Consider the following 127,184-nt stretch of genomic DNA (forward strand, 5'->3'; position numbering starts at 1 on the left):
ACCTTTGTCAGCCTTTTGGGGCCATATTTGTAATGTTAAATTAGTGTTTACATAACAGGCGTAGATTTAAGAAGTAATTCCAGCCACTATAAGCACTGTTCAAACTATTTTCCCTCATTCAGACTTTGCACAGCGATATTAACTGCTGAGGTCAAACTTCAAGGGAGATGGCTTGAGCCTCCGTCCACCAGGTGTGGCTGTGCAAGAGGCACCAAACCTGACTCGAGGGCTTGCCATTCACACGGGGGTGACATAAAAAGTGCATTGTGGAGTTGGGCTGTACCCTACCTGCCCAAGTGTATGTGGGCAGCTGTGGCAGGCCTTTGGCACTGCCTGGAAGTTTCTTGCAGGTTCCTTCTCAGCCCTTTCTCATGATACTGTTAAACACTGGCTTTTCCAAAGTTTCGTAAGAGTTGTCACTTCACCTAGAAGGTGACACTACCTTCCCTTCACTGAGAAAACCCAGCCTAAGAGATGGAAATCACAATAACTTCCTGCTACTTAATCCAAAACTGTATCTCTACCTCACCTGCCTTTCCCTGTTCCTCCCCCCTTCAGCTTCAGGGGAAGCTGAAGCCCTCTTCACCTCACTCATGCTCATTATCTGATGCCTTCTTAGGAGTAGGACCTCAGTAATAGGGGAGTCCCTTGGACCACACTTGTGGTCAGGGTCTTCTGCACTGAACAAGGAGTCTATGGAGACAGGGATATGTGTCCACCTGGGTCCATGCCACCTCTCTTGTAGCACATGCTCTGGGTACTGGGGACCCCAGAATCTCCTGTCCAGATGGCCCTGTGGGCCTTTCCCCCAGGTCCAAGTATAGACCCCCAGCCGGAGGCATGGTAAGGAGGAAGTTGTTCATGAGGTAGGGCAGAAGACAGATGAAGTTGAGTATTTGGGTTTCCACATGTGTGCACATTTTGCCTCACAATGCCCAGTGCAGCAAGGGGTGAAAAGGAGCAGGTTAAAGGCTCTCCCCAGGCTACCATGTCTGGGGCAGAACTCTAAGGGATCTGAGAATACTAAATCCAACTCTGGCCTTCTGAGTTATGAAGGCATGTTTGCCAAGATAGAGGGTTGAATGTATTTTGTTTTACAGTATAGTACTTGATTTGTACATTTAAATCTCAAGACATATGGTATGGAGGCTTTCATGTGTATTCTTGCCCTGGACCCTGCAAAGGTTAGGGTCAGGCTTATTTTCAATCACATTTTTTCCTGCTTTCCATGCATCTGTCAGGGGAAAAATAAGCAAACAACTGTGTGAACAAAGCTCCCTCCCTCTCAGCCCCCATTGCCTGGCTCTCTCCTTCTACACAATGATTGTTTAAATAATGAGGCACTCAGCAGATCATCCCCGCGGGTCTGCAGTGCTTGCAAAACAGTGACGAAGAAGAAACTGTCTCTGCCCGAATGTGGTACAACCCACAGGCATTTACCACACTGTGTAGTAAGATCTGTGATGGAGGAAACCAGTTGCTGTGAATGCCTCCTTATCTGACATCTCTCTTGGCTTAAAGAGTGGAAACAGAGATTAGAGAAGGCTCCTGATAGATGGAACAACAGGGAGAAGTTCACCTCCCACCCAGTCCACGTGAACCCTGCTCTCACACTCTGGAGAGGACGACAGTGACCTCCGAGGGGCTCCAGCACCTTCTCATGGCAGTGGGTTTCTCTGGGGCCACACATCCCCACAGTTCAGAAATGCACTGCACACTCTACTGCCTGTTGTGGTGGCTGTACCTTGGGGAAGTTGAGGGTCTTGACTGTAGCTTCAAGGTTTCATCACATCACCAAGGAGTCCCCGCATCAACTGGAGCAGTGAGCAGTGACCATCACACTTCACACAAGTTCCCAAGAGAAGATGGGCAGTGAGTCTTCTGTCCAGTAGTGTGATTCCAGATATCCATTGTGTTTCCTGAGATTTTTCGAGATGGTAACATGGGTGCATCAAACGAAACGGGATAGCTTAACAAGTATATTATGCATTTTGAATCATTAAGTATTAACTGGGATCAAGACTCTGGCTGAGGCTGCTTCTCTGCCAGGCCCCAATGAGGGCATCAACGCTCCGGTCGGGGCTCCAGCAGCTTTTGCCGAAGGAAGTGTAGCACTGGTGAAGGACACAGGAGCGGCAGGTCCCAGCAAGGATGCTGGAGAGGAAATACATGAGGGCTCATATTGCAGCAGAGATGAGACGTGCCCCACAACTTCTCAGGAATAACTAGGGAGGGGACTTGGGAAAGGCCCCGCCTCAACACGCAAGCTAGCAGGTCATGGGTCATCGGTGTAAATTTATCTTTAGCAGTAGGCATGGGAGCGCGAGTTATACGCGCAGCAGATGCATACAGTCTCTACATGTGCTAACACTGCAGTGCTGGGTGCTGCCCAGGTGGACATAGGAGAGGTTTCTCCCCAGCCCAAAGCTCCTGCTCCCTGGAGTGGACATCCTCCCACCTTCCACTCACTCTCCTTGCTGTTATCTGTTGGTGCTCTGCCGCTCAAATGAGTTTATATGCAGCTGAGAAGACAAATATAAGGTCTCTCTCCTATCTCTATCCTTGTCTCCATCCTCAGGGCTTGGCATAAAACACACAATCAACAGGTCCTACATGACCGAGACTGGTAGAAACATGGAACAAGACGTTTTAACTAGACCACAGGGATACAGGAGGCTGAAAAAAAATATGAAGGGTGGGTGGGAGTAAATGTGACCAGAGGATGGCTAGGAGAAGAGCTGCTCCCAAGCATAAGCAGGTGCTGTATATGTCAAGGCCCAAGGGAGGAGGGAGCCAGCTGGTCAGTGTTAATGGACAGAAGGGAAAACTGAATGGAAATGTGGAGACCTGGGCAAGAGGCAAGGCTGGAGACATGGATGGGAGGGTCTCTGAAGGACTCTGAAACCATGTTAGGGACACTGAACTTCATTGTATGAAACATAAGAAGCCACTGAAGGGATTCAAGTAGAGGGTGTGATCCAAAGATGCACATCTGTATTGTCAAAGAGACCACCTGGAACCCCAAATGGTGACTGGTTTGGAGGGACCAAAGGTGGAAGCAGGGAGACAAATAAGGTGATGTGGGAGTCTGAGAGAGAGATGGTGGTTGGTGTAGGATTATGGTGTGAAGGTGGATGAAGGAGAGGAGTCAAAGGTGTCTACCTGGTTTTTCGTTTGAACAACTGGTAGATAATGTGGCATTTACTGATAGGAAAGACTGAAGAAGAACATATTTTAGAGGATCAAGGAGGATGATAAATTCTGTTTTTGCTATACTAAGTGTGAGATCCTGTAAGCATCTTGAGTTTATATCTGGGTGGGGAATTTTATATCTGGCTATGCATCTTTGGAGAAAGATCTACGTAGCAGAAGCAAATCTGAAAGTGGTCTATATTTGGATGGTACCTGAGGCTTGATGAGTTGGAGAAAGGGCTGGGGTAAGCCCAGACTGAGGAGGACAGAGAGACTTTGACCAAGCATCAAGAACACTGAGTGTCTCAGGAGCGAGCAGGGAGATCGTGGCTCATTATTAGAATCACCTGGAGAACTTTAAATATATGTATCTGTTTGGGGGAATAGCACTATATGACCTGCACTGGGAAAAACAGGTGGTAGGACTAGAAACCATTTGGTAGAGGATGATAACTGTAAGAGAGAGGACAAGTAGTTAAGAAAGAGGAGAATAAAAGGATGGTGTGTTCCAGATCCCCAGGGAAGGGTTTCAGGAAGAAGGGCTCAGCCAAGATCAGGACCGAATTCACCACGGGAAGACAGATGGCAATGCATCCACTTGCCTGACTCCTTAAAAGTACAGATTGGTATTTGAACTCAATAAACATTTACCAAGGGATTATACGAAGGAGCCCAACAGAGTCTGCAGTGGTCAAAGCCCTCAGAGAAGGGTGTGCAGGGGTGAGGAAAGGGGAGGAGAAGGGGAAGGAGGGTGCACTAGATGGCAGAAAGCTTTTTGCTGGAAGTAGCATCTGAACGGAGGCAAAGAACTAAGCATTCCTAGGAGAGGAAGAAATGAAAGCGAAAGTATGATGAGTTAGAACAACCTCCAGTTTAGGAAATAGAGTTAGTCCCTGGATGGAGCACAGGGAATTAAGTGTTTGGAACTAGGCAAGAGAAGGGGGGCAGAGCCCAGTTATATACCAAGGCAAAAATTCTTTGGATTTCCTCCTGTAGGTAAAAGGCCCTTGAAGAATACAAGAAATCAATGGCATGATTAGAGTTATGATTCAGATAGCCCATTCTGGCAGCCGGTGTGAAGGAAGGCTTGGAGTCAGGGAGGATTAGGAAAAGATGGAAGCCCAAACTTCCATCAGGAGGCTGTTGCAGGGACCCAGATGAAGGGGGATGGAGTCATCAGGGTAGGAGTAAAGGAAAGAAGTGAGCTGAGGGGGTGGGACAGTAGAGAGAGGGGCCTTGGGTCAACACCTAGTTTCTGGCTTTGGTGACTGGTTGGAGGGGTCAGTCACTGAGATAAAGAATAAGGAAGGGGCGCCTGGGTGGCTCAGTCGGTTAAGTGTCTGACTTCGGCTCAGGTCATGATCTCACGGTCTGTGGGTTCAAGCCCCGCATCGGGCTCTGTGCTGACAGCTCAGAGTCTGGAGCCCGTTTCAGATTCTGTGTCTCCCTCTCTCTGTGACCCTCCCCCATTCATGCTCTGTCTCTCTCTGTCTCAAAAATAAATAAACGTTTAAAAAAAAAATTAAAAAAAAAAAAGAATAAGGAAGACTAGATTTAGAGGACAATAGGGTAGCAACTGGGGCACGGGAGAGAACATTTTAACACCAGTAGGGCATTCCTTTCTCCAAAGGAGAAAAGATGTCAGTAACATTATAGCTAGTTTCCCTAACTGTTCTCTCTTAAATCTACCTTGTTCTGCAGCCTATTTCCTTCAAATACCCAGATTCATACATGTACATTTCCTGTTTTAGAACACGGTAGCTTCAACTAGTTACTGCAGGGCATTTGTTCATTTATGAATTACTTCATTAAAAACAAAATTTGTACCAACGACTTGCAAGGCAGTATGACCCAGGAAAGGTAAGTGAATAAAAGATAACTAGCCTTCACCTCATAGAACTTACATTCTAGTAGGAGCCAAAAAAGACATGGTTTAACCAACTCCTTACAACCCATATAGTACATGGCAAATAACGGGGGAGAGGGGGTTGAAATTCATAATTAGGTTTTAGCAGATCTGTGAATTCCCTGAAATCCACCCGTAAAATTCTGTATACACCTGTATACATTTGGTGGGGGTAGGGAAGGGACTTACATTCTCAAAGGGATCTGGGGGTCCTAAAAGGTTAAAAACCACTCTACCCTTCCAGTCCATTTGGACACCCAGTGAATATACACAAATTTCTTCCACACGAGAAGGCAGAGACCAAGGGGAATGCCAGCACCACTGTTCAGTCTGTTCAGTCCACTCAGAACAACCCTACCTCTACTCTCAGATATTAATGTTATTATTATTATCAATTATTAATTATTCTTCTGACAACGTGAGAAAAGGCAACACGGTTATTAATAGAACAACCCAGTGTTTGAAAAAAGATGGAGATCTTCTGTTCCTCAGTCACTGCGGATTTCCAAGCACGTGCCCAGGTTCAGAGCGCCTGAGTAGCAGCACACCGCCTGGCTGACACCATCCAGCCCCCACGGAAGGGACTGCTCCGACCTCCGCCTTTTAGATTTGGCCGAAAGAAGTCCGCGAACGCGCTGGGAATCCAGGCCAGATTTTCACACATGAAGGCGGAAGTAACAGCGAGCCGGAAGTTCCAAAGCCCACACAGAGAAGGTGGGGGGTGGGGGTGGAGGAAGACTCGGTAGGGATGGCGGCTCAAATTCCAATTGTGGCCACCACTTCCACTCCGGGGATAGCCCGGAACAGCAAGAAGAGGCCAGCTAGTCCTTCCCACAACGGCAGCAGCGCTGGGGGTTACAGCGCCAGTAAGAAGAAAAAAGTGGCTGGCGCCGGCTTTACGCAGGTATGCTGTGGCTCGCCTAGTTTGCGCGTGCGCGGGGCCGTGGGGGGCGGAGCGAAGGCGCGTGCGCAGGGCGGGGCCGAGCGAGGGCGCGGGCGGCCAGGCGCTGATGGCCCGGCGAAGGTGCGGGACCTTGCTGTCTTGCCTCCGGTGGATGCGGATCTCATTTGCGGTGCAAATAAAACATTTTTTTCCCTAGTGTGGACAAGTGGGATTTGGTTCAAGCACCAACTGCATTGCGTTGTCCTTGAGAGCAGGAGGGTGGGGTTAATACCGACTTAGTAGCATGATCGTCCCTTCGTCGAGGTCGCATTTAGATGGAGATTAAGGACTTTGCTCTTTCAGTCAACGTGTGTCACCTTCGTCCTTTCTTTGGACGTTTACCGAGTGTGTGTGAGGTGCAAAGCGCCCGAATGTCCTACATGTAGGAATACCAAGAATGGCTTCCTTCCTCCTCAGAAAAGTACTTTGTTGACTCTGTTTCTTCGTCCCAAAGTGGGTTTGGTCTTTCCCAATGGAGTTGTTCAAAGGATTCAATGAGGTCATGGTCGGAAAGCCCTGAGCACAGTGCCTGGCACAGGTTTCACGGTATCTGGGCAATCTAGGTTCCACAGTTCCAGCAAAGGATTTTCTGCAGAGGAGTGCTTTGGTTAGATTAGTATTTTGGTTAGATTAGTATTTTTCTTAGCTTCTGCTTTTTTATTTAAAGCAATAAGAGGGAAAAGATAGAGTGTGTTCCTTTGTCCTCTACAGCACATAGCGTGGCATCATTCACCAAGAACCAAGAGCGACTTTCTAGAGATGTTAAGTGCCCGTTGCATTTTGTAGCTGCCCTTTTTAAATACTTTATTGAGATAGGACTGACATGCAGTAAAATGCACAAATCTTGAGAGTACAGATCAATGACTTTTTATATATGTATATATCTGTGTGGCCAGATCAAGGGAATTTCCAAGAGCCCCTGAAGATTCCCCAGTGACCCTTTCTAGTCAATACCCTCCCTGCCACAGGTAACCAGTGTTCTGATATCTCTCACCATAGATTGACTTTGCTTTTTGAACAGAATATAAATGGAATCATATAGAACATACTATTTTGTGTTTAAGTTTCTCTGTGAAACTGTTTTCGAGAGTCACTCATTCATTCATATTATCTGTATCAAGGTATCTGGTACATTGTGTCAACATACCACAACTGATGGACATTTGAGTTTACATTTGATTGGCTTTTATGGATAAGCTGCTCTGAACATTCCTATAGAAGTCTGTGCAAATACAGGTTTTCATTTCTCTTAGGTAAATGGATAATAGTGGAATTGCTGGATCCACTATTTAGACACACATTTACCTCAGAAACTGTTAAACGACATTTCCCAAAGTAGCTGCACTATTGTGTATTCTTGCCAGTAAAGAATAAGAGTTCCAGTTGTTCTGTGCTCTCAACAATACTTGGCATCATCCATCTTTAATTTTAGCCATTCTGGTGACTGTGTACAGGTATCTCGTTGTAGGTCAGAAGTCCTGGTACGATGTGACTGACGTTTGGTTTTCTGCTCAGGGTATCACAAAGCTGAAACCAAAGGGTTGACTGGGCTGGTCTCATTCCTTGCCACACAGCCTTGTCCATCTTCAAAGCCAGCTGTGGAGAATCTCTTGCATCCAATCCCTGTCACACACAGATGTTTCTGACTTCTCTTGACACTGAGCTCTGAACCCAGATTGAAGGATATATGTCATTAGGGCAGGCCCACCTGGATAGTCTCCTTTGTGTGAGGTTGGCTGACTTGAGACCTAAATTCTATCTGCAAAACCCCTTCATAGTGGTACCTATATTAGTGTTTGCTTGAATAACTGGTAGAAGGGGTATGAACACTAGAAGCCAGGAATCTGAAGGGCCTTCTTAACAATTCTACCTGTCACATTTATGAAACAATTAGGAAAATACAGTAATTTCTAACCATGTACCAAAGTTGGTTATAGGTATTCTATGGTATTGGTGCCCTAAGGTGGTGAGAGACAGGAAGATGAGGACTCATGCAGGGACGGTAGTCACAGAAGGAAAGGTGGGGAGGCAGAGGGATTTGAGGTGGATTCTGAGGGGTGGTGGGTCTGAATGGGGAGGGCCTTCAAGGGCTGGAGCTGTGCGCACATATCAGATTGCTTAAGGTTTTATCAGTGGGAAATGAGTGCTTTTTTTTTTTTTTTTTTTAATTTTTTTTTTCCAACGTTTTTTATTTATTTTTGGGACAGAGAGAGACAGAGCATGAACGGGGGAGGGGCAGAGAGAGAGGGAGACACAGAGTCGGAAACAGGCTCCAGGCTCCGAGCCATCAGCCCAGAGCCCGACGCGGGGCTCGAACTCACGGACCGCGAGATCGTGACCTGGCTGAAGTCGGACGCTTAACCGACTGCGCCACCCAGGCGCCCCGGGAAATGAGTGCTTTTTATATAAACAATTGTATTTCTTGAGTTAAAAGGGACTTTACAGATCTTTCAGTATCTAAATTTCCTAAATTCAATAGTTTCAGCTAGTTTGTTTCTTACAAAAAAGCAGTGTCTGTAAAACTTTCATGGGATATAAAAATCCCCCCCATACAAGGGACATTTATATATGACATTAGAATGCTTTTTGAAATTGGTTAAAATAACTTGATATTGTGGATTCTTAAGGTGGGTTTTACTTTCTAGAATGTGCATGCTGTTTCTCAAGTAAAATTGTGTACATAGATGAAGTTTAAAAGGCTTTATGTTTGGAAGTCTTCAGGAGTTGAACAGAATATGTTTTAATGTTTTTGTTTATTTTTATTTTTTGAAAGAGACAAAGACAGAGAAAGAGTGGGGGGGGGGAGGGGCAGAGAGAGAGGGAGACAGAATCCAAAGCAGGCTCTAGGCTCTGAGCTGTCAGCACAGAGCCCCATGCAGGGCTTGAACTTGTGAACTGTGAGATCATGATCTGAGCCAAAGTTGGACACTTAACCTACCCAAGTGTCCCAAGGATATTTTTGATATTCTGAGCAAAGCATTTATAGAAATTCCTTTATGTCAGTCCTAGGAAATAGTATTAAATAGTTTAATAGTACTAAAATAATTTCATTATTTCATCAAAGTGAATCTTTAATTCAGCAGAAATTACTGTTTGTGCTTGCTAAATTGTACAAATTGTACAACTGGATTTGTATTTTCCGTGTAAAATACGGGTGTTGATGAATAATGCCATAATCTGGAAAGTGCTATTTCCCTTTCACTCTGGTTATGATACATTGAAAATGATTAGTGTTAACTTAGGTTGGCGAACAGATACACTTGCTAAAGTGAAAGAAATCATTATAAATAATAATAATTAGTATCTATTGAGATTTACTGTATCCCAGGCAATGTGTGCTAAGCACTTTCTAAGTACTATCTTATTTAATTATTATTATTATTATTATTTAAGTTTATTTATTTTGAGAGAGAGCAAGCACGAGTTGGGGAGGGGGAGAGAGAGAGAGAGAGAGAGAAGGGAGGGAGAGAGGGAGAGAGAGGGAGAGAGAATTCCAAGCAGGCTCTACACTGTTAGTGTAGAGCTCGATGCAGTGCTCCAACCCACAAACCTCGAGATCATGACCTGAGCTGAAATCAGGAGTCGGACGCTTGAGCCACCCAGCGCCCCTAATTATTATTATTATTTTTAAGATTTTATTTTTTAAATTATCTCTACACCTAACTTGGGGCTTGAACTTCCTACCCCAAGGTCAAGAGTCGCATGCTCCACTGCCTGAGCCAGCCAGGTCCCCTACCTCATTTAATTGTTAAAATAAACCTCTGTGAATTGTTATTCTCCAGATGAAAAGACAGGATCAGAGAGAGAGAGAGAGAGAGAGATTGAGTAACTTTCCCGAGATCACACAAACTACACACAGTAGTCAGGATTGGAACCCAGGTGGATTGTCCAGAGTCCACATTCTCTTTTCTTTACTGCCTCTCTTGATATCACTCTTATCACTCTTCTACCTTGGAAGATAGAATTAAATATTTGATAGAACCAAATCCATGGTACAGAGAAATGCTTTTGGGGGGGGGGGTTTGATTAGATCAGTATACGGCATTGTAGACTTTCCAGATGCATATTGAAGTTGGTAGAATCTACAGAGAAACCTAATCGTCCTGTCGCCTGAGTGTTACACAATAGACTGATATGTGATGGTTAAGCAGTGAACACAACATCTAACTAAATATGTTAAGCAGCAGCAGTTGCTCCTTGAGAAGGTTATTATTATGCAGAGTGCAGTTGATCATAGACTCTTCTGTAATTGGAGGCACCAGAGAATGCTAGACTGATTTGTTCGTCCAAAAAGTAATCATTCTACCCCGACTTTAAAAGAAAATCATGATAATGTTAGATTTAGAAGTTCCTTTTTTCTATTTTTAAAGTGGACATAAAAAGTCACCCACTTCTTCCCCGACAGCTTGTGTTTTCTACGTGGAGATACAGTTTTTCATCATTGTCCTTGATGTATGACATTGTGGACCCTGCTTTCACTTAGCGTTATTTCATGAATCTCTCTGTGTTGACAGACTTCTCAAGGGATTGAGTGCTCTTATTTAATCGACTTGATTGAATAGTTAGCTTCCTTCTCACACTTGAGCTATTTTCAGTAACCCTACCACAACGCTATAGTTTTGGTTTAGGCTCAGCAATTTGATTCTAGAATACTGTTAGATGGATGTAACTGAGGACTTGGGTGTTCAGTGATAAGACAAAGGGCATTTGTCTCTCTTCTTTGTGACCACGTTATCCTGAAGTCTGGGTCAGTTATGCAGGCTGCCCTCCAGAGAGATGTAGCTGTTATTGGGCGAGCCGAGGCCTTACGGACTGCAGGCCTGTGCTGCCTTGGTACGGCCAGGTATCTCCTCCCTGGGCCTTAGGTCAGCTCTTCTCGAGCTGCACAGAGGGGCAGCCCTGAGTGCTAAGCATTACTTCTTTCTTCTTCGTAGGGTGTTCACGTCTCAGGGATGGGACGGTTCATCTCATGAAGTCTCTTGGTGTTAACGTGGTTCAGTAATGTGGAAACTGCACATCACTCAAAATGTTATTTGATTGTGTTCCAGCCTCACAGACTTGATCCTCCCTTTGACTGCAGGCTGCTCCCTCTGATCGCGTCACTAATAGGCACCAGGCTCTGGGCATGGCTGAAGCCCTGGGGAGGGAAGAATGAGGGCGCAGTCCCGGGGAGGTTGGGGTGAGGGAGGAGAGAAGGGCAGAACACCCAGTTGTGGGCCCGGAGTGGGGGTGTTCTCTTGGAGCCTGGTGTGAGAGGGAGGAGAGCCATGAGTTTGCCAGGCAGGAGGCAGCTCTGGAGCCATGTGGCTCGGGTCTCGCTGGGATGGCTTCCTTCCTCTGCGCCTTCCTCAGCCTGGCTCCTCACTGGCCCTGCTGACAAGGGAAGGACAGAGGATGGAGGGACCAAATGAGCAGGTGGGGTCCGCTTTGAAAATCAGGGCCTGAGCACAGCACCTCCATTCCCTTGTTGCCCCTTCTCTGTGGTGCCGCCTGGAACGGCAGCGATGCAGACTTCTGGCGTCTCGCCCACCTTTCCCCCCCCAAGCAGATGCACCTGTCTGACGGTGCCTCCGCTCCCCTGGCAGAGCTCCCAGACCTTCCCACCCGCACACACTTGCTGAGGTACCTGCTTTTCTCGGTGGCCTCCCCAATCTCAGCGAGGCCTCTCTGCCCGCCAGCGTTCCCGTCTCTCCCTGGGGCCTGGGAACAGCCTGCATCAAAGAGCGCCCCGTATTCCCAGGATTTCTCTGTGCACACAGCACCTGATTCCACTAGGAATCAGGAAAGAGGGCAGAGAAAGGGAGAGATGCCGTCTTTCTGCAGTTCCTGCAGGGGAGGAAAGCCTTAAGGCTATAGCTTGAGGCTGGTGGCTACCAGCTGAGCGTGTTCTGTGGATGGTTCTGTAATCATTGGGTGCGCTTGGGGCCTGCTTTTCCATGTCCCTCTGGGATCTCTCCTTGCTGCTTTAGCAGCTCCGTTTGTTTATTCTCTCCCAGGTGGAGACATTACATAAGTAGTCATTTTCTTAATGAAAAACCCCAACAGTATGCTTTTCTGTTTTGATGTGATGCTCCCTGCATGGTTCTTGGGGCTGTTTTCCTGTCTCTCACGTACTTTAGGCCATCCTGTAGGCCCAGCCTCCTGAAAGTCCATCCCCATCAGCCTGCTCCTCATGGAGTAGTCCCGTAGCCACCCTGGTTCTAAGCTTCTTGAGAAAAGGACCCCTTTGCTTCTTCTGACAGCAGTGGGTTTTCTTAGACCTGTTCATCTCATGTGTCTTCCAGCCAGTGGGCTAGGCTTCCTCCTTTGCCTTTTGAAAGAGCAGGTGACTGTCACTCTTCCTGACCTGCATGCCAGCTATAGCTTCCTCTCGAGGTCCGTGGAGCCTCTGGCTCATTCGCCGTCAGGTTAGCAGCTGGCTGTACCCCAGGGGAGAGATCTCTCTTGGCCACTGTACTTTTTAAAAATTTTATTTATTATTATTATTTTTAATATTTATTCATTTATTTTGAGACAGAGAGAGTGTGCGCTTGGGCAGTGCAAGTGGGGGAAGTGCGGAGAGAGAGGGAAAGAGAAAATTCCAAGCAGACTCTGAGCTGTCAGTGCAGAGCCCCATGCAGGGCTCGAACTCACGAGCTGTGAGATATGACCTGAGCTGAAATCAAGAGTCGGATGTGTAACCGACTGAGCCACCCAGGTACCCCTGTTTTGTTTTGTTTTGTTTTACTGCTCTAAATATTTCAGTGTGGATGTCCTGAAACCAAAGGCATTCTCCGACACATAACAATAGTACAGCCATCCAATTTAGGGCATTCACAATGAAGCAACACTGACACGGATACATAGAACGTACGCTTGTCTTTGATCTGGTCCAGGGTCCGGTCTAGGATCACACATTGTGTTTAGTTGTCATATGTTGTTAGCCTCCTTTTATGTAGAGCAGTTCTTCGGTCTTTATCTTTCACGACCTGACACTGTTGATGCGTACTGGTCACTTATTTTATAGCGTATTCCTCAGTTTGGGCTTGTCTGATATTTCCTCGTGATTAGATATGCGTAATACATTTTTGGCAGGAGTACAGAAGTGACACTGTCCCCTTCTCAGTGCATCACATCCTGGTACACGATGGCCACATGTTCTGTTACTGACAGTGTTAGCTTGGAGCACTTAGATGGTGTCTGCAGGGTTTCTCCACTGTTTGTATTAAGGTATCCTGTGGGGAGATACTTTGAGACTAGCTTTTTTTTTTTTTTTTTTTTTGAGACTAGCTTTACTCATTCATCCATGTTTATTTGTTAACTGCTTTATTGAGTTATAATCCACATACCATAAAAGTCACCCTCTTAAGTGTACTCGTCAGTGGTTTATAGGATATTCACTGAGTTGTGCCACCATCTAATTTTAGAATATTTCCATGACCCTGAAAAGAAACCCTCTTCCTCTTAGCTGTCTCTCCCCATTCCCCCATCCTCCCAGCCCCTGACCATCTCTGATCTTAGTCCCTTCACGTAAATGGAATCATACGATATGCAGCCTTTTGTGTGTGTTTCTTTCAGTTACCATAATATTTTCAAGGCTTATCCGTGGTGTAGGATATATCAGTACTTCATTCCCTTCTATGGTTGAATAACACTCCATTGATGGACAGGTAGGTTGTTTGCACTTCTTGGCTATTATGAAAAATGCTTCTATGAACATGCACGTTTTTGCACAGACTTTTTTTTTTTTTTTTAATTCTCTTGGTATACACTTAGTAGTTGAATTACTGGGTCATAGGATAATCCTCTTCAACATTTTGAGGAAATACCAAACTATGTTTCGAAGTGGCCATACCCTTTTACATTCTCATAAGCAGCATATGAGGGTTACAGTGTCTCCACATCCTCGCCAGCACGTTATGTCTTTGATTGTGGCCATCCTGTATGTTGCCATGTGAGTGTGAAGCGGTATCTCATTGTGGTTTTGATTTACATTTCCCTAATCACCAATGATGTTGACCATTTGTAGATCTTCTTCAAAGAAATGTTTATTGAAATCCTTGACCCATTTTAAGATGGAATTGTCTTTTTGTTGTTGAGTGATAACAATTCTTTATATATTCTAGATCAGTGTTATTTGTTTTTTTGCTCAAAGTGTCCTTAGCTAGTGGGGACCTCTTCAACTTGGCTTCTGTGTCCTTTAATATACCCCCATCAGTTTTTGAGTGCTGTTATGGACTGAATTTATGTCCCTTTAAGATTTTTTTTTTTTTTTTTTGCAAGAGAGAGCGACAGAGACAGCACAAGCAGGAGAGGGGTAGAGAGAGGAGGATAGTCTCAAGTAGGCTCTGTACTGTCAGTGCAGAGCCCGATGTGGGGTTTGAACTCACAAAACTGTGAGATCATGACCTTCTTTGAAATCAAAAGTCAGATGCTTAACTGACTGAGCCACTCAGGTGCCCCTCCCTTCAAGATTTATAGGGAGTCCTAACCCTAGCACACCTCAGAATGTAACTGTATTTGGAGATAGGGACATCGCAGAGGTAACTAAGGTTAAATGAAGTCACAAAGGTGGAGCCCTAATCCCTTATGACCATTGTCCCTATGGGAGGAAGAGACACCAAGGAGGGGAGTGTACAGAGGAAAGGCCATGTGAGGACACAGCAAGAAGACAGCCATCTACAAGCCAAGGAGCGCAGCCTCAGGAGAACCCTGCAGACATCTTGCCCTGGACTTGTAGTTTCCAGACTGTGAGGAAATAAATTTCTGTTGTTTAACCCACCCAATCTGTGGCATTTTGTTATGGCAGCCCTAGCAAACTGATATAGCTCTTTTCTTACTTTCTTGAACCACAGGCTCATCTTGTACTTTTCTGCCCCAGCCCTAGAACCAGCTATTTTTTTAAGGATCAGTAGTTCTTGGAGAATAACTTTCAGAAACCAGGATCTGAACACAGGTGTGCCTGTTGTTTTCCAGCCCTCTCAGTGGAGAGAGTTAGCAACTATTGGTGTGTTTGTGTATGTGTGTGTTCCTCCCCCTTACTCTCTGTATCTCTTTCTCGATCTACGCTGTGTTAAAACCATGAGTCCACATTGCTAACCTCTGATTTCAGCCCCGTAGCACAGGCTTCATTCTAGCTTTCCGTCATTCCTCATTTCCTCCTTCTTAGAATACGTATATAGTAGTTTCGGAATTCTTAACCTGTACCCTTGTGAGAAAAAAACCTACCAATTGTTTATGGTCATTTTTGCCTTTAGCCTTAGGTTATATTGCTAAAATACTGTGTTCAGAGGTCACTGGAATTCTCTCTCCCTTCCTCCCCTTCAGTGTGGTTATGTTTGTCATTCAAAATACAGTTAGGTTGATTTGTTTTCGTTTGTAGTCCATTTTCCCTACCTGCTGCCCATCCTTGTTGGTTTTATTATTATTATTATTATTTTTTTGTTTTTAGTATGTGAAACTTTAACATGGTTCAGAAGGTCAAAACTCTACACAAAGCTGTACTCAGAGAAGTTTTACTCCTGTCTGCCCTTCCCATCTCCTTGTCCTTTCCACCTGGTTCCCCACGCCCCATAGGTAACCTGGCCCTGTCATTTCTGAGTCATCCTTCCTGTGTTTCCTTGTGTTCGGCCACTGCATTCCCCCCAGAGAGGATTCCTTACAATAAACTCCTGAGCATGTGCATCTTAAGATACAGATGCTGGCACTGAGTTACTCTGTGCTGTCTTGTTCCTTAACTCTAGCCAACTAGGTAATCAGTTAGCTGTTATTTGGAACCTACTCTGTGCCAGGCACTGGGTTAGATGCAGGGGACGGAAGACTGAGCCATACAGTGAAGCAGGCAGGGTGTGTCCCTGCTCTGCCTTCTCACTCTCTGAGTCTCGTCTCTCGTCTGCTCACCTGTCTCTTGGTCTCTCCTTCTTCTGGTCTGTTGTTCCCTGTTTCATAAAACTGCTGTTTTTTCATTGACTAAGACATAAACACGAACTATCCATCATTTATCTAATTTATAATAGATATTAGTCTTACAAATAGTCAACACAAAATAACATTGACAACTGGCTAAACCTATACAAGGTAACATTGATTATTGATTAAATGTGATGGGAAAATCAAATTTTCCTCATCACTTTGGGTCTCCTAGGATACACGTACCTGGCAGAAATGTCATGACCATGAAGGAAAAAGTAGAAGGGCAATAAAAGTTATGTACAAAATGCTAAATCTAATCTTTGTTACAAAATTAAAACTGACATGGAGTAATCCCAGTGAAAATAATCTTAGTAAAGCACAAATGAGCACGGGAAAATTGGAAACTGTGCCATATAGAAAATGACTCAATGGATTTTGTACCAGAAAATACAAAATTATACAGGAAGATGGGGAGTGAACGCTGAGGCAGGAGAGGAGGCCAGGGTGTGTTTCTAATCTGAAGGTCAGTGGGGCCCACTGGCCCGCTGTAAATTGCGGAGTCACATCGGGCTTGCATTTAAGAGTGTGTCAGTGCTGTGCTGGAGAGAAGGGAGTGGGCAAGGTGTGCACCACAGGGGCCGTCCTCAGGCCGAGAGCTGAGGATGGTGCAGATACAGGCTGAGGGCCGGGGGAAGGACTCATGGGACAGGGAGGGAGAGAGAAGAGATAGAACATTCGTGGCTACGGATGGTGGGAAAAGGTTGAGAAGTTGGAGGCCTCTTAGCTCCTACAGAGTTGACACCGAGCTGGGCTTTGGAATAGAGAAGAGTTAGGAAAGATCGTGAAGGGGGAATGAGTTGAGGGGCATGCCTGACGAAAGAGGTGGTATGGACAGAGGAGGAGCACAGGCCCACATGCAGAGACCTTGGCAGAGAGTCTGGGATGGTCTTTGAGAGGAGACTGTTCGGAGAACCACTGCAGCAGAGCAGGTGGCCCCGTGGCCCCCACATAGATGTCCCTGCGGGGGTGGGGGCAGTGGTGATGGAATTTACACACACACACAACCAGCACTCTCCTACACTGCTGCTGGGAGTGTAAAAGAGGGCAGCCATTTAGGAAAATGAGTTGGCAGTTTCCCTATTACCCAACCATTCTGCTCCTAGGTATTTACCCAAGAGAAGTGAAAACACAGGTCCGCACAAAGGTTGGTACAGAATGTTCACAGCAGCGTTATTTATAATAGCCAAAGACTAAAACTGCCCCAAATGTTCATCAGCAGAGAGTAGACAAACAAATTGTGGTGGCGTTCCTCTGCTGAGTGGCCACAAATACAGGGAAACAGATTACTGAGCTCTGCAGCAACACTGCAGGTCTCAAATGCTCTGTGCTGAACTAAGGAAGCCAACACAAGAGTACCTGCTGTCAGATCCCATCTCTGGGAGATACCACCTGAGGGTGGAAGGTATTGACTAGGAAGAGGCCTGAGGGAACTTTCTGGGATGATACAAATGTTCTATATCTTGATAGGGACATAGATGAAACAAGTGTAAATATTTGGCAAAACTCCTGAAACCTACATTTAAGATCTGTGCATTTCATTGTATGTAAATTATGTATCATTAAAAAAAAAACCAATATGGTAGTCTGGAAATCACATTAAAAATCAGAAGTGGTTCTTAGTTTGGCTTGTTTTTTTTCTAGGTGATGGTTGACTTAAAAGGTTTTTTGTTTGGGATGCCTGGGTAACCCAGTTGGTTAGGCGTCAGACTCTGGGTTTCGGCTCAGGTCATGATCTCACAGTTTGTGGGTTCGAGTACTGCATCGCTGCTGTCTGCTGTCAGCACATAGCTGACAGCTCTCTTTCTCCCTCTCAAAAATAAATAAACATTAAAAAATAAAAATAAAATGTTTTTTGTTTTAAAGTATTTAGCCTGCTTGTCAGGATGCTCTGGCTCTAGCCAGCTGACCTGTGGACATTCAGCCTCCTCTCCCTCTCTCTGTTCCTTCCTCCGAATGCTTCTATCCTGCTGCTCCCCTTAAACATAAGAGCTGTAGCCTGGGTTTTCTGGCTGACGACACCCTTACAAGGGCTGGAGCGTTTTTTGTCTCAATGTTTTGAGACACAGTTTGACAAGAAAGATCAGCAGGTTTGAATCCAGAGGCAATCACTGTGTGGCCTTGAAGCCATACCCCTGAGCCTCTATTTTCTCTTCCGGAAACTGGGGATAAGAGCAGTTGTCTGAGTTAAATGAGCTGGCTCAGGTAGGACACCCATCTCTAATGCTTGGCACATTGAGGGAACCAGGAACTGGGGTCCTGGCTGTCTCTGCTGTGGCTTCTGCACAACAGGGGCTGCTCCTAGTCTGGAATGGCCTTCTCTGGTACAGGCCACCTGCTAGGGCTCTGGGACACTGTCTTTCTTCACATGTCCTGTGGTATCATCTTGTGTCTTGCTGGGAGCCGAGTTAGGGAACTCACCTAGAAGAACCTGACCTCAGACTATCCTTATTATATTTTAAGGGTATCAGCATGGAAGCCATGAGTGAGAATAAAATGGTGCCCTCTGATTATAGTACAGGACCTATGGAAAAAGCTGCCAAGCCATTGCCATTTAAGGATCCAAACTTTGTGGTAAGGAGGCTGCTAGAAGATGGGTGGGGGCAGAAGGAGGGCCCTTCCCACTGATCTCCCAGTGTGCTGGTTCCCAAGGATTTGGGTGTCTTTTGTGGAACTGGTTAAAGATACTATTTTGAGGGTGGGTCATTTCCATGATTCTTCACCATCCCTTTTCATTGGTTTTACAGAAGTTTTAGGTGAGGCTTAAAATAATTAACTGAAGGAGGAGTGCTCCTCCTTAGCATAAGTAAATCTAACTTATGTTGCTCTAAAGTAGATATAGGCTACTCTTCTTTTCATTCTTAAAGGATATAATAATTATATTATTATAGAGACTCATATTACATCATTAGAAGTTTTTCATTAATTAGTTTTGAAAATACAATATTACCAGTGCCGGCAACAGACTTTGTTATTCTTTTCCATTTTACTTTGTCATTTTTATAGAATGACAACAAAAAAGAAATTTCCAGAAGGTTTGCCATGCCATGATGGGAGGCTTACTTGGGTTTTCCAGGATCTCCAGTAATTTATGAGGCAGTGACCTGCCCTCAGAAGGGAGTTTAGAGATGTAGTCATGAGTTTAAATCTAATTTTGTAATGCATTTCTTTTAAAGTAATGGGAAATTCATGAGTGAATTCTATAAAGTTAGTCCTAACAAAGGATGTGATTTTCTATAAGCATGTTAAAACAAACAAACCACCTTTTATTTCTATTCTATCACCAACTAACTCATGGGTTTTGATAATCCAAAAGTTGTGTTTTTATAAGTAAGATTAAAGTGTACAGTGTCATACTTAAAAATTAAAAAAACAGCCCTTGGGGCACAAGAGAGCTGACAGAATGAGGGCTGTGTTACAGTTATGAATGAGCATGATTCAGATTCTGAAATGGTAGCCTCCACTGAGTTTTGTTTCTTCTGATCTACGTCTTTAACTCAAGCACTCTGGCCACGGTGGCGCGGTAGCTGGCAAGAAGAACAGAACCTGGAAGAACCTGAAACAGATCCTCGCTTCGGAAAGGGCATTGCCGTGGCAACTGAACGACCCTAACTGTGAGCTGTCTGGAGCCTTTCATGTGTTTATAATGTTCAGACTAGCAACTTCTAACAAACCTACATGATTTGGCTGTGTCCTCATTAATGTAGGAAACGACTTATAGCCTAAGAATTCTATAGCTGCCTCACTATAGGGAGATACTGTACATATTTCCTCATAACTGTGTCTGTGTTGAACCTGTTTGTGTCGTCACGCGTGTGTGGTTTTTGGTGTCACCGTTAACATTTCCGTCTGGAGGAATAGGTCCTGATATGGTCGTACTGGCATTTCTGTCAGGCAAACTTCTTACTCAAGAGTCTCCCCTTAAAATGTATTTTCCAAGGCTGCCCAAGATTTAGGAGGGTTTCTAACAACTAGCTTAGAGGCTAACTCTGTTTTGCTTTCTGGGCTGTTGTTTTTCAGAGTAAATGCTTTATGCTGCAGTATTTTCCAATCTGTGTAAAGCACTGTTGTAAGTTCTGTTCAACTTCATCGGAAAGTAGAGGTCAAATCTCTGTCTGCGTCCTGTCCCATGGCACATCTTTCACGGGGGTGACTCAGATGGGTGACAAGTGAATTAGTCAGCAGTCCGGGTGTGGACATTCCGGTGTCCGGGTGCACAGACCCAATTAGGGGGTTGTTTGGCATCGCCCTCAGCCCATGTAGCCTCTGACAGTGAGAGTGGCTTGTGGGCAGATGAGCTTTTCCGGTGGTTCTGCTGGAGCACAGGCTCCCTGGGGACAGGGCAGGGCTGCATCCAGAGCCTGCACTTGGCCTGTGACGTAATGCATTATCCCCCTGGAGAGTTTTGGGAGCACTTGATCGCAGAATATTAATTTCAGAAATATTATCCAACAGCATTTTAGGAGAGAAAAGGAAAGGGATCTGAATATTTTAAAGCCAGTCTAGTTATCTTCTTTCCTTTTCTTTTTTCTTTTTTTCCTCCAATAGACTTCAGTATTGATGCTCCTCCATCCTTCAAACCAGCTAAGAAGTATTCTGATGTTTCAGGTCTTCTTGTGAGTATAATTACATCTCTGTCTCCTAGCACTGAGTTGAAGAGGAGATTTCACAATACTATTTAGACAGTGTTGATAACGACCAGCCCTGACCCTGCCTGGAGCCTGCATACTTTGAATAGGTAATGGGTTTGTGCTGAAGCACTCACAGGCTTGTCTTAGAGTGGCTACAGCCTGGGGCATCCATGTGGGCAGGCTGGAGGGAAGATTGCTCCAGAAGGTGGGAGACACGAGTTTCACTTCCCCTTCCTTTTCTCATTAATATATGAGATAACATGAACGAAACAATAATTTCTTTTTTAACTGCTGAGATTTAAAAAATTTCTCGCATCTTAGAAATGATCGTACTCTAAAAAACAAATTTAAACTTCTCCAAAGACTAAAGACACATTATGGTAAAGGCAGTGATTTTCAAACTTATTTGTAAGCATTGGAAACATTTTATGCATCGCTTTTCCAAGTGAAATCTCTGACAGAATCCCTGGGAGCCCACTGACCCAGTGTGGTCCCTTGTGGATCTGGTCCTCTGTCCTCCCCACTTCTGTGACCCCTAAAGTGCTTCTGGGGAACACAGTTCCAACACCAGCAATGTTGTTGGATAAGTAAGACTTGGGCAACTTGCTGAACTTGGGAACCTCAGAGAACCTCATCTCCTTCAGCCCCGCTTCCCGTCCTTTTCACCACTCTTATGTTTGGAAGATGGGCCTTTTCTCATAACTGTAGAAATAACGAGGCACACTTCACTTTTCAAAACTCATACACATCATTTAAATGCCTTACATTTTTATAAAAACGTAGGACTCCAAACATCTGTAACAAACTGACTGAACTAATGGGCTACATTTTACACTGGGGAAGATTTGAGGTTTTTTTATATTTTTGAAAATAATATTAGTTATACTTTCTGAATCAGTTGTGTATTATAGCTTTTCCTCCGGAAAGCACACACTCCTCGGTGCACTACAAACTTTCTAACATAGACCCTTAAACAGTGATCACAAAAAAACAACAGGGAGAGTAGAAGTGCTGTAACACAGCATGCGTGTGCGTGTGCATGCACATGCGTGTGTGTGTGTGTATGTGTGTGTGTGTGTGTGTGTGTGGTTGATTCTTTTGCCCTCCATTCAGAGTACATATCCCCTTCTAACCTTGGAGGGGAGTTCAACTTGTGAGCAATGTTGTAGTCCTACGCTGACTTGTCTCCTGCCTGAAAATAGTCACCTTATGTATTTGACCCTTTTTTTAATAGTTGTTCAGAGCTAGTCTGGCAGAAGTTATTCTCTTACGGTTCCAAATGGACATTTCTCCTTGAAGAAGCTAGGGTTTATGGGCAGGTAGCTTTATCCTCACCACTAGGCAGCTCATGGGCTCCTGCACTGGTTTGCACACATCAGGAGGCATGAGAATCGTTTTGAGAAGCGCTGTTCCAGGTCCCTTTGTGTAATGGACAAGGACTTGTCATGTCATACCTAACAAAACTTCTTGCCACACTGTATGTAAGAATTAAGAAAATTTGAATATACAAAGAACTCTACCAAATCATTCAAAGACAATCCCATAGAAGGGCTGGCTAAAAGGATATGAGTACAGTTACAAGGAAGACATGCAGATGACCAGTAAGTAGATATTCAGTCTCACTGATAATAAGGGAAAAGCCTCCTCAGTAGAAAAGAGGGGTGCCTGGGTAGCTCAGACAGGTAAGTGTCCTACTCTTACTTTCAGCTGAGGTCATGATCTCATGGTTTTGTGAGTTCAAGCCCCATGTTGGGCTCTGTGCTGACAGCAAGGGTCTGCTTGGGATTCTCTCTTCTCCCCCTCTGTCTCTCTGCTCCTCCCTACTCGCACTGTCTCTGTCTCTCTCAAAATAAATAAACTTAAAAAAAAACATCAGTAGGGAAGAAATGAAAATGTTTTCTCCAGAGGCAAGGGAAACAAAAGCAAAAATGAACTATTGGGACCTCATCAAAATAAAAAGCTTCTGCACAGCGAAGGAAACAATCAGCAAAACTAAAAGGCAGCTGATGGAGTGGGAGAAGATATTTGCAAACAACAGATCAGGTGAAGGGTTAGTATCCAAAATCTATAAAGAACTTATCAAACTCAACACCCAAAAAGCAAATAATCCTTTGAAGAAATGGGCAAAAGACATGAATAGACACTTCTCCAAAGAAGACAGCCAGATGGCCAACCGACACATGAAAAAATGCTCATCATCAGGGAAATACAAATCAAAACCACAATGAGATACCACCTCACACCTGTCAGAATGGCTAACATTAACGACTCAGGCAACAACAGATGTTGGCGAGGATGCGGAGGAAGGGGATCTCCTTTGCCCTGCTGGTGGGAATGCAAACTGGTGCAGCCACTCTGGAAAACAGTATGGAGGTTCCTCAAAAAATTAAAAATAGAACTACCCTACAACCCAGCAATTGCACTACTAGGTATTTATCCAAGGGATACAGGTGTGCTGTTTCGAAGGGACATATGCACCCCAATGTTTATAGCAGTGCTATCAACAATAGCCAAAGTATGGAAAGAGCCCAAATATCCATCGATGGATGAATGGATAAAGAAGATGTGGTATATATATCTACAATGGAGTATTACCCAGCAATCAAAAAGAATGAAATCTTGACATTTGCAACTACGTGGATGGAACTAGAGGGTATTATGCTAAGCGAAATTAGTCAGAGAAAGACAAAAATCATATGACTTCACTCATGAGGACTGAGAGACAAAACAGATGAACATAAGGGAAGGGAAGCAAAAATAAAAACAGGGAGAGGGACAAGACATAAGAGACTCTTAAATATGGAGAACAAACAGGGTTACTGAAGGGGTTGTGTGGGGGGGATGGGCTAAATGGGTGAGGGGCATTGAGGAATCTACTCCTGAAATCATTGTTGCACTATATGCTAAATAACTTGGATGTAAATTAAAAAAAGAAAAAAAAAGAAATGAAAACGTTTGCTTATAAATGTCAACATAGAGAAGTGGATATCCTCACACATGGCCCTTTTGAGGTGGGAATACTTTGGTCTGGGTTATTTGGAAGACATTTGGCAATACCTATTGAGGCAGAAAAGCTAAAGCCTGGGACCCAGCAGTCTGCCTTCTAGGGAAGCAGTGTGCACAAGGAGCTTCATGCAGAAGTGATTATGAGAAAATGTGATGGTGAGCAAAATATTGGAAACGAAATCAAGGTCAGTCACCTGGGGTGTGGGGTTGGGGATGTTTTCATACTGTCCTGTGAGGCCGATGTGTATGCAATAACATGGATAAACTTCCAAGTTGTATCGTTTACTGAGGGTGCAAAGTAGTAGAAGCAGCATTGTACCACTTATGCAGAAACTAACACCCACTCACAAAAATATACTGGGTAATTTCTCTGGTGTGTTTGTATATGTGTGTAAGGGTATATACAAACAAGGTCTGGAAGCGTGCCCACTTACAGTGGTTTCCTTGGGGAAAGGCAAGGGTTTTTGGATGGTAGAAGGTTGGAAAAGAGGACTTTAGTTTTATTCATAATGTTTTCTTCCTTCCCTTTCTTTTCCTTTTCCCTTCTCTTCCCTTTCCTCTGAATATGTCCATTTGTTGCTTGTGTAAATTAAAGTTACATAGGGGCGCCTGGGTGGCTCAGTCGGTTGGGCATCCGACTTCGGCCCAGGTCATGATCTCACGGTTCATGGGTTCAAGCCCCATGTCGGGCTCTGTGCTGACAGCTCAAAGCCTGGAGCCTGCTTTGAACTCTGTCCCTCTCTCTTTCTCTGTCTCTCTCTGCCCCTTCCCTACTCACACTCTGCCTCTCTCTGTCTCTCAAAAATAAATAAACATTGAAAAAAAATTTTTTTTTAAAAATTAAAGTTACATAATTAAAAATGAAGCCCAGCTCATGTTAACACTGCCACACCTGTCCGCTGGGCGTGGGCAGGCAGGGAGGTGTGCAGGGTCACACCTGTGTTTAGCCCTCGTTACAAAGCGATGGGAAGTACAGTGGTTCTGGGTGAGCAGTGAACACTGCCGGTCACCTTGCAGCCAGGGGAGCCTTACAGGTCTTTACTGGCGCCCCACGGGAAGGCGGTCATTGTTGTATTCAGGCTCAAGGCGTGGAATCCGAGGAGGGCAGACTGGAGGAGTGCAGCTTTTCCCTTGTTTGCCTCTGGGGTGTCACTTGGCCTCCTCCCTTCTGCTCAGAATACTAGGTCAGGTCCGGTCTGTGCGAGCTTTTGTTGGTAACCTTTCTGTCGGTGCCAGAGTATCTCTGTATTCTGCGTTATTTATTCCTCAGCCTTCTTGGCACCGAGGTCTGAACTTGGGCGGGCCGGCTCAGCACAGTGTGGTGGGTAGGAGTGAGGCAGCCACAGAAGTGGAGCCAGGCCAGAGCTGGTTCATATACAGAGGCCAGATGATCAAAGCCAGACGCACAGGCCTGCACCCCTGCTTGGAACTGCGGTAGAGCCTCCCCTGCCAGCCAGTTCGTCCGGCCGCTGCGTGGCCAGGAGCCCTCAAAGGGGACTTGTTGCTCTCTCTCTACTTAAGCCTTCCTTGATATTACTGTCATTACAGGAAATGTGGTACAGAAAGCAAGATCTAGATTAAGCCAAAGGATTGAAGTTTTATTTTATGGAGAGCTTTAATGAATCTTTAGGAATAATCTCATTTTCCTGACACATTGGATGTTAAATAGCTGCTGGAGATCCCCTGTGGCTGAATTGAGGACTTTTTATAGAGTGTGAGAAACCTACGACTGACTCCCTTCAGCTTCCTGCTTCTTCAGCCTTCCTTCTCCCCTGAAATAACAGCACTGCTGCATGTCTGGGGGCCACACAGCTGATCTGCGCTGAGCAGACAGTCCACACTCGAGTAACTGGACGTTATCTGTCTAGACTTTAATGGCATCTTTTATAATTTTTTCAAGGAGTTCCAAATGACTCATCCTCATGTTTTGTTTCAAAATCTGTAGAAGCCACATGACTTGAGGTAATACAGTGAGTGAATTTATTTTCTCCACTTTGCATGTGGGGAAAACACACTAAAAGATAATTTTGATATGTCCGTGGGAAGTGAGTTCTGTTTTCTGTGATCATCCTGATAGTCCATTTGTTCGTTCATTCATTCAGTCATCACTCGCTGTGCAAACACCACCTGAAGGCCCACCGTGCACTCCGTATTGCACTAGGGGCAGAGATGCGGTGATAAGCAAAGCACAGGGTTCCTGCCTCATGGAGCCTCTCAGCCTAGACCTTAGTCAAAGAGTTATGCAGATAGTAAGTGTAAGAGTGAGAGACAGATGTGGGGAGAGTGGGGGAGCAGATAAAGCTTCCCTGATGAGATGACTGGGGGCCGAGTCCTGAAGGACAAGCAGGCAATTAGGGAGTAAAGTGGCCCAGTTGGGGGCCCCTCCTCAGGAAAGGGCGAATGGGGCATGAATGCAGGGAGGGCCTGAGAGCCAGAGCAGTGGAAGAGGCTTGGGAAGGAGGAGGGCCCAGGAGGGCTTGCTGGCTCTGAGGAGCAGTGCTTGAGGATGTGGCCCTTTGTCCTGAGGAAAGAGAGCAGCTACTGAGAGATCTGCTGAGGAATGAAGTGATCAGAAGCGCAAGTTGTGAAGATGGCCCTGGTTGCAGTTGTAGGGCGGTGGTCCCTTCCAGTGGGAGGGTGGGTGTGGGCGGCCCCTCCAGCTCTGCGGTGTAGCCCAGGGAGCCACAGGAGTGGCACGGGGATGGTGTGGAGGAGCAGGAGTGGAGTGCACTTGGGGCAGGCGTGGTGTGACAGGGAGGGGCGAGTGTGCACGGCAAGCCCCTGTTCCCTGCCTTGGGGGATGGAGCTAGAATATCTGTTTGAAGCAGGGGGCGGGGGGAGAGAGAGAGAGAAAGAGAGAAAGAGAATCCCAAGCAGGCTCCACACCATCAGTACAGAGGCTGATGCAAGACTCAGTCTCACGAACCGTGAGATCATGACATGAGCCAAAATCAAGAGTCAGACACTTAACCTACTGACCTACCCAGGAGCCCCAAAGCAGGGGGGGTTTGAAGGCAGGGACCAGGGAGGGATGATCCTCATGAATTCCACTTTGGACCTGTTTCTTCTAGCCTTTGTGACACCAACCAGAAGAGTCGTAGTGTCTGATGTGGTCACTCCTCTTCCCTTCGTCCATACCCTGAAGTATTTCTCAAGTCTGGGAAGATTAACCAGTCTTTGCCAAAGTGAGCAGTTTAGCGTTCATGGTGACAGAGGAAGGCAAAATGAAGATATTTTACTTTAAGTACAATAGAATAAAACTTTAAGCTTGAACTTAAAATGTTCAGCACTAACAACAATTTTCCGCCTTTCTCTGTGCCTGTTTCCCACCCAGGCCAACTACACTGACCCCCAGAGCAAGCTGCGGTTCAGCACCATTGAAGAGTTTTCCTATATCCGGAGGCTGCCATCTGATGTCGTCACTGGCTACCTGGCCCTGAGGAAGGCCACGAGCATCGTTCCCTGAGCCTTGAGAAACGGAGATGATGTGGAAAGCTGTTTCAAAGGCAAACTCTGGACTCATGATTTTGTTTCATGGAAACAAACTCATTGTGCTTGTCAATCTGGAAATGTCAGTGCTGTGCCTTGGAAAGAATGTTTAGCTTTAATTTAAGTTTTTTTTTTTTTTTTTTTTTTTTTTTTTTTGGTTTTCTGTTTTCCCTCCAAGTGGGATGTTTCCTGTTGAATTAAATTATACTTCAGTTGTTGCCTCAAGTCAACTTGTTTGACGAGAAAATATAAAATTGTGCTTTTAACTTAACCCATGTACATCCCTGGATTTTGCTTCAACGTTGTAAACTGTCTTATAACACATTTAAAGCTCTACAATGAATCCTGACAACAGGGCTGGGTTATTCCTGGTGACTCCCACTTTAGAGCAGATTAGTCCTTCTTTTTGATCAGAATGCATGGAGGAGGTCCAGAATTGGGACTGGAGAAGACAGAGCTGAGTAATCGCCCTGTTGCACTGGGCCAGCCTCTTCCCAGCCTCCAGAACTGAGATACATGTCTGTTGCTTAAGCCGCCCAGTCTGTGGCATTTTGTTATAGCTGCCTTAGCTGGCGAAAACACCAGCCCAGGCCCCATTTCTGGGGTGTGGGATGTGAACACTGACACCTCCTCCAAAAGGGCCTTTGTCCTGGTACCGGCTGCTGCCCCTCTAACCGAAGCCTGCTCTGGAACAGCAGGGTTTGTTTCCCCTTCCTATGAGACACAGAAGCACTCCTGGGCCTCTCCGAGCCCACTCCCATATTTCTCTAGGGAGGACAGTGGAACCAGACCCTGGGGCCTCTGGGCCTGAGCTGCCTCTGCTTTGGGGGATTAGGAGGCCAGGTGCCTTTTCTTCCTGAGGGAACACCCCTCCCACAACCCTCTCCTGGCTTAGAGAAAGGAAAAACAAAGCTGGGAGAGCAGCCTGCTGGGCAGGTGGCACCTGCCCAGAACCTGGCTTCCTTTTCTCCGGGTACAGCAGCCCCTGCGTCATTCAGCACCTTCCCAGTGACCAGTGGTGAGGGTGGGAAGGTGGCTGTGTGGCTCTCTTCTCCCACGGAGAGGGCCTAAGGGAGGGCCAGGACAGGTGGGAACCTTTCCTAAGCCCACAAGCACTGAACATCTGAGCCTCTGGGGCAGGGGTCCTCCGGCCTGAGACCCACTGCTGAAACTGAAGTTCTCTGAGACCGGAGGCTGCTTCTTGGGCTCCCATTTTAATACCTCTGGCACTTGCTGCTAGCGTCAGCCTCGGAAAGCCCCCCAGTTTCCCTTTGGGTGGGAATAAGGAGTAAGTGAGCCAAGGGCCCTTCCGGTTTCACTTCCACCTTCTAGTAAACAAAGAAAACTTCGGGCAGGTCCACCTCTTTTCCACGAAGGCCCCCAAGTGGACATTTTAACCATTTTTAGAAATGGAAGTTCTAATCGTTTCTAACACTTACATTGCTGGGCACTACCTCAGTCCTAACTGTTCAGAATCTCCTGGACCGGGGTCCAGGGTGAAGGAGAATCTCTGCCTGTACGCGTCCATCACAGGGGCCCACAGACCATTGCTCCTGCAGGCCTCTCAGGGTTTTTGGGGGGTGTGCACGTGCACACGTGTGCGGTGAACCCTCTGTCACTGTCACCTGGGACCCATTAAGATGCAGATTCCTGGGCCGTACCCTAGACTCCTGACCCAAGGAGGGAGTGAGACCCAGGCATCTGCATCTGACAAATGTCCCTGGGTGAACGTGACATGTAGAAGTGTGACAGCTGCCTCCTTCCACAGGCAGAGGGAAGCACGTGTGCCATACGCCTGGCTTCCTTTCCTGTTTCCCTTCCAGGCTTTCCCTGCCGACCTCTGCACAGAGGGCTGAGTCCCACAGGTCAGGTCATTTCTCTCACTCCAAGCAACAGGGGTCCAAGCTGAGCCAAAGTAAGCTTCAAGCTGTGGACACTTCCAGTAAGGAGTCCAGGCAGGTAGTTTCGTGCTGTGTCTCCCAACCCAGAGGTTCCCAGCCCTGGCTGCGCATTAGCCTTACCTCTGTTGCAGGGGAAGGTGGGGAGAGGTATGAAAATACCCAGGGACTCTGATTCAGCTGGCCTGAGCTGGGGCCTGGGCACAATAATTTCAAACTCCCCAGATGATACTAATGTGCAGCCATGTCAAGAACCTTTGCTCTAACTACAAAGTGAATATTGCACATGGGGTATGTTTTCTAATCCACAGATCAGCTGCCTCTTGCACTACAGAGCCATGGGCAGTTTGGAAATGTGTGTGTGGCAGGGGGCGGGGGGTGGTTAGGATTCCTTTTCATGCAGCATCCCAGCACATTGGAGATTCCTCCTTCTTCCCTCTTCTCATGTTTAATCAGTCCCCATGTCCCCATGTCCCCTCTTTGCTCACACTGATCCTTCCTCTTCTGTTTAGTCCTTTTCCCACCCAACTTCAGGAATACATCACCTCCTGCCTGGACATTTTCACTGTCCTCCCAACTCTCTTTCCAATGGTCTAATCTCCACCCCACTGCTTTCCCCTCTGCGAGCAGAGGGCCCTTCCTCAACTTCGGATGAGAACTTGACTTTGCCCATCACGGTATGTCCAATTTGTCTCAGGTACCTTGTCAATTCTGTCATTGGCCTCTAATGTCCAAAGGATACACTCAGCCCCTTAAAAAAAAAAAAAAAAAGAAAAGAAAAAAGAAAAACATTAGCTGAGAAATCAGATTGTTTTCATAAGACCAAACTGAGGTCCAGTCTGCTCAGAGTAGAGTTTGACTCTTTCCCAATATCTGTCTGATAACTTATCTTCACTTTAAGAGGAGGAGAACAATCTATTATCACACATAGATTAGACCCTCTTGTAATGTTGGACAAGTAATCTCCAAAGCCCATGTGGATGAGAGGGACCTATTTTGCCCCCATCTCTGAAGTTAAAGGATACATCCGTCTGGATTTTGAATTTTGTTTTATAATTGGGCCAAAAGTGTTTTTGGTGGGAAATCTCTCATTTCTGAATCCATGGCCATTGGAAAGAGACATCAGACTCTTGATCCTGCTTCCAGTGAGCTATAACTGAGTTGGGAGTGCCTAACTTAGTAAAAATAAAGGGTAAGGAAAAAAATGGGTGGAGTAGGGAGTAAAGAACCTAACCAAATAGGACAGAACAAACAGGGCAGGAGCCTTGGGAAGAGACTGGGAATGATGTCCTCTTCCAAATGCATGAGATTATGAGTGTTATTTAAAATACTCTTCTACTGGGGGGCACCTGGGTGGCTTAGTCGGTTGGGTGTCCGACTTCGGCTCAGGTCATGATCTGACCTGGTTTGTGAGTTTGAGCCTCCCGTTGGGCTCTGTGCTGACAGCTCAGAACCTGAAACCTGCTTCAGATTCTGTGTCTCCCTTTCTCTCTGTCCCTCCCCTACTTACACACTCTCTCTCTGTCTCTCAAAAATAAATAAACATTCAACAATAGCCAAATTATGGAAACAGACTAAATGCCCAACATTATCAACTGATGAATGGATAAAGAAATTGTGGTTTATATACACAATGGAATACTATGTGGTAATGAGAAAGAATGAAATCTGGCCTTTTGTAGCAACATGGATGGAACTGGAGAGTGTTATACTAAGTGAAATAAGTCATACAGAGAAAGACAGACACCATATGTTTTCACTCTTATGTGGATCCTGAGAAACTTAACAGAAGACCGTGGGGGAGGGGAAGGAAAAAAAAGGTTAGAGAGGGAGGGAGCCAAAGCATAAGAGACCCTTAAAAACTGAGAACAAACTGAGGATTGATGGGGGGGGGGAGTGGAGGGGAGGGAGGGTGGGTGATGGGCATTGAGGAGGGCACCTGTTGGGATGAGCACTGGGTGTTGTATGGAAACCAATTTGACAATAACTTCATATTAAAAAAAAATTACTACATGTAAATAAATAAACAAACAAATAAATAAATAGAGAACACAGTAAACAAAGACCATATAGGTACAAACCAAATATTTGGGTATTTGACATCAAATTGATTAAATACGTAAAAGCATTAAGTACAAATCTGGAAAGCTAACTTTATTAAAAAGAAGCAGGTCCATAGTTTGTAATTAAATTAAGCTGGAAGAGATTGTGTTACTTTACATGTCAGTCATTGGCATATAAGATTATACCATTGTGTTTTGAGAAAAGTCTAAAAATATATGTTTCTACGTTTACATCATTTGAAACTTACTAACATGGCCGATGGCAATCTATAGACCTAATAACTACATTTGGGTAAAAAAAAAAATTTTTTTTTAATCCTCTTCTATCAGATAGGAATGTGTAGGCCTTATTTAGATACTGATTCAAACAAAAAGACTTAAAACATTTTTGAGATCATTGGAAATTTGATATTTGATGATATTTGGGAACTCTTATGAATAATGGTCTTATAATGTTAAAGGAAAGAATTTGTATCTTTTAGAGACACATACTGAAATATTTATGGATGGAGTGATATGATCTCTGGGATTGGCTGCAGGACAGTATGGGAGAGAGGAAGTGGATGGGGGTGGTGCTGAAACAAGACTGGCTGGGAGTCAACAACTGTTGAAGCTGAGTGATGGGTACACAGACGTTCATTATACTATTCTGCTTTCATATGTGTTTGGATTTCTCTATAATAAAATGCTTTTTTAAAAGAATATGATATTTTTAAAACTAAAAATTAAAATAAATGTTTACCTAACACTGGTGGTCTGCATTGGCTTGATGTGACTTGTGGCCGTTGGAAGTTTGAGAACTGCTGCCTGAGTGGTATGAGGTCCTGAACAGAGGGAATACCCAATTCCTAACGCATTCCATGAAGAACATGCTGGAAGGAAAGAGCCACAAGGCAGGTGAAGTTGCCCTTCAGTGCACTCCGGCATCCCAACATGCTGGAAGAGCAGCTCCTGAGGTAGGCTCGGGAGTAGTGGGGCCAAAGACATCAGCTTCAAGTTTCTCCTGGTGTATAAATAATTTGTACTAGAGTGGGTTTGGGATGCATTAGAGCAACTGATCTACTTCCCAATAGAATCTATAATATTTATACGTGTACACAGATAAAGAAATTAGATCATCAAAGAACTAAGCACATGGACAGCTATGGTTCAAGGAATTCCTTTCACGGAATTTCAATTGCACTTATGTTTTTGTGCCTGTATTAAGGAACTGCATTGGAAGTGGTAAAGAGACACAGCCCTACAAAAATTGCTACTGCATCTGATACAGAAATCTCTCCCTGGGGCTCCCCCACTGCCCTGAAGGGTGAACTTCCTGGTTTGGCCCCCACACACAGAGCCTGACAGCCTGGGTTTGAATCTCTTCTATAACTGACTAACTCTCTGGTTTTGGGCAAATTACTAACTTACTCCCAAATTCTTCATGTTCTAATCTGTAAAATGAGCATCACAATAGTATCTACCCCACAGTTGCCAGGATCGAAGGAGAAAATGTCAGAAGAGCATTTAACTCAGTTTCTGGCCCATGTGCCTGGCATGTGTGAACTGTGATCACTCACCTCCCTCCCGGCTCTGCTTTAGAAAGGGGGATCTTTTCCTAACTCACCGATGTACTCCTTCTGCCTGATTACTTTTTCTCTTTTCTTTGGCTCCTCAGACTCTTAGATCCATATTTGCAGCCCACTTCTAGTAACTGAACATCATATGATAGACACTTCTGTGTCCTCATATTCCTGCTGGCTCTATCGACTGTTTCCTTGTCTTCTTCATTGCTTATCTTGGTCATTTATTCCATCTTCTATTCTGTGTATTTTTATAAGCTGGCTCAATTTTTTTTTATGGTGCAAGGGACTGAGTAAATAGCTAGCTAAGTCAATAAGCCATCTGTGACTGAGGCCAGGGGAAGAGAAGAGTCATGGGGGTGGATAGTAGAGGACTCTGATGAACGAGCTCCGTCAGAGTAACAGGGAAAGGAGGGGCCGACAGAAAGTACCCACTGGGGCTCTTCAGAATAATTACTGCTTTACGCCTCCCTTGGTATTCACATGTGTGCTACCATAGTCTCCCTGTGCTAATGGACCATAAAATCCTTAAACACAGAAAAGGGGTAAGTTGTCTACTTGTTTTGGTGGCAGGATGGGGTGTGAAAATGGGGCAGCTTTCTTCCCACGGCAAACACAGAACCCCTGGATTCAGCCAGGTTTTCTTCTATGACTCAGTGGCCTCTGTCCACTGGTGCTTCTGTCTCAGCTGCACACAAAGCCCTTCCCAGGAAGAGGTAGTGTTTTCCTGGCCAACAGGATGCTGACTGCTGACAGGCACACCGTGTGCACCAAACATGCCACTGTCTTCCACTCAGGGTCAGAAAGATGAGTCACCTCCACCAGCCCGGGGGCCTCAGAGCCTTGGATCTTTCCAGTGTGGATGCAGAAGGGCATGGCCTGGGGCTTTGTGATACGGAATACTGCAAGGGCTTTTTTTCCCCGAGATCCTAACAAGGACTTGGTGACTGATATCTCCCCTAATAACAACTGTGGAGGAAACTGCTAACTAGAGATAAAGATGACAGTTTCTGGTCTTTTCAAAGAAAAAGTCCCTTTAGAGACAATATCAGACCTTGAAAATGAGGTGTCCCAAAAGTATACATTAGCACTATTCCCTCAAACTCCTTGCTTGCTTATCTGGAAAGTTCTGCAAAGAAACATAACCTAAGTATTGTGCCACTCATTACCATTTTTCCTCAAATTTGATGCCGCTGTCTCTTTGCTTCTGGAGTGGCAGGGGGCCAACAGCTTTGGCTCAGCCTCAGAGGCAAACGTGGTCACAGGAGCATAAGAGAAAGGCAAGACAACACTCTAGGAATGAAATGTACACATGGGGACTCATGGGTGCACGGACGGGCCTGGGACAGCAAGGCCAAGCCCTCATAGTAGCACCGCCTGGGCCAGGGCCCTTCTCAGAGAAGGTGGCTGAACAGTGTGGATGTTCTCTGTCAGAAAGCTGATTTCCTAGGCCTATGGTAAGGTTCATCTTTAACTGCAAGAAGCCTTTTATGTATTTTCCTTCTTTATCTTTTTTCTCTAATAGAAAAAAAACCCACAATATACAAAAAGTCAGATTTAGATATGAAAACCACAAATGGTAGTTTGCTAAGTGAATACAAAAATCACAAAATCGTAGATGCACCCCACTTTTGTAGTAACCAAAAACATCAATAAGAAAGGATGTGAAAAGATTCATGACAAGGAGTGAATAGTCTCCTTTGGAGAAGGGAGTGGATTTGGGGTAGGAGTTATGAAGAAGGGGACCCTTATACTTTCTACTCTGAAATCCTGGAATTTTGGGGAAGAGCACATAGTAATGTTAAAAGAGTAAACAAATCAATTTAGGAGCTCCGGGTTGGGAGTATGTACTTTCCCATGGAACTCGGGCTCATCCCTGAGGCGGGACCCTCCTTCCCAGACTTCCTCGGTCCCTCAGGAGCCCCCACCCATGAGGACACGAGACCCTCTCCATCCTGCTCTATGTCGGGGTGTGCTAACTCCTTCTGACTGCACAATGACCATACCTAATGGAATATAGAGCACACCCCCACTCCCTGTTATTTTCATTCAATGCCCATGGCAGTCCTACGAGGCAGGTACAGCAGCATATCCACCTCATACCTGAGGGACCTGAAATTCAAGGAGCGTAACTGCACAGCTCCTAGGAGGCAGAGAGGGCAGTGAGCCAGGCTCCCACAGGCCCTCTCCACCCACATACAGGGTTCCTTTCAGCCCCTGCTTCCTCTGGCAGGAGAAGGTTGGTGTGGAGCCACCTGAGGACAGCAAGAAGGAGCACACGGACCCTGCCTGGATGTAACATGAGAACACCACATAAGTGTACATTCTCATGTAATTAATATTCTGAGATGGTTAATTTTATGTGCAACCTGGCTAGGCCACCGTACCCAGGCATCCAGTCAAACACTAGTCTAGATTTGCTGTGAGGGTATTTTTTAGATGACATTATTATTTAAACCAGTAGACTTGGGATAAAGTATATTATTCCTCATAACATGAGCGGGCCTCATCTAATCAGTTGAAGGCCGTAAAAGACTGAGGACCACCCAAGAGGAGAGAATTCTACCTCAAGGCTGCCTTTGGACTCAGTTATCAACTCTACCCTGGATCTCTAGCCTGCTGGCCTGCCATTCAAATTTCAGACTTGCCAGCCCCATAATCATGTGAGTCAAATTCCTTAAAATAAATCCCTTTCTCTCCATATATACGCACGTTCTACTGGCTCTGTCTCTAGAGAATCCTGGCCAATGCACTTTCCCTAAAGGGTGGACACATTTAATTTAAACTAGCTTTTGTCGGTATTACCACACCTAGCAGTGAGACTTGTTCATCTTACATGGTTTATAAACGTTTGAGTGAAAACCAACAGCTAGACAAAAAATGCTCAATTGGCTTTGCCAGATGTGATTTTTATTTAAACTTTTATTTTGTTGCCTTATGAGTCATTGCTTAAATTAAGGGAGGGAGGGTGGGAGCAATAAGTGGTAAGATGTCTTCTATTTATGGCTGTGACCCATCATCATTCCAGAAACTATAGTTTTTGTTTTGTCTTTTAAATCAGAGTAAATGGGGACCGGCAGGGCCATAAGAAAGGCTCTAGTGCCTCTCCCTCCCTCTCCAGGAGCCCTGCACCTTTCGCTGTGCAGGTCCCTTCTATAAGGAGGGGCCCAATCCCATTCTGTCCACGCACCCCCCACCAGTACAGGCAAATGCTCTCTTGCTACCAGAGAGACATGATGCTGAGGCCAGCATTAACTCAGGTGCTCTGCCCAGCAGTATTTGCATTTTACAAGAGCTGACAGAAGAACCCAAAGAAACAGCTTCCAATAGGGCAGCTTCATGCTCCCACTTTAACCAGGAAGGAAAACTAAGGCACAGGGATGTTGGACAGTGTGCCCACGGCTGCATAGGTGTCATGGTCCAAGCTGGCCATGAGGCAGCTAGGAAGAAGAAAGGTGTCTAGGAGAATGTGCCTGGCTTCTCTGGAATCCCCATTCAGCAAGCCTTGCCGCTTGCTGGAGAGCAGATCCTGATGAAGGGACTGAGACTTTGCATCTAGCTTCACAGGGCCACGTCCTGGATGTGGAGGAGGGCTTTTTCATACCCAGAAGTACTCCTGGCCTAATGTCTCCTTTCACATAAGTTGCATTGAACACAACGTTCATTTCCCACAACGTGGCAAGTTCATTCCCTGTCTCGTATTGCTTGGAGAGCTCTCTTATCCCTCAGCACTTAGCCTAGTAGTTAGCTCTGCCAGAAAGCTTCCCCATGTCTTCCCTGTCCCAGAATCCAAAGTGCACAGGCTCTGTGTTTGTTGCCTGGCACAGTCACCAGGCTGAGGTCTTCAAGGGCAGGACGTCTGACGCTGAGCAGTGTCTGGCCCACGGTAGGGCCAGTAAAAGTGAATAAACCAGGGATTATTTCCTTTTCATGGGGGGAAATGACTAGAAATTATTAGTACTCTTGTCTGATGCATAATGGGCATTCCATATTTATAGAATAGTTCTTAAGAGTGCTTGGAATAAATCCACATTGACTTAAGTTATGCTGTGGGGAGAGGAGGCAGTATTACCGTCATTCCTGGGTAAAATGTCAATGGCCATGAGGAAATTTTTTTATAGTTCATGAGATATTTTTCTGATTTTTGAGAATGTTTTTAATTTTAAGTTTTCCTCCCATAAACTTTCTAAAACCATTGGCATTCTTTTTGCCTCTCTAGAATCTAGTAATTGGCACAAAACTCAGCCCCAGATTATGTCCTATAAGTATTTTAAACTTGAAATACAATGTGACATGATTCCAGGGGCCTGGCAATAATTTAAGATAAATAAGATCCATCTGGTCTCAAAATTTCTGGTCAATTCAACAAATTAAAAATCACCTGGTTTAGACACTTGGTATTATTAACCTTGTTCGTTTTCATGCATTCACACATTCATGTGATGAATGGAAGCCTGCTGTCATAGGAGGGTTAGTAAGGTGGCCAAGGAGGTAAGACACTGATAAGGAGTAGGTTAGGAGTGCACTGATTGGTGGTTAGGAAGTGCATGGACCAACCCTAAAAGGACACACTAGACTTTTGACAGTTGTAACTGTCAAGGAAAACTAGGGAAAAGGAAGTATACAAATAATGTTGTAATTGGGGCATCTAGGTGGCTCAGTCGGTTAGGTGACTGACTTTGGCTCAGGTCATGATCTCGCAGTTCGTGGGTTCAAGCCCCGTGTCGGGCTCTGTGCTGAACACTTGCTCAGAGCCTGGAGCCTGCTTCAGATTCTGTGTCTCCTTCTCTCTCTGCCCCTCTTCCCCTGCTTGTGCTCTGTCTCACTCTGTCTCTCAAAAATAAATAAATGTTAAAAAAGAAATTTTTAAATAGAAGAGAAAAATAATGTTGTGATTAGTGAGGCCCAGTAGGGATGGGATAGGCTAGATCTTAAGCAGGAGGGTAGAAAAGGAAAGGGGACAACTTAAGTATGGAAAATTTTCTTTGGATAATAAATAGCCATTTCATGTAGGCAGTAAAAATAAATTTGTAGTATTTTTGAAGAATAAAGGGACAAGCCACAAATGGAATGGACAGTGGCTGGTCCCTAGGCCAAGCTGGAGGAAAGGCAGCCTGTGGCCTGGAGTGTGACTCAGGCAGGCGGGATGTGGTGCGGGCTGCCTGCAGCTGCGATAAGGAAGACAGGATGGGGCACTGCAGAGGACATCCTGGAGCAGACTGGGGACTTTCCATGCAGGAGCATATGTGGAAACCCACAGCCTGAGAGAATTCTGGCCTGCATGCCAAGCAGAGTCCTTGGGTGTCAGCAAAGAGAGGAGTGGAAATGCTAACCCTGCACCACAACGGCACAGGGGAGATTGGGAAGGAGGTATGGCTACATCCAGTGCCTTGTACAGACAGCTTCACTACATAGCTCCTGCCTTCCAGAGCCCTGCCTTCCGTAGCTCTGCTGACTCCTTTTCAGGGTGGCCTGGGTGCTCTATGCTCTGTAGCTCCCAACCCGTGGACTCAAACCTCAGGCACGTTTCTCCTACCAGACTGATTTGTGGCATATCTGTTTGATGCTTGTGCCTTGATTTACTTAGGATGCTCCTTTAAGTGGGCTCACATTTTAAACATAGCCTCTGCCTGCTAAGCAAATATCCTTATTCATAAATGACTCCCACCTGAACCACCAACCCCTACCCCCATCCCCTGAACCTCCCTCTCCCAATAACCGGGCTTCCTTGCAGCACAGTCAAAACCCTTCCTGGGCATCCAGGTGGGACTGGGCACAGACACCTGCTCCCACCTTGGAAGAAATTTTGTCACTCAACAGAGTAAATCACCGGGGATTCCTGGGAGGTAATAGGTGCCTGCCTCATCAGGTTTCTCCAATTCTTAATTCTGTCGTGGAGTCTGGAGTTCAGGCCCCTCCCCAACTACCTCTTCTATACACACATGGGGACTGGGGTTCTGGCCTAGCCTTCAGGGAGCTCTCCACTTCCCCAGTGAGGCAACATCATCCTATTAACTTCCACCGTGGTAAATCACAGTGATGGCACATGCTCTTGATAAGACGTGATGAAAATAGTGCTTCACCTCTGTGGTCTTTCTTCCAAAATCTAACAAGCTCAGTCCATTTATGAGAAAAACCTCAGACAAATCCCAATTGAGTGATGTTCTACAAAACAACTTACCAGCACTCCTCACAATGGTCCAGGTCATCAAAAACCAGAAAAGTCTGAGGAAGCATCACAGTGGAGAGGGGCCTAAGAAGACAGGATGACTAAATGTAACATGGTATCCTAAGTAGGATCCTGAAACAGAAAAAGGGCATTAAGCAAAAACTAAGGAAATCTGAAGAAGGTATGGGCTTTAATTAAAAATAATGTATCAACATTGGTTCATTAATTCTAGGAAATATACCATGTTAACATAAGAAGTTAATAATCAAGGAAACTGCATGTAGGTTTATGTGGCTACTCTTTATCTTTGCAATTTTCTGTACATGTAAAACTGTCCTGGAATTAAAAGTTTATTTTAAAAATAAAGCTTTTTACAAACGTCATCCTAAAACCCCCAATGGGACAGCAGCTGCTGGACCACATATCACTGAAGATGATTTTATGCATGGATCCTCAATGCTGCCTTTCAAACTATAGGCATGAGAAAGTATCAGCTAGTTCCTAAGTGAAACCTACCCACTTCAGTCTTCTTTACTGCTGTTTCAAATATGTACTATACAATCCATGATCAATTTACTTTAAAAATTCTGGTTTGAAAGAGCCAAATTATGGAAAGAGTGCAAATTTCCATCGAGTGATGAATGGATAAAGAAGATGTGGTTTATATATACAATGGAATACTACTTGGTGATGAAAAAGAATGAAATCTTGCCATTTGCAACAATGTGGATGGAACTGGAGGGTATGATGCTAAGGAAATAAGTCAGCCAGAGAAAGATATCATATGATATCACTCATATGTGGAATTTGACAAAATCGACAGATGAACAGGGGAAGGGAAGGAAAAATAAGATAAAAACATAGAGGGAGGTAAACCATGAAAACAAACTGAGGGTTTCTGGGAGTGGGGGTCGGTGGGTTAAATGGGTGATGGGCATTAAGGAGGGCACTTGTTGGGATGAGCACTGGGTGTCATATGTAAGAGATGAATCACTGGGTTCTATCCCTGAAGTGAAGACGACACTGTATGTATGTTAACTAACTTGAAAAAAAAAAGATGCAGATGAAAAAAAAATTATGGTTTTATTTGTTTCTAATTCAAAGAGTAATATGTTATTGGGGTGCCTGGGTGGCTCAGTTGGTTAAGCGTCTGACTTCTGCTCAGGCCATGATCGCACAGCTTGTGGGCTCGAGCCCCATGTCAGGCTCTGTGCTAACAGCTCAGAGCCTGGAGCCTGCTTCGGATTCTGTGTCCCCCTCTCTCTCTGCCCCTTCCCAGCTCACAGTCTGTCTCTCTCTCAAAAATAAATAAACTTAAAAAAAAGAAACCACAAAGAGTAATATGTTACTTGGTATGACTTGAAAAAAGGAAATTTTTGCCAAAATTGTTTCTCCCTGAAGTAGTAATATTATTTGCAGAACTTCCCTACAAAGCATTTTTGGAAAGGACCCAGAATGCTCACCGACTCCACCATATTCTACCTTGTAGGAATTGTGGTAATGAAGCACTAATTTCCAGGAATAGCTAGATGCAACAAAACCAAATAAGCAGATTCCTCAACTTATTGTGTACATGCAAAGTCTGGCACATTGTTTCCTGGAGTAATTTGTGTTACTGTAAATAATAGAGGCTGTAAATACATGTTACTCTGATTTCATCCATCATGTGTTTCTTGTGCTGTTGTTTTATGGGGAACAGTAGGATTTGAGAAGATGAGAGAGATTATCAAAGGGAAGTGGGGAGAAGCTTTTGTTGTCCTTTGTAGAAATATCTCAAATACTAGTGCCTTCATTTGCCTGTGTGACACATAAGACATCATTCTACCATCGTGGAATTAAGTTGTGGAACACTTTCTGTTGGATGGAAAACAAACAGGCTGGCAAATGCCTTTGAAACACTGACAGACACACCACAAGCCCCGTCACGTGTACCTGCCCCACCTCTGAAATACTAGCATCTATCTCTCCAGCTCTCTTGCTTCTGGGCTTCTTCATACCTCAGTCCTGTCCCCCTATTTTTTACCCTTTGCCAGCTTCTTCCTGGTTTCCTGTTCTTCCCTGTGCAGCACGTACTCTTCCCCAGTGTAGGAGTCAGGACAGAAAACCAGGAAGGCTGCCAGCGTGACTTTCAATGAGTCCTCTGGACGCCCCATCCTTTGTCAAACGCTCCTCACAGTCTGTCTCATTTAGTTAGCAATGGCTTTGGCATTTCAATATGAAACAAGAATTAGAAGGCTCAGAACAATCAGCCAGTCAAAAAGCTGCAGCGCAAATGAGTGACTGCAATATCTTAAAGCTCATTTCTGAGCAACCCCCCACCCAGAGCGGTGGCCTGAGGAGATTCTCTCTTTAGACAGTTTGCTCAGTTCCGCTCTCCTGGTGACTAGTGATCCACAGTTTAAGCAAGCCTGGCTGGTCTGCTCCTATTTGGACGTCTAGTGCTGCTTTTCCCCATAAAGCAGCATCTGAGGTTTCCTAGAGCCCCTGTGAGCTCCACGTTGGCAACGCACACTGCACACGGTCATGCTGTGATGTCCGATTGTTTTTGCCACTCTGCTGTAAATTCTGCGAAACATTCTCTGCACATGGACTCATCCCCATGCTGACAAAGCAGAATTACTGACTGATAATAATTTCAACATCATTTTATAGCCAGGCCTGACAATGAAGTGGGAAGTGCTGGATTTGGAGGCTGAGATCTGGGTTTAAGCTCCAGGCCTTTACTTGCTAGGGTAGGTTTCAAGAATGGTCAGAAATCTTTTTTATTTTTTTATTTTTTTTAACGTTTATTCATTTTTGAGGGACAGAGAGAGAGAAAGAGAGACAGAGTGTGAGCAGGGGAGGGGCAGAGTGAGAGGGAGACACAGAATCCGAAGCAGGCTCCAGGCTCTGAGCTGTGAACCCAGAGCCCAACGCGGGACTCGAACTCACGGACTGTGAGATCATGACCTGATCTCACAAACAAAGTTGGATGCTTAACCGACTGAGCCACCCAGGCGTCCCAAGAATGTTCAGAAATCTTAATGTGCTCATCTGAAAATGAAGGTAATAATCCCTGAATACTGTGCAGCTTATGTGAAATTCCATGTAAAACAATTTTGTGAGGTGCTACATGTATGAGGTGCCTTAGTAGTCACAGTATAAAACTTTACAGAAGATGCTTCTTGAGCAAGCTGAGGTATGCGGGCAGTTTCAGAACTGTCAGTTTCATTATGATATTCAAAATGTGATTCTTAAGAAGGACTTTTGCGCCTGTAACTTGGCTACCAATTGAATATTTAAAAAAAATTTTTTTAATGTTTATTTATTTTTGAGACACAGAGAGACAGAACACAAGCAGGAGAGGGGCAGAAAGGAAGGGAGACACAGAATCCCAAGCAGGCTCCAGGCTCCAAGCTATCAGCACAGAGCCTGATGTGGGTCTCGAACTCACAGACTGCGAGATCATGACTGGAGCCAAAGTTGGACACTTAACCTACTGAGCCACCCAGGCACACTGTCTACCAACTGAATATTAAAAACAAGGTTGAGAATAGCTAGAATCAAAAAAAAAAGAAATAACAAGGGTGGACGAGGAAGTGGAGAAAAAGGAACCCTCACACACTGCTGGTGGGAATGTATATTGGTACAGCCACTGTGGAAAACAGTATGGAGGGTCCTTAAAAAATTAACAATAGAAATAGCACATGATCGAGTAATTCCACTACTGGGTATTTACCCAAAGAAAACAAAAACATTAATTTGAAAAAATATATGCCCTTCTATGTTTATTGCATTATCATTTACAATAAATAGTCCATGTACAGAAGCTATCCAAGTGTCCATACATAGATGAATGAATAAAGAAGATGTGGCATATATATGATGGACTATCACTCAATCATGAAAAAGGATGAGATTTTGCCATTTGCGACAACATGGATGGACCCAGAAGTATTATGTTAAGTGAAATAAGTCAGAGAGAGAAAGACAAATGCCATATGATTTCACTTATATGTGGAATCTAAAAAACAAAACAAGTAGCAGAAATAGATCTATAAATACAGAAAATGAACTGATGGTTGCCAGAGGGGAGGATGGTGGGGGGGGGGGGGGGCAAAATGGATGGAGGGGAGTGGGGGATACAGGCTTTCAGTTATGGAATGAAGAAGTCACTGGGGTAAAAGGTACAGCATAGGGAATGCAGTCAACGGTACTGTGATAGCATTGCAAGATGACAGATGGGAGCTACACTTGTGAGCACAGCATAATGTACAAACTTGTTGAATCACTACGCTGTGCTCCTGAAACCAGTGTTAGACAGGAAAGCCCTTGAACTGGTCAGGGCCAGACACATCCTTTACAAACTGTCAACCTATCAATCTAAGTAAGAGAAGAAATAGATAGGAGTCACAAGTTCTTTTATGTGGTCTAAGCCTTTGGAAGGGGACGTTGGGAAGCAAGGAAAAGCTGCTGCGGCTGTAGTCATCATCAGGGCTACTCATTCCTTGTGTTCTCTGAATGGTATCTTTAGGTGAGCTGAATTTTTATTTTGATGCCCTTTTTTGATCACGATTTTTCTTGTACAATTAGTGTTTGTTGTATTCTAAGAAACCTTTGCCTTCCTCAAGGTCATGAAGATATTCTCCTATGCTCTCTTTTAGAACCATCAGTTTCCCTTCTCTATTTATATTTATTATTCATCTTGAACTGATTATTTTGAGTATGATGTTAGGGCTCGTATAAATGCATATAATGACACGTATCCTTCACTGTGGGTACAGAGTATTTTCACTGCCCTGAAAATCCTCTGTGCTCTGCCCATTCATCTCTACTCTCCCCCAAACCCCTGGCAACCTCTCATCTTTTTACTGTCTCCATAGTTTTCCATGTTCTGAATGTCATATAGTTGGAGTTATACGAAGCCTTTTCAGATTGGCATCTTTCACTTAGTAATATGCATTTAAGTTTCTTCCATTTCTTACCATGGCTCATTTTTAACCCACTCATTTCTTTTTAGTAATAAATAATATTGCATTGTCTGAATGAACCACAGCTTACTTATCTATTTACCCACTGAAGGTCATCTTGGTTGCTTTCAAGTTTGGGCAATTATGAATAAAGCTGATATAAACATCCATGTGCAGGTTTTTTGTGGACATACGTTTTCAACTGCTTTGGGTAAATACCAGAGAGCATGACTGCTGGATCATGTAGCATGTTTTGTAAGAAACTGTTAAACTGTCTTCCAAAGTAACAGTACCAATTTGCATTCCCACCAGCAGTGAATGATAATTCCTGCTACTCCTCATCTTTGCCAGCATTCTGGATTTCAGCCATTCTAATACAGGGGTAGTATTCACTTTTTTGGTGTGCAAAAAAATTCCATTTTGCATGGAACTTAAAAAATTGAGATAGAATATATGTATAATAAAGACCTTTTAAAATTGAACCATTCAGTGATTTCTAGTATACTCACAATGTTGTGCAACCACCACCTCTATGTAATTTTAGAACATTTCCATAATCCCCTACCTAAAACTCTATCCATTAGCAGTATCTATTTCTTCTTCTTCCCAGCCCCTGGCAATACTTTCTGTATACTATACTATACAATACTATACTATACTTTCTGTATCTATGGATTTACCTATTCTGGATGTTTTCCATAAATGGAATCATGTAATATGTAACCTTTTGTATCTGGCTCCTTTCACTTAGCATAATGTTTTTGAGGTTCATCCATCTACAGTATCAGTATCAGTACTTCAGTCTTTTTATGGCTGAATAATATCCCATAGTATGTACGGATCAACCACATTTTGTTTTCCGTTCATCAGCTGAGGGACCTATAGTTCATCACCTAGTGCAACTATGAGCACTCACGTACAAGTTTTTGTTTGAATACTTTTTTCCCAATTCTTTTGGGTATATATCTAGAAGGAGAATTGCTGAATCATTTGGTAATTCTATGTTTAACTTTTTCAGGAACCATCAAACTGTTTTCCACAGTGGCTGCATAATTTAAATTCCCACCAGCCATGCATGACAATTCCAATTTTTCTTCAATACTCTCCGACAGAGTTTATTTTCTATTGCTGCTTTTTGTAATTATCATAGCTATCTTAGTGGGTGAGAAGTGATACTGTGATTTTGATTTTCATTTCTCTGATGACTAATGATGTTAAGCATCTTTTTATGTGCTTGTTGGCTATTTGCATATCTTTGTGGGGGAAATGTCTTTTCATTTGAAATCAAGAAGTGTGTCCTTCAATTTTGTTCTTTTCAAGTTTATTTTGGCAATTTGGAAACTCTTAAGATTCCATCTAAATTTTAAGCTTTTTTTCTATTTCTGTAAAAAAAAATGTTATTGGGATTTGTATAGGGATTGCATTGACTCTACATATTGTTTTCAGATAGTACTGTCAGTGTAACAACATTAAGTCTTACAATCCATGAAAATGGGATGTCTTTCTACTTACTGAGGTCTACTTTAACTTCTTTCAGCAATGTTTTGTAGTTTTCAGCATACAAGTCTTTGGCCTACTTGGTTAAATTTATTCCTATGTATGTTATTCTTTTCATGATTTTGTAATGGAATTGCTTTCTTTATTTTCAGACTGTGTATTACCACCATCATGAACATGATTCCAATACCCCAACATGTTCCCTCTGACCCTTTTTATGAAACAGTATTTTTAATTTTTTATTTGTTTGCTGCAAGTGTATAGAAATACAATTTATATTTTATATTTGTGTATTGATTTTGTATTCTAGACCTTGCTAAATTCACTCATTAGTTCTAAATAGTTTTAATTTCTACTTTCCAATCTTTATGCCTGTTTTCTTTGGCCCTGTTGTTCCAGTGAATAGTGATCTCCAGTACAACGTTGAATAGAAGTGGTGAGAGTAGACAACCTTGCCTTGCTCTTCATCTTAAGGTGAAATTTCCAATCTTTCATCATTAACTGTAGGTTTTTTGAAGTTCCCTCTACCAGGTTGAGGAAGTTCCTTTGTTATTCCTAGTATGCTGAGACTTTTTATCATGAAGAAGTACTAAGTTTTGTAAAATGCTTTTTCTATACCTATTGAGATGGTCATATGATTTTTCTTTTATTCTGAGAATGTGATGAATTATATTGATTGATATTAAAAAACTAAAACAACCTTACATTCCTGGGAAAAATTCCCAGATTTTGGTCATGTTGTATTATCCTTTTTACAAAGAATGCTAGGCTGAATTTGCTATTATTTTGTTAAGGATGTTTGTGTCTGTGTTCATGAGGGATATTGGTCTGTGGTTTTCTCTTCTGGTAATGTCTTTGTATACTTTTGGTATTAGGGTTAGGGTAGCCAAAAAATTTAAAAATTGGGACATGGTTTCCTCTTCTATTCTCTAAAACAGTCTGTGTATGATCAGTATAATTTTTTCCTTGCAAGTTTGATAGAATTTACCAGTGTAACCATCTGTGACTGAAAAAAGGTTTCAATCATAAAAGGATTTTAGTTGCACACTCAATTTTAAAAATCATGGAAATTTTCAGATTTTCTATTTCTTCCTATGTCAGTTTTGATAAGTTTTTTTCAAGAAATTTGTTTATCTAACTTGTTAGTATTTTTTAGCATAAAATTGTTCAAAACTCTTCATTATTTTTATTAACCCTTTATGCCTGCAGGATTGCTAGTGAAACCCCCTCTTATTCCTGATGAAATTTCTGTTTTCTCTGTTGTTAATTTACTCGATCTGGTATTACTTTCTATCAACCTTAAGGACCTTTTTACATTTCTTTTTTTTTTTTTAAAGTTTATTTATTTATTTTGAGAGAGAGAGAGTGCAAGCAAGAGACAGGTAGAGAGAGAGGGAGAGAATCCCAAGTAAGTTCCACACTGTTAGTATGGAGCCCAGTGTGGGGTTTGAACCCATGATCCACAAGATCATGACCTGAGCTGAAATCAAGAATTGGATGCTTAACCGATTGAGCCACCCAGTTGCCCCTTTACATTTCTTGTAGTGTGAACTTTACAGAGATGATTCTCAGCTTTTTTTTTAAATCTAAAAAAGTCTCATTTTACCTTAATTTTGTAAGATAAGATATCAGTAAGTTACTGATCCTAACTTGCAAGCGTTTTTCTTATGGCACTTAAGAGGTTTTGTTCCACTCTCTTCTGACCTCCATGGTTTCTGATGGGACGTCAGCTTTAATTTTGTATGTATATAATGTGTCCTTTTCCTCTTGCTTCTTTTAAGATTTTTCTTTAACTTTGTTGTCAGCATTTTGACTACAAAGTGACTGAGTGTGATTTTCTTTATATCTATTCTGTTTTTGGCTTGCTCAGCTTCTTGGGTTTATGGGTTTATGTTTGTTTTCTTTTGTTTAATGATACCCTGTCATTTAAAGCTTGGCTGCCTCCCACCCACAATGCCTTCTTCTATAGCAGGCCTGCTCTTACACCTATCTGCACCAGGCCAGGTGCTTGCCTCAGCTGGGGCTCTGGCTTAACAATCTCCACCTAAATTCAGTTAATCAGGGCTTCCCTGTATCTACAACTCATTCACCAAATAGAAGTGTTGGATTCTTAGTTCATCTAGATTCATTTTGTTGCTATCCTGGTACTGAAGGCCCTTTGTATTCTTCTTCATTCTAATCCTGAAGAAGAACTGAAGGTGTTTCTTCTTATTCTCTTCATTCTCTATATACGAGAAATCATACTTCCTGCTTCATAAAAGTTACATGTGGCCATGTGATTTGATTGACCAATGAAATGTGTGAAGTGTGAATGCTTCTGGGCATATATCCTTGTGTATGATTGGACAATGTCACTGTGTGGTAAACTGAGTAATAGCCCCCAAAGATGTCCACCTCTTAATCCTTGGAACCTGTGAATATATTACTTCATAGGAGAGAAAACATACTGCAGATGTGATTAAGTTGAAGGTCTTGAGGTAAAGAGATTATCCTGGTTTCTCCAGGTGGGTCCAGTGTAATCACAAGGATCCTCATAAGAGGTAGGCAGAAGAGTTAGATTGAGAGAAGATGTGCCAATGGTAGCAGAGGTAACAGAGAGAAAGAAAGAGATTTGAGAATGCTACACTGATTGCTCTGATGGAAGATGGAAAAAGGTATGCAGGTGGCCTCTAGAAGGTAGAAAAGGAAGGAAATAGATTCTCACCTAAAGCCTCCAAGAGAAAAGCAGCTCTACCAACACCTTGTTTTTAGTCTATTTCAGACTTTGGCACCCATAACTAAGACAGTAAATCTGTGTTGTTTTAAGCCACTTAAATTTGTGGTAATTTGTTATAGGAGCAATAAGAAACTTGGGGCACCTGGGTGGCTCAGTTGGTTAAGCGTCTAACTCTAGATTAGGTCATGATCAGGTCATGATCTCACAGTTCTGTGGGTTCCAGCCCCACATTGGGCTCTGTGCTGACAATGTGGAGCCTGCTTGGGATCCTGTGTCTCCCTCGCTCTCTGTCCTCCCTTGCTCTCTCTCGCTCTCTCTCCCTCCCCCCCCCACCAAAAATAAACTTAAAAAAAATCTTAAAAGAAACTAATACACTCCATCACAACAACGGCAATGATCCCCATCGGGGAGACTGTCAGCCTGCATTCTTGAGTGACACAGAGCAAAGCAGAGTCCCCAGCTGACCATGACATGCTTGGAGTATGAGTAAGAAATAAAACAGTGTCCTTTTAAGCCATGGAGATTTTGCAGGTATTTGCTTATAACATAGCTATATGTCAGTACAAATCTCACATAAAGAATTTTACTCTGTATAACTATTTTTAAGTTTATTTTGAGAAAGAGAGAGAATGGGAGGGAGCAAGTGGGGAAGGGGCAGAGAGAGAGGAGAGAGAGAGAATCTCAAGCAGGCTCCACACCACCAGTGCAGAGCCTGATGCAGGGCTTGAACTCATAAAGCAAGAGATCACGACCTGAGCCGAAGTCGGATGCTTAACTGAGCCACCCAGGCGCACCATACTCTGTACAACTTGGCTGTGGGACATGGAGACACTTCTCCACAGGGCCTGAGAGTTCAGGCCTCTAGAAGTGATGAAATATCTGGGCTATTCTGACAGGAAGCTGAAGGGCAGTTTAGAGCTGTTTGAGCAGGTCTGTTGAGGGTCGGGTATGTTATAGCTCCTCGGTGCCAAGGTTTATGATGTTATGTTCCTTCTCTCAGGGGGAGTGCAGTCTAATAAGAGGGAGAGTCTGCACAGGCAGGAAGCCCAGGTGACACATAAGTGTAGATTTAAGTGTACCTCAGAGGGCTTTGGTGGTGGTGAAGACGAGTTACTATGGGGGAGAGAGAAACTCACAGAGAGAAAACAGCATCTCTCAACCAGAAATGAATTTTGCTGGATGTTGCTGCTCAAAGGGTTGGAGCTGAGGTCTTCATTCTACTTTAGTAAGAACACATCAAATGACAAAAGCAAAAACGAAAAACAAGCTGAAAGCACATGCTTCTACAGGCAGGTATGTTTCAGGGGCTTTTCCTGGGTTTTCTATCTCCTTACTTCTCTGTAGAAGAGGGCAGTAGATGCTCTCAAAGAGCAATCCAACTGTGCTAAGATTTTATGGTATCGTAATTATGTCTTTGCTTTCGCAGAAAGGGTAAAATGTGTCCAATGCACTGGCTTCTAAGGCAGTCAGGAGCGTATGACATTTTTCAAGATTTCCCTTAGGATCAAAGGAAGATCTAATGAATCATTTCATCTAACGCCCTGTGAGGGCTAACTGGTCCTGACCCTGACTCTGGGTCCAGGAAAACCTGGGGGTGGGAGTGTGTTTTCTAGATTCCGAAGTAAAATATTTCAGGAGCTGGACTGAGTCAGGAGACCCTTCCTAGGGTGGGGCTGGAGGCAGCCAAGCAGGGTGTACCTGGAAGAGTGTGAACCATGACCAAGGGAGCAAAAGGTAAAGCAGACACGAGGAAAGCACACCCACCACAGCAGGTGAGGCAAGGAGCCTCTGGGAAAGAGTCCTAACAACTAAAATTAGAAATCTGGAATCAAGTCCAGTGACTGAGTGGCATGTGCCCAGTGAGATACAGTCTGTCGTCACTAGGTGCTGGCCTCACAGCCTAGGAAGGCCTGTGGCTCAGGGAATCAGGAGGTGAGGGGACTACTTGAACTTCACATGGAGGCACCCCTGATTTATGTGGACATCCATCCTCTTTCCATCCTTCCTTATTGGCCCCATGTAAACCTTAGCTGTGAACTCCCCCTTAACTCATTTGCCTGAGGGCCTTTGCACTGGCTCTTCTTTCTGGTTGAAAGGCTCTTCCTGCACGTATCCACTTGGCTCACTTCTGCTCTTCCCCTTTTTCTCAAATGTCCCCTTCCCCGGAGGCCTTTCTCTGACCACAGTTGTAACCTGTTCCGCCTGCCCTGTCACTGCCCACCTCTCTTTATTTTTCTGGCTTTTTTCTGTGGCACCCATGTGACCTCTGGTACACAGTGAAATTTACTGTGCTGCAAGGGCAGCAGGTCCCTAATTTTGTCACGAGACATGTGGTGGCCCTTTCAGAGTCTAGGTTTAGAAAGAGATACTAGAGAGGCATAGTGTCAGAGAGCCAACTCTAGCTGCCTGCCACCTCAGGGGCTAGCTTCCAGTGGCACCAGGAAAAAGTGACATTAATCTCGTCCTGCCTGTGCCTCCTGAGAGCTTGTCTGTCCACCTTTCAGGGCTCCACATGTGAGCTCATGCAAGTCCCACACAGCCCTGCAGGTGCACACCATTCACTGTATTCTCCCCACTGCATGGGTGAGGTGGGGAGTGGATACCTGGCCTTCTCATAGGCAGGCTAGTGGGCTATATACGATGTACCATGGCCTAGTCCTCCTTCTGGTCCAGCTCTCTCTAATCCCCCATGCGACTGTATGTGGAGATGCGGCCTATAAGGAGGTAAGTAAGGTTACATGAGGTCATAAGGGCAGGGCCCTCACCCCATAGGATTAATGTCCTTCTACAAAGAGACAGCAGAGCTCTTTCCCCTCCTTCTCCCTCTCCCTCTCTCTCTCTCTCTCTCTCTCTCTCTGAGAATACACATGGAGGAAAACTATGTGGGGACATAGTGAGACAATGGCTGATTGCAAGCCAGGAAGAGAGTCCTCACCAGAAACTGGCCCTGTCAGACCTTGATCTTGGACTTGTAGTCTGAAATGTGAGGAAATAAATTTCTGTTGTTTCAGCCTCCCAGTTCTCTGTTATGGCAGCTTGAGCAGAATAGCACCGGAGCCACCATGAAATCAGCCCAGTGTGGCCCAGTATGGTCCATGGATCCAGGCTCTGGGGCCTCTGATTTTGAGGACGATGGCCCCTACTGTGGTTCCCTGACCCAGGATGCAGGCACGGGAAGGTACCTGCCTGTCTTCCCCATCCATGGCCTGAAGTGCTCACTAGTTTATAGTTTAGTCATTGAGGACTCTGGAAATGGGTTCTGCTTTTCTCCCACAAGCTGATAATAATCTTCCCCAGAGATCATGTTGAAGTCTGCAGTGAAAACTCCTTCTTCAGACCCTACCCTCTACCCCAGAACACTCACAGCATTCTGTCTCCTATTGTTCCCATAGTCCTCTGGGGCACTGAGGAAGTGCAGGCGGCCTGGACAAGGTCCATATGGGGCTTGTACGGAGTGGGTCTCTGCTTGGAGAGGAACACTGAGAACTGCCCCTTGGCATAGGCCACTCCCCGGGCCTACACACCATCCCCTCCTTCCAGTCATCCAGGGCGGAGAGCCTTTGGTCTGGGGAGCTGTGCTTCCTGGGTGAGGTTGGCAGCTTATGGCATCAAGGCTACAGCTATATCTCCATATGGATGCTGATGCTTTGGGGTTGGGGTCTAGTTGGAATACTTAGTTACCTTAGTTTAGGTTAGGATGGGGGAGAAGAGGGAAGAAAAGGAAGGACAAAGTGGAGGAGAAAAAAGGGTCAGGAAGAAAAGGGGGAACCAGGAGTCACAGGAATCAAAGCACAGGGAGGTCAGATCCCATAGAGCCAGGCTGGGAGGTCACTGTACACAGTGACGCCCGTCATCTCTCCAGATGATGCTCCAATGACGGGACATGTGAGTTCCCAGTTCAGAGCCACTGCGCTCTCAACATCCTCATGGGTTTTGCTGCCAGGGTCAAATCACAGAGGAGGGTGTTTATGGAGAAAAGGCTTTTAGAGCCTTGACTCATTTTGGATTGTTTGGGAAGGTTTTTTTTCAGCTCCATGTGTTTTTGAAAAAGCAGAACAACAGTCAGGCTGACATCATCTGGTGTTAATGGGAACACTATAAACATTGCCACTTAAAGTCAAGCCAAAGCATTATTTTACAAAATTATTTAATCATTTGTTCCAGTATTCACTAAATGGTACAAACATCAAGGAAGTGTTCAAAATGAAAGAAACTGGTGTATTAAGGAGTAGATGAATTTATGGTAATGATAATAATAACAACAACTCCCCCCCCCCCCCGGTCAGGCTAAGTACACAAGGTTCTGGATTTCTTCCAGGGGCTTCCACAGAGCAGAGGAATGTTTTTGCTGTTCACTTACACAGCTGAGCTGGCCCGTTGCCATGACAGGCAGCTTTGTTTATTTGGTTTTCACTTTTCTGCATGAAATATGGTCCTGTCTTGATTCTCCTGCCTCTGGGGCTGAGTGTTTCTAGCTAGAATCCTCTCTGTTCCTGTGCAGAATGAGTCCCTTCGCTGGTACTACTGGTGGGCAGCTGGCAGCACTGCTGGGGGCAGGGAGTCTGCACGCACATTCAGGTCATAGATCACAGTTTCAGAGTTAAACCTTTGTTTGGGGTAGCACTCATTTGGCTTTTAAGCTCGACGTGACTTGGTTGTGAACCTAGTGGACTGCTTCATCTGGGGAATTCATGCATGGGCTCTGTCTCACCACCACCATCACATTACACAGTTCACGGGCACGCTGGCCTGTGTGTGCCCACAATCCCAGCAAACGTTCCCCTGATGGAGGACGCTGGCCAGAGGCCCGATATCAAGCCCAATGCCTACATCAGTGCTTCTTACGTCTGCTCTGGGCCAGAATGACAGTGAGGGTGGATGGAGAAGACAGATGAAACACAGTACACCTCATAAATAAATAAGCTCACCATATAGTGTATTAGAAGGTGAAATGCTGTGGGAAATTGATATCAAATAGAGCAGGGGTAAAAAATGGTGGGTGTTTCTGGGTGTGTGGGAGGAGTTGATAGTTCAAAACAGAATGGCTTGGGTTTCTTATAATATTAAACATACAGCAATAAGTGACCTAGAATTGTACTCTTGGGTGTTTACCTTAGAGAAATGAAAACTTGTGTTCTCACCAAAACCTATACATGAATTTCCAAAGCAGCTCTATCTGTAATAGCCCCAAACTAGAAACAACGCAGATGTCCTTTGTCATGTGAATGATCAACAAACTGGCGCCTCCTTTCCGTGGAATACTTACTACTCAGCAATGAAAAGGAATGAACTATTGATACATTCACAACCTGGAGAAATCTCCAGAGAATTATTCTGAGTTAAAAAAAAAAAAAAAGTCTATCCCAAAGGATTACATACTATATGATTCCATTTATACAACATTCATGAAATTACAGAATTATAGAAATGGACCACCAATGAGTGGTTGCCAGGGGGACGGGGACAGAGGGAAGTGTGTGTGGCTATAAAAGGGCTGTATGAGTGATCCTTGTGGGGACAGAGATATTTTGTATCTGGACTGTATCAGTGCAATGTCCTGGTTGTGCTACTGTACTATAGGTTTGCAAGGTATTACTGCTACAGGAAACTTAGGTAATGGGCACAGAAGATCTGCTTTATTTCTTGAAGGTACATATGAATCTTACAGTTGCCTCACAATAAAAAGTTTAATTACTCCAAAAATAGGGTGGCCCAGGTGGGCCCACTGAGAAGGTGACATTGGAACTAAGATTTGAAAGAGATGGTGGAGACAGACATGCATTTATCTGAGTAGACAGTGTCCCTGGCAGAAGCCCTATTGTGGAAGTGCATTTGGCATTCTCAAAGGGCACCAAGGGACAAGGTGAGTGAATAGGAGGGCATAGGAAATAAATCACAGGGGTAGCTGGGACCAGATCCCAAAGGCCCTGGTGGGCACAGTAAAGTCCTGGGCTTTCACTCTTGGTAGTTAGGGGAGTTATGGGTCATTCTGGGTAGCAGAGTGACATGGGCCAACTTCAATTTTAACACACCCCTTTGGCTGTTGAGTGGAGAATAGACTGTGGGGGCTTGGACAGAAGCCGGAAGACAGTAAGGAGGCCACTATAAGCACCCTGGATGACCCTAAGTGTCTCCTCTGCCTTGGCAGGCCCCGTCTGTGTCCTTCCTGAATGTGTGTGCACTTAAATGTTTGGTCAGGCATGCAGGAGCGTCTTGAAGAAGCACTGGCCCCCAAAGCCCTGAGTCTACACTGGTGACCCATGGAGGGAATATAGCATGGTTAAGGATGAGGGTCAGAAAGGTGAAGATGAGGAACCGCCAAGGACAGGGACCTTGGGCTACAACTTATCATTAAAACTTGGGGCCCATGGGGGGCACCTGGGTGGCTCGGTTGGTTAAGTGTCCAACTTCAGCTCAGGTCATGATCCTGTGGTTCATGAGTCTGAGCTCTGCATCGGGTTCTGTGCTGACAGCTCAGAGCCTGGAGCCTGCTTTGGATTCTGTGTTTCCCTCTCTCTCTGCCCTTGCCCCACTGTTGTCTCTGTCTCTCTCAAAAATAAATAAACATTAAAAATTTTTTTAAAAAACTTGGGGCCCCATGGGAAGCAGATCTGGAAGCCCAGTGGTTTAGTACAATAAAAATAAAAATGCCCTCGATGGTGTCCAGGGTGTTTACATGCATGTCACTGAGACTTTCAAGTAGGAATGCATTCTGCAGGAGGTTTTAAGGACTTGCTATGTGTTGGGGACTGGTGTCGGTACCACAGGTACAGTGGAGGTAAAGCTGGCATAGCTCTTATACTCAAAGGATCAAGCTATATGCTGGGCCTCTTTTCTCCAAAGTCTCCAGGGGTGGATCCTTCCTTGGTTCTTCTAGATTCCATTAACCCCAGGTGTTTATGGGTTGTGGGGTTGTGGCAGTGTCACTCCAATGTCTGCTTCCATCTTCACGTGGCCATCTTCCCTCTGTGTCTGTGTGTTCCTGTGTCTTCACATGGTGTTCTCCCTGCATGTGTGTCCTCACATCATCATCCCTCTTCTTATAAGGACACCGGTCATAGCGGCTCAGGGCCCACCCTAATGACCTCATCCTAACTAATTACATCTGCAATGACCCTATTTCCAAATAAGGTCATATTCTGAGGTACTTGAGGTTAGGACTCCAACACATCCACTGGGAAGGCACAGTCAACCCACAAGGAATACTGTGCCAAGAAAGAAAGAATGGTTAGGAAGTACTGGGCAGCTGTCGGATGGAGTCACAGATCTCACATCAGAGAAACTCGTCTGAGCTCATATTCACATGCTGAATCTGCTTGCTCTGAATCACTCCCACTAATATTTTTAAAAACATGTTTTGCGGGGGTGCGGGGGTGCCTGGGTGGCTCAGTTGATTAAGTGTCCAACTTCAGCTCAGGTCATGATCTCGTGGTTTGTGAGTTCAAGCCCCACATAGGGCTCTCTGCTATCAGTGTGGAGCCCATTTCAGATCCTCTGTCTCCCTCTCTTTCTGCTCCTCCCTTGCTCATGCTCTCTCTCATAAATAAAAACATTTCAAAAAATGCTTGGGTTGCCTGGGTGCAGTCAGTTGAGCATCTGACTCTTGATGTCTGCTCAAGTCATTATCTCATGGTTTGTGGGTTCAAGCCCTGCCTCAGGCTCTATGCTTATAGTGCAGGACCTGCTTGGGATTCTCTCTCTCCTTCTCTGTCTGCCCGCCCCACCCTCTCTCACAATAAATAAACAAACATTAAAAAAATTTTCTTAATCAAGTAAAAACATGCTTTACTCAAAGTGTTTCTGTTATTGATTTCACGTAAAAAGTATTTTTATGCTCCTGACACAAGGAAATTTTTGTTAGCAGTGCAGTCACTTAACAGTTGTGCTGGCCTGAATAACTGGTCTTCTCCCTGTCTTGCACCCCATGGCCATCACGATGTCCAGATGGGACATCAGTGGGGGTAGGTAAGCACAAACTAGGCTAGATCACAGAAGACCCAGCAGCCAGCAGGACCTAGACTGGCTCGAGTAGCCAGCAGGGAGCCATCTGGTCCTCAGCAGGGAAATTATGTGGGAAATGTAGAGTCTCATAGGTCTGGGCAGGGCAGGAGGCATCTGGAATTAAAATGGAGGTGAAAGGTTTAAGAACTGGGAACCATCCATACGCAGCTCCTAGACCTGGGGAGACAACGATGAACCCTAGAGCTCCTCTTTAGGAGAGACTGAGACTTAAGGAAAGATGGGTTGGTCAGTGATGGAAACAAGAACTTGCAGAAAGGAGAGCTTCAAATAGAACGAAAAGGTCAGTGGCTTCAAACTTCACCAGAGACAAGTGTGTAGTGATTCCAGGGGGGAAAGCCTTCCTTTCCAGATGTCTTATCCTCCTCAGGCAGGAATGACTCTTTGACCTGCTTCCAGAGTCCTGGGATGTCTCAGTCTCCCCTGGTGGCCATGTGGCCTCTAAGACCAGGGCTAGATGTCTTCTAGGTCCTGAAGCGCCCCCTTCCTAGGTCCTCATCAGAGCTAGGGCAAGAGGAATGGGCTGAAAAGGAGGAGTGAACTGGAAAGGACCCAGTAGAGGTGGTCTGGCTGGGCGCCTGAAATGGCCACAGTCCTGGTCCATGGGCATACTTCTACTTTCTCCTGGTGCCACAGACAATTCAGCTGAATCCATTTAAAAGAGGAGGGCAAATATACAAATCATGACCCCCACATTCCCTCAACCCCTTGTAGGACACCATAGAAATACACATATATATATATTATGCCTCACTAACAACCATGGTCAGGAATAAATTTGGAATTCTTGAATTTAGACTCTAGTTCATTCGTATGCTTGTTGCTAAATTAAAAGCTTGAAATAATTTTCTGCTGTAAAAATACAAGACTATTGCTATTCAGATAAACAGATTTTTCAAATCAAAGACTTGAAATCTTAGGAATTATTTCAAGATGCCTTTTGGAAAGCTTTTCTGTTTCTGATCATAAAATGTCAAAGTCACATTATTGTGAGCTGTAGTTTTTCTATACTTGATCTTAGCCAAAAGTAAGGAAGCAATCCAGTTTTTCTAGATTTAGTTTTACTTATTAGTACTCATTCACAGCTAAAATGACATGTTATGCTTTAAAATAATAAAACACATTTTAGAAATATATTGTATTTAGGTGGGATTTCAAGCTATAAAGGAGCAAAAAAATCAACAAATCCTCCTCCCTAAAAACAACTATAAAAGTGGACATCATTGTAAACAAACAAAAAAACAAGCAATCATTTCAGGGCTCTGAAAACTGACCAGAGGCAAACAACAAATTGAAAAACATAATCATGAAACACTGTGGAGATTCAGGTAAAAGCATTAGGGATAGGTGGCATTCTTGGCTGGGACTGCCTCCGCCCTTCATCCCAGCCCAATAAGCCTGGTTGTTCTGCCAGGGCAGGACAGGCCCTCACTAACTTTGGAGTAAAGAGTAGCAACTCACAGCTAGCAGGAAATGGGAGAAGCCTGCAGATCTCCTACCGTGAAGGTGCTATCCTGGTCAGAATGAGCAATATAAGACTACCCAGAAACTGAATAGGAGATCTTAGAAATGAGATAGCCATTAAACATTCCACATAACTCTGGCCTTCTGGGAGCCTGTGTACATGCACCGTGGAGACCTGAGAGGGCCTGGCATTAAAGTAACACCTGAAGTAGAGTTGAAATTGCCAAAATTGAATATGTCTCCTAATTCAAACACAGATCCATCAAGAGAGTACCGTGTTTGTGCACAACCTTTGACCAATCAGTGAGTGACCAGTAAGCTATGCAAACACAAAAGTGACCCAAAAGAAGCTAGGCCCCCAGAATAAAAAATACAAATAAGAATTAAAAAAAAAACAACTGAGCAGAATCATCACTAGATGCACACCGGTGTGTGTGTGTGTGTGTGTGTGTGTGTGTGTGTCAAACAGATCGGGTCAAAGCAGGTTAAAAATCAACAAAAAGCAGTAACAACTAAGAATCTCAGAATAAAAAGAAAATAGAATCTAGATTGGTTATGATCTATTATCTAAAATATCCAATTTTCAACAAAAATGTATCAAGCATGCAAAAAAAAAGTGTTACCCATACTTGGGAGAAAAAGCCAATGGAAACTGTCTTTGAGTAGCTCAAATGTTGGATTTAACAGACAAAGACTTCAAAGCTGCTATTTCAAGTATGTTTTAAAAAACTAAAGGAAACCATGTTTAAATAATTTGAAGAAAATATTATTAAAGTGATTCAACAAGTAGGAATATAAAAAAAAATAATAATAAAATAATTTTTAATAGGGCTAAATGGAAACCCTAAGGCTAAAAAGTACAATAACAAAATGACTATTATGAAATCAGCAGTAGATTTGAGATATCAGAAGAAGGAATCAGTGGATTCAAAGAAGGGTCAATAGAAATATAATCTGAAGAACAAAGAGAAAAATAATTGAAAAAAAAAAAAAAGATCAATTTCCCAGAGACCTGTGGAACAGTATCAAGCATGCCAACTGCCTAAGGGGAATCCCAGAATAAGAGGAGACAGAAAAAGAGCAGGAAAAAAATTTGAAGAAATAATTGTTGAAAATCTCTCAAATTTTATGAAAGCTTTAACCTATAGATCCAAAAAAACCTAAGGATAACCAATTAGGAAAAACAAAGAGATCTTCACTTAGTCATATCAAATTCTAGAAAGCAAAACACAAAGAGGAAGCCTTGAAAACAGCAAGAGAAAAACTAATCATATATAGGGGAACAAAAATACAAATAATGAGTATAAATTTCATCAGAAAAAAAATGGAGGCCAGAAAGTAGTAGAATGCCACATTCAAAGTGCTGAAAGAAACAATTGTCAGCCAAGAATTCTATAACCAGCAAAATTATCCTTCAAAAGTCAAAGTGAAATAAAGATAGTCTTAGATAAACAAAGACTGATGTAAGGTGAGACTAAGAGACATGCCTTATAAAAAATACTAAAGGAAGTCCTTCAGGATGAAAGAAAATTACTTCAATTGGTAACATGAATCACAAAAGAAATGAAGAAATTAATGCCAGAAATGGTAAAAATATAAGTAATTATAAAAGACTTAATGAATGTACATTTTCTCTTTTACTATTTCTTTAAATGACATAAAATTATATAGAGCAAGTGTATTTTAGGGTCTACAACATATATAGATACGTTAATATATATGACACTAACAGCACAAAGGTGAAGGTGGGGTAGAGAAAAAAGGAAGCTATATTGGAAAAAAACTGCTATAATTTACTGGATTAAGTTAGTACTAAACTGAAGTAGGTTGTAATATGTTAAAATGCATATTGTAATTCCTAGAACAACTACTAAGGCAATAACTAAAAAATATAGTTTAAAACTCAACCAAGGAATTAAAGTACTGTTCAAAATTATTTAACACAAAAGAATGAAGTAAAGAAATAGACAAACAAAAAAAGACATGAGGCATATAGAAAATAGCAAAATGACACATATAAATCCAATCATTTCAGTAATTACGTTAAATGTGAATAGAATAAATTTCCCAGTCAAAAGTCAGAGGTTGTCAGAGTAGATAAAAAAGCAAATTCAACTATATGCTGTCTATAAGATACATACTTTCAATTCAAAGACACAAAAAGGTTCAAATCAAAAGGGTATCAGCTCTCACCACTCTTATGCAACACAATACTGGAGGTTCTCACCAGTACAACAAAACAAGAAAGATTAACTGAATGTATTATACACAAATTGGAAAAGAAAAAGAAAAACTGGTTTTATTCAAGACAGCATAATCAGTATGTAGAATATCTCAGGACAAAAGATTAATATACAAAATACCAATTTTTCCTGTATACTAATGAACAGTCCAAAAACAAAATGAAGAAAACCTGTTCACAATAGCATCCAAAGGAATAAAATACTTAGAGGAATAAATTTTTAACTTTAAAAGTTCAAGACTTATATACTACAAAGTACCAAACATTGCAAGAATAATTAAAGATCTATATAAATTGAGATATATTCCATCTTCAAAATAGATCGAAAGAAACAATATTATTAAGATGGCAGTTTTCCACAAATTGACCAACAGAATCCCCATCAAAATTCTGGTAGAATTTCTTGTAGAAATTGATAAGTCAGTCCTAAAATATATATGAAAATGCAAAAGACCTGGAATAGCCAAAACAATTTTTTTTTTTGTAAAGAAGAACAAAGTTGGAGGGCTCACACTACCTGATTTCAAAACTTACAACAAAACCTCAGTAGTCAAGACAATATGGTAATGGCACAAAGGTAGACATATAGGGGCACCTGGGTGGCTCAGTTGGTTAAGTGTCCAACTTCGGCTCAGGTCAGGATCTCATACCCTGCATAGGGCTCTACAGGCTCTGTGCTGACAGCTTGGAGCCTGGAGCCTGCTTTGGATTCTGGGTCCCTCTCTCTCTGCCTCTTCCCTGCTCGCTCTCTCTCTCTCTCTCTCTCAAAAATAAATAAACATTAAAAAAAATTTTTTTTTAAAGACATGTGGATCACTGGAACAGAAATAAAGCTTTATGTTTATAGTCAATTGATTTTCAACAAAGGTGCCATGGTAGTTCAGTTGAGAAAAAAATTGGTCTTCAATAACTTGCTGGAACAGCTAGATACACTTATGCAAAAACATGAACTAGGACCCTTACCTCACAAAACGTATAAAATTTAACCCCAAATGAATTATAGGCTTAAAAGTAAAAGTAAAAAGTATTAAGACTTCTAGAAGAAAATATTATAGAAAGTCCTTGTGACCGTTGGGTTAGGGAAAGAGTCCTTTTCAATACTGCACCAAAAAAAGCACAGTATGATACCAAAAGAAGTAATACACTGGACTTCATCAAAATTTAAAAAAATTTCTCTTAAAAAGATACCATTAAGAAAATAAAAAGACAAACAACAGTCTCTAAGAAAATATTTGCAAATTGATGTCTGATAGAAGATTTGTATCTTGAATATATGAAGAACTCTTATAATTCAGTAAGAAGTCAAACATCCCAACTAAAAAACGGACAAAACAGGGGTGCCTGGGTGGCTCAGTTGGTTAAGTGTCCAACTCTTGATTTTGGCTCAGGTTATGATCTCACAGTTCTCGAGTTTGAGCCCTATGTCAGGCCCTGCACTGACAGCACAGAGCCTGCTTGGGATTGTCTCTCTCCCTCTCCACATTCTCTCTGCCTTTCCCCCTGCTTGCATGCTCTCTCTTTCAAAATAAATATACTTTTGAGGCACCTGGGTGGCTCAGTTGGTTAAGTGTCCGATTTTGGCTCAGGTCATGATCTCATGGTTAGTGGATTAGAGCCCCATGTCAGGTTCTGTGCTGAACACTTGCTCAGAGCCTGGAGACTGCTTCAGATTCTGTGTCTCCTTCTCTCTCTGCCTCTCCCCCGCACACACTCTGTCTCACTCTGTCTCTCAAAAATAAATAAATGTAAAAAAAATTAAAAATAAATTAAAAATAAAGTTTACCAACTGAGCCACCCAGGTGCCTCTATAAATTAAAAATAAAGTTTAAAAAAATTTAAGTTTATTTATTTATTTTGAGAGAGCAAGAGTGCAAGCTGGGGAGGAGCAGAGAGAAAGAGAGAGAGGATTCCAAGCAGGCTCTACACCATCAATGCAAAGCCTGATGAGGGGCTGGAACCCACAAACTGTGAGATCATGACCTGAGCTGACCGAACTCAAGAGTCAGATGCTCAATCAACTTCTCCACCCAGGCGCCCCACAAAATAAATAAACTTGAAAAAAAAATGAACAAAAGATTTTAATAGATATTTCACCAAAGAAGATATTCAAATGATTAATAAGCACATGAAAACATATGTCTCCACAAAGACTTGTCTTTGTTTTTGCTTCTAGGGCATCCTGGAAGGAGGAAAGTGTTGGGCTGCCCTGCTGTGCTTGAATGGATTTGAAGTACACAAACCAAATTTATCATGAGCTGTTGTAGTAATGATAAGAACAATACTATTATGTAATCTATTTATGCCTGGTGACCATGGCATTCTGCTCCAGTACAGGCTCTGCCATTTTCAAAACACATTGATGACCACCATATTATCTAAGCCTCACTCACCCAGTGGGTAAAATTCTCCCTAAGAAAGACCTCCCCTGGCCACCTAGCAAGCTCCTCACTATCCCTGGGTCACCTAGCTGCCTCCTCATAGCCTAACAATATCCCAGGCAGCAATGGCCTAAGTTACCTAGTCTGTTATCACAATAGGGTACATCTTGGCTGGTTAAGATAGCACTCCTATTCTCCTAACTCCTCTCTAGTTATCATTGTCTCTTTGAAACAAAAAGATATGTCATGTTACCCTGGCATGTCCTATAAAGAGAAGAAAGGACAGAGAAATGAGAGCATTTACCATGATTGAGCTCTATTTGCTGGGATTTTTAAAAATCAGTGCAAAACCACAGTAGCTAAGGAGGAGGGGGAAGTGTGGTTTATTGAGCTTTGCTGAAAAGAAGGAATTTCTCTCATGGGACAACTTGCTTAGAAATAGAAGGAGATGAAGTTTAGACATGTGATTTTCATTACAAGCTACATCCTTTCAGACAGAAGGCAGATATAATTGGATCCATTTCTATTTTAATTATAATTCTTTGGCTTTAAAGTAATCACCAATGGAAATTTGTAAGCCACCACAAACGCCGCCATTTCAAATTCCCTGGATTTTAATGTGGTCTGGATTTCCTTCGGCAGGGCTGAGGCTACCCACCACAACTGATGTTTGTTGTTGTTACAGGCCTAAAGTTTTCCCCAAACAAATATAAACTGATCCTTTCTTTTCTCTTCTTTTCCTCCCTCCTTCTATTTTCCTTTTGAAGTAAAGAGACAGCTCTTCTAAATTTTGCCAACGCTTTCCCCTACAAAAAATAGGAGAAACAAGACTTTTTGTGATGAATGACAGCAGAGTGCAGAGGCGTAGGGCTTCCTTTTGTCCCTTCTAGCTGGCCAGAGGGCTTCTCCAACCTCTCTAGTTATCAGATTCAGGAATAATCACAAGTCCTGAGAAGGGCTTGAAATACAGTCAAACAGTATAACCAGCACTGTGAAACCCCTAGAGTTAAACCCCGTTTTAGCTGTTTCCTACTCACTTTCTTAACATCAGTCTATGTCTCAAAGACATTCTTGGCAGAGTTGGAAGGGAACCCTGGCAAAATCAATCCTGAGAATAAGTGTTGAGGTGCCCACGCAGCCTCCAAGAGGGTCCCTGCTCCTGGGTCCCTGTGCCCACATTCCTGAGAGAGGACCTGGTGAGTATCTGAGGTCCTATGCCTGTCCTCTGACACTGGCCCCACAGATGGTTTGTGGCTTGTTGCACATGGCCTGCATGGGACAAAGGCAGGGCTAGACTTTCTTTTGAAGCAAAGCAAGTAAATGTAAGAAGTGTGATCCATATTGTAACCAGAAATTTGTTTTAAACTAAAGTTCAGATAAAATGGTAGCGAGTGTGCTCCAATGTTTTGCTTGCTCCATGTGCCCTGCACGCAAATGTTTTACTCAAATTCAGTATAATTCAACAAGTCTTAATAAGCCATGTTAGTGTGGAAGTAGTATGTTTGTTTATTTGGCTAGTTGGTTTCTTTATGCACATGTATAAGTAAAAAGTGCGCGCACGCACACACACACAACAAGAAATACAAATAGCAAAGCACTTACTTAGGTTACTTAACAAACCTAAACATGAGAGTTCCCCCACATCAATAATACAGTTTCAGAATACAGAAAATATATGAGTGAAAAATGCCAGTGTTAGTATTTGGAAATTAATCTCACGATCAAGAGGTTTTAGCAAATGAACAGCAAGCAGCAAGTGTAGATCACTGTATGAGCGTGTGTGTGTCAGCAATTTCTGGCAATCAGCTGACATACGGCAAAAAAGATTTGGAGGTAAACCAAGTCAAACCAAGTCTGACATTTCCTAATGGTTCAAAAGATGAGATAAAATGAAATCATAAAACACCTTGTTCAACAACATTTTTTTTTTTGGCTTGTGTTCTTGTTCAGACCAGAGGGATTCACATCCAAGTCAAAGTAGACTCTTTGTAAGCTGACTCACAGAGGAGGGATGCTGGGATCCCTGCTCTCATCCTGACAGCTGTTCTCTCTCTGGATCCCTGGGCCTTCCTGACAAAGGCACATGGGCAGTAAGTGCTAGGCACTTCATTAATGGACAAAGGCTTATCGTCATCATTGGTTTACATTCCTGTAATTTAAAAAAGGTCCACAGTGACTTTTCCTATCACAATCAAATCCCTATTTAGAGAGGAAAAATGAAGGGCCTTACAACCACCCTTCTACTCCAGACCAACACTGAATATACCCTAGGTTGGCAAATCATGCCAAAGAGTTTCACAGTTTTTCTTGCATCTTTCTCAAGAGGCTTTTGTATCTCTTTTCCTTCTGATAGGGAGTATACTGGAAGATTTTCCCCTGAAGCTTCTTATTTATGCAGGATTTTAATTCCTTCTCTCATGGTTTTCCAGATACTTTTATTATTTTGCTTTTCCTGGCTCCTGCCCCCAACCATATACCTAAGGCCATGGAGAATTAAGAAGGGGCTTGTAGGGGCGCCTGGGGTGACTCAGTCAGTTAAGCATCTGACTTCGGCTCAGGTCATGATATCACAGTTCATGAGTTCGAGCCCCACATTGGGCTCTGTGCTGACAGCTCGGAGCCTGCTCTGAATTCTGTGTCTCCCTTTCTCTGCCCCTCCCCCACTCATGCTCTGTCTCTCAAAAACAAATAAATTTAAAAAAATTTTTTTAATAAGAAGGGGGCTTGTAGAGGTCAAACAATAGCCTCCTAAAGATGTCCACATACCAATCCCTGGAACCTGTGATTATGTTAAGTTACTTGGCAACACAGAATTAAGGCTGCAAATGAAGATACTTGTACCATACATTGTACATGACAGCACAATAAGGAGATTATCCTGGATTATTTTGGTAAGCTAATGTCATCTCCAGATTCCTTAAAAGTGGAAGAGAGAAGCGAAAGAGACTTAGAGAGAGATGTAACCCCAAAAATGGTCAGAGTCATGCACCATTTCTCGCTTTCAATACAGAGGAAGGGGCTACGAGCCAGGGAATGCAGGCAGCCTCTAGAAACTGGAAAAGGCGAGGAAAGAGATTCATCCCCAGAACCTCCAGAACACCTTTATTTTAGCCCATTGACACTGATTCTGGACTTCTAATCCCCCAAACTTCAAGGTGATAAAATTGTGCCATTTTAAGCCATCAAATTTGCAGTTATTTGTTCCAGCAGCAATAGGAAACCAAGACAGAGGTGAATACCTCACTGCTAGCCTTTCTTCTCTAATTCCACCTTGTAGCCTTATGGCTAATAGTCCAGTTAAAATCATTCTTAATTTTGTTAGGTATTATGGTCCCATAGGAATAATCTCTCTCTTTTTTTGAGTGGGCTTGAACTCATGACCCTGAGATCAAGACCTGAGCTGAGATCAAGAGCCAGATGCTTAAAACCAACTGAGCTACCCAGGCACCCCAGGAATAATTTTTTTAAGTTTATTTATTTATTTATGGGGGCGGGAGGGCAGAGAGAGAGAGGGACAGAGAAAATCCCAAGCAGACTCTGTACTGCCTGCACAGAGCCTGACTTGGGGCTCAACTTCAGGAACTGTGAGATCATGACCTGAGGCAAAATCAAGAGTTGGACAATCAACCAACTGAGCCACCCAGGTGCCCCAATATTTAAAAACAATATCCCCATCTGAGGGAAATGCACACTCAAATATTTATAGGTGAAATTACATGGTGCTGAGATTTGCTTTAAAATATTCATACGCAAAAACCAAAGTGTGAGGACACATGAAATCAGACAATTGTTGATAACTGTTGAAGCTAGATGATGGGTACATGAGAGTTCATTATGTTATTCTCTTACTTTTTGTGCATGTTTGAATATTTCCATAATATAAACTTGAAATGTATGTAGAGGAAACAAAATTTAAAATGTCCACCTTCATGGGTAGATATTTTATTCTAAGTAAGCTGAGGAGTTTTTCCATTGTTTTTACTTATAGTTTAGTTCATGAGATTCTCATTATTAACTTCACCTATGCTACAGAAGCCAGCTGTGGCTCTGGGCTCTCGATTTTTACATCTTCTTAAACAAGAAGAGAAGATATGAAAACTGATGCACACAATGGATACAGGGTTACCATCTTTCTCTCCGTGAAAAGGTGTTGAGGGCTCTGACAGAGGAGGGACAGCAGGGCCACGGTAGTCATGGGGGCAGGTAGACAGTTCATCCCTAGGGCCCGGCATCTCTCAAGTCATTTCTGGAAGCCTTCTGCCTCCTTTCTTCAGGTTTTGATTTGGCCCTCAAGCTTATAAAGAATTTAATCAATTCTAAATTAATCAACAAGTGTAATTTAATTAGTTCTAAAATCCAATTGTTTTCACACTTTAGTATCTATGAAGTAGGGGTATATTCCTACTCCTCATGATCAGTATCTGGGAACACAACAACGCACAAGATTTTATACATCAGGATCACCTTCCCACAGGATTTATATTCATCTCAATTTTTTGATTCTTCTTTGACATTTATGCAAGACTCTGTAGTAGTTCTGTACTGTTACCATAACAAATTACCACAAACTTCATGACTTATAAAAACACAAATACCTTATGGTTCTGGAGGTCAGAAGCCCTACATATGGGTCTTACTGGGCTAAAATCAAGGTATCAGCAGGCTGCTTTCTTTTCTAGAGGTGCTAGGGAAGAATCCATTTCGTACTCATTTGAATAACTGGCAGAATTCAGTCCCCAGAATAACCTCACCATCTCAAGACCTTAATTTTACTTGCAAAATTCTTCTTGCCATCTAATGCAACATATTCATAGGCCTCAGGGATTACAATATGGACATCTCTGGTTGGGGGAGACATTATTCTGCCTACCACTGTCTCTCCTACAACATATTTTGCCTAGTAAGACAACTACTCCCAATACCTTAACGAGCAGAAAGCTTTCCTATAGATAGGGGAAACTGAGCTAAAACCATATGTATGCTCCATCTTTTGAATAAGTAGATATACTGGGGATAGCAGGGGTGGGGTGGGTTTCCTGGGAGATCTCATAAAGAATGGAAATCTTAGGGCCACCTGAGATGATCTCACAGCTTGTGAGTTTGGGCTCTGTGTCAGGCTCTGTGCTGACAGCTCAGAGCCTGGAGCCTGCTTCGGATTCTGTGTATCCCTCGCTCTCTGCCCCTCCCCCACTCATGCTGTCTTTCTCTCTCTCTCTCTCTCTCTCTCTCTCTCAAAAATGAACATTAAAAAAAAAAGAATGGGAATCTCTGAGCTTGGTAAGCAAAACTTCACATTTACCTCAGACAGAAAGAAATCTTGGCTGAACCATATCTTTTCATCTGAAAAATGAGCTTGTATACACACACACATATACATATATTTGCACGCTGTCCAGCATAGTGTTATGTCAGCACTTCTTTCCTAAAGACTCCTGCCAGAATCACCGTGTTCTAGAGATACTGCAAGCACATTATCTCGCCGCTAAGACCCAACTGTGCTGGTGCTCCTCCTGTACCAAGCCACATCCCTGCAAGCAGAACTGAGTGGAAGCCTTGGAGAGGCATACAAAGGCACACATCTTTATTCCAACTAGACAGAACCCAGATATACCTGGACCTAGAGTGGGCACGGCACTGGCTTTGCCACTGAGACTCTAATACTTCATAATAAGTTCTCCAAGAATGAACTGATAAAAGAGTTTGCATTTTCCATGATTCTGTGGCTGGACATTTCCAGAATCTATTACGTGGGGTGCTGAGTAGCTGGCTCTTCAGATCTTGTGATGAGAATTACAGCCTCAGCTGCATGTAGGGTTTAATTACATACAGCCATCACCCTTCTCTAGAGAGTGATCTGGTGTCCTGGTTTCATTAAGGATATTTGCAAAAGAGGAAAAGATAGCACTCCATGTGAAACAGAGAACCTATATGCAGCCCAGAATTGGACAGATATCAGACTTGCCAACAGCAACTACTGATATGAAGGGTCATGGAATGGTGTTTGTTTGTTTGTTTGTTTTTAATGAATAGACATGGTGGTTTTGAAAGTATTGCAGAAAAAGAGCTTTGAACTACAATTTTTTATCCAGCTATATTATTATTTAAATGTGAGAATGGGGGCACCTGGGTGGCTCAGTCGGTTGAGCATCCGACTCTTGATTTTGGCTCAGGTCATGATCCCAGGGTCATGGGCTCTAGCCCAGTGAGAGGCTTAGGGCTGAGCATGGAGTCTGCTTGAGATTATCTCTCTCCCTCTGCCCCTCTCCCCCACTCATGTGTGCTCTCTCTCTCTCTCTCTCTCTGTCTAAAACAAACAAACAGACAAAAAATGAAATAAAGATAACCTCAGGCACAGGTTCACAGAGTTTACCAGAGAAAAAACTCTTTTTGAGAGAAATATTGGGAGTAAGAATTCTAGCAAAAACAGAAATCAGTACAGGAAGGCACTTTGGAATAAGGGATATAAGAGTGACTACATAATTTGGTAAAGTTTACTATTATGTAAATATGAAGTTTGCTATTGTGTAAATAGGCAAGAGCTTCCAATTTTCTTTAAATGTCACATCTTAAATATGAATGAGAAAACAGAAATCACCTAAAAATAGAAGAAAGCCTTTAACATGAAATCTGGAAATCAAATAAGCAGTTAAGGAAATGAAATCTGGAAACAAAGACAATACAGACAGCAAAAGAAAATATTTAAAAATACAATTAATATGGGGCACCTGGGTGGCTCAGTCAGTTGAGCGACCGATTTCGGCTCAGGTCATGATCTCACAGCTCGTGAGTTTGAGCCCCATGTCAGGCTCTATGCTGACAGCTCGGAGCCTGGAGCCTGCTTCAGATTCTGTGTCTCCCTCTCTCTCTGCTCCTAACCCACTCACATTCTGTCTCTGTCTCTCTCAAAATTAAATAAACATTTAAAAAAATTTTTTAATATAATCAATATGCTAGATAGATATTACATCCATTAAATAAGAATAGGGATCTATAAAAAAGAAATCATTCAAAAAATTTATCTTGGAAATTTAAAATATGGTAGCACAAATTTAAAATTCAGTGGAAGGTTTAAAAGATAAAGTTGAGGAAATCTCCAAGAAAGCAGAGTAAGAGACAGATACTTAGATACACAGAAAGATACAAAGACACACAGAAAGTAGGAGAAACAAATAATAGAAAATAGTGATTTCTAACTATACTACAAAGCTACTGTAATCAAAATAGTTTGGTGCTGAAACAAAGATAGACACATATATCAGTGGAACAAAATAGCCCAGAAATAAATCCAATTAATCTATGTAAAAGGGGGCAAGAATACACAATGGGAAAAAGACAGTCTCTTCAATAAATTGGAAATAAGTGGGAAATAAATGGGATATAATGGGCAAACTGAACAGCTACATGCAAAAAAATGAAACTGAATAACTTTCCTACGCTATACCCAAAAATAAACTCAAAATGGATCAAAGACCTAAATGTAAGACTTGAAACCATAAAACTCCTAAAAGACAACATAGGCAGTAAACCTTAGACATTGGTCTTAGCAACATTTTTCTGGATCTTTCTCTTCAGGTAAGGGAAACAAAAGCAAAAATAAACAATTGGGACTACATTAAACTAAAAGGCTTTTTATACAGCAAAGAAAACCAGCAAAACAAAAAGGCAACCTACTAAATGGAAGAAGATATTTGCAAATGATATATCCAATAAGGAATTAATATCTGGAATATATAAAGAATATAAGACAACACCAAAAAAACAAACAATATGATTAAAAAATGGGAAGAGGACCTGAATAAACATTTTCCAAAAAAGACATATAGATGGCCAACAGACACAAGATGCTTACCACAACTAATGATCAGGGAAATGCAAATCAAAACTACAATGAGATATTACCTTACACCCGTCATAATGGCTAATATCAAAAACACAAGAAACAAGTGTTGGCAAGGATGTGGTGAAAAAGGCAGCTTTGTGTACTATTGGGAGGAATGCAAACTGGTGTAGTTATTATGGAAGAGTATGAAGGGTCTTCAAAAAGTTAAAAATAGAACTATCATCCAATCCAGTAATTACACTACGGGGTATTTATCCAAAGAAAATTAAAACACTAATTCGAAAAGACATATACACCCACGTTTATCATAGCATTATTTACAATAGCCAAGATATGGAGGCAACCTAAGTGTCCATCGATAGACGACCATTCATAAAGAAGATGTGATACACACACACACACACACACACACACACACACACAGAGGAATATCACCCAGCCATAAAAAAAGGATGAAATTCTTCCAGTTGAGACAACATGGATGGGCCTAGAGGGTATTATGCTAAGTGAAGTAAGTCAGACAGAGAAAGAGAAATACTATATTATTTCACTTACATGTGCAATCTAAAAAGCAAAGGAACAAACAGCAGAAACAGACCCATAAATATGAAGAGCTGATGGTAGCTAGGGGGTAGGGGATGGGCAAAATGAGTGAGGGGGAAGGGGAGATACAGGCCTCCAGTTACAGAATGAATCAGTCACAGGGAGAAAAGGTACAGCAAGAGAACATAATCAATGGTATTGCAATAGCACTGTATGGTGATAGATGGTAGCTACACGTGTAGTTGATGTAGCGTAACGTAGACTTGTCAAATCTCTATGTTGTACAACTGAAACTAATGGAACATTGTGTATCAACTATAAAAATAAAAACTACAATGAGATATCAACTGACATCAGTTATAATGGCTAGTATTATAAAGACAAGAAATAACAAGTGTTGACAAGTATGTGGAAGGAACCCTTGTGCACTGTCTATGGGAATGTAAACTGGGGCAGCCACTATGGAAAAGAGTATGGAAGTTCCTCAAAAAATAAAAAATAGAAATACAATGCAGCAATTCCACTTATGAGTATTTTTTTAAGATTTATTTATTTACTTATTTAAGTAACCTCTATTCCCAATGTGGGGCTGAAACTCATGACCCCGAGATCAAGAGTCACATGTTCTACTTGACTGAGCCAGCCAGGCACCCCTCACTTATGGGTATTTATCCAAAGGAAACAAAAACACCAATTCAAAGAGACATATGTACCCCCATGATCATTGCAGCATTATTTACAATATCCAAGATACATAAGTAAACTATATGTCCATTAATAGATGTATGGATAAAGAAGTTGTGGCATATATATGCAATGGAATATTACTCAGCCATAAAAAGGAAAAATCTTGCCATTCATGACAACATAGAAGGACCTAGAAGGTATTATGCTAAGTGAAATAAGTCAAACAGAGAAAAACAAGTAACATGATTTCACTTATATGTGGAATCTAAAAAACAAAACAAATAAACAAAAACAGAAACAGACTCATAAACAGAGAACAAACTGGCAGGGGTGGGGAGTAGGTGAAGGGGATTAAGAGGCACAAACCTCCCATTATAAAATAAATAAGTCACAGGGATAAAAAGTACAGCATAGGGAAAAAAAGTCAATTAATACTGTAATAACTTTGTATGGTCCCAGATGGTAACTACCCATCATGGTGAGCATTTTATAATGCGTGTAACTGTCATGTCACTATGTTGTATACTTGAAACTAAAATAATATTGTATGTTAACTACACTTCAATTTAAAAAGGCATAGATATTAGGGGATTAGTCCAGGAGATTTAACATCCAAATAACAAAAATTTCAGAGAGAACAGAAAACATAGAAGGAAGAAAACTGTCAAAGAAATAATTCAAAAACAGCCATGACATTTATGGAGACTATTTAGAATCTCAAATTAAGAAATAAAGGAAAGGACGTTTGCTTTCACTCAAGGCAGATGAACAGGAATGTAAAACAGGATTTTACACTCCTGCCTCAAATAAACGAACAAACCAAAACAATATATGAAACAACAGGTTTAAAGATACTGGACATCAGGCAACAATAAACATTAACCTGAGAGACAAGAACAAAACAACATGAGCTCTCGTTGTCCAGCTTACTGCCCTAAGAATTTCTAGGCTGCAGCATAGGGAGAGGGAACCCAGGCAGAGACTGGCAGTCTCCCTGAGTCAAGGAGTCACAGCTGAGAGTCAGAGGGAGCCCAAGGTGGCTAAAGTGCTTAGGACAGAGCGAGAATCCCAGAGACCTGAGAGGGTTACCCTTGAGAATTTAGCAGAAAAGTATTTTCCAGCACAGGAGGAGAGGAGCTACTTAAGACTAAGGGAACAAACCTATCTGAGACGCCTGGAGAACAGTGGCTGGCACTGACAGCAAGCTGGGAACAGTGCCTGTTCCCACCAGCCAGACTGGAAAAACTCATAATTCACAGACAACTGAGTAGAATACCCAGAAAAGCCATGCCTCAGTAATGGGAAGTAATTAGCCCTAGACTAAGCACCACTCTGGACCCACTAGAATCATAAAAAAGACTTGAAAAGATCAGGCTTTTTCTAAAAAACTTAACTACCTCCCAGAACAAAATTTAAGAATCTTAACAGAACACCCAGCACTCAACAAGGTAAAATTCACAATGTCTGGTATTAAAACAAAGGTCACCAGGCAATGAAAAGAAGCAGGAAAATACAATTCGCAATAAAAACAATAATCAATCAGTCGAAACCAACCAACCAACCAAACAACCAACAGCTGTCACAGCTGTTAGGATAAAGCAAAGTCATTAAAACAATTACTATAACTGTATTCTATAAAAAAACTGTATATGTTCAAAATTTTAAATAGAAATACGAGACATATATTAAAAAGTACCTAAATCAAACTTCTAGAAATGAAAACCAACATGTCTGAAATGAAAATGCACTGGATGGTATTAATGGCAGATAGACTTAGCAGAAGAAAAGAAAAGAAAAAAAAAAAAAAAGAGCACCAGTGAATGCAGGACAACTTCATGCAGCCTAACATATATATAAAGGTACACAGAAGAGAAGAATGGGAGGTCAAAAATATTTGATTTCATGGCTAAAATTTTTCCTAATATTTTGCAAACACTAACTACAAAGACCCAGGGAATTCAATGAATCCCAAGCCTAAGAAACACGAAGAAAACTATACCAAGTCACAAAATAATTTTTAAAAACAGTGATGAGAAAATCTTAAAGGCAGTTGGGCAAGAGGTTGGGGAGGTGCTGTGTACAGAGAGACAAAGGTAAGAACAAGACTTCTCCCTGGAAACAATGTAAGCAAGAAGATATGGAGCAATACCTTAAAAGCACTGAGAGCAGGGAGGCACCTGGTGGCTCAGTCAGTTCAGCATCCGACTTCGGCTCAGGTCATAATCTCCTGGTCTGTGAGTTTAAGCCCCATGTCGGGCTCTGTGCTGACAGCTCAGAGCCTAGAGCCTGCTTTGGATTCTGTGTCTCCCTCTCTCTCTGCCCCTCCCCCACTCATGCTCTGTCTGTCTGTCTCTCTCAAAAATAAATAAAGATTTAAAAAATTTTTTTTAAGTACTGAAAGCAGAAACTGTCTACCTTAAATTGTACACCCAATGAAAATATCTTTTAAAAAATAAAGGCAAGGGGCGCCTGGGTGGCGCAGTCGGTTAAGCGTCCGACTTCAGCCAGGTCACGATCTCGCGGTCCGTGAGTTCGAGCCCCGCGTCAGGCTCTGGGCTGATGGCTCGGAGCCTGGAGCCTGTTTCCGATTCTGTGTCTCCCTCTCTCTCTGCCCCTCCCCCGTTCATGCTCTGTCTCTCTCTGTCCCAAAAATAAATAAAAAACGTTGAAAAAAAAAAATTTAAAAAAATAAAAATAAAAAAAAAATAAAGGCAAAATAAAGACGTTTTCAGACATGCAAAAACTGAAAGAATTCTTCATCATCAACAAAACTGCAATACAAAATGAAGACAGAAATAAATCTGGATCTACACAAAGAAATGAAAAGCACCAGAAATGGTAACTACATAGGTAAGTATATTTTTTCTTATTATTTAAGTCCCTTTAAAAACAATTGAGGGCACGGGGCGCCTGGGTGGCGCAGTCGGTTAAGCGTCCGACTTCAGCCAGGTCACGATCTCATGGTCCGTGAGTTCGAGCCCCGCGTCAGGCTCTGGGCTGATGGCTCAGAGCCTGGAGCCTGTTTCCGATTCTGTGTCTCCCTCTCTCTCTGTCCCTCCCCCGTTCATGCTCTGTCCCTGGAGCCTGTTTCCGATTCTGTGTCTCCCTCTCTCTCTGTCCCTCCCCCGTTCATGCTCTGTCTCTCTCTGTCCCAAAAATCAATAAACGTTGAAAAAAAAATTAAAAAAAATAAAAATAAAAACAATTGAGGGCTTAAAACAAGTAATAACATTGCATTGTGGTGTTTATAACAAATGTATAATATGGATGATATAAATTCTAGGAGGGGAGAAATGTAAGTAAAGTATTGTAAGTTTCCAATACTATAAGTGAAGTGATATATCACTTGAAGGTAGATTGTAATAAGTTAAAGATGTATAATATAAACCCTAAATGAACTACTAGATTATTAGAGAAGATTCATGAAGTTGAAGATACAAACTATCCAAAATAAGACACCAAGAGTACAAGAGTAAAAGAAATGAATAGAGCATCAATGAACTGTGGAATAATGACAAGTGGTCAACTGTACACACAACTGGAGCTCCTGAAGAAGAGAGAATAAAGGGGATGGAAAGAAAAAAAATCTGTAAAAAATGATGGCCAAAAATTTCTAAATTTGATGAAAATTATAGATCTACAGTTGTAAGAAACTTAATGGAACCCAGGCACAAAAAAGAAGAGAAAGACGGGGAGGAAGAAGAAGAGGAAGAAAAGGAAGAGGGAGAAGTAGAGGAAGAAGGGGAAGAAGAAATTATACCACGGTATATATAATAAGCAAATTTTTCAAATTTTCAAATGATAAAAGGAAAATCTTAAAAGTAGTTGGAGGGGAAAATAAAAGGTACGTTACATAGAAAAAAAGAAAGACAGCAGATGTATAATTGGAAAAAAAACGATGCTAGAAGACAGTTTGGCAACAGGGGAAATCTATCAACCTCAAATTCTTCACTCGACAGAAATGCCTCTCAAAAAAGGAGGCAAAATAAAGCCTTTTTCAGACAAACAGAAACTGGAAAAAATCCATCATCAGTGACCTGTTCTGAAGAAACATTTAAGGAAGTCCTTCAGGCAGAAGGACAATATTAGATAGAGAACTGAATTTACTCAAAAGAAGGGAGAACATCAGAAACAGTAGCTGCATGGGTAAATATAAAGAACTTTAAACTTTTTAAAGTCACATTATAATTGACTGTTTAAGCAAAAATAAGAACCATATATTGTGAGGTTTAGAAGTAAAATATAAGACCACAATAGCACAAATGCCTAGAGGGGAAAGATGGAAGTATACTGTTTTAAGGTTCTTATAATACACATGAGGTAGTATAACAGCACTTGATACATTAAAGATGTATATATAGGGGCACCTGGATGACTCAATTGGTTAAGCATCTGGCTTTGGCTCAGGTCATGATCTCATGGTCTGTGGGTTCGAGCCCCGCATCAGGCTCTGTGCTGACAGCTGGGAACCTGGATCCTGTTTTGGATTCTGTGTGTGTGTCTCTCTCTGTCCCTCCCCTGCTCGCATTCTGTTTCTCTCTTTCTCTCTCTCTCAAAAATAAATAAACATTAAAAAAAATTTTGAAGATGTATACTATAGACCCTAAAGCAAGTGTGAAAATAATATAACAATTATAGTTAGTAAGGCAACAAATGAGATAAGATGGAATCATAAAAAGTCCTCAATCAATACCAATAAAGCAGAGAAAGGGAAAAGGAACAAAACAAATTAGACAAATAGAAAACAAATATCAAGATGACAAATAAACATAACCACACCAATAATCACATAAAATGGAAATGCTCAGATTGTGTGGATAAAAAGCAAGACCCAACTACATGTTGCCTATAACTTAGCAATTATGTTAGAATCAATAACAAGTATCTCTGAAAACCTCACATATGTAATAACTGAATAACACACTTCTAATTAACCCATGAATCCAAAAGAAATCAAACAAAAAATTATAAAGTATTTTGAAGATAATAAAAATGAAAGCATGACATATTATAATTTGAGGGATCCTGCTACAGGAGTATATAGCAGCACCAAACACCTGTGTTAGAAAAGAAGCAAGGTCTCAAATCAATTGTCAGCTCTCCACTTAAGCAACTACAAAAGTAAGGCAAATTAAACTTTTATACAAATGTTCATAGCAGCTTTATTTGTAATAGCCCCAAACTGAAAACAAATGTCCACCAGTGGGTGAATGGATAAACAAATTGTGGTCTATCCCCACAGTGGAATACTACTCAGCAATAAAAAGGAACAGACTACTACTGATTCATGCTACAATATGGATGAACCTCAAAACTATTATGTGAGCCTAGTTACATTTATATTAAAATTAAGTAAAATTGAACATCCAATTCCTTGGTTACACTAGTCACATTTCAAGAACTCAGTAGCCATACATGGCTAGTGCCTACCACATTGGACAGCACAAGTAGACCACATTCCCATCATCTCATAAAGTTCCACTAGACAGCACTACTCTATACATGGAAATCTTGCAGAACACAAAAAAAGATAGGGTACTCATTAGAAAACTGGCAAAGGATATAAATAAGGCAAACCCAAATGGCTAATAAGTATACGAATGACTAATAAGTATATGTTCTACCGCAGTAATGAAAGAATGAGGCATCACTTTATACTCATTTGATGGGCTGAAATTTGAAAGTTGGATAATGTCAAACGTTTGCAAGCTTGCAGGAAATGAAACCTTCATACTTTGATGGTGAGAGGAAAAGACTGGTGCAACCATTCTCAAGAGCAATCTGACACTATCTAATGACATTATCAGATGTATCTGTGACCCTGCAAGCCCTCTGTGTAGACCCTGCTTGGAAAGTTACACACTGCAAACAGCAACTAGAAGCAGAGCACTCACTGTACCAAATGTATAGTGGAGATTTAAAAGCAGCAAAAGGGCTGTAAATTAAAGTTGAGGGATCTTTTTTTCCCTCCAGCTTTATTGTGATAAATTGACAATATTGCATAAGTTTAAGGTTTACAATGTGTTGATTTGATATAGTTACATGTCACAAAATGATTACCACCATACTCTTAGCTACCACCTTCATCCATCACATAGATAACATTTTTGTGTGTGAGCACATTGAAGATCCGCTCTCTTAGCAACATTCAAGTGTATGATACAGTGTTAACAGCTATAATCACCATGCAGTTTATTAGATCCCCAAATTGTTAATCTTATAACTGGAAATTTGTATTTTATCCAGTACCTCCCCACTTCCCCCACCCTCCAACCACCACTGGTAACTAACACTCTACTCTTTCTCTGAGTTTGACATTTTTAGATTCTACATATAAGTGATATCATACAGTATTTGTTTTTCTCTGATTTTTTTCACTGAGCATGTTCTCAAGATTGATCCATGTTGTCACAAATGGCAGAATTTCCTTCTTTTTCACAGCTGAATAACATTCTATTGTGGATATATCTGTACATATTCCTATACCTATACCCATATCTATCATATCTTCTTTAACCATTCATGTGGTGATGGACACTTAGGTTGTTCCCATATCTTGGCTATTGTGAATAGTGCAGCAGCGAACATGGGAGTGCAGATACCTCTACAAGATCTTGATTTTAATTCCTTAGGATATATACCCAGAAGTGGGATTGCTAGGTCATATGGTATCATATCAGAGTTGGACTCTGGAGGAGGGGGACAAATGGGAGTGGCACCCAGAGGTGAGGAAAACACAAAGCAAAATAGGGCTTACATTGACTGGTTAAGACAGTATAGGTTTATAAGGAGTATCTCTGCCCTTACGAAGACAAAAAGAGAAAGGTTAGGACTGAAAGTATGGTGCTTAGAAAGAGAGACAGTAATTCAAAAAGTCAGTCATATGGAAACAACTTTGAAGGGGAGCTTTATTTTCCCTTCACTCCCTACTTTACTATCCTACTCTAGCTCCAGAGGAACAAATCAAAGAGGAAATAAGATTCTTTGCAATTGGATTCTCTAAAAATGGTAATAAATAATATTTTCTCTCAAGGGAATGAAAATACACTGCAGGTTGAAGCTGGTACTTATCTAAATTTCATTTCACTCATAGTAAAGTAGCAAGAGACAGTATGATTTATACCTAATGGGTAGTATCAGGAAAATGTGGAAAAGACTTTTAGCAGTAGCATGCTACCAAGAAACAAGGCAGGATGCCACAAAAACACCTTCACTATTTCCTATCACTTGTAGAATGAGATCATTCACCATCTTGCTCCTACTGACCCTTTCCATTCTCAATTTCCATCCCATCCCTAGTAATGGGAGCTCAGCTTCACCCAGACTGACTCACTGTTCTACCAGGAGTCCTTGAGATTTGCTAACCACCTGCCTAGAAAACATCCCTTGCTAATGCCTGTTGTGGCCTGTTCAATCTCTACCCATCTCTTGTGATTCTTTCAGATCCCTCTTGTCCTAAGTAAGTGTCCCACTTATGAACTGCTAGAGCACTTGATGTCTACACCATTTATTGGCTGATATTTCCCTTCAGCATTTTGAATATAATCATTCATTGTCTTCCAGATTCCACTGTTCTGCTTGGAAGTCAACTATAAATAAATGTATGGCTCAATATCTTGAATCAATTTTTAAAAATTCTTAACCATTAACTCTTCAAAAACTTCTGTCCCAATCATCCTCTCCTCTTCTTACAGGATTCCATTCTGCAACTTCCTTGTCTCTTATCTTTGATTTTTTTTTTCATTGTTTCATCTCTCAATACTGTATTCTGAATATTGTCTTCTAATCCATCTATTTATTAGTTTTCTCTTCAGCTGTCTATTCTGCTATTAAACCCATCATCCACTGAGTTATTAATTTTGATTGCTGTACATACCATTCTAGAATTTCCCTTCAGTTTCTTTTTTGTAGTTTATATTTCTCTATCAAAGTACTATCACATCTTTCATCTCTCAATGAATGCAGCAAGCACAATTATCTTAAAGTCTGAGTTTTATCACTTCATTCTCTAGATCTCCTATGGGTGTCTGGTTTCTGCTAATTATCATTTATATTGTTTTGTTTTCTTGTGTGCCTGGTCAGTTTTGTTTTGTTTTGTTTTGTTTTCCAGGTAAAATCCACGTAACATCAAGATAACCACGTTAAAGTGTGCAATTCAGTGGCATTTAGTACACTCACAATGTTGTGTTATCACTACCTCTATTTAGTTCTCAAATATTTTCATCACCCCCAAAGAAAACCCTGTACCTGTTAAGTAGTCACTTCCTACTTCTCCTAGTCCCCCCCTGGAAACTACCAATTTGCTTTCTGCCTCTGTTTATGTCTTTATGTTAAGTAGGTTTCTTGGAGGCAGCAGGTAGCTGGGTCTTACTTTGCTTGGGTCCCCTTCTCTGTACTGTCACCTGAAAACTCTCAAATAAGCTTAGAATAGTTATCTGTTTCCCTTATCTCAGGGAACGTTGTCATTGGTCGCCTGAGGTCCAATCTCTTCAAAACAATTGTTTTGTATAGTTTGTTCATTGTTCTTTTTTTGGCTGTTTCAGGTAGGAGGACAAATGCAGTCTCTTGTTACTCCACCTTGGTGAGGGGCAGAATTCTGCCCTTTTAAAACACAATTTATGTGCTTCAGTTTATCAGTTACTCATTCTATTCAATTTTAATTTTAATTAATTAATTAAATTTTAGTTGCGCCTTTTTAAAAAGTTTATTTATTTTAAGAGAGAGAGAGAGCAGGGAAGGGGCAGAGAGAGAGAGAGAGAGAGAGAGAGAGAATCCCAAGCCAACTCTGCAAGGTCAGTGCACAGACTGATGCAGGGCTTAATCTCATGAACCATGAGATCATGACCTGAGCTGACATCATGAGTTGGACACTCAACCAACTGAACCACCCTGGTGCCCCTTAATTTTAGTTTGTTTGTTTGTTTGTTTGTTTGATTTTTGAGGCATGATGTCATTTGATCACATTTTTACCAAGACATTCGCCATCCTGAAATCATTCTCTGATAACTTATAGTGCAATAAAATAGACCCACTTTTTTCCAAGTTAACCTCTTTTGCCTATAACCAGCAAGTGCCAACCTCCACACCCTCTTTTTCCCTGGGACTGATGCATGTGTTTATGTGTTTATGACTAGGTGTCTCTAGTCATCAGATACACTCTAACTATAGCTTGCCTATCTCCTAAAATTGGGATCATTCCCCTAGGATATCCATAGAACACTTGGGCTCTACGCAAGCCTCTTCAGAGCTCTGGGGGGGTTGATACTTGTTTTTAAATCCAATATAGTTAACTTTTGGTGTTGGTAGACTTTTAGAAGTAATTTTTGGGGTGCTTGGGTGGCTTAGTCGGTTGAGCATCCGACTTTGGCTCAGGTCACGATCTCATGGTTCGTTGAGTTCAAGCCCCACGTTAGGCTGGCTGTAGACAGTGCAGGGCCCACTATAGGTCCTCTGTACTCCTCTGTCTGCTCGTCCCCTGCTTGCTCTCTCTCTCTCTCTCTCTCAAAAAGAAATAAACATTTTTTAAAAAGTCAATATTTTGATAATTATTGAAACTGGATGATGGATAAGTGGTAACTTGCCACCCTACTCTCTACTTTTGTGTTTGCCAGTAATTTTTCATTAAAAAAAGTTTAAAAACAGATATGGGAATAGATGTAGAGATATATATTGATAACAAAATAAAACACAAACTAAATGTATGATAATAGAGGTTTGTTAAATAAATTATGATATATTTATAGTACAGAATACATAAAGCAGCCTTTTAAAATAATTTTATTGAGCACTTGCTATTTATAAGGATAGATATTTATAATATATTGTAAAAAATTAAAAATCAAACCTTTTAAAATTAAAACAAAAGAGGGGCTCAGTTGGTTGAGCATCGGACTCTTGATTTCTACTCAGGTCACTATCTCATTGTTCATGGGTTTGAGCTCCACATTGGGCTCCACGCTGCTTGGGATTCTCTGTCTTTCTCTCTCCCTGCTCCTCCTGTGCTTTCTCTCTCACAAGATGAATAAACTTTTAAAAAAATTTTAAAAAGAAGTAATTTTCAGTTACATGAAGATTTTTCTGAGTTATTTTCTCCTCTTTCCTTGTTATTTATTTATACTTTTTTTTTTTTTTTTTTTTTTGCCATCTACCTGTAGTGCTTGCAAATAATCAGATACTGGACACTCGCCAGCCCAGACGATCCTAGAGTGGGACTTTCGCTAAGAACCACTGGCCCTATGATATACATGTCATCAGGTGTGATAACAGTCTTATCAGAGGTGGAACTCCGTCAGTGTCCCTCCCAATGACTGACTCGTTACCATCTTGGCCTTAACATGCTACAACTAAGGAGCATTTAAACACAAAGCAGGCTTTTCGTCACTGCTCAAACCTCACCCATCATAAAGACACCTTCCCTGCACTTATTGCCCCGTTTCTCCCCACGCTTTCTCAGCCAGAGTTGTTGAAAGAACTGTCTGCACTTGCCTCTTCTGTTTCTTCACACCTAGCCTGATTGTGATCTGGCTTCTCTACCCCACCCCAAGCCTCCCTGAGCATCTCTCACCAGCTCCTGCAATTGCCCTTTAGGTCTTGTCCTGCTTACATGGGCAGTGTCTGACACTGCAGACCCATACCCTTCTCTTCCCCCGCTTCTCTTTCACCCCTCCACTTGCTTTCTGCCCCTCTTTGTGTTCCTTCTCGGTTTTGGTGATGGTCCTGTAGGCTTTGTCCCAGCCCCTTCTCTTCTTCCAGTAGAACTCATGGGCTCCTGTGGCTTTGAGGACCTCAACCTTGATGGAGGGATGGGAGTGAAGAATGAAGACTCTGTAGACCGGGGGTGTGTGCCAGGCCTTGGACTAGACCCTGAGCAGATTGCTAGGGAAGAGAATTAGGTTAGTTGGAAGAGAATGGGGATGTTAATGACATGGCTGCTGCTTCCAGGTGTGGCACCTAAACACCGACAAGTCAGTATCACTGTGGATCCAGAATAGGGGAAATGTAAAATATGAAAGGCAATGCATTCCCACAAACAAATTATAACATCTGATATTTCAGGCAAGCACAGAGCAGTATATCAAGCTAGAGCACTGAATAAGGCTTCATTGTCTCAAAGTTCTAAGAGAAGTATGATTTATGTGTTGAAACTCCCCTCCCTGGGGGGAATGAGCCATTCGGATGCATTTGTTCCAGCTTGCTTTATACACGCGTATGTCATACAGAGAAATGATGGAGGACATTATCCTTCTATGGCTGCTGGTTCAAACACCAGGACCTATCAAACATGATTATGTCTAATTGCCAGCCTCAGCCACCCACCAGCTATGAAGAGCCACTTGGAGAGCACTGATGTGGCACTTTGCCAGCCCCTGCACCAGGCAAATAATTGTCTACCTCAAATGAAGGATGGAGGGCAGAAGGGTTGAGGGAAACCATGCCAGGCCATACCTGCCTCACTCCCTCTGCAGCACATCCTGTCTTAAGACCCCTTGGAGGGCATCAGTGATGGGGGTAGGGGGTAAGGTCAGTTTGTTCTAGACCAGTCTGCTCCAGACCCTGGTCAGCTCAGCTGAGCCTGTGTGTGTGTGTGTGTGTGTGTGTGTGTGTGTGTGTGTGTGGTGAAAGGACTAGAGCTTATTAGCTGGATAAAACTGCAGACTTCCAGTCACTCCAACCATCCAGATCTGTTTCCAATCTATTTCCCCTCCCTTGCAGTGGAGCTCCCTAAATGTTCATGCCCTGAAGACTCTATCACATATGACTCTCCTTGTGGCTGATTTCTACTCATCTCCTTATTATGCAGTGACTTTAGCCCCTGACTGACTGACCCAGTCCTCTCCACCCTTCTGCTGTCCTTCCATACCAAGGATGAAACACCAAACTCTGGCTTCTCAGTCCTTCATTATCTCCACAACCATCCACTCCCTCCAGAACAGCTCGCTACCAATGCCCACAGCTTAACCCCAGATCTTATTTTCACAAGTGAATGTACCACCTTCAAAAGCCATCATCTCCTGTGGTTCCCACTCTGCAAAATCCCAGCTCCAATACTTGGACCCACAGGACACGGAGTGCAGGGCCAATGTTTCATTATCTTCCTCATCTGGCTTGGACAATCTGTGGTCTAGCACATCACCACTTGCCTTCCGCTATCCTTCATCACCTTGCAGCTTTTCTCTACCCCAGTGCCGGTTAACCAGAACCATTCAGCCATCAGACCTGAGGAGCAGGTAACAGAGACAGTGGTGTCACAGCTGGGAAAGTTCTTCCACAGATCTCAAATGAGCACCAGTCCTGCCAGCCAAGCTCACCATACTCCTTAGACAAGTTCACATCCCCTTCCTCTGAACAGCCTATTTCACATCTTCCCCCTTCTCCTTTACTCCCCCATCCCATTTGAAGCTTTTCTGGGTGAGATCCACTGCTTCTGGGAGAAGTGAAAGCCCTCTGCTCCCAGGAGTAGGACAGGAACACTCTTGGGGGCAGGATCCGACAAGAGAATAAAGCCCAGAGCTGCTGCCACTCCTTATGGCCACTCCATGGACTCCTAACTCTGGCATCCAATGCCAGCCTGGCCTTTCTGTGGAGCAAACAGGCTTCATGGAAATGGGGGTCAGAGAGTATCACTCTTTTCCCCTACGGTGGGGTTGGTTCTTCCGTGCCCTGTGGAGAGACACTTGGGAAACTCCTAAGAGTAACAAAAGGCTCTCTAGTCACTGCAGAATCATTAAAGTGTGGTGGTAATAATAATAATAATAATAATAATAATAAACTTTAAACTTCATGTTTGGGCTGGGTTTTACCTCCTCTGCCAGGTCACCTGCAGGGGAAAATCCTGATAGATTCTTCTTTTCTCTCCAACCTCTTTCATGACTTTCACTCCACCCTTTGCCTTGGTTTTTGACCCCACCCAGGGTGGAGGCGAAAGTAGGGCAGGAAAGCTCTCACACGACTTGGAATTCCATTGATGATCTGTCATCAGCTGTCCCCATGAAACAAGCGCTTTCCTCCCTGAGGTAATTTTGTGGGGTTTTTAGAGATTCCACACTGTCTGGGGATCTTTTCCCGGCCAGTCACTCAAGACCCGTTCCTCAACCTTTATGTGTCTGATGGAGTCTCCGACCTTACTCTGCTGTGGGGTCCTGCTCGTCAGGCAGCCTTCTTGGTTGGGATATCAAATAATCCCATGCCAGCTTTCTCACTTGAGTGACCCAAGCCTGATCCTTGGAAAATCCATATTCCCTGTGCTCCTACAAACTGTGGGAGCACAGGCCCCTCCCATGCAGCCCCCCTGATTCCTTCTTCCACAACATAGGCTGAGGCCAGCACCACCAGCAGCTCTTAAACCTCTTTTCTAGGCCAGAGATAAGAGGTTAGCTGGTGATAAGCACTGGGTGTTGTATGGAAACCAATTTGACAATAAATTTAATATATTGAAAAAAAGAAAGAGGTTAGCTGGCATCACAGAACCAATTTTTGGAAACCTCCTTTGTAAGTAGTCTTGACCATCATTTGGGAAAGCAGCACCCATCGTTCAGCCTGACCTGGGCCAACTCTAGCTCCACTTTCAAATCCTGCCATGCTTGACTGCACGTGCAGTGAACAACCAGTTTACTTGTGGCTGCTATTGTTGCTCACGGCTGCTGTTTTTCTGCAGCAGGAAGTCAGCAAAAGCCAAAAACCAGACATGTCCTAAAGAGGACTGGGCAACCGGATCAGTTTAACACATCACTGAAGGTTCAGCCCTTCCTCAGGCCCAGAAAAGCTGCCCCCGTTGCAGGCTGTATGAGATTTTGCTCCAGGATAGAAATAAAAACATTTGTATACAACAGGTGGTTTGTCACGGCAACCAATATGGCATCTTTTGGCCCATTTTCATACCTAGAAACTCAAATGTGAGCAGAAATGGTAATGAGTCCTCCGGTTTGGTCTGTGTGCCCCAGGTGCCTGGGGCTGACTCCCCAGATGGTGAAGCCACTGCACTTAGCACTGAAACAACTCACTCTTTCAAACAGAGAGAAATTTAGCACAAAGAGATGTTTACAGAGGTGTTCTAAGGACTGGGATGAGGTGGGAGCTGCCAGAGAAGGAAAGGAGATCAGAGAAGCTATAAGGACTGAGTTATAAAACATGATCAGCACATATGGCAAGTCATATTTGACCAACTTAGAAGGAGCCTCTTGGAGATCATTCAGTCTTCCCTTGACTTTCACAGAGGAAGAAATAATAGTAGTAACAATAACAGCTACATTTTTTAGGGTAGACACTTAGGAAATACTACTTCATTTATTACCTCATTTATTTCTCAGGATATTCCTATGAGCTAATTACCGTTGCCTCACCATTGCCTTCATTTTACAGGCTAGGAAACTGAGACTCCAAGAGGTAAATTCACTTGCCCCAGGTGCCCTGGCCAGGAAGGACAGCACCAGGAGGACAGCCTGTGCATTATGATCCCTAGTTTGGTGTGATTTCCATGACACCATTATACTGCACGGAAGACAAGCTCAGTTAAAAATCCTCTCCTAGGGAGGATGTGGAGAAACAGGAACCCTCTTGCACTGTTGGTGGGAATGCAAATTGGTGCAGCCGCTCTGGAAAGCAGTGTGGAGGTTCTTCAGAAAATTAAAAATAGACCTACCCTATGACCCAGCAATAGCACTGCTAGGAATTTATCCAAGGGATACAGGAGTACTGATGCATAGGGGCACCTGTACCCCAATGTTTATAGCGGCACTCTCAACAATAGCCAAATTATGGAAAGAGCCTAAATGTCCATCAACTGATGAATGGATAAAGAAATTGTGGTTTATATACACAATGGAATACTACGTGGCAATGAGAAAAAATGAAATATGGCCTTTTGTAGCAACATGGATGGAACTGGAGAGTGTGATGCTAAGTGAAATAAGCCATACAGAGAAAGACAGATACCATATGGTTTCACTCTTATGTGGATCCTGAGAAACTTAACAGAAACCCATGGGGGAGGGGAAGGAAAGAAAAAAAAAAGAGGTTAGAGTGGGAGAGAGCCAAAGCATAAGAGACTGTTAAAAACTGAGAACAAACTGAGGGTTGATGGGGGGTGGGAGGGAGGGCAGGGTGGGTGATGGGTATTGAGGAGGGCACCTTTTGGGATGAGCACTGGGTGTTGTATGGAAACCAATTTGACAGTAAATTTCATATATTAAAAAATAAAAAAAAATAAAAAAAATAAAAAAATTAAAAAAAAAAAAATCCTCTCCTAGGAACACCTGAAAGGGTAGTTACATGCCTTTTCTACTTCTCAAGTCCAGAGTTCAGGAGCAGAGCCATTGCTTGAATTCAATTGAGATCCCAAAAGTAGGGCGTGCAGAGGCCACAAAAGGAAAAATGGAGATGTGGAAACAGTGTCAGCCATATTCAAGAGAACCTCGTGGATCCTGGGAGTCAGCCTGTTTCCAGGCCTTGAGAGAGGTGAGCTAACCAGGTGACAGATGTCATACCATGGGGAAAGAAGGAGGACAATGCTGGTGGTGGGAGAGGAGAGAGTAAGAGACCAGGGAGTCTCAAGGAAGGAAATAGGCTAAGAAGAACAACAACCATGTCAGAGGTCACAAGAGCTTAGAGGTCCTGCATAAGTTAGCCTAGGTTTGATATATGAGAGCAAACTTTCAGATGAGCAGGAGAGGCCTGAAGGAAAGCTCCAGTCTCTAAGAGGAAAGGGCCCTGGACAAGGAAATGGCCTCTGTGAGAGGGTGACGTACACCCAAAGACAGCCATGGGGGTTGGCAGGGCAGGGTATGTGTGTGGAAGTCATGGGGCCTTAAGGGAACATAGCAGGCTGCAAGGGGCACAGAAGGGAGAACAGACCTGACTCTGCCCAGAGTTTGCAGGCAGAGTCTTGGTGGTGAAACCTTTCAGCCCCACCCCCAAGTCTTCTAGTGTACTATTTCCTGCATTCCCATGGCCCTCAGCGCTCCCAGGTGATCTCTCCATGTGCAGGCTATCCCATCCCCACTGCCTCATCCAAATGCATCACTGACATTGCCCCACCCCCACCCCACCATTCCAACCTCTTCAGAGAAGCACCCCCAACTCATGGTCTGTGGGACTCCTTGGGCCCTTAGCATGCCCTCCAAATGTACTGTTCTTTTCCCCTCTGTGACCCCATCAGATTGTGAATGCTTTGAATCACGCCTTATTTGTCTGGACATCCCTTTAACAGCGCCCAGGACTCAAAGATGGTTGCTTAGATATTAACAATAGCAGTATGAACACAATACCAAAACGGAAGTACATGGTGCTTGGCTGGTAACAGCCAAAAGCCACCAATGAAACAATGGAGTTGAAAATCTTATTCACCTTGTGCCCTCTTGTGGAGAAGAGAGCAAAGAACACTATATCACCACTTGGGAAGACGGATTTACTTCTTTCCCTTATCACCTCCTCCTTTTCTAAATAGTTACAATACAGAGCTAATGAATAAAAATATATTTAAATATAAATATGTTATTCTATGTTTAACTTTAACGTACTATTACTCTATATTTAAACATAACTACATTATATCTAAATAGAGTTACAATACGATATTAATGAATCATCTTTACCGTATTATGATTTTGATTTCATAAATACTGTTTGAAGATGAACCAGGAAGTATTGTATAATTATATGTTCTTTCTGGTAACATCCTTGTGCATTTTTGCTCCTGCAAAATCATAATGCTGCTTCATTTTCTATTTGCTAGTTTTCTAAGTACTTATCAAAACTAATGCTCAAACTCTCTACTGACACTGTAGTAAGGTCCTTTCAATTTTTTTTTTTTTTAAATCTGGAACCTCCAACAATACTACTTTTAAAAATCATTAGAGCAGCGCACCTGGTTGGCTCAGTTGGTGGAGCATGTGACTTGTGCTCTCACAATCATGACTACAAGCCCTATGTTAGGCACAGAGCTTCCTTAAAAAGAAAGGAAAGAAGGAAGGAAGGAAAAAAAATTATTGGAGCTATCTTCAGTGTTACCGCTCAAATGAGATTATTTACCCTCTCATTTTTTGTACAGCAATAATCATCCTTTTTGGTCTTGCCTTTTTGGTCTTTTGATGAATAGAAGTTCAGAATTTTTATAACTCCAGTTTATAATTTTTCCCTTTGGGACTAGTGCTTTTAGTGTCCTGTTTTTAAAATCACTCCCTATTCTAATACCTTGAAGATGCTTTCCTATATTGCATCCCAAAATCTTTATTGTTTTGCTTTTCACAATTAGGTCTACGATTGACTTGGAAATTATTTTTGTATATGGTGTAAGGTAAGGATTAAATTTTTATCTACTTTTTCTATATAGATACTTTATTGAGTCAACAGCATTTATAAAAGACCATCTTTCACCCACTATTCCGCAGCACTGTTCATGTCAACCATCAAATAACCATGTATGAGGGAATCTATTCCTGGAACCTTTAATCTCTTCCACTGATATGTTTACTATCCCTACACTAATACTACACTGTTTTAGTTACTGCACACTTTTAATGCAACTTGGGAGCCAACAGGGCAAACCCTACCACCTCATTCTTCTCCTTTAAGAGTGTTTTGGCTCCTCTTAACTCTTTGCATTTCCATACAAACCTTAGTATCAGTTTTTTAATTTCCAGAAAAAGTGCTGCAATTTTTACTGGGGTTGCAATGAATCTACAGATAATTTTAGAAAAAATTGTCATTTCACAATATCAGGTCTTCTAACCCATGAACACAGGATATCACTCCATTTATTTAGGTTATCTTTAATTTCTGTCAGTATTCTTTTACTGGTTTCTAAATAATATTCTCTAAAAATTTCATTTTATACACTGTTGGATTTTTAAAAATTATGGTAATATATGCACAACATAAAATTTGCCATCTTAACTATTCAGTGTACAGTTGATACTCATGTTGTTGTGCAAACAATCTCCAGAATTCTTTCCATCTTGCAAAACTGAAACTGTACCCATTAAACAACAGCTCCCTATTCCCCCTCCCCTGGCAACCTCCATTCTATTTTCTATCTCTTTGAATTTCACTACTCTGTTGATTCCAATCATATACATGGAATTACATAGTGTTTGTCTTTTTGTGACTGACCTATTTCACTTAGCATAATAGCCTCAAGATTCATTCATGTCACAGCATGTGTCAGAATGATATTCCATTGCATGTCAAACGCCACTTTGTTTATCCCTTCATCTCTCAGTAAACACTTGTTTGGCTTTCACCTTCCAGTTATTGTAAATAATGCTTCTATGACCATGGGTGTACAAATATCTCTTTAGGACTCTGTTTTCAATTCTTCTAAGATTATACATGGAAGTGGAATTACTGGATCATACAATATTTTTAATTTTTTGAAGAACTACAGTATGTCATTTTAATTCTTTTTACATAATTATTTTTAAGTAATGGGAAAAAGTCCAATTACAAATGTTATAGAGTATATCTTTTAAAGAATGTAATGATAAAATATGTAATGATAAAATATTTTACATAAGTCATTGCTACATGTCAAACAAAAACTGATGAAAAAATTTTAATGCGTATTTATTTTTGAGAAAGTGCAAGTGGGGGAGGGGCAGAGAGGGGCAACAGAAGATCTGAAGTGGGGCTCAGATTCACAAACCATGAGATCATGACCTGAGCCAAAGTCAGACACTCAACGGACTGGGCCACCCAGGATGAAATTTTGTTTAATTCCCAAGTGGTTTTGAGAAATTGCATATGAATGTCAAAAGTACCCTCTAGTTGGGGCACCTAGGTGGCTTAGTCAGTTAAGCTTCTGACTCTTGGTTTCGGCTCAGGTCATGATCTCATGGTTTCGTGAGTTCGAGCCCCACATTAGGCTCTGTGCTGACAGCGTGAAGCCTGCTTGGGATTCTCTCTCTCTGTCTCTTCCCTGCTCACACTGTCTCTGTCTCTCTCAAAAACAAATAAACTTAAAAAGTACTCTTCAGTCAAAGGAGGTTGGGAAACACAATATTAACTGAAACTGAATTTGGAGCAAGAAGCACATTAACCAGTGCAGCAAGTGAGGAAGGACAGCTATTTAATTAAGAGGTAATCGTTGAATGCATATTCATACGTGTGTTTTTGATGGATAATGAAAAAAAAAAAAAGGGAGAGAGACACAGTCCTAAAAGAGCTCAGGATCTAGAGGGCTGGAACTGGTGGAAAGGCAGTATAATACATCAAATAATTAGATGAAAATTACATTCAGAGTATAATTAGGTGCTAAATGTGTGATGTAGTCAAGTTCTTCAGGGACATGAGAGGGGAAAATCACTATAGGGTAAGGTATTTGGAAGAAACTTCATGGTGAAAATAAGGCATGTCTCAAATTTGAAAGAACAGCTCAAGCAAAAGCAGTGATACAAATGAGGCTAGCCCTCTCGCTATTCAGCTTCCATGTGCACCCTTCCATACATTTTTGAACTTTTGTACATCAATAACACAATTCCAATTTTTCTTGTGACAAAATACAACTATCTAGTAGTTGTAAAGGTAAAGTTCTTACCTTTTCCTCAAAATATGGAGAGCACAGTCCCAACAGTCAATGTATCCATCACTGATAATCTTAATTACTCCTCAAATTCTGGCAGCGTCCCACTCCTCAAATTCTGTTACCTAATGAATAAATTGTGAAGTTAGCTTTCCCCTATACATACATAAAATAGCAATGGGAAGGAAATAGAAGAAAATGGTTGGCACATAAAATAAACAACATATATAATAAACAAACAGGAAATATACAAAGCTATTACTGTCACGGTTTCCGTGATTTGCTGTGAGGCTGTCAATGATATCTCCATCTTCCTTCTTCCGCTACCCAGTCCACATTTCCCCCATCCTCAGCCAGAAATTCAGCTGGAGTGATCCAAACCTTCACTCGTAGGCACCTCCAGGCAACTCTTTTGGCTTCATAGTCCTTCTTATCTGCATTGTACAGCAACTCAAGTTTACGCACCTCACCTAGAGTGACTTTTTTTTTTTTTTCCAGTTGGTTCAATGGCCTAAGAAGTCTAAAATGTCCAGGAGGCATTCTCACTTTCCAATTCAATTGAACCATTGTGTCTGCTAGTGGAAGCATTCCTCCCTTGGAGACTGACTTCCATAACGGCATTGCTCAAGGTTTCTGGGGCAGGAAGAATAATTCTGCAAATGGATTATTGAGTTTAAGAGTGAGAGCAGCCACTCCCACTTCTACCCCTTGATGCCCAGATCCATGTGTTCTGGCTATGAGAGAGAAAACACTATATAACAGTTGCTGATTCAAAGCATCTACTGTATTCTGTGAGACAGAATCACATTGTTTTGGGGTATTGTCTCCCAATTGGCACCACCACTGAGGCTTCAATGAGCCATTCCAACTTTAAATTAGGCCATCTGCTCCTAGGTGATGGAATATGTGAGTAAAACCAGATGATTCCATAAGCATAAGCCCCATGCCGTATTTCCTTTGCTGAGGAATGAGCTCCTAGATAAGAGGCAATGCTGTGCAGAATACCAAGACGATGGATAAAGCATTCCATAAATACTTCCGCAAGTACACAGATGGTATGCCTGGCTGAAGGATTATGTTAAGAGAAGGCAAATCCATATTCAGAAAACATGTATATTCAGTGAGGATGTCTCTCTGCCTCCTCTATGAAAAAAGAGGCCCAGTGTAATCAGTCTGCCACCAGGTGGCTGGTTGGTCCCCACGGGAAGTGGTGCCATATGAGGGGCCTCCTGTTGGTCTCTTTGGTTGACAGATTAAGTACTCAGCAGTAATGTTAGACAGGTCAGCACTGGGTAGGGGAAGTCCACATTTTTGAACCCCATGCATAGCTTCCATCCCTGCCATTGTGGCCACTTTACGGCTCACCGAGCAAGCACAGGATTACTAGGTTAAAAGACTGATTTATATCCATGGAGTATCAGCCTGATTATTAGAAGTCTCCTCTACACTGCATGGCCATGGCTCACCACATAGCAGATATGTCTCTATTGTTCCAGGGTAATGGAACTTGCTGGAAGTCTTTTCTCCAGAGTGCAAGCAAAAGTCATTTACTGGGAGGTTATCTCACTAGAGGTACTCTGCTATGAAACTGCCCATGAGGGTGCAGGAGAAAATTGCTGCCAGGGCAATCTCCTGCTGGATCCAGGAGAGCTACATGCTGAGTCTGTAGAGTCAGCACACCAGAACCAGGAAGGGAAGCCCCTTTCCCCTGCAAAGTCTCTCCAGAGCCTCCCACTGACAACTCATAACATGCTTGTTGGCAAAGGAAAAATATTTAAAAGGTCCATTTCATGTTTACAGACAGCAAAGGATGAATTTCAATAAACTGGTAGCTATCAAAGGCATGTAATGGGGTTAATAGTGTCCTCCCAGAATTCATGTCTACCTGGAAACTCAGAATGTGACCTTCTTTAGAAAAGTACATTTTGGGGGCAGATGCAATTAGTTAGGATGAGGTCAGACTGGATGAGGGTGGGCCCTAAATCCAATGATTGGTGGCTTTTTAAAAGGAGATGAGACATGGAGCCACACTTAGAGAAGTCCATGTGATGACAGAGGCAGAGATTGAAACGATGCAGTATTGCTGGCACCCATGAGAAGTTGGAAAGAAGTAAAGAAGAAATCTTCTGTAGAGCTTTCCGAGGGAGCATGGACCTGCCAACACCTTGATTTCAGACTTCTAATCTCCAGAACCATGAGATAATAATAAATTATTATTTGAAGCCACCAAGTTCATGGTAATTTGTTATGGCAGCCCTGGGAGACTAATGCAGCACCAAATCAGGTTATCACCAAATGTTTAGTTCCAGTCTGGGGAGAACCAACTCACAAATGAATATTTGAAGCCCTATGCCCTGGAAGAAAGGTGAGAATCAAGATTCTATATGGGCAGTGTGCTAAACACCCAAGGTTATATAGCAGACTCTGAAATTCTACCACAGATCTCTCTTATTAGGCTTTGCTGTTGCACCAGATATGGATTTTCAGTACTGTATGAAATTTATTATCTCTATCTCTTCATATTAAAATGTCATGAGCCATTATGCTTTTATTGCAATGTATCTACCTGCAGCAGCTCTCTGATCCAATGGGCTCTCCTTCTTGCAGATTATCTGTCCTCCTGGTAACTACTAAGCCTTTAAATCTATCTGAACAGTCTTTGTTAATTTTCAGAAACTGCCCCTTTTATCAGTTTGATCCTCTTTTTATCCACATATTTATGGAGCATACATTAACTAGAGATCAATGTCCTAATTATGTTAAAGGGAACAAATGACACAGAGAACACAAGGATGAATGGGACACAGATCCTGTCTGACATGTACATGAGTGAAAGAGACACATCTTGGAAGATCCCAGATTTCTACTGGGGGGATCGTGGTACTAGTCCAGGAGAAAAGGAGGAAAAAGAGGCGAGTGTAGAGGAAGTGAAGAAGAACTCACATTTAGTTTAAGGTGCCTGTGAAACAAACAAGTAGTCATGTTTCATAAAGTCACCTCTATGGGGAAGAGGCTCAAGAAGAGGATCGGTCTCAAGATATAAATTGGTACTCGTTAGTTCAGGGTTGGTAATTAAAGGCTTATAGGTGGAAGTACATGAGCTGGCCCAAAGAGAGCCTATAACATGAAAAGTGCAGGAACCAAAGACAGAACAAGAACACTAATTGTATGTGGGATTGCAGAACAAGAAGAACCACTGTGTTTAGAAGGACAGAGGAGTAATGAAGGACAAAATTCAAAGGGGAAGAAGTACTGTTGTAAATAATGTGAAATGCTGAGAAGGATGAAAGTTAATCATATATGGCAGTAGGGAAGACAGTGAATGGATAAGGGTGGAAGCTTCTTTATACAAGGGTTAAAGGGAGGGCACCTGGGTGGTTCAGTCGGTTAAGTGTCTGACTTTGGCTCAGCTTATGATCTCATGGTTTGTGAGTTCGAGCCCCACATCAGGCTCTCCGCTGTCAGCTCAGAGCCTGTTTGGATCCTCTGTCCCCCTCTCTATCTGCCCCTCCCCTGCTCATTCTCTGTCTCAAAAATAAATAACCTTTTGGGGCACCTAGATGGCTCAATCGGTTAAGCATCTGGTTAAGTGTCTGACTCTTGGTTTTGGTTCAGGTCCTGATCTCACAGTTCATTTGTTAGAGACCTGCCATCAGGCTCTGTGATGACAGCGTGGAGCCTGCTTGGGATTCTCTCTGTCCCTTTCTCTCTGCCCCTCCCCTGCTCACTTGCTCTCTCGCTCTCAAAAATAAATAAACTTAATAAAAAAGGCTTAAAGGGAACAGGAGGTGCAATTATAGTTTATTCTCTATAATTGATGTTATAGTATATGTAATTAAAAATTCAAATTGGTCTAGAAGACCTAGAATGGACAAGAGCAGTCCCCTCCGCCCTCCACCACTAAGTCCTGCTTTGCAGGACTACATCCCCTTTCTACTCTTATAGCTGTTTCTATGGGGATTTACTTACACGTTCTAAATAATTTAAGACAGCTATTTATTTTCATATTTCACTTTTACATATTAAGTTCATATTATGAAATATAAGGATTTAGCTCTCTTATGCAGCCACACTTCCCTCATACACAGAATTATCATTCCTCCCTTTCCCCCAAACCTCCCAATATACTTGGTTAGATCAAATTTAAGTGTTCATATTATAATGACTATGTAAGCATTATCCATAGCTAAGCCTTCTAATGTACCCTAAATTTCTTGCACACCATTCTGTTTGCCTGAACTTAATGATAAATGGGTCCTGCTTCTGCCCTTTGCTTCGTCTTCTATTAATCACTTATCCTGCCAGAATCACTAACTTTCAACTTGAAGTATCAATCTCTCAGCATTGGAATATAACAAACATACCCAGTACTCTATCTGCACTATTATTCCCCCATTGAGGCATGTGCCTTGAGCACTCCATCCCTCTACTTCTTAACTCCAAATCTGTCTCCTGGGATCTCCTTTATCACCCTCTCAAGAATTTCCCTCATTACCTACTATGTTGAATCCCCTATCCGTGTTGTCTTACTTGGATTACTCTCTCTTTAGGGCAGACTTCCAGTAGCCTCCTGAGAAGGGATGCATGGGAGGGAACTTTTTTTTTTTTTAACACTTAGCATGTCTGAAAATGTCCTTATTCCTACTTTGAATCTGATTCAGCTGTGTTTAATTTGGAAATTAATTTTCCTCAAGATTTTGATGGCATTGTTCATTATCTTCTAGACTGAGAAGTCTAATAATCTTCTTGTTTTTCAAATTTTAGCTTGCAGCTCCTTAGATTCTGGAAGCTTTTAGGATCTCAAATTTGTCCTGTATTTTAAGAAATTCCAGAATGATACAGGTCTTCATCCCTTGTGTGGTGCATGCAAAGGGCTGGCCCTTTTAATCTGTGAATACTCGTCTTTCAGTTTGGGGACATTTTCTTGAAAAATCTTCACTTAAAGCTCAAACTTTATTCAGCAGCAGATCATTCACTGGGGAATGGGAGTTAGAACCCAGTCCTTATTGATCATCAAGGAATGCATACTGGGAAGGTGTATATTATCTTTGGGTTGTCTGAGCATCTTCAGAATGTTTGGTAAAATGGTTTATGCTAAGAATCTCAGGCAACCTTTACTTCAGAAACCTGAAGTTTCTTTACTACTCAGGCAGACTTTACTTCAGAAGACCCTGATTAAAATTTTAGTTCATAGCCTTTTACCTGGCCTGCCACATCTTTTGAAACTTCTTATTTCTTCATCCTCATCCTTAGCCACTCATGGCCTGCCATCCTTCAATCCCAGCAAATATAAAATTTCACTGGTCCCTCAGTTTCGACTACATGGCACTCAGCTTTCCCCAACAACTCCAATCCCACTCTCTCCACCCTCCCCCCAACACCTTCTTTGTGCTTTTATAGTATCCTGTAGTTAGCTCCATCAGAACAGCTACCATGTTGTTTAAAATAGTCAATCTATATACCATTCTTCTTTATTAGCCTATCAGTTCCTAAAGAGCAAAAATCTGTGTCTGACGTTTGAATTCTCAGTGAGTATCACGCATCTGGTACTTAGCAGATGATCTTTCTACTAGGACCTTATTTCTAACTTTCCACTCTATCCGAAGCAGGCTCTGCACTGACAGCAGAAAGCCTGAGTGCAGAGAGCCAGATGCGGGGCTCTCACCAACCCCGCAACTCACCAACCATGACACCATGACCTGAGCTGAAGTATAAGGCTTAACCAACTGAGCCACCCAGGCTCCCCTTACACTATGAAACTTTTCATAAACACTCTTTTACTTTTTTCTTAGCTTCATATTCTGGGATGATCTGGATATTTGGTAGAATTCAAACCCAAGAATAGTTCCTTGTTCTCTTTGCAGCCTTCAATTACTGTCCATTTTCTCCTTAAACTACCTTCTATGACTTCACACCACTGTCCGAAATTGACTGCTCCTGTTTCAGATGCCTCATTGCCTTGACTAACTTAACCTACCCACCATCAGAGTGAACACATTCCCTTCTGCACTTTTGGACTGTCTTGCTATTTGTATTAGTAGCTGCCTCAACAAATTTTCTTATCCTGTGAAAGTCCCCTATTGGTGCAAGAATTTCTTCAAATTTAATGTCATTGTAGATTAACTAAGCGACAAGTTTCTCCCCTAACCCTTAGGTCTGGTACAGGTGGAATAAAGCAGCCTTTTCTCTCATCATTTCGGACTCTGGTAAGGGCATACTTGGCGCGGGGGGGGGGGGGGGGGGGGGTCATCCCAAAAGGTGTGGGTTTTTTTTCCTTATTGCTGTTTATTACCAAGTGGTTTTCAAGCGTCTCTGTTCTCTCCCTAATTCCCTACTTCCCTCTACAACTACATTTTCCAAGAGTCCCTATGGAAAGTAGGTGGAAGAGGAAGCCAATATGTGGGGTTGTGGCCTCACATTTTTAAATTTACTTAAAAGGTTATCTGAGGAAATATATACGTATATATTGGTGCCAAAATATGTGTGTAGGTGGGTTGTCCCCCTTTTTTTTTTTTAAATTTTTTTTCAACGTTTTTTATTTATTTTTGGGACAGAGAGAGACAGAGCATGAACGGGGGAGGGGCAGAGAGAGAGGGAGACACAGAATCGGAAACAGGCTCCAGGCTCCGAGCCATCAGCCCAGAGCCCGACGCGGGGCTCGAACTCACGGACCGCGAGATCGTGACCTGGCTGAAGTCGGACGCTTAACCGACTGCGCCACCCAGGCGCCCCGGGTTGTCCCCTTTTTAAGGGCCATTCGGTTCTCCCGTGAAAGAGCGGGGTGGGGGCGGGGGTGGCGTCAAATCTTTTCCTTAAAACAGTACTACTTGGAGTACAACCAACCCCAGTAGCGCGGATGGTATTAGAGGCAGGTTGAACTGAAAGGCAGAAAGCTAAGGAGTCTTTCCTCTCTGTGATCTTGGGCTAGTCACGAAACCTTTGGACTTATTTCTTGTTAAGTGGGAATAACTTTACCGGGTTAATGAAAAAGTAAATGGAATAACCTAAGTTAGAAGCACTCTGAAAAACAACCACCCGGGTTTTGTGAACCGGGAGGCGGAGCAGTCGCATTCCCAACCGTCGGGGTTATCCCCTTCCGCTAACTCGGAAGTCGCCTCACCAAAAGCCTCCTGCGGCGGCGACTCGTCTCCATGGCAACCGCTCCCTCAACCCGGGCCGGCTCCCAACCCAGCCGCGAGGACCGGAAGCAGCTTCCGACCGGGCGCTTTCCCGGCATCTTCCGGAAAACGCGGGGTCGCTCTTCCCCGTCGGGAGGTGAGAGCCGAGGCCCCCTCTGAACCCCTAGGCTGCATGGAGAGGCGTCCTCACCCGGGGTTTGGGAGGAGGTGGCGCGGACCTCGACGACACCCTGAGGCCGCCCTCCCAGCCCGTCCCGCCGCCCAACCCCTCTTCACGCCCGCTCCTGTCACCCCCCGGCGTTTCCCTCGGCCCTTAGCCTGTCCTGCACCTCGAGGCCCCCTAGCCGCGCGCCGGGACCCCCCCTCCCCTAGTCCTCCCGGTGCAGCCCCGCGGCGCCTGCCGCCACAGCCGAACCCTCTCGGCTCCCCGCCGGCGCGCGCTCACCTGGCCTCCGCGCAGCGTCCTCAACGCCCGCGCGCGGCCCGCGGTCTCGCGGGGCCGGGGCCCCGCGCGGGAGAGGCGTGGGCGGGGTGGGGCAGGTGGGCTACGCGTCCGGAGACCCTCCGGCGCCAACCTGCGGCGACTCGGCCCCGCTGGAGGAGGGGTGCTGGCGTGAGCGTCGGTCCTCCGCCGTAGCACCCCGCTTTCCGGGCTCTCGGCGAAGCCTCCCCTCCAGGGAGGGAGCCCGTTGGTCACAGGCCCGCGCGTGTGTTGGCGGTTCGGTCTCCCAGTCTCCTGTGTAGCGCCGAGAGCAGCTGTGGAGGTGGCCCGCGGCTGCAGGTGCTGAAGAGGCAGAATGCGTGCCGGCCGCCACTCTCTCCGTGACTTCCAGAGGCTTTTAGTTTAGAGTCCCTCAATGTAACGCTCCCAGACGGCGTCCGAACTCATGGCCTCAACCTTTCCCGCCGCCCAGGTCTCGACCTTAGATTCTCCCCCCGGCGCAGGAGCATCTGGGTCTGCTGCTCCTTCTCGGCACCCGGACCCCTGCCCCCTGCCTCTTGACCACGCAGCACTGTGGGTAAGTGGATGGCCCGGAATCAGGCCCCATCCCTGCCCCCTTGCCCGTGGTCACTCTACCTGAGCTTGGCAGGTTCCTCATCTACAAGGCAGGCATGGAAGTAAGCGTACAGGACTTTTGAGAAGGTTTAAAGGAGTTTCTCTTTAAGGTGCTGAGAACAGTGCTCGGCACATGGTTAATACTCTGTGTCAGCTGTTATCATTTGCTGCATAGCAGTCAGTGTATATAACGTTCTTCTATTTACTTCGTAACGTTGTCTCTCACCTGCTAGAGTTTTAAGAAGCCACGGGTCTTGTTCAGGTCAACTGCATAAAAAAGAAAAATCGGGTCACCTATAAGATTTTGTAATCAGCCATCAGTGATCAGTGATGCATATAGTGCTAGAACTGTCTTTCCACCCCCTTCCTGCTGACAAGCTCATGACACCTGGAGAAATTACATCACTGAGTTGCTGTCGACATTGTGAATTGGTGAACAATCGTTTTAGTAATTCATTTTATAGTACCGAGCAAGACATTTGCCGCTCTCCTTTGACCCCAGCAAGCCAAGTCCTTGGGATATCCTTGAATAATTTGAAAGGAGAAAAATATATTCCTGAAAATGTGCCTCCCATCATTATTTATGGTAGTCAAACTTAGACACAACCTAAATATTCTACACTAAAGAGATAGGTAAATAATGCAGATGTTATGGATGGGAAGTAGAAGTGAATATGAAAAAATAGAAGCACATTAAGATTAGGGAATGTACAATTACTTTTTCTTTTAAATAGTTCCTTTAATGTCAAAATAGATTGTTTTAATGCTGTTCAATAGTATTAAACTTAATGTTTTATTTAATACTGTTTAATAGTAAGTGTTGAAAAGAAATCCACATGAATACTTCTCTCATGAGACTATTTCTTAATGCTCTTTGCAACAGGCTAGAAAAAATTAATTGGCTGTTTGAGCCTGCCCCAGAGTCATAATTTTTCTCAAGCTTCCCTTGTTTCTGTTCTCCAGGAGTTCCTGCACAATCCTGGCTGATCTCTTATTGTGATATTTAGTCAGCCTTATGTGCAAGATTTTCAGAATAAATTGGGAATTACTCATGCATATGAATTAATGCCATCTTAGCTCTTCAATTCTCTTAAGGAAGTATTCTTTGAAAGCATGGTTTATGTTAAGATTAAGGGCAGTACTTTCTGTAACAGTGTTATGTTTCTTTGTGTTTAAATTAAAAAAAAAAAAAGTTTGTTTATTTTGAGCACGCATGGGGGAGGGGCAGAGAGAAAGGGAGGGAGAGAGGGAATCCCAAGCCAACTCTGCAGGCCTTGATCTCACAAACCGAACCTGAAATCATGACCTAAGCCGAAATCAAGAATCAGAGGCTTAACCTACTGAGGCTGGTGCCCCCAGTGTTGTATTTCTAAGAAACGTGTCTGTGTCTTGTTTCCACCTGTTTGTTTAATCGTATTTAAGGAGTGTCCTTAAGGAAAGCTCACCTCCCTGAAGATTAAAGCCTACTTATTTATTTCCAGTCCAAATGTCTGCAAAATTGAGAAAGTCCTCACTCCATCCACAACCTTCAGAGGAGTCTGACAGCATTGTGATAGTGAAGATGGAAGAGGAAGAGCAGATCTGTGATCTGGACCCCAGCCTCCCCTGGAGCACCTCCTGCAGCCCAGAGACCTTCCACCAGCGGTTCAGGCACTTTGGCTACCAGGAGTCGCCTGGGCCCCGGGAGGCTCTGAACCGGCTCCGGGAGCTTTGCCATCAGTGGCTGAGGCCCGAGGTGAACTCCAAGGAGCAGATCCTGGAGCTGCTGGTGCTGGAGCAGTTCCTGGCCATCCTGCCTGAGGAGCTGCAGGCCTGGCTGCGAGAGCACCGGCCCGAGAACGGAGAGCAAGCCGTGACTATGCTGGAGGAGCTGGAGAAAGAGCTTGACGGGCCAACTGAGCAGGTAAAAAGGCATCAGGCATGGATGGACAACCAGGCTGGGTTAGAAGCTCTGGGCCATTATTGGGGTAGAGCTCTCAAATTGTACTCCCACTGAACACGCTAAACATGTTGGGTGGTGAATGTACTCCCAGCTGTGCCAGAAAACTGAACACGGCTGTGCTTTCTTCCTCCCTTTTCCTGCATCCCAGGATATTTCTACATAGTTTTTTCTCTGCTATTTTATTTCAAAGTCCCAACGTGGGTCTCTTCTTCAGCCTCAGGTATGCCTAACTGCTTTCAGGTGTTTTTTGGACAAAATGAGGACATGCTTGCAGAGAAGTTGACACCTTGGGAAATTCATCGGGAATCACCAAATAGCCAGATCAAGCCCATTAAGAAGCAGCTGCCATTAACATCACGGGAGTTTCACTCAAGACAAAAAGGTGAGGGGCAGGATTCAGTTCATGGTGGGAGGAAAAGGTGGCCTCTCACCTGCCCACACACATCTCAGCTGCTCTCTGTAAGAGGTCTCAGATCTCCCCTCCTGCCTCTTCTTCACGTGGGAACTTCCATTATATGTTGTGCTAATGATCACTCTCAGTATTTTGTTCTTGTTTCTTACTCATAGAGTCTTGTAATATCTTTCAGATTTTTAAATCCTTGACATCATCTCCATGGGATTTTCAAACCTTTCTTTAAGAATCATGACCCTTTTTGGGGCTCCTGGGTGGCTCAGTTGGTTGAGCATCTGACTTTGGCTCAGGTCATAATCTCACAATTGTGAGTTCGAGCTCCCCATCAGGCTTGTTGCTGTCAGCGCAGAGCCCGCTTTGGATCCTCTGTCCCTCTCTCTCTCTGCTCCTCCCCCACGTGCTCTCTGTCTCTCTCTCCATCCCTCTCTTTCCCACCTCATAAACATTAAAAAGAAAAAGAAGCATGACCCTTTTCTCAAATGAAATTTTACATGGAGTTCCAGCGTGTAAAACAGATGAAAACACAGCTACTCTAACTGAAGCAGGAGCAAACACTGTTGGTCCACAGGGCACCAACCTGGCCTTGTTCTCAGATGTTTTACCTTCAGGCAGCTCCTAAGGGCCCTTCTGAGGGACCATAAAGTCACAGTCTACCTCATCATATTCTGTTTCTTCTTGTTTGGTTACTGGTGACGTCTAGTACTATAATTGCCATATTGCTGCTAAGATGACTTTGCCCTCCTGTGGTGACTCGAATTTGAATATTTTTCTCTCCCTCACATGCTAAACTGGCCTCTGTTGCTCCTTGCATCACTTTTTTTTTTTTTTTGGTATTTGTTAACAGAAGTAATTTTCTATTTATTTTATTATTTTTTTTAATATAATTTGTTTTCAAGTTAGCTAATGTACAGTGTATACAGTGTGCTCTTGGTTTTGGAGGTTGATTCCTGCGATTCATCACTTACATACAACACCCAGTGCTCATCCCAACAAGTGCCTTCCTTAAAGCCCATCACCCATTTCCCCTTTCCCCCCGCCCCCCCCCCCCATCAATCCTCCGTTTGTTCTTTGTATTTAAGAGTCTCTTAATGGGTTTGCCTCCCTCTCTGTTTGAAACTGTTTTTCCCCTTCCCTTCTCCCATGGTCTTCTGTTAAGCTTCTCAAGTTCCACATGAGTGAAAATATAAGATATCGTCTTTCTGACTGACTTATTTCATTTAGCGTAATACCCTCCAGTTCCATCCCCGTTGCTGCAAATGGCAGGGTTTCATTCTTTCTCATTGCCAAGTAGTATTCCACTGTATATATAAGCCACATCTTCTTCATCCATTCGTCAGTTGATGGACATTTGGGTTATTTCCATAATTTGGCTATTGTTGAAAGTGCTGCTATAAACATTGGGGTACATGTGCCCCTATGAATCAGCACTGCTGTATCCTTTGGATAATTGTTTATTTTTATTTTTATTTTTATTTTTTTTTTCCTTCGGATAATTCTTAGTCGTGCTATTGCTGGGTCATAGGGTAGTTCTATTTTTAATTTTTTGAGGAACCTCCACACTGTTTTCCAGAGTGGCTGCACCAGTTTACATTTCCACCAACAGTGCAAGAGGGTTCCCATTTCTCCACATCCTCACCAACATCTTTTGTTTCTTGAGTTGTTAATTTTAGTCACTCTCACCAGTGTGAGGTAATATCTCAATGTGGTTTTGATTTGTTTTCCTCTGACGAGTGATGTTGAGCATCTTTTCATGTGTCTGTTAGCCATCTGGATGTCTTCTTTGGAAAAGTGTCTGTTCATGTCTTCTTCCCATTTCTTCACTGGGTTATTTGTTTTTCATGTGTTGGTTTCGGTAAGTTCTTTCTAGATTTTGGATACTAACCCTTTATTCGATATGTCATTTGCAAATATCTTCTTCCATTCTGTTGGTTGCCTTTTAGTTTTGTTGATTGTTTCCTTTGCAGTGCAGAAGCATTTTATCTTGTTGAGGTCCCAGTAGTTCATTTTTGCTTTTATTTCCCTTGCCTTCAGAAACGTGTCAAGTAAGAAGTTGCTGTGGCTGAGGTCAAAGAGGTTGTTGCCTGTTTTCTCCTCTAGGGTCTTGATGGTTTCCTGACTCACATTTAGGTCTTTAATCCATTTTGAGTTTATTTTTGTGTGTGGTGTAAGAAGGTGGTCCAGTTTCATTCTTCTTTATGTTGCTGTCCAGTTCTCCCAGCACCATTTGTTAAACAGACTGTCTTTTTTTCCATTGGATACTCTTTCCTGCTTTGTCAAAGATTAGTTGGCCATACATTTGTGGGTCCATCTCTGAGTTCTCTATTCTATTCCAGTAGTCTATGTGTTCGTTTTTGTGCCAATACCACACTGTCTTGATGATTATAGCTTTGTAGTAGAGGCTAACGTCCGGGATCGTGATGCCTCCCGCTTTGGTTTTCTTTTTCAACACTACTTTGGCTATTGGGGTCTTTTGTGGTTCCATATAAATTTTAGGATTGTTTGCTCTAGCTTTGAGAGGAATTCTTTGCATCACCTTTTACAAAAGTGCTTCAAAATGGCTAGCATAGCTTTTCCATTGCAGATACTAAAAAAATAAGTGCTATGGAAAGAAAAACCAAAGCAAAATGAGGGGGATAAGTATTATCAAATAAAGTGGGGACAGAGTCTTATTAAATAAAGTGGTGGAGAAGCCCTCTTTGATGAGTGACATCTAAGCAGAGACCTTCCTTCTAGATGATCATGCTGGATAAAATGGGAGTCAGAAATGAAAAGGGAAACCCCAACTGGGAGTATCTCCCCTTCTCCCCCCAGCACGGCTTCCTTATTCTATGGGGTTTGATCAGCTAAGTAAGGTTAGAGTTTTTCCAAGAGAATTTTAATAAGAAAATATAGGAAAAATAAAATACAGAAATATAGAGATTTAGAAAATATTTCTCTTACTGGATAAGTACCCGCTCCCAAGAGGCTTGTGCCGGGGACTTAACACCTCCAGTCTAGCAGTTGTGTTGGCTTAACTAAGAGAAAAATGAAAGTCTGTTCACACTCCATCAGGATCAAGAGGGAACCATCCCTGCTTCAGCAGCTTTTTGTGGCAGTGACTACAAAATTAATTAGCCTTAAAGCCAGGTTTTAGGATCTCAGAGTTGGCAAGGACTATGTTCTACCTCCGAATGTCCTCACAGAGGCCTTTTCTACATTTTTTGTTTTGTTTTTTATTTATCTTTCATCATGATAAGTGTACTCCTTAATCCCCATCCCCTTTTTCTCCCATTCCCCCACCCTCCTCCCCTCTGGTAAGTTCTCTATAGTTCTCTATAGTTAAGAGTTTGTTTCTTGGTTTGCCTCTCTCTCTCTCTCTCTCTCTCTCTCTCTCTCTCTCTCCCCCCCCCCCCGCTAATTTGTTTTGTTTTTAATTCCACATGTGAGTGAAATCATGTCTTTCTCTGACTGACTTATTTCGCTTTATATTATACTGTCTAGCTCCATCCATGTTGTTGCAAATGGGAAAATTTCATTCTTTTTTGGCTGAATAATTTTATTTGTGTGTGTGTGTGTGTGTGTGTGTGTGTGTGTGTGTGTGTGTATACATCTTCTTTATCCACTCATCTATTGATGGATACTTGGGCTATTGTAAATAATGCTACTTTAAACATAGGGGTGCATGTATCCTTTGAATTAGTGTTTTTGTATTCTCTGAGTACATACTCACTAGTACATTTGCTGGATAATAGGCTAGTTCTACATTTAACTTTTTAAGGAACCTCCATACTATTTTCTACAGTGGCTGAACCAATTTGCATTCCCACCAACAGTGCAAGAGGGTTTCTTTGTCTCTACATCTTCACCAACACTTGTTTCTTGTGTTTTTGATTTTAGCCATTCTGGCAGGTGTGAGGTGAGATACCTCATTGTAGTTTTGATTTGCATCTCCCTGATGATGAGTGATGTTAAGCATCTTTTCACATGTGTGTTGGCCATCTGTATATCTTCTTTGGAGAAATGTCTGTTTATGTCTTCTGGGCAAAAGACAATTTTTCAATTGGATTATTTGTTTTTTGGGTATTGAGTTGAATCAGTTTGTTATATATTTTGGATACTAACCCTTTATTGGGTATGTCATTTGCAAGTATTGTCCCCCATTCAGTAGGTTGTCTTTTAGTTTTGTTGATTGTTTCCTTTGCTGCGCAGAAACTTTTCATTTTGATGTAGCCTCAAGAGTTTATTTTTGCTTTTATTTCCCTTGCTTCAGGAGATATTTCTAGAAAAATGTTGCTATCGCTGATGTCAGATTACTGCCTTTGTTCTCTTCAAAATTTTATGGTTGTGGGTCTCACACTTAGGTCTTTAATCGAATTCAAATTTATTTTTGTGTGTGGTGTAATAAAGTGGTCCAGCTTCATTCCTTTATGCCAGTACCATACTGTTTTCCTGTCACTTGGTAATATAACTTGAACTTTGGAATTGTGATATCTCCAGTTTTGTTTTGTTTTGTTTTGTTTTTCAAGATTGTTCTGGCTATTAAAGGTCTTTCATGGTTCCATACAAATTTTAGAATTATTTGTTCTAGTTCTGTTGGTATTTTCATAGGGATTGCATTAAATCTGTAGATCGCTTTAGGTAGTATAGACATTTTAAAAATATTTGTTCTTCCAACCCATGATCACTGAGTATCTTTCCAGTTCTTTGCATAATCCTGAATTTCTTTCATCAAATGTTTTATAGTTTTCAGAGGATAGGTCTTTCACCTCTTTAAGTTTATTTTTAGATATTTTATTGTTTTTGGTGCAATTGTAAGTGGGATTGTTTTCTTAATTTCGTTTTTTGCTTTCTGTACATTGATTTTGTATACTGCAACATTACTCAATTTACCACTTCTAGTAGTTTTTTGTGGAGTCTTTAGAGTTTTCTGGATATAGTATCGTGTCATCTGCATATAGTAAGAGTTTTACTTCCTTACCAATTTGGGTGCCTTGTATTACTTTATGTTGTCTAATTGCTGTGGTTAGGACTTCTAGTACTGTGTTAACTGAAGGTGACAAGAGTGGACATCCTTGGATTTTGACATTGAGGTCACTTTAGAGTTTGAGGTATCAGAAGTGAATTTGAGACAGTCCTTACCATTTACAAAATGATTTCTATTTAAACCAGTAATAATGCCATTCAACTAGTACTATAAAATACATACAAGAGTAGAGGTTTTTCATAAATGGGTGCTTTGTGCTACCCTTGATTTGTTTGAGGTGTCTGTTATCTCAGTCTGTAATTCTCCCCCCTTTTCCCCCTAATTTTTATTTTTTGAGCTTATTTTCTGTATTCATTTTTGACCCTTGGCTTTCCTCATTCCATTCCTCATTATTAAACTTTTCTCTGTTGACCCTTGCACTAAGTCTTGTCTGTTACTACCCACTGCCACATTTGTCTCCTCTTCTGCTTGTTTCTCTGCTTCTCCCATTATTCCTTATCTTGTAGTCTCTTTTCTTCCAGATTTTCTTCAGTCTCTGATATATCTTTTTACCTCTACTCACCATTCTACTTTTTGCATGGTGCTTTTCATCTTGATAGTTGACTGTCTCCTCAGTATGTAAAGCTTTCCCTCTTGCTTTATGATGTTCTCAATGTGTTCTGTCTTAGCATCCTCATCTTCCACACTGTGATGCTATTTTACAAACATGCTGGCTAATAAATAATCCATATATATTTCATTTGGATCATTCAATTTACCTTTCTTTCTGAAAAGAGAACGAGTGAAATTGCTTTTCTCTATATTATTTCAGCTAAAGAGAGCAAAACTATCAATGTGAATTCAGCTTCGAGGCAAAAGACTCCTCCAACCATAGAACTGCCTTACAATATTTCTGACACCCTTCATATGAATGCTTCCCAGAGTTTCACGTATAGAAGAGCTTGTGAACAAGATAATGGGTTTGAAAGAAAACAGAGAAGCCCTTCTGGAAAAAAACAACATAAGTGTGATGAATGTGGCAAAGTCTTCAGTCAGAGCTCAGCCCTTATCCTACATCATAGAATCCACAGTGGAGAGAAACCTTATGCATGTGATGTGTGTGCGAAGGCTTTCAGCCGAAGTGCAGTCCTGATTCAGCATCGAAGAACTCACACTGGGGAAAAACCCTACAAGTGTCATGAATGTGGGAAAGCCTTTAGTCAGAGCTCAAATCTTCTCAGACATAGGAAAAGACACACTAAAGAAAAAGTCCCATCAGTGTTGTAAGGGAATCAAAGCATTTGCTCAGAGCTTTGTCAGCAGGATAAGACAGAAAGCACACACACTCTTTTAGAATTTCAGTAGTTTTTAGTGGGCACTGGTTTGCTTTCAAAAGTCATAAGAGCTACAGGAGAGAATGTAGAATATCTTCTATCAACATTGTTTGCTTTTCTGCTTATCAGAAAGCAATGTCAATCCAGATGTTTGAGATTCTAAAGCTGAATTCAAATTTCCATCCCCAGGGCAGCTCTTGCTTGAAAAGATATTCCCAAACATATTCTATTTCCATTACTAACACAAGTAATAAACTAGTATATTTCTTTTTAGACAAACATTTTCCCTGTTGAGAAGGAATCAGTATCAAGATAAGTGTTTTCTTCTATTCCATAACTTGAGCATTGGAGTTCTCAGACCAAAGATTAGAGCATTTTAAAATTTTTTACCATTTGTTCTCTTACCAGATTCAAAATACGAGAATAGGATTGAGGAAACTCAAAAGAATTGATACCTTCAGACCTAGGCTGAAATGTCCAGGTTCATTGTTAGGAGGCAGATGAGTAAAGACACTTAATCTCTTATGGAAATTCACAAAAGCCTATATACTATTGATGATACTAAGTAGTTTCCTATGTAGGAAATAAATAATTTCCTTTTCAATGTAATTTGGAAATAAACCCGTGAAAACATTAAGATGGCTCTACATGTCTTAGGAACATTCTACATAAGGAACATTCTACTAATAAAAAGAGCTATCTGTGGGTGCTCATATAAGGTTCATGGTCATCTTAAAATGAAAAAAGGGAGATGAAAACACTGTCCCATTAAGACTGATACAATACAAATATTAGCAAGTGTGGCGTGTGATGGAGAAGTACCACAGCTTACATGGAAAAGGAAAAGGAAACCCTTAACAACTAACCACTATCCTTCACTGTTCTTCATGGCCCCCTTTCTGGCATAAATCAGCTGTGAATATGTTTCAGGCATCACAAGACAACCTTTTCAGGGTCTTATGCATGCTTAGTAAGGCTTGTTTGTAGACCGGTTGTCAGGACATGAGACCCTGGGTTTTGATGCTCCGGTACAAAAGAAGACATTACCAAATTTCAATTTAAAGAGTCCACTGAGGGGCGCCTGGGTGGCTCAGTCGGTTAAGCGTCCGACTTCAGCTCAGGTCACGATCTCACAGTCCGTGAGTTCGAGCCCCGCGTCGGGCTCTGGGCTGACGGCTCAGAGCCTGGAGCCTGCTTCAGATTCTGTGTCTCCCTCTCTCTCTGACCCTCCCCCGTTCATGCTCTGTCTCTCTCTGTCTCAAAAATAAAATAAAACGTTAAAAAAAAAATTTAAGAGTCCACTGAGTTTTACCCATAGTTAAATCAATTAGATTTCTTGTTTAAAAATAAAATGACTGACTTGTATGTTATTAAAATTATTCTGACAGTGTACAACATAACGTTTCCTTTTCTAGAGATTCTTGATAAAACTATTACAAGAATACATGCATTATAATGTTTTTTGTGGTGCCACAGTTACCCAATATGGAAAGCAAACATCAGAAATGAAAGTCTTCAGGAGAAGGGAAGAGGGGACTCATAGTAAACTTCTTTGAGCGGGTTTCTTGTGAAGTATAAACATTGCATTATCAGAAAATCCAACCATATATAGTGCTTAGAGTAACTCCAGACCCAAATATGGGATTACTATGCTCTACTTAGAATATTAATAACATAAGATTGGTAAGGAGAGAGGTGAATATAAATTGTAATTACAGAATTTTCTGATAGTGATTATACTTTGTAGCTGTAGTTAATAGGAATATAGGGTTTTGTATATTTTCAGTTATTAAAAGTGTAGGAGTCTTTATTTGGGCTCATTCTGTTCATAATTAAAGAAAGGAACAAGCCATCTATTAAAGCAGCAAATGCCTCAGAAATATGTATTGTGAATTATTGCTTAATTATTGAAAGAGTTTGTTGTTACTATGTGAATAAAATGACAGAATCTTAATCAAGTGTTCTGAGGGAAGTTGTCTTCACTTGGTGCTGCCATAAACCTTAAAAGGTTGTATTCCCTGCATTGTGAGTAATCTGAATTTCTCCACAAGAAGGTGGTATGAGTCATATCATCTAAGTTCATGACGAAACTTTTAAGACTGTTGCTGTGTACTTGAGTGATCTTGCACTTATAAAAGTCACTTACTTAGGGGTGCCTGGGTGGCTCAGTCGGTTGGGTGTCTGACTTTGGCTCAGGTCATGATCTCATGGTTTTTGAGTTCAAGCCCCGTGTCTGGCTCTGTGCTGACAGCTTGGAGCCTGGAGCCTGGAGCCTGCTTTGGATTATGTGTCTCCCTCTCTGCCCCACCCCACTCATGCTCTGTATCTCTCTTCTTCAGATATAAATAAACATTAAAAACATTTTTTAAAAAGTCACCTAATGAGTGGAAGGGGCTAGTTTATTTAAATGGAGAATTAATATGATTTCGGCTAACCTTGATTTTTAAAATTAGCACGATATTAGCACCCCTATTAGATTAATTCCCACAGATGTTGAATACTCCCAAATGAAATTGGTATTTTTAAGAATTTAACTTCATCTTGGCCTTTAATATTAGCTATAAGCCTATGTTCTCTCTTTACATGAAACCAGATCACACGTTTATCATTGTCCTTAAACTTACCTGTATCAGGAATGATTCTGGATGCAAAATCCACCTTTGATGGTTTAAACAAATAAGGTTTTGTAACCAGAAAGCTGGAGGTTAGTTGATGCTGGCTGTCAATCAGCAGCTGAACAACAACTGGTCTGGATGTGGTCTCTGCCCTTTGGTCATTCCCTCATGTTTATTTTATCAGGCAAGAGAGCTTCAGGAATAACATCTAGGATCAAGTCAGGAAGAAAAAGGAAGTGGAGCTCCAGCAATGACCATCTCCTTTACTAGGAAAAGTAAAAGCTTTCCAAGAATCCCCAGCAAAATTCTGCTATGTTTCCTTTTTGCAAATGTGTTTCAGAAAGCATGGGTTTTCAATCTCTAGAGGGGAAGCAGCAGGACAGGTGGGGATTGGGAATGACAATGGGTCAGCCAACAATGTTTACTATACTCCTTGGCCACCTCTTCATGGGCAGATGGCTATGATTTTGCCTCCTGCATTACAGGGGGGAAAAATAACTTAAAAAAACTCCCTGCCATCAAATTTGCCAACCTATCTACACTTCGCCCATCATTTCCCATCTTCAGAATGAAAGAGGGGTCTCGCTGGCCCCTCGTCATTCCTTCTCACCTCTGAAGGACCTTGGCTGCCGTTAGTAATTACCTATCCCCTCTTCTATTTCTTCATCCTTTGCCTTCCTTGAGAATGCATCTCTTCAATATTTAAAGATGGTGATGTGACTGACCCTCCAACTCTATACTTTTCTGGTACATCCACAAAATTTGAGATGGTAGCTAATCCCTGAGTGAGGGGGAGCAAAGTGACTTAGCTTTGACTTCATATGCTTCCATTTCTTTCAACCAAAATGATCTTTCAAAAACATATGCTTGATCATGTCACTTCCTTGCTCAAAACATACGCTTCCCATTGCTTTTAATATACAGTTAGCTCCTAAAAGTTTTTGAGACTCTTCATGATCTGACCACAGCTTACCTCTTCAGTTTTATCTCTTGCTATTGCCTTCATACTCTATGCCAAAGATATTCTGAATTTTCAGAAGTTCTCCTGCCTCCAGCCTTTGCATGTGCTCCTTTTGAACTCTTAACATCTGCTGCACTTAACTCCTATGTATTCAGATTTTACCTTAGGCTTCTTCCAGGAAGCCTACCCTAACACTCTGAGAGTAGGCTGGGGACCACTACCACACCCTTCTATTTGTTACATAGCAGTCTGTTCTTACTGGTATTTATTACCCAAAATATTTTTAAAATATCAAGCTGCAAATATGGTCCCAAAGAAGAGGAGGAGGAGGAATGATACTTTGGGAAGAAAGAAGACATGAGATAAATGAAAAGCCCTCTTGCCCCTGGTAATGATGAGGCAAAGAGATCAGACACAGGTGTCCCTTCATCTCTGCAGCCAATCCCTGCAGAAATGCCAGAGGGGATTGAAAGGGGAGAGGACTGCACCCCCTTCCTATTGATTGCATTGGAAAAGCAACTGCTGAAGAGACTTCCTATTTTCCAACACTGAACTATTGTAAAAATGGCATTGTAGTGCTAGGCAAAGGGCCTCTACCAGCTAACATCTCCATGCCCAATGGGGACCTTGGAAAAGAGCTGGTTGCACCACCTGGAGAGTTGGGACTGTTGCACAAACTTTGTGGATCTTATAGCTAAGAGCTGCAGGACCCAGTGGGCCCAGAATCAGCTGGGAGTCTCAGCCATACCTTACAGGGTGGTTAAAACTGATGTGGGGACAAATCACAAAGGAAGGGATACTGGCTTCCCGCCTAGTCAAAAGAACAGATCATTGGTTGCTATAAATTTGATGAGCAAGCACAACAGCAGACCAACTGTGAAGACTGGAGACTAGAAAAGGACAGCAAGCCCAACTGAGACCTAATCTATAGCACTACCTCACCTAGTGTGAGTGAAACCCCCTTCCCAGGTATCCAGATGGCAGAAAAGGGCAGAGCAAGGAATAGCCATGTTAGGGAGTTGAACTTAAAATGAAATGAATAATTAAATCCTTCCACTACCACCACCACCCACCCAATGGGGTGGAGATTCAAGAAGTAAAAACATCAGTTATAAGAAATTAGCTCCATTTTCCTTTGCATATTTGAGAAGAATTGTGATAACTTTTTACCCCACCAAACGGACACTTATATCTGCTTCTGTGTTGACCCTGCTATTTTATGTTTCTTGAAAGAATGAACTGACTCATTCACTGGTGTTCCAGAGGCATCTGGCACAGTACCTGACCCATAACAGGCACTTAATTACTTGTAGAATGAAAACATTTGCAAATTATATCTGATAAGGGATCAATATCCAGAATATATAAAGAACCCCTGCAACTCAACAACAACAACAAAAATCCCAAACAATCCATTTCAAAAATGGGCAAAGGACACGAATAGATATTTCTCCAAAGAAGATACACAAATGGCCAATAAGTACAGGAAAAGATGTTCAACACCACTAATCATTAGGGAAATGCAAATGAAAACTACAATGAGATATCCCCTCATACCCATTTAGGTGGCTTTGATTAAAAATACAAAAAGTAACAAATGTTGGCAAGGATGTGGAGAAATCAGAACACTTGTGCATTGCTGATGGGAATGTGAAATGGTGTAGTCACTGTGGAAAACAGTTTTATAGCTCTTCAGAAAGCTGAACATAGAATAACCATATGATCGAGCAACTCCACTCCTAGGTATATATCCAGAAGAACTGAAAGCAGGGACTCAGACAGATACTTGAACACCCTGATCATAGCAGTATTACAGTAGCCAAAAGGTGAAAATAACCAAGTGTTCATTAATTGATCAATGGAAAAGCAAAATGTGAGAGATATATGTATATAATGGATATTTTTCAGCCTTAGAAAGCAACGAAACTTTGATAATGCTGCAACATGGATGAAACTTGAAAACCTTTTATGCTAAGTGAAGGAAACCAAACACAAAAAAAGAAATATTGTACGATTCCATTTATATGAGGTGTGTAGAACAGGCAAATTTATAGAGACAAAATAGACTAGTGGTTATCAGTGTTGGGGGAAGAGGATGAGGAGTTGTTTAATAGTACAGAATTTCTGTGTGAGTTGATTAAAAAGTTCTGGAAATGGGTAGTATGATTGTTATATGACATTATGAATGTATTTAATGCTACTGAATTGTACACTTAAAAATGGTTAAAATGGTAAATTTTATGTATATTTTACCACAATTTAAAAAAAAAGCATTGGGGGAAACAAAGAGGAGATTACTTTTATATAATTCCTGCCCTAATAAAGTTCATATTCTAGCAAAAGTAGAAGTAAAAACCCTATGGAATGAATGTTGTTGAAAGGCGGAGGACCTGGGAGATAAAATCCAGACAAGTGTTTGGTGAAAGGACGACTGAATGTAAGCCCAAATAATGTTCTCTTTTCCACTAACGTTGAGGACAGGCAAGGATGAGACTACACTAGCAGCCTTACAAGAAGATTTGGATGGACCATATAGACAAATCCTGGATGGCTAGTAAATAATATTAAAATTAGTTGTAATTTCCATCTTGAATTCAAAGTATTTCCTTGTATAAAGCTATATGCAAAATTAATTGTTGATTCCTGAAGTTTTACCTAATGTATGTATCTCATTTGGGTCTCTTAATCTTACTTGAATTTGAATTTAGCTCAGATTAACTAGTTTGTCTACAACTGAAGGATTATTTTTATTTAAAGGCTAGAATGACATTGGTTGGCAGCTTATATAACACATGGAACTCTAGTGTCTGAGCTAATTATCAGCAGGTAAACATCTGCTATCTTTTCCTATGCAACTTGGCTGACTCTAGTACATGGCAGAAGGAGTTGTCAGGATTCTAAGTAGAATATCTCCATTTGGACAGGTCAGTAGGTTGCATTAGAACTGGATTAATCCATTAAACTTTGCTTTTATTCATCACCTATTAGCAGTCTTGTCACCTAAGTGATCATACAGTTTGACTTCTCAATATTCATTCAACCCCAAATTATTAATCTAAACCAGTCATGGTAATCCTATTCTACCTGCAAGTAATTCTGATTTAGGAATGGGCATATCACCTAATCTGGGTCAATGAGACGCTAGGGGAAACCTGTTTTATGGTTTCCAGAAAAGTTTGCTTTCTCGAAAAGAGAGACATATAAAAGAGATGATACCTTTCTATCTCCAGATGCTGTTGTGGCTATGATGGCAGGCATTGCTGCTATAGCTGGCAGATGAAGCCGACACATGGAGGAAGGATCTAGGAAAACTACCTAGAAACAGGACTCAAGTCCTGAGGTACCATTCCTTTAAATACTTACATTAGAAAACAATCAAGGTTTAAGGGGCGCCTGGGTGGTTCAGTCAGCTGAGCGGCTCACTCTTGATTTGGGCTCAGGTCATGATCCCAGGGTTGTGGTTGTAGGATCAAGCCCTGCATCCATGCTTAGCATGGAGCCTGCTTAAGATTCTCCCTCTCCCTCTGCCCCTCGCCCCAACTTGTGTACTCTCTCTCTCTCTCAAATAAAAAAAAATTAAAAATTAAAAAATAAAAAGAATATAAGAAAGGTTTAAATTCAGTGACCTAATTATCTACCTTAAGAATCTAGGGGAAAAAATATAGGAATTTAAAGCCAAATAAGTAGAAGGCACAAAATGATAAAAAAATAAGAATAGAAGCTCGGTTCTAAAGAAGGTAGAGAAAGCACATTCCACTCTGTCTCTCTCTCCACAGAGAGATTCCCACAGAATCTGGGACAGAATGCATGAAGCAGCTGCTCCCTGAGGACTCCTCAAAGTAAATAACAGCAAGCAGATTGGGGAAGAAGATGAGAATCTGAAGTTCCCCTGAACTGCACTGAATTTACCCTTATTTCACTTTGGTATCTCCCAGCCTAGACTCAAAGGCAGCCTGAAATCCAGAAGTGCACACAGAGAGAGAACAGGAAGAACTCTAAGAGAAGTGCTCTGTGTCTTGCCAAAGAAAGGGGCTCCTAAGGTCAGAAACAATGGGGGAAACCCATATCTCTTTTTCTTCATTTGACTTCTCTCCTATCGTAGCCTTCCAGGCAATACTATGACAATGGCAGCAGCAGCAACACAGCAAGGACAGGGGTCACAGGGAAGTCATCTTAAACTCAGAGGGAGAGGAGCCCTTCTCTCTGATCTGAGGAGCTTTGGTTCCAAGAGTATGGTGCCAATCCCAATGGCTTTTTTTCTCTCTGTTTCCTATCATTGCTTGAACCAGGATGCAGATACAATTGAGAGAAGTAAATAGCAGAGCAAGGAAACAGAAAACCCCAGCTTTGTAGCTGGAAGACTATGAAGGGAGGCTTCAGGGAGCTAGGAAATGTTGAGTTTATTGCAAAGAGGAGAGAGATCAAGTGTAGTCCCCAAAAGTAATGGATGAACACCTCTACTTGCCTCTAAACTACACATGCATGGATCTGACCCTCAATAGCAGAGCACTGAGAACTGAGCTCCAGGGTAGACTACTTCCCCAGATCCAGATCGGCCACTGGGGAGCATGCACAAAGGACTGGAAATGTCTGAAAACTGAACTGACTTTGGAATGGCAGTCCTCACAGAACCTGGGGCCTGACTCTACCTAAGGCAACTGCCTGCTAAAACAAATCAACTTTCTGTTTAGGGTTTAAAAGATATCCACAATCTGATAACATAGTATCAAAATGTGCAGGATATAATGCAAAATTATTAGGCATAGGAAGAACCAGGAATATCTCAATTTTCAAGGAAAAAGAAAATCAAATGCCACTGTCTAAATGACACACATGTTACAATTGTCAGAAAAAGACTTTAAATTAGTTGTTATAACCATGCTTAAGATGAAAGAATGAATGAATGGAGAGAGAAAACATCAGGAAAGAAATCAAAGATATAAAGAAGACCCAAATGGAAATTTCACAGCTGAAAAAATACGACAACCAAAATATTCACTGGATGAGGTCAGCGGAAGAATGCAACTGACAGATGAAATAGACCAGCAGAAATTACCCAATGTAAACAACAGGGAGAATAACAGATTGAAAAACAAAATCCTTAATGAACGTGGGCACAAAAATCCTCAACATATGTTATCAAATTGAATTCAGCAATGTATAAAAACAATAAAACACCTGGAATGAGTGGGATTTACCCCAGGACTATCTGGTTGACCCTGTATTCAAAAATTAAAGTAATCCACCAGATTAGTAAATTTCAAAAAGAAAAACCACATTGTCATATCAGTTGATGCAGAAGAAGTATTTGAGAAAATTCAGCATCCATTTATGTTACAAATAGAAGGTAATTTCCCCAGACTGATAAAGCGCATCTGTTAAAAACCTAGAGTTCACCACACACCAACTAGAATGGCCAAAATGTGAAACACCAACAACACCAAATGCTGGTGAAGGTATGGAGCAACAGGAACTCAGTCGTTGGTGGGAACGCAAAATGGTACAGATACTTTGGAAGGCATTTGGCAGTTTCTTACAAAACCAAACATACTCTCACCATATGATTCAGCAATCATGCTCCTCAGTATTTATCCAAAGAGGTTGAAAATGTATGTCCACACAAAAACCTGCACATGGATGTTTGTAGCAGCTTTATTCATAATTGCCAAAACTTGGAAGCAACCAAGGTATCCCTTCAGTAGGTGAATAAATGCATAAACTGTGGTACACCCAGACAATGGAATATTATTCAGTGCTAAAAATAAATGAGCTCTCAAGCCATGAAGACACATGGTGAAACCTTAAGTGCATAAGACTAAATAAAAGAAGTCCATCTGTAAAGATTACATATATATGATTCCACTATATAGTGGACTTTCTGGAAAAGACAAAACTATGGAGACAAAAAGATCAGTAGTTGCTGGTGTAGGGGAGATGAAATAGGCAAAGTACAGAGGATTTTTAGGGCAGTTAAAATACTCTGTATATAGATATCATAATGATGGATATGTCATTATACACTTGTCCAGACTCATAGAATGTACAATACCAAGAGTGAACCCCAAGGTACACCATGGACTTTGAGTGATTATGATGTGTCAATATAGGTTCGTCCTTGGTAAAAAAATGTACCATTCTGGTGAGTGGTGTCGACAATGGGGAAGGCTATGCATGTGTGGAGGTTGGGGGTATATGGAAAACCTCTCTACCTCCTTCTCAATGTGGTTGTAAACCTAAAACTGCTCTAAAAATATATAAAGTCTCAAAACAAAACAAAAAACATAGTCATTATCATACTTAGTTATGAAAGACTGAATCCCTTTCCCCCTAAGACTGGGAACAAAGAAAGTTTGTCCACTCTTTCCATTCCTACACAGCATTGTGCTGGAAGTCCTAGTCAGTGCAATAAGGCAAGAAAAAGAAGAGTAATACAGTTTAGAAGTTAAGAAATAAACTTTCTCTATTTGTGGATAACATGATTATCCACAGAGAAAATTCCACTGAATCTATTAAAAAAGCTCCTAATAGAATTGTGATGGTTAACTTTACTGGGTTAAGGGATGCCCAGATAGCTGATAAAACATTATTTCTGAGTGTGTCTGTAAGGGTATCTCTAGATGAGATTAGCATTTGTGTCAGTAGACTGAGGAAAGAGTTCACCCTCACCAATTATGGGTGGGTATTATCCAATCCCTTGAGAGTCTGAACAGAACTAAAAAGGCAAAGGAAGGGCACATTTGCTCTCTTTGCTTCAACTGAGACATCCATTTCTCCTGCCTCTAGTACAGCAACCAGACGAAAGTATATCACCAGCTTTCCTGGTTCTTCAGTTTGCAGACAACAGACTGTGGGACTTCTCAGCCTCCATGACTGCATGAGCCAATTCCTCTAATAAATCTCTTTATATATATGTTATAAATTGATCCTATTTCTGTTTCTCTGGAGAACCTTGACTAATACAGGAGTTTGTTAAGGTTGTAGGATAAAAGTCAATACTCAAAAATCAATTGCAGTTGATCCTTGAACAATGTGGGGTTAGGGGCACCAAACTACCTGCACAGTCAAAAATCCACATATAGGGGTGCCCGGGTGGCTCAGTTGGTTAAGCATCCGACTTTGGCTCAGGCCATGATCTCACGGTTTGTGGGTTTGAGCCCTGCATCAGGCTCTGTGCTGACAGCTCAGCCTGCTTCAGATTCTGTGTCTCTCCCTCTCTCTGCCCCTCCCACGCTCATGCTCTGTCTCTCTCTCTCTTAATAATAAATAAACATTAAAAAAAATTTTTTAAATCCATATATAATTTTTGACTCTCCAAAAATGTAACTACTAATAGCCTATCTCTGACTAGAAGAATTACCTATAATGTAGTCAACTAACACAAATTTATACATTATATACTGTATTCTTATAATAAAGTAAGCTAGAGAAAAAATGGTATTAAGAAAATCATAGGAAAGAGAAAATACATGTACAGTACTGTGCTGTATTTATTCATTTTTAATCCCCGTGTAAGCAGATCCACACAGTTCAAATGCATGTTGTCAATGGTCAGCTGTATATTTATAAATATTGGCCATGTACAACTAGATATTTTAACATATCATTTTAGATAGCTCCAAAAACCAGTTGGTGCTCAGGAATAAATTGAACAAAATATGGGAAGGATCTGTACACTGAAATCTACAAAGTGCTGATGAATAAAATCTAAGAAGATCAAGCATAGGAAATATAGTCAACACTATCATAATAAGTTTGTATGACACTAGATGGTAACTACATTTATCAAAGTGAGCATTTCATCATGTATATAATTGTTGAATCACTATGTTATACACCTGAAACTAATATACTGTATATCAACTACACTTTAATTAAAAATAAAAATTTTTTAAATCAAAGATCAAAACGAATGGTGAGATATCATGTATTGATTGATGGATTCAATATAATTAACATGCCAATTGTCCATAAGTTGATCAATAGATTTAATGTAATTCTGATAGAAATTCCAGTAGGATATTTTTGTAGATATATATAGACAACTAATTCTAAAAGTTATATGGAATGCTAAATATCTGAAATAATTTTGAAAAAAAAACAAAGTTGGAGGATTCATGCTACCAGATTTTTAACAATTATGATAAAGCTATCGTAATCAAGGTTATGGTATTAGCAAAGAGACACATAGATTAGTATAATAGGCTAGAGAGTTTGGAAATAGACCCACAAAAATATGGCTGATTGATTTTTTATAAAGATGCAAAGGCAATTGAAACAAACTTCTTATCAAATAGAATAACTGAACATCTATATGCAAACCCTCTCCCCACGTAAACCCCCAACTTATAATTCATACATTATACAAAAATTAATACACAATAAATCATGTACCTAATATTAAATATAAAAATATAAAACTTTTTAGAAGAAAACATGAGAGACTCTTCATGTCCTGGTGTTATGTATTCTTAGTTATGACACCAAAAGTACTGTGAAAGACAACAATGGATGAATTGGAGTTCAAAATTAACATTTTTCTCTGTAAAACATACTACTAAGAATAAAATTCAAGCTACAGACTGGGAGAAGATTTGCAAGTGATAAGACAAAAGACTTTTATCTAGAATATATATAGAACTTCAAAAATTTATCAGTAAAAAATTTTTTTTAAAAGAGGTGGATTGGGAGTGGGGGTACTTGAACAGACACTTCACAGAAGAGTATTTATGGATGGCAAACAAGCAAATGAAAAGTTTCTACACATTATTAAACTTTAGGGAAATGCAAATTAAAACTATGATGGGTGGCATCCAAGGGTGGCTCAGTCAGTTAAGTGTCCCCCTCTTGATCTCAGTTCAGGTCTTGATCTCATGGTCATAAGTTCAAGCCCTGCTTTGGGCTCAGCGCTGGTCATGAAGCCTACTTTAAAAAAATAAATAAAAAGTAAAACCATGATGAGATATGACCACATACATATTAGAATGGCTAAACAACAACAAAAGATAACACCAAGTGCTGATGAATATGTGGAGCATGTGAAACACTCATACATTTTCTCTAGGGACAGAGAATCTCCTTTAACTTAATTAATCTCCTTTAACTCATTACAATGTTTAAACATAGATGTCAACATATTTGCAGTTGCACATTTTACATATTGGTCACCAACATTATTCTCTAGGTAGATTTTCTAGGGAGGGGGAAAAAGCCATATATAAAAAATACATTATACATATTATACATATATATGATTTTTATGTATATAATTTTTTAATGCTTATTTTCCAGATTCATATTTTATGTGTCATATATTGTTGATTCTGGCTCAATGCCTCTTTTTTATTTTATTTATTTATTTTTTTAAATTTTTTAACGTTTTATTTATTTTTGAGACAGGGAGAGACAGAGCATGAACAGGGGAGGGTCAGAGAGAGGGAGACACAGAATCTGAAACAGGCTCCAGGCTCTGAGCTGTCAGCACAGAGCCCGACGCAGGGCTCGAACCCACGGACCGCGAGATCATGACCTGAGCTGAAGTCGGCCGCTCAACCGACTGAGCCACCCAGGCGCCCCTCAATGCTTCTTTTTTAAAAAAAAAGTTAAAATTCAATTTATTGAAACTAAAAAAAGAAAAAGGTCAGATGTATTAGCTTCAGCTGCTATAACAAAATAACATAGACTGTGTGGCATAAATAACAGGAATTTATTTCTTACAGTTCTGGAGGTTGGGAAGTCCAAGATCAAGATGCCAGCTGATTTGGTTCTCTGTGAGGGTTCTTTTCCTGACTTCCAGATGACCACTTTCTCATAGTGCCCTCACATGGTGGGGAGAGAGAGAGAGAGGAAGCAAGCTCTCTCCATTTCTTCTTTTAAGTGCACTAATCCCATTATGAGTACCCCACCCTCATAACCTTATCTAAACCCATTTACTTCCTGAAGGGCCCATCTTCAAATACCATCACATTGGGGGTTAGGGCTTCAACATGTGAATTTTGGGGCTGGGCACAAACATTCAGTCCATAATACCATATGATCCAGCAGTCTCTTTTCTAGATATTTACTCTGGAGAGATAGAAACTTACGTACATACAAAAGCCTACCCATGAGTATTTATAGTAGTTCTATTCATAACTGCCCAAATCCAGAAATAACCCAAAAGTCCTTCAATGGTTGAATGGATAAGCAAACTGTAATACCTACAGTAAAATATTACTCAGCTACACTCAGCAATTAAAAACTACTGAGACATGCGATAACAGATGAATTTCAAAGGCATAATGCTGAATGAAAGATATGTAAAAGGTGACATACTTTATAAGTCCATTTATATTACACTCTGGAAAAGTCAAAACTGTTTTGATGGATAATAAATTAGTTGTTGTTTGGGTTGGGGATGTAGGACAGTTGTGAGTGCATCTTGAGGAAGTTGTATGGAATAATGGAACTATTCTGTATCATGATTTGGGTGGTAGTTCCACAAATGTATACATATGTTAAAACTCATAGAGCTATATGCCACAACAAAAGCCAATTTTACTGTATATTAATTTTTTTTTAAAAGAACTTCATGAAATAGACAACAAATAATTGAGCAAATAACGCCAAAAGTTGATTCTTTGAAGAATTAATAAAATTGATGAACTGGAAGCCAACTGATAAAGAAAAACAACCCCCAAATTACCAAGTTTAGGAATGAAAGAGGGGATATCACTACTGGTCCAATAGATATTAAAAGAATATTAAAGAAATATTATGAACAACTTTATGCCAATAAATTTGATAACTTACATGAATTAGATACATTTGTTGAGCAACACAAATTACTTCCTCTTACATCTCATTGACCAGAACTGAATCATATGGCCATTCCTAGCTGCCAGGGAGGTGAAGTGAATATCTGGCAAAGAGAAACAGAATGGTCATGGATGGCTTAATTCAATCACTGCATATGTCTGGGCAGAGTGTTGTCCCCCTCCAGTAAAAAAAAATGGGGTGTATTAGAAGTAATAGGGAGTGCTTTATGTAAGAAGTTAACAATGCCTGCTATAGGCTTTTAGCCACTTGCAATCAAAAGACTCCTGGTGCAGTGCCCTTATTGGCTAAAATGCAATCTTTAACCAGTGTATTTTATTTTATTTTTGAGGGGGGGGTGGGCAAGAGAGGGGCAGAAGAAGAGGGAGAGAGAGAATCTTAAGCAGGCTCCACGCCTAGCATGGAGCTGGAGTGGGGACTCAATCTCATAACTGTGAGACATTTAACCCACTGAGACACCCAGGCACCCCTAACCAGTGTATTTTAAATGCCCAGAGGGATAAGCATTTTTTAAAAATGAGGCACCTGGGTGGCTTAGTCGGTTAAGCATCCAACTCTTGATTTTGGCTCAGGTCATAATCTCACAGTTCCATGGGATTGAGCCCCTGTCCAGCTCTTTGCTGGCAGCATGGACCCTGCTTGGGATTCTCTCTCTCCCTCTCTCTACTCCTCTTCCACTCACATTCTCTCTTTCTCACTCTGTCTCAAAATAAATAAATAAACATTACAAAAATAAATGCCCAGAGGGAAATACTTTTGAGCTGAAGGGAAGGACTGAGAGCTTCAAAATAAGTGTTAGACAAAAGCCTAGAAAAGATCTTTTTTTTTTTTTTGGTTGATTTATTTAAGTAATCTCTGTACCCAATATGGGACACAACCCTGAGATCAAGAGTTGCATGCTCTACCAACTGAGCCAGCCAAGTGCCCATAAAAAGGGTTATTATTGAACAAAATCTGATTAACACTACATTTGAATGTCCGTGATTTCTTTCCAATGTGAAAACTTCTCTTACTTTGCTTCCTCCATCTTTGTGTGCCTCCTCCCTTCCCTTTCAGCACACTGTCTCATGTAGGTGTCCCTCCTCTTGCCATATTTTGCTTTCACTGTTCTACTTCATTAAAAAAATGTTTATTTATTCGTTATGAGAGAGAGAGTGGGAGGAGGCAGAGAGAGAGAGAGAGAGAGAGAGAGAGAGAGAGAGAGAGAGAATCCCAAGCAGGCTCCATGCTGATAGTGCAGAGCCCAATGTGGGGCTCAAACTCACAAAATATGAGACCATGACCTGAGCCAAAACCGGGAATTGGCCGCTTCACCGACTGAGCCACCTAGGCTCCCCTACTGTGTTACTTCTACATTGCCTTATAAATACTTGTTTTCTTGCTTATATCCTAAACAAGACAGTAATGTTAAAGGAAGGAATCATGACCTCATTGTAGTCACGTCTAGGTCTCTAGAACCCAGGTAGTATCTATCTGGTTCTTGTGTTTGTTTCTTTACCATTAGTTAATGAATGAGATGCTTTCAAACAAGGTCAACCGATTTGGCTGGTAGAGAAACAATGAGCCTTCTTTAAGTTTAGACAGATCAGTACTTGCAAAGACAGTCAAATCGAGAGTAGCCAAGAGGTACCAACTCCCCATGAGCTTTTGTCTCACACCAAAAGGATAACAAAAGGAGTCAGATGACTTCAACATGAGATATGGAATACCTTGTTGCTGAGGAGCTAAAACCCTGCTGTATTTAAGGCTGTTTATAGTCTGCAGCTGTACTCGAGGCAGGTGAGGCAGAAAGCCTCATCACCACCCAGGAAGCAATGAAGACCTGTCTCACAACAGCCTTCTTGGAAGACAGACACCTGAGTGGCAAATGGCCTTACTGCAGCTCCTCGCAAGCTTCTCATGCTCTCACCTTCTGGGAGGATCACAAGGTGTTCTGCCAAGACTCAAATCAGCTGCAGTTCAAGCCTCACCTACGTGACCTATGTTGCTGGTTGTCCAGCGCTGGCATGGAGCTATTCCCTACACTCAGGTTTCTCAGAGGAATGTGATGCTCTATCTTGACTATATCTTTAAGATGGCAACAGGGGCCACCATTCAGGAAAGAGCCCACACAATGGGGCTCAGAAGGATGGTATTTCAAAGTGGGTGTTATGGGTCACTGGCCTCAAAATTAGAGATTTTGACATTAGAGGCTTAGAAATTAGAGTAAATTAGAAAGGGAAACCTCATTGTGGTTTCCATTTACCCGTAGAATTAGGAATAACAGAACGAATCCCAGGCAAAGAGTTTTATAAAATTTTACAACACTTTCTGCTTCCCCAATTATTTCTGTTCGATGTTGTTAAGCTTTTTTGTCCTCTAACATTAATTATATGTAAAAACTCTCAAAGCAAAATAAAATAAATAAAAAATGCCTTGAGCTAGCTTTTAGGGTCACAAAAGAAGGAAAGTTTGGGAAGAGCAGACAGGCAGCTTGGTGGCAGTAGTCAAGTAGGAAAGTAAAATGGCTGGATTTCTGTGGCCTCCTAAATGGAGAGAAGAGGCACCAGAGTTAGTAGGCATGCCGGGGAGACAAAGTTCCAGTCCGAGTGTAAAGCAGTACTATACCGTCAACAGCTTGCTCACTTGCTCTCTCATTCGCGAAGCCAGTGGAGGCTGAGGGCCCTTTATGAAGTCCTGAATGAGGCAGAAAGCTGAAGCCTGAGAATCCTGGAATGCTTCTGGAAGGCTGGACCTGTGCTTTGAACATAGACCTTAAACAACAGGGCTCTTTTGTGTGGTTTCTGATGCGTGACATGTGACCTGGCAAAAGCAGCAACGTGACCAGTCCACAATTCATTCGTTTATTCAACAAATATTTATTGAGTTCTCCATGTACCAGCCAGTCAGCATCCTAGAACTAGGGAGGATACTGTGGTGTACAAGACAAACAAGGTCCCTGCCTTTATGGAACTTACAGACAAAAAAAAAAAAAAAAAAAAAAAAAGGAAAGAAAAAAGAAAAAGAAAAAAACAGGAGAATAAATAAATGAGATCACTCTACTGTGCCATGAAGGGTGGAGAGACTTTCACTGAGACTAGGAATCTGGGGTCACAATGAACCTAAGAACTGAGGTCAGAGTGGGGAGGCAGGGAACAGACCACAGAGGCCTTGCAGGCCAATGTAAGGAGTTTTTATGTCATACTTAAGACAGTGGGGATCCATTGAAGGTCTTGAAATAGGGAAATGAAGTGGGCTGGTTTACTTTTGGTTTTTTTAACATTTATTTATTTTCAAGAGAGAGAGAGAGAGACAGAGCACAAGTTGGGGAAGGGCAGAGAGAGAATGAGATGCAGAATGCGAAGCAGGCTCCAGGCTCTGAGCTGTCAGCACAGACCCCGATGCAGGGCTGGAACTCACATACCTAGCGATCATGATCCGAGCCTAAGTCGGACACTTAACCGACTGAGCCACCCAGGTGCCCCTGATTTACTTTCTAAATGATACCTTCAGCAGCTGTTTTGTGGTATAAAATGTCAAGCCCGAAGTCAGAAGAGGACCATGAATTCTGCAAATTCACTGAGATCACTGCCAAAACTCTTCATTAAGAGTCTCCTCTCGTTTCCCTGATAGATAATTTTGTCAAAATAAAGTAGTGTAACATGTAGTGGGAGCCAAATCTTGTTTCCCCCTTACTAGTTATGAGCTGTAGGCAAGTTACTTACTTGTGCCTCAATTATCTATCTCAGCTGTGAGATGGGGATAATAAAAGTTCCTACCATGATACAGTTGTTGTGAAAATGACAATATATGTGGCTGGTACAACGTAGTAAGCATTCATAAATACTAGCCTTTATTACTTCTTTCAGAGGGCTACTGCGAGGATCACATGAGATAATAACTCCTGTGACACGGGTTATGAATCCGTAAAGACTATCTTAATGGCAGAATTCTCCCTTTCTTTTCCTTGTCTCTTAAACGGAACACAGAACTCTGGGCTATCCGAGGAGAGGCGCCAGGCCAAGCGCAGTCTCAAAGCGGTCATTGTCGTCGCACCGCCCCTCCCCCGCCCGGAGCCCATCTCCATGGCAACGCGGGGCTTCGCCTCTCCCCGCCTCCTGGGACCCGCAGACCGGAAGCAGTCCGTGCCGGGGGCTTCTGGGAAACAGCTTGTGAGCGGCGTTTCTGCGTCTGCTTTGGACAGCGAAGCTGCTGCGGATCCCGAGTCGGAGGTTTGCGAGAGAATGGGGGAAGGGCGTGAGGGGGACGCTGGGCTAAGGGGCTGCAGTCCTTTTGGTAGGAGACAGAAAAGAAGCCTGGCGGGGACCTTCCTCGGCTTGCCGGGAGGCGCGGACAGGCCGCTGTCTCCGTATACAGCAGTTGGGGGTCTGGTAGAGGTAGATGGAAAGCCAGATTGGGCTTTCAGTACCATCGGAGAGTCCTCCATCCCATGTGTCCTCCGCGACCCTCTCCTTTCCCCCCTCCCCCCTCGGCCGGTTTTGTTCTATTTCGAGGCCTGGCGTCTCGCGGAGGGTTCTGGGACTCATTTTGGGCGGAGGTGGGAGAGGGCGGGCCTTGCGCGGGGGCTGTCGGGGCTTGTAGTACCGCCGGACGCGGGCGGAAGTGCCGTGGCCCCGACGTTGTTGGGGCAGTGTGGCCTTCGGTCATCCGAAATCCGTCGCGGCCCCGACGTTGTTGGGGCAGTGTGGCCTTCCGTCATCCGAAATCCGCCGCTGCTAGTGCGGCGAAGAGGGGCTGGGGGACGTCGGGGCGGGGTTTGCAGCGGAACTCTGCCGGAGTGAGGCGAGGAGATCACCTGGGACTCGGCTCCCCGCCCAAACACTAGGGATCGCGGGCCTGCCCACCTTGTATCTCCTTCACGGCCCAAGGGCCGGCTGCAGTAAGAGAACGTAAAAGGAAGATAAATTTCTTTTCTATAGAATGATTGAGCCTTTGATAAGGTAGGATCCTGGAATAGGAACCAACTCATCTGTTGGCTAAACCCTATTTAGAAGGCCGCCACACTCCAGAGTACTTAATTAAACCTGTCTGCATTACTTGTCTGTGATAAGGTCTTTTGTGATAACTAGACTCGTGAGGGTTACAAGAAGTTTTTTGAAACCATTGGTTTTCAGATTCTGGCCCTCAGTAGATACATTGAGTAGCTGCGTGGTTCATTCCTAGTATGTGTTGTAAACAATGGCATGGGCATGACTGTGCAAATACAAGGAAAGGATCAGAAATAGCACAAGATTTCCCTGAAGGTAGAAGCTGGGGAAACAGTGAGTCATCCAGTGAGCGATGATGACTCTGGGCCACTGCAAGAAGTTAAGATG

At 42.2% G+C, this 127,184-nt stretch overlaps 3 protein-coding genes and 1 long non-coding RNA gene across 7 annotated transcripts in view; 3 read left to right on the forward strand and 1 right to left on the reverse strand.

Moving 5' to 3' along the window:
- Positions 1-5,777: 5,777 nt before the first annotated feature.
- INO80C (INO80 complex subunit C) lies at positions 5,778-29,802 on the forward strand. The gene is made up of 5 exons (XM_049620205.1): positions 5,778-6,002; positions 18,453-18,563; positions 19,492-19,603; positions 20,538-20,605; positions 26,961-29,802. Exons 1-5 carry the CDS (start codon positions 5,847-5,849, stop codon positions 27,090-27,092), a joined length of 579 nt encoding a protein of 192 aa, XP_049476162.1. The 5' UTR covers positions 5,778-5,846; the 3' UTR covers positions 27,093-29,802.
- Positions 29,698-101,562, reverse strand: LOC125914674 (uncharacterized). Of its 3 annotated transcripts, none has more exons than XR_007455385.1 (6): positions 101,225-101,562; positions 99,240-99,375; positions 99,078-99,118; positions 90,671-90,780; positions 38,820-38,939; positions 29,698-29,764 (listed from the first exon to the last, which is right to left on the reverse strand). It is a non-coding gene; the product is annotated as an uncharacterized LOC125914674 (long non-coding RNA). The 3 variants fall into 3 exon arrangements; XR_007455384.1 differs by lacking the exon at positions 101,225-101,562 and adding an exon at positions 100,297-100,385; XR_007455386.1 differs by lacking the exon at positions 99,240-99,375.
- On the forward strand, positions 98,261-108,118 carry ZNF396 (zinc finger protein 396). The gene is made up of 4 exons (XM_049620204.1): positions 98,261-98,813; positions 100,333-100,754; positions 101,034-101,175; positions 106,980-108,118. Exons 2-4 carry the CDS (start codon positions 100,338-100,340, stop codon positions 107,432-107,434), a joined length of 1,014 nt encoding a protein of 337 aa, XP_049476161.1. The 5' UTR covers positions 98,261-98,813; positions 100,333-100,337; the 3' UTR covers positions 107,435-108,118.
- A 17,889-nt stretch (positions 108,119-126,007) lies between these two features.
- The window catches only part of ZNF24 (zinc finger protein 24), an 11,945-nt gene continuing 10,768 nt past the window's right edge, over positions 126,008-127,184 (forward strand). The window contains exon 1 of one of the 2 annotated variants that reach the window (XM_049620201.1): positions 126,008-126,080. The gene's annotated coding sequence lies outside the window, so the exon portion shown is untranslated. Of the gene's footprint in view, positions 126,081-126,322; positions 126,810-127,184 lie in introns of those variants that run through there. The other variant, XM_049620203.1, reaches the window with a different exon arrangement.

This window comes from Panthera uncia (assembly GCF_023721935.1).
Source record: "Panthera uncia isolate 11264 chromosome D3 unlocalized genomic scaffold, Puncia_PCG_1.0 HiC_scaffold_8, whole genome shotgun sequence".
Taxonomy (NCBI): Eukaryota; Metazoa; Chordata; class Mammalia; order Carnivora; family Felidae; genus Panthera; species Panthera uncia.

Bases quoted from the DNA above. Each gene is read 5' to 3' on its own strand.
- ZNF396 (XM_049620204.1), top strand. From the start codon at position 100,338: ATGTCTGCAAAATTGAGAAAGTCCTCACTCCATCCACAACCTTCAGAG. The intron at 100,755-101,033 runs GTAAAAAGGCAT...AACTGCTTTCAG, and splicing joins TTGACGGGCCAACTGAGCAG to GTGTTTTTTGGACAAAATGA. The intron at 101,176-106,979 runs GTGAGGGGCAGG...ATATTATTTCAG, and splicing joins GTTTCACTCAAGACAAAAAG to CTAAAGAGAGCAAAACTATC.
- INO80C (XM_049620205.1), top strand. From the start codon at position 5,847: ATGGCGGCTCAAATTCCAATTGTGGCCACCACTTCCACTCCGGGGATA. The intron at 6,003-18,452 runs GTATGCTGTGGC...TTATATTTTAAG, and splicing joins CTGGCGCCGGCTTTACGCAG to GGTATCAGCATGGAAGCCAT. The intron at 20,606-26,960 runs GTGAGTATAATT...TTTCCCACCCAG, and splicing joins CTGATGTTTCAGGTCTTCTT to GCCAACTACACTGACCCCCA.